Source organism: Prionailurus bengalensis, chromosome X (genome assembly GCF_016509475.1).
Source record: "Prionailurus bengalensis isolate Pbe53 chromosome X, Fcat_Pben_1.1_paternal_pri, whole genome shotgun sequence".
NCBI lineage: Eukaryota > Metazoa > Chordata > Mammalia > Carnivora > Felidae > Prionailurus > Prionailurus bengalensis.
This window is the reverse complement of record NC_057361.1, coordinates 58,812,256-58,956,434: the sequence shown is the minus strand read 5'-3', so window position 1 is coordinate 58,956,434 and position 144,179 is coordinate 58,812,256. Positions and strand designations below refer to the sequence as shown.

General features: G+C 44.9%; 3 protein-coding genes, 2 long non-coding RNA genes and 1 pseudogene across 8 annotated transcripts; 4 read left to right on the top strand and 2 right to left on the bottom strand.

Annotated features, from left to right (window-relative positions):
* The first annotated feature begins 12,657 nt into the window (after nt 1-12,657).
* LOC122476934 lies at nt 12,658-15,448 on the top strand. The gene is made up of 2 exons (XR_006295628.1): nt 12,658-14,526; nt 15,116-15,448. It is a non-coding gene; the product is annotated as an uncharacterized LOC122476934 (long non-coding RNA).
* Nucleotides 15,449-30,642: 15,194 nt separating this feature from the next.
* On the top strand, nt 30,643-30,941 carry LOC122477013. The gene is made up of 2 exons (XR_006295647.1): nt 30,643-30,686; nt 30,760-30,941. It is a non-coding gene; the product is annotated as an uncharacterized LOC122477013 (long non-coding RNA).
* A 32,900-nt stretch (nt 30,942-63,841) lies between these two features.
* On the top strand, nt 63,842-66,457 carry CXCR3 (C-X-C motif chemokine receptor 3). Its single transcript, XM_043570442.1, has 2 exons — nt 63,842-63,911; nt 64,881-66,457. The coding sequence occupies exons 1-2, from the start codon at nt 63,900-63,902 to the stop codon at nt 65,973-65,975; spliced, it is 1,107 nt and encodes a 368-aa protein (XP_043426377.1). The 5' UTR covers nt 63,842-63,899; the 3' UTR covers nt 65,976-66,457.
* Nucleotides 66,458-68,571: 2,114 nt separating this feature from the next.
* GCNA (germ cell nuclear acidic peptidase) lies at nt 68,572-93,289 on the bottom strand. The gene is made up of 12 exons (XM_043570681.1): nt 93,064-93,289; nt 87,884-87,938; nt 83,301-83,444; nt 82,425-82,471; nt 81,985-82,021; nt 80,604-80,686; nt 77,180-77,524; nt 75,889-75,979; nt 72,639-72,783; nt 71,281-71,419; nt 70,101-70,305; nt 68,572-69,788 (listed from the first exon to the last, which is right to left on the bottom strand). Exons 2-12 carry the CDS (start codon nt 87,934-87,936, stop codon nt 69,542-69,544), a joined length of 1,536 nt encoding a protein of 511 aa, XP_043426616.1. The 5' UTR covers nt 87,937-87,938; nt 93,064-93,289; the 3' UTR covers nt 68,572-69,541.
* A 1,809-nt stretch (nt 93,290-95,098) lies between these two features.
* OGT (O-linked N-acetylglucosamine (GlcNAc) transferase) lies at nt 95,099-132,173 on the bottom strand. 4 transcript variants are annotated; one of them, XM_043570677.1, is made up of 22 exons: nt 131,542-132,173; nt 128,543-128,723; nt 127,454-127,697; nt 120,751-120,819; nt 117,352-117,468; nt 116,085-116,164; nt 115,103-115,298; nt 114,710-114,850; nt 114,030-114,130; nt 113,711-113,864; nt 113,523-113,624; nt 113,153-113,332; nt 112,113-112,271; nt 111,076-111,165; nt 108,821-108,946; nt 107,940-108,110; nt 107,702-107,818; nt 107,441-107,611; nt 103,329-103,481; nt 101,455-101,707; nt 100,653-100,776; nt 95,099-97,357 (listed from the first exon to the last, which is right to left on the bottom strand). In XM_043570677.1, exons 1-22 carry the CDS (start codon nt 131,576-131,578, stop codon nt 97,183-97,185), a joined length of 3,141 nt encoding a protein of 1,046 aa, XP_043426612.1. In that variant the 5' UTR covers nt 131,579-132,173; the 3' UTR covers nt 95,099-97,182. The 4 variants fall into 4 exon arrangements, with proteins under 4 accessions (XP_043426612.1, XP_043426613.1, XP_043426615.1 ...); XM_043570678.1 differs by having other exon boundaries at nt 128,543-128,693; nt 131,542-131,811; XM_043570680.1 differs by lacking the exon at nt 128,543-128,723 and having other exon boundaries at nt 131,542-131,810.
* Nucleotides 131,772-136,047, top strand: LOC122477077 (annotated as a pseudogene).
* Nucleotides 136,048-144,179: the final 8,132 nt, after the last annotated feature.

Genomic DNA, 144,179 nt, shown 5'->3' with positions numbered 1-144,179 from the left:
AAAAACAAAAAAAGGAAATCATTTGAAAATTTGAAAAAGTGAACACACTGTAGTAGACAAAAATAAAATGATGGAAGTGAAATAGAATTGGAAAAAACTTACATAAAAGCAAAAAAATAGTAAAAAAATTAAAGAAAAATATTTTTAATAGAAGTTGAAGGTAAAAATGAGGTTTTTCTCTTTCTGCATTCAAGAAAAAGAAAAAAGAAAAAGAGAAAAAAAAGAAAAAGAAAAAGAAAAAAAATTGTTTGAAAATTTGAAAAGGTGAATACACTGAAGTAGACTAAAATAAAATGATGGAAGTAAAATATAATTTGAAAAAACTTACACAAAAGTAAAACATATAGTAATAAAAATTAAAGAAAAATATTTTTAATAAAAATTGAAAATAAAAATGATTTTTTTCTCTTTCAAAGAAGTGTAAAAGAGAAAAGAAAAAGAAAGAAAGAAAATTGAATAGACCTGCTAACAGACTGAAGTAAGACTGAAATTACTTCATTTTCCCCTAGAAGTCAGTCTATGTAGAGCTTTATAGTCTATAAAGTAAGCCAGCGGTGAGACTTGTGTTCTTGAAGAGCGAGGTTGGCTCAGTTGGGCAGGGCTCAGTGTAATGGCTCCGCTCTCCACTAGATGTCGCTGCTAGCCTACTGAGGTGGAGTGTTGTGGTGCTTGTAGGTGCATATGCACATGCACAGGAGTGGTAAAAATAGTGCCACCCAGCTACCCCATCTGTTCTCTCAGATCAGCAATTGCGCACCCGTCCTCTGTCTTCAGCTCTCGTCCACTTCCTGCTTTTTCGCTCTCCGTGACCAGGCCCCTGGCAGTATCTCTCTCCTGAGTTTTGTCTCAGATGCAGCTGTTTTCCCTGACCCCTTACTTCTGAAGGACTGTGGCTTTGACCTGTTCCACCCTTCTACGGGAGGGTCTCACAGAGCAATGGCCGAATGAGCAATGGCCAAATGCCGGCTGCACCCAGGAACGCTTGCTGGACCTTGCTGCTGCTAGTGCCCCGAGACTACGGCCAGGTGCCAGCCTGCCCCAGAAAAAGTTCGCGAGACAGTGTAGCAGCAGCGTTTCAGGGATTATGGAAGATCACAACACACATCTGGCACCAGGCTTCACCCTTAACAACCTTGTTCCAGCACCAGCGAATGTGGCCATTTTCTGAGGTCTGCTGGGACTAGGTGGCTTCAACAGTCTCTACCAAATGTCCTTCCAGCAGTGGCCAGAGATCCTCCCCAACCCCACTCTTTTCCTGGGGATTTGCCCTTCCCACCAGAGCACCGCCAGGTATTGAGCTGCAGAGTTGCAGACTGCACTCCCCTTGTTTACAGTCTTAATGGAATTTAAACCCTCTCCTTTCTCCTTTCTCTCTTTTTAGTTTAGTCCCTGCAGCTGTTTCCAATTGTCCACTTTCTCTCCAGCGGCTTTTGGGGAGGGGTGCTTTTCCTGTATTCTCCTCCCCGCCCCCCCGTCTCCATCCTCCCTCCACTTGCAAAAGCACCTCCCTTCCTGCGCCTTCTCACTCCCCAAGTTCACTTCTCCATGCCGCATACCTGCTGAATTCTGTGGTTCAGGTTGTGCAGATTGTTGTGTTAATCCTCCAGTCAGTTTTCTAGGTGTGTAGGATGGTTTAGTGTTGGTCTGGCTGTATTTCATGGACGTGAGACACACAAAAATCTTCCATGCTCTTCTGCCATCTTGGTTCCTCCTCAGAAGACTTTAACTGTGAAACAGGAAATGGGCCCTTACTAGTTACCAAAAATGCTGGTACCTTGATCTTGGACATTCCAGCCTCCAGAACTGTGAGAAATACATTTCTGCCATTAATAAGCCACCCAGTCTATGGTATTCTGTTATAGCAGCTCAGATTGACTAAGTAGAAAAGTTCTGGAATTGAAGGACACACATCTTCAGGCTGAAAAGGTATACTGAATATACAACAAAATGCACCTCATAAAAAAAATCACCAAATAAAATATTTCCAAACTTCAGGAATACAGAAAATATATTGATATTGGTCAAATAGGAAAAAAATGATACTATGGCTGGATAAGCCAATGCACATAAATTAAACAACTTAGAGGAATGAGACCAATATCTCAAAAACCTCAAATTACCAAAATTATCCACTATCAAATAGTAATTTGGATACTCCTATAAATAAATTGCATTCATAGTGAAATGCCTTCCAACAAAGAAAACCACAGGCCCAGATGGTTTCACTGGTGAATTCTGCCATACATTTAAAGAATTAACATCAATTTTACAAAACCTCTTTCCAAAAATAGAGCAGGAGAGAACAGTTTCCAACACCTTTCTGGGGGCCAGCATTAATTACCCTAAAATCAAAAACAAAGACAAAGAAAAAAGAGAAGAAAGCATGCAAGAAACTTCAGGTGAACAGTTTCATGAACATAGACACAATAATCCTCAACAAAATATTAGCAAATTGATTCCACCAATATATACAAAGAAAAATATATCTCAAACAAGTGGTGTTTATTCCAGGAATACAAGGCTGGCTCAATGTTTGTAAAAACGACTGATTAAAGCCATTATATTAATTGTTTATAAAGGAAAAGCCACATTATCATGAAAATTAATTAAGAAAAAGCTTTTGACATCTATTAAAGATGAAAACTCAGCAAAGTATGAATAGAAAGGGAGTTCCTCAACCTAATAAAGGGCATCTACATAAAACCTACAGCTAACATACTTGATACTAAAAAAAGTGAATGGCTTCCCCTTAAGATCTGAAACAAGGCAAGGATGTCCATACTTACCATTCCTATTCCACATCATACTGAAAATCCTAGCTAGTACAATAATTCCAGAAAAATAAATAAAAGACATTCCAGTGGGAAAGGAAGAAATAAAACTGCCCATATTCATGGACAACATGATTATCCACTATAGAAAATCCCATGAAATCTAGAAAAAGATTCCTATAACTAACAAATGAGGTTAGTAGGATCACAGGATACAACATGAATACACAAAAATCCATTGTATTTCTGTCTACAATAAATGTACAAATGGAAACCAAAAGTTTAAAAACCAATAAAATTTGCAATATTTCCAAAGCATGAAATATTTAGTAATGAACCTAACAAAGTATACACAAGATCTACATGCTGAAAGCCACAAAGTTCCAGTGAAAGAAACCCAAGAAATAATTAAATGAAGAGACAAACCATACTAATGGATGGGAATACCCAACATAGTAAAGATACCAGTTTTATTAAAACTAATCTATTTAAGTTTCATGTAATATAATAAAAATACCAGCAAGAGGTTTTCTGTATATATGGACAAAGTGATTCCAAAATTTATATATAAAAGCAAAGTATCTATAATCACTAAAAACAATTTTTAAAAGAATAGAGTTGGAGGAATGACTCTACTTGCCTTTAAAATTTAATATGATGTGGGGTGCCTGGGTGGCTCAGTCGGCTGAGCATCCAACTTCAACTCAGGTCATGATCTCGCCATTCCCAAGATCAAGCCCCACGTCGGGCTCTGTGCTAACAGCTGGGAGCTTCGAGACTGTTTCTGATTCTGGGTCTCTTCTCTCTCTGCCCCTCCCCTGCTTGTGCTGTGTCTCTCTCTCCCAAAAATAAATAAACATTTAAAAATTTTTTAAAATTAATACAATCCTACACGGCAGAAAAAGAAATCAAGGAATCAACCCCACTTACAATTGCACTAAAAACAATAAGATACCTAGAAATAAACCTAAGTAAAGAGGCAAATGATCTGTGCTCTGAAAACGATAGAAGATTTATGAAAGAAATTAAAGAAGACACAAAGAAATGGAAAAGCATTCCGTGCTCATGGATTGGAATGACATTGATAAAATGTGTATACTACCCAAAGCAATCCACACATTTAATGCAATCCTTATCAAAATCAAACAATCCTAAAATTTGTATGGAACGAGAAAAGACCCCAAATAGCCAAAGCAATCCTGAAAAGGAAAAGCAAAACTGGAGGCACCACGATTCTGGATTTCAAGCTATATTACACAGCTGTAGTCATCAAGACAGTACGGTACTGGCACAAAAACAGACACATAGATCAACAGAACAGAATAGGAAACTCAGAAATGCACCCTCAACTACATGGTCAACTCATCTTCGACAAAGCAGGAAAGAATATCCAATGGAAAAAAAGAGGGTCTCTTCAACAAATGGTGTTGGGAAAACTAGACGTCGACATGCAGAAGAATGAACCTGGACCACTTTATTACTTGATACACAAAAATAAATTCAAAATGAATGAAAGACCTAAATGTAAGACAGGAAACCATCATAATCTTAGGGGAGAACACAGGCAGCAACCCCTTTGACCTCAGCCGGAGCAACTTCTTATTAGACACATCACTGAGGGCAAGGGAAATGAAAGCAAACATGAACTATCAGGACTTCTTCAAGATAAAAAGTTTCTGCACAGCAAAGGAAACAATCAACAAAACTAAAAGGCAGCCTGAAGAATGGGAGAAGATATTTGCCAAAGACATATCTAATCAGGGGTTAGTAACCAAAATCTATAAAGAACTTACCAAACTCAACACAATAGACACTCTTCCAAAGAAGACATCCAGATGGCTAACAGACACATGAAGAGATGCTCAGCATCACTCATCATCAGGGAAATACATATCAAAACCACGATGAGATACCACCACATGCCTGTAAGAACTGCTAAAATTAACAAGTGTTGGAGGGGATGCAGAGAAAGGGAAACCCTCTTACACTGCTGGTGGGAATGCAAACTGGTGTAGCCACTCTGGACAACAGTGTGGAGGTTCCTCAAAAAACTAAAAATAGAACTATACACTATGATCCAGCGATTGCACTATTGGGTATTCATCCAAGGTTACAAAAACACAGAACTGAAGGAGTACATGCACCCCAATGTTTATAGCAGCATTATCAATAGCCAAACAATGGAGGGCACCCAAATGTCCATCAACTGATGATTGCATAAAGAAGATGTGGTATATATATGAAATGGAATATTACTCAGCCATCAAAAGAATGAAATCTTGCCATTTGCAATGACGTAGATGGAGCTAGAATGTATTATGCTCAGCAAAATAAGTCAATCAGAGAAACACAAATATCATACGATTTCACTCATATATGGAATTTAGAAAACAAAACAGATGAACATAGGGGAAAAGGGGGGAAGAGAAGAAAGGGAAACAAACCATAAGAGACTCTTAATGATAGAGAACAAACTGAGGGTTGATGGAGGGAGGTGGGTAGGAGATGGGCAAGGTGGGTGATGGGTATGAAGGAGGGCACTTGCTGTGATGAGCAGTGGGTGTTGTATGTAAGTAATGATTCACTGAATTCTACTTCTGAAACCAATATTGCATTGTATGTTAACTGATAAAAAATAAATAATAAATAAAATTTTTAAAAACTCAATATAATGCTACAATACTTAAAACAATGTGATATTAGTGAAGAGATAGACATATAAATCAACAGAACAGAATAGAGGCTCCAGAAATGCACCCGCACAAATACTACCAACTGATTTGGACAAATGTACAAAACAAATTCACTGGATAAGGCACAGTCTTTTCAAAAGTGGCATTGCACTTTAGGTATCCATGTGCAAAGAAAAAAGAATATGTGCCTCTAACTCACATCTTATACAAAACTTATCTCAAAATAGATCATATATGTAAATATAAAAGATAAAGCTATAATACCTATGAAAGAAAACATAAGAAAGTTTCTTCATGACCTGGGATACATGCAGAATTCTGAGACATAACACCAAAAACATGTCAGAAATATTAAGGAACGAGTGTTAAAATGACTCCATCAGAATTAAAAACTTTTATTCTGAGAAAGACCCTGTAAAGAGAGTAAAAAAAAAAAAAAGTACTTAGAAATATTTGTCAATTACATATCCAACTACGATCCAGATACACAAAGAACTCGGAAAACGCAACAATAAGAAAATGAACAGCTTAATTAAGAAATGGGCAAAACACTTGACAGACACTTCAAAAGAGGATATAAGAATAGCAGATGAGCACATGAAAACATGTTATTAGCCATTAGGAAAATGCTAATTAAAACCACAATGAGATGCCACTGCATACCTATCAGAATAGCTGGATTAAAACATACTGACAAAACCAAGTGCTGGTGAGGAGTTGAAGTTAATGAAAAGCTCAGCTATTGATGCAGGGAATGCAAAATGGTACAGCCACTCAGTGAAGCAGCTTGCCAGTTTGTTATAAAGGTAAACATGGAGTGACCGTAACACCCAGCAATCCCACTCATGGATGTTTTCCCTAGAAAGTGAAATTTTACATTTACCAAAAAAAAATTGGCAACAATGAACATAGCAATCTTATACATAATCACCCCAAACTTAAATAAATCAAGATGTTCTTCAAGAGATGAATGGAAAAACAACCTCTGCTTCATCCATGCACTGGAACACTACGTAGCCAATATAAAGGAAAGTAAAATCAATATATGCACAATTTGGGTGAATCACAGATACATGATGCTGAAGGAAAGAAGCCAGACTCAAACAATTACATATTGTATCATTATGTTTGTATACAATTCTGGAAAGGTAAAAATATATGAATGGGAAACACATCCCTGGTTATCAAAGGTCTGGGATGGGGGAGACAGTGTGAATACAAAGAGCATAATGAGGGAGACTTTATGTATAATGAAGCTATTTTATATCCTGTTGTGGTGAAGAATACACAAATTTATTCCTGAAAAGGCTTGGGACAAATAAAGCATTCAAAATAACGGCAGGCTTCTCCAAATTGACATTGGAAGTTAAAAAAAAACAGTGGATCAATGCCTGAAAAATCCTTGGTGGGAAATTTCAGCCTCAGATTTACACATCGAGGTATCAGTTAAGTCTGACATAAAAGCAAACTTTGCTCACGCAAAGTCTCAAAAGAAATCATGTGCTTATCTGATGTGTCCTATCAGAATTATTGTAGTACACTAAAAAAAAAAAAAAAAGTGGGTCCCAATAGGCACCAGATCCCAACTGGGGGCCTAGCAAGGGAATGTTCTAGATCAATATAGCACCCTAGCACCCTGAGTAACCAATAAAGACTGGAACATGGTTAGGGAACGTGCACTTGAAGAACAAAGGAATGAAGACATTTGAAGATTTAGAAAATACTTGTGATAGGTCTATGACAGAAATGTATGTTCCTTTAGTCGCATTCACTGTAGTGTATGTAGTGTTCCAGGTCTTGGAACAGTGCCTCACACGTGATAAGCATTCAATAACACTTTGTGAAATGTGAAAAAGAGAGGAAGTGTGAATGGGAGGACAGGAATTTGATACAGTGAGTACACACAACTTTTTAGAAGGAGTTTTTCTATAAGGCTGAGCAGAGAGATGTGGGGTAACTCGAATGGAAGGTGGGATTAGAAGAGGGTTTTTTAAGGAGGGAGAAAGGACAGGACTGTACGTTGATACGAGTGATGCCAACTGGAGAAAAACACTTATGAGAAAGGAGGGAAGTTTTTTTCTGGTTGCCCTATATTCTCAGGGAAATGGGAAGCAAAGTCATCAGGTAAGAGTGAAAACAGGTGAGTGATGAGAAAGAATCCAAATATCCTCAACATCTCCAGATGTTCCCCCCTAATTGTCTTGCTCACCTGAGAGCTGGCTGTTTCCTAAGAGCATTACTTTCCTTGAAGGGTTTTTCAGGTGGTATCATGGTCTCTCACACACCTATACCACCAGAGGGCTAAATCCTTGCACAATCTAGACCCCTTCCAAGTTGTCGAGATGAGTTTCATGGCCCTCGGTATGTTCTATCTTTGAAAATGATTATGTGGACTTGAAAAGAATGTGTATTCAAATGTTGTTGAACAGAGTGTTTCATAGATGTCAGTTCAGGGTAACAGAGGCTGCTGTTCAGGGTAACAGAGGCTGCTCTTCAGGTCTTCTGTATCCTTGCGAATTTTCTGTCCAGTCCTTCTATCAGTGGATGAGACAGAGTATTAAAACCCCCAGATATTAACGTTACATGGTCTAATTCTTCCATCAACTTTGTCAAGTTCTGTCGTAGGTATTTTGAGGCTCCGTACCTATGTGAGTAGAAGTTTGAAATCGTTATGTCTCCCACATCAGTGGATCCTTCTGTCGTTACGAAATGTCCACTTTTGTCTCTAGGAACACTCTCTGTCTTAAAAGTCAACTTTGTGTCTTGTTATTATGGCCACAATGGCACACTATCATCCACTGTGCTCTCACTCTCAGCAGGTTTATGCCATTATTGGAAGGATATCCCCTGTCAAAAGCAGGTAGTTGAATCCATCCGTTTCTTCTACTGGATTGACACTCTCTACCTTGTGATTAAAGGGATTCATGCGTTCATAATATGGGTTGGTTTGCAGATGTTATTTTGCTACGAGGGTTATACATTTCTCATGTCTTTTTGTGCCTCCATTTCTCTGTGGCTACCGTCTTCTGTGTTGGATAGATGTGTTCTTTCTTTTTTTATTAATTTTTTTAACGTTTATTTATTTTTGAGACAGAGAGAGACAGAGCATGAACAGGGGAGGGTCAGAGAGAGAGGGAGACACAGAATCCGAAACAGGCTCCAGGCTCTGAGCTGTCAGCACAGAGCCCGACATGGGGCTCGAACCCAGGAACCTTGAGATCATGACCCGAGCCGAAGTCGGACACTCAACCGACTGAGCCACCCAGGCGCCCCTAGATAGATGTGTTCTAATATACCATTTGATTCCTTTGTTCCAGGGCCCCACCCCCTGAGGTCTCAGGGCTTTCAGGGTGGCCCTTCCTTCCCTAGCAAGACCCAGCATGTGCCCTGTGCTGATAGATGCTGCAGAGTCTGCTCCCTGCCAAAGCCACAGGTGCCCGTCCCAGTGGAAGCCCTGATCTTTTCTCCATAAAGAAACTATACACCAAGGGAGTTGCAAGAAATAGACAGTCTGTACTGGCAGGAGCAGGGGGATATCCCTAGGATTGGATTTTGAGGGTGCTGGATCAAGAGGACAGGAATAGAAGACTGGATAATCAGGTTTTGCTGAGTAGGGGCACTTTCTCATACCACGGGGTTTAACCCACTGGCAGGGACTCCAGGAGATGGAGTAGATAGATTCACCACCAGAGTGGCCCTCAAAAGCTCCAAGAAGGTGGTGGCCCGCACTGAAAAGTGGAAGTGCCTGCCTTGGACTAGCAGAGGGTAGAGGAAGGAACAACAAGGCTGAATGATGCAGGCGAGCTGGAACGGATAGAAAAGGTGAGGCCAGTCACATGGCCTAACCATTAAGTTCCATGAGAGGGCCCAGTGGACCCACCATTCACCAAAGTTCAGCGGTTGCTGCCCTCTGCAGGCCGATGCAGGTGATGGCAGCAAGTGGTCCTGGCCTGAGCTCATTACCATCCATGAGAGTGATGGAATTCTGATGTAATAGAGAGCAGAGAGTAACTCTCAATCAAGAGACCTCAGGAGACTACCTTTCCTGTAACAACCGGCAAGGTCAGGGGGGCAGTCAAGAGTGCTTTGACTGGCAGGGAGCTGAGAGGATGGTTCAGACAGCCTGGCTCCCTCGGGGCAGCTACAGCCAGACAAAGGCAAGGGTGCAAGAGAAAGGGGGTGGTCGTCCCAGTAAAAAGTTACAATTTCTTGCTCAGTTCCTGGTCCTGAGCCAATTTTGAGACCAGCCCCACTGACTCAAGAGGTGGAGGAGTCCTGAGGAGGAAGGGTCAAGAAACAAGGTGATGAGTATATACATACTATGATGATGCCACCGGCCTTCCCTACAGAGAATGACTTCCATTTCTCAAGTGACAGTGCACTGGGGAAAGAGAAATACCCAGACATTTCTAGGACTATTGGACCCAGGGTCCGAGGTGACATTGATACTGGAGCCCCAAAGTGTCACCATGAGGCCTGGCTAGAGTGGGACTTAGGAGACCCTGGTAATAAAAGGAGTTGGGATAGAGATCCAGTCATGGAAAGCCGACTGGATCCCTGGGCCAACGCAGTGATCACTTCTCTAGTCCACAAGTTGACGATTGATACATTCGGCAGTTGGAGCAAAAACCCCCACGTTGGGGCATTGGTCTGTCTGTGGGGCAAGAAACTATCATGGTCAGGAAGGCCAGGTGGATCCTCTGACACTGGTCCCCAGCCCAGGTCAGAACAGTAAGTCAAAACCAATATGGGATCCTAGTGAGGTTGAAGGAAGGGAGTTAGCAACAATTATGGACACCACTGGAGACCTTTAGGATGCAACAGAAGAGGAGGTAGGAGAATCCCAGTGATGAAGAGAGTGGTGAAGGTGTGGAAAGGCGCTAGGATTCTGTCTATGGGGGAGAGGGAGAAGGATGAAGGGAATGGAAATGGCAAGAGGGCCAACGGAGTCTTCGACTGAATCCATTGGTAACATTTCCGAAGAGGGTGGTGGGTAGAGGAGATTCTGCTGTCTCTTTCGTGATCCATTTTGCACAGCATCCAGATTGCACAGCATGACTTTAAGAGCCACTAGGAGAAGTGGGAGAGGGCGTTTTCCACACACACACGTAGGGATATTGGGGGCATGCTTGAGGAGGCTGACTGCAGATTTAGAGTACGCCCAATCCCCCCTGCTCTGTAACCTTTCCCAGCACGGTAGGCTTCTCAGGTGCAGACCCAGCAAAACCTGGCCTTTGCGATTACTCAGGCAAGAGGTGTTGAGGTACCTCAGGGCCCTCCTGAGGATCAGCCAGAGTAGGATGTAGGCAGGAGAGGCGAGGGCCAGACAGAGCATTAAGAGTGGGAAAGAGAGGAAGGAAAGTATGGAAGGAATCCAGGGCTCCTGGAGTAGGGGTTGGGTGGCAAGCAAGGGAAATTCTAACACTGGAGCACCTCACAGAAATCAAGGGAGGGACCACTCCCCAGATATTGGGACTGCTCAGCTCAGAGAAGCTGGGAACCGGTAGCTGTAGAGCAATTGGAGACACAACTGGCACCCCACCCCAACCACCACCACCACTGTTAGGTGTTAGTTGTGCATGCTCCAGAACTTTCACCATACTTGCACTGACACCTAAGTGCACTCTCAACATAGGACTGGTTCCGTTTTAAATTTTCATTTGACTACTTACAAATGTGTGTCCAGCTCCAGTGATCTCCAAATTACTGTGTTCAGTCACGAGGATGCTTTGAAATGTGTGAACACGGCCTCACCTGTTCCTTTTGACTAGCGTGGTTCAGTCTACCAGATGCGCTGAACATCAGTTGCTTGCATCCACTTCCCCCTTACTGATGGGAATTCAGAGTGTTCACAGTTTTCCCCATCACCAACATTCCTGTGCACGTATCCTTCCTTGTCCATTACACGAACGAGAGCGTCCCCAGAAGATGTAGGTGGCAGTGGACTTGCTGGGTCACAGGGGGAATGGGCGTCTCTTCTCTTTTAAGATTCTCCACTCAGAGCTCAGAGCAAGGACTTCGGGGCCAAACTACAAGTTTCGATCCTGCCACGGATCCCGACAAAACAAATGACCTTGCGCCGGTGGCTGAGCCTTTCAGTGCCCATTTGCTCACCCATAATAGGGCGGTACTAGTGGGTACCTCAACCCTAGGATTGTCTCGACAATGTGTCACTAGTTAACTACAGTGCTTACAACAGAGCCAGGCATGTGGTACCTGTTGTATAAGTTGGTTGGCACTGATTCTGCCAATTTACCCTCCCAAAGGGCTCTTCTGCGCCGCTGCCCCCTCCTCCACCCGACCCTCCACCCAGCAGTGGGCAAAAGCAAGGTCTCTACTCAGAACCTCTCCCACCCTCGGAATGGTTCAGCTCTTTGACTTTTTCAAGTCTGGTCTGTGAACACTGATTCGCGGTTTTAGTTCGCATCTCCAGGATTTGTGATGGTGAGCGTCTTTTGGCGTGTACACTGGCCATTGAGATTTCTTCTTTGAATTGCCTCGGAGTGGAGAAGGGTCGGGGTCAGGGGGCCAAGTCCAGCCTTTGCGCCAAACCCGCCTGCCAAGAAAGTTCCCTGAGCACACATCCAGGGACCAATGTCATCACCCACCGAGGTCAAGTGGATGCAACAGAGACGCTGCGGCCCGTAAATAGGACCACATTTGCTCTCCGACCCTTCGCGGGGGAATATGCCACAGGTCCCATGATCACTGACTGCGGGCTTCCCGTGCCCATTGTCCTATCAGGTTCTGAGCGCGGCCGTGGGACAGAGGCCAGCAAATCCTTTCTAGGCAGGTGCTTTACCTCCGTCCCGACAGGTCCCCACCCCCGGAGACAGGTGCCATCACAACCCACTCTGTGCACGGGCGGACAGAGTCTAGAAGCCGTGACTCCCAACTGGAAAGTAGGAGGCGGGCCCAGAAGAGCCCGGACAACAGGGCCTACCAACCGGCCGCCACACCCGAGAGACCCAACACCCCGACCTGCTTGGGGGGGGGGGGGGAGGGCGGAGACCAAAGGCGCTCCACCCCATTGGCCAGGGCCTTGAGGGGCGGGCAAACGAGGGGCGCGCGCTGGTTGGCGGGGGACAGACCAATGAGGAGGCTGTGGCGAGGGCGTCGAATGCGTGTGCAAGCCGCGCGGCGTTTGAGGTCTCGTGCGGCCTGGTGCGGCGTCTGTGGTAATTGCCTGCGTTGCCCGGAGGACTCGTCGCTCGCCTGGTGCCTCTGCCATCTTGCCTGTGGCGAGGTCCCAGACCCCGAGGGCTTCGAGTCCGAGCAGGAAGTGACGGAAACGGGAGGGCCTGTGTTCTGGGACCTAGAAGGCCACCCCGGCTCCCCGACCGACCACACGGGGGACGCCCTGGACTGCGCGTCCCACCTTGCGGACGAGGCCGTGGCAGCCATCGTGCAGCAGCTGACCAACCAGGATGGCCTGGGCGTGCGCCCCCCCGCCCCCCCAGGTCACCGGGATGCTGGACCCGGTCATTTGCACAAGGGCAGACTTGAAGGTAGCGCTCCATGTGTGCTGGGCACCATTCTGGACCTGGGCACGTTTCCTGCCTCCCCCCAGCCCAGAGAGGGTCTGGGATGGAAGGGAGGGCTGGTAGTTGATTTGGATCGGGGAGCCCCTGCCCCTTGAAAGTTTGGACTGCAAAGCTTCAGTCTTGAGACTCCTGGGCTTCGTGATTCCTACTTTGTAGCTGGTCCCCAAGCCTTCCATGCAGGGAGCCTGGGCCCTGTCAGTGGCCCCCTCTTCTCCCTAGCTCAGCGCTGCCTCCTGACCTGGGGCTGACTGAGGGAGAAAGCACTAACTAGCCAGATCAGCTTCTGAATTCCCTTCCCTACGCCCTGCCTCACCCCAGCCCCTAAACACGCGTGCGCGCGCACACACACACCCGTGTACACCTACTACACCCCCACAAAACACAAAACATCCCAAGTCCAAATGAGTGAGAAATTTTTCTTTTAGCAGCTTTCAGCACACAGGCCAGAGCCGTCTTGTCCATTCATGCATCGTGAGGCAAGCAGTCGTGGTGACCTCAACCCCAGAGCCCCCCAGTTTCAGGGAAGCTCACAGCCCTTGGCTCCGAGCCAGGGAGACGTCATGCCCAGAGAGCCCACACCCTCGGGTGAGTGTTGCAGGTTGCACAGGAGTGCAGGGGAGACGGGATCAGGAAGGCCGCCTCTGCCTCTGCCTGTGGCTCTGCGGAGGGTAGAGGCTCAGCTTTGTTCCCTGCCTCCTCTCTGACCCAGGCAGCTTCTCCCATAGGAAACAGGGTGTCGACAGGACCGGCCTTAAGCCACATCATCCTCTGCGTGGGGTTTGTGTGGCAAGGGTGGTTCGTGGACACCCCCAAACCCCAACCCCGGACATAGACTTTCAGCAGAACAGAGCCTTGTTCCACAAAGTCGTATTTGGCCGTGCTGCTCTTCCCAGTGGCTGGCTGTGGCTGCAGCTCTGGGAGACTCCAGCTCAGAGCCACCGGCCTTGGGGACCACCATCAAGGATGGGCTGGCCCTGGGAGACAGGAGAGGCACGCCCAGGGAGAAGAGTGGAGCTGCTGGCAGAGCAGGGGCAACTTGTTGCCAGCAGAGGGTAGTGTTGCCTCACGTTAGACCCCACGAAGCCCTTTCCACCTCACTGGGAGCCTTGGAAGCTGGATTTTGTGTTCTTTCCCTCTCAGATGACCAGGAAGCGCTTGTCCACCCCCCAAGACCGGAAAGGCAGCAGCAACCACCTGGAGCACAGGGCTGTCCTCAGGTAATGCTTGCTCTGGCTCCTAGAAATGCAGGCCCCAACTACCTGGTGGGATCCGTGTCCAGGTTAAACTGACATATGTACCCCCCTCCCATTCTGCTCCCCACAGAGGGAAGGCGCCTCCTTTCCACTGAGGGTCCTGTGCCAGTCTAGCCACTAGGCCTTGGTGTGTGGTGCTCGCAGGAGAGGGGGAGGATGAGGAGAGAGGCCAGGGTATACTAATATGCTTTTCTCTCTCTCCCATGTTTGTGGGCCTAGTGTCTCCTGCTGCAGAGAGAAGTTGACAACCTGAAAGAGCAGCTTGGTATGAGGAACCTCTAGCTGGGGCTGGGTCAGGGCAGAGGCAGAGGGGGGCGTGGGGGGGTGTGTCTCAGTGCAGGACCCGCGATGGGCTGCAGGTGCAGGCAGCCCCACAGGAACCAAGATTCCCATTAGAAGGGGAACCTAGCAGGCTTGACCCTGGAGACTGCTTTGCGTGTACAGCTAGGTGTGTGCACCAATGGGAAAGTCGCCTACCTGGGTGCACAGTTTGCCGACCACCATGAGTCCCAGAGAATCTCTCTCTTTGGACGTTTAGAGATGCCTCATTGATTTTCCCTTTAACTGCTCTTTGGTGTGGCTTGGACAGTGTGTATTTGTCCGACAAGCTCTGAATGGTTCCAAGTTGACCCAGAACTTGAGAACTGCTGGCACGTTTTGTTCCCCTATACGACACATCCATATTTAATTCAGCTGGTGGTTGAGTAGGTCAGTCGCAGGGCTCTTTGGATAGGGGCTGGGAGGGGGGGCGTGGGTTTCAGGTTGCAGGACTAGGCAGTTCTCCAAGGGGACAGGAGCACAGGGTTCTCTGTCCCCGGGTCCGGAGCACCTGCTAATGCCTGTCTCTGTTTCAGCGGCCCTGCAGTCCCTGACTGACCAGTTCCAGACCCTTTGAAGTGAGTGTTACACACACCATACCCCTTCCCATGGTCGTGGCTGCTGAGGAGGGCCGTGGGCTGGCCCTGGCCTGATGCTCTTCTTCCCTGACTCTGCTCTGTTGGACAAGCTGAGTCAGCATCTCTGTACAAGAGGGGCGGCTGGTACCTTTGGAGCCAGGAAGCTGTGCCCAAGCTGCTTCCCTCCCGTTCGACGTTCGACCTCGGCCTGGGCTTCCTCTCCCTGTTTTTTGCCACCTCCCCACCCAAGTTCACAGCACCTTCAAATTAAAGTACCTCTCATGTTCTCAAGTCTGTTCTCTCTGGGGGGGTGAGGAGGTAGCTGGGGATGGGAAGGAGGGTCAGGGCAGGGAGCTGCTCTATTTTGCAGCCTTTTCCAGAACAGGTGTCGTGTGGTGGGCCTTGTCCTTGAGAGAAGTCTGGGCCACCTCCGCTGGGAACCCTGCAGTCACGCCGGCAGAGTGTCCCCGTCTGGGTGGGGTGTGGGCTCCACCTGGCCGCGCGAGCACCTGCCCCCCTTTCCCCTGTAGGCTCCCTTCAGGCTCTCTCCTAATCTCCTCCTCTTTTTGGGTCTCTAGGTTCCCATTCATCTCCGTCCTTCCCCCTCCCCCTCCTGCAGGGACTCATGACCCCTTCCAGAAGTCCAGTCCCTGTTCCCTTCCCTCCTTGGGACCACTGTCTGCTCTGACTTCTGAGGTTCCCAGATCACTCCCGTGGCTTTCTGTCATCAGTGGCCTCGCCTGCACCTGTGCTTCCACAGATGTTATAGGGCACAATTGAGCTGCTCCTCCCCCCTCCTGGGCCCAGCCCCCTCTAGGCGTCCTTACCTCCCTCTGGTGCTGCCTCCTCACAGGCACAAGGGCAGCTGGCCCAGGAACTGGCGCCTCCTCCTCCTCTCCCATTTAGTGCTCGGCCTTGGCCCTCAGTTTCCAATCCTGTCAGTGCTCCCTCCCTGGGTTCAGAAGCGGGGTAGAGGCAGAAGTCACAGCCCAGTGGGGTGCAGAGCCAGAGAGCAGGTACAGGGCCCAGGGGAGAAAAGCACAGCTTGGTGTCTGGGCTGGAGGGGGGGTGATGGGGCCTGCAGTGGCTCTGGGCCAACCTGGGGCAAACTGCCTGCCAGCACCTGGAAATGCACGGCACAACCATGGGAGCTCTCGTGTCCTTCACGTCCAAGCCTCCTCACTGCCCCTCCTCCAGCCTGGTGGTCGCACTGCCCTTGGCTGGAACGTGGCCAGCTTCCATGGCAAGTGTGCGTGATGGGTCTCCATGTGTCTGCACGGGCCCCTTTCCAGTGCCATTTGACCTGCACCGTGAAATGCTAGTTCTGTGTCCCAGGTCAGGCTCCCTGGCTGCCTCTTGAGGTCATGCGAGATTTAGTCTGAACTCCATGTTCATTTGCCGCTCACTGGGGGTTGGGCATTGCTTCCTTCCCTCAGCCAGGAGCCAGGTCTCAGTGAGGTACGGGCAGCTTCTGCCACACCAGACCCTCTTCCCAAGAGACTGGGTGTTTTATGCACAGAAATTCGGGGCGGAGGGGTAGGTCGGTGCCAACAGAACAGTCAAGACTGGGGTTGTGTGTGTGTGTGTGTGTCCATCTGTGTGCATGTGTGAATAACATTAATCGGGGATAATCAGCTTTGAGGCAGAGATCTGGGGTTCAAGGAGTAAAAGGAGTGGAGACCATGGTCAAGAACGTGTAAGGGACGGGGCATCTCAGTGGCTCAGTCGGTTAAGCATCCGACTGGATTTCAGCTCAGGTCATGATCTCAAGGTTGGTGAGCTAGAGCCACATGTCCGGCTCAGTGCTGACAATGCAGAGCCTGCCTGGGATTCTTTCTCTCCCCCTCTCTCTTCCCCTCCCTGGCTCAAGCTAGCACTCTCTCTCTCAAGATGAATAAATAAATATTAAAACAACAACAACAACAACGACCTGCAAGGGATTGCATGAGCACAAGCAAGGGTTGCATCTACTTTTCAGGGGGTGCTGTTAAATTCCTAAAACAGGAGGGGAATGACAAAGTCCCCAGACCCCAGGACCGGGTTTGGAGACGCTCAAAATGTTGGGAGTTGCCAGAGGAGGCTGCAGATCCTACTGTGCGATGCTGTGAGGTCTGACCCCTCCAGGCTATTCTGAAGGAACGAGAATAGGAGAGAAGGCTCTCGGAGTTGCTGGGATGTATCTCATCTTAGCAGTAGAGACGAGGATCGCCAAGGAAGCTGCTGTGCCCGGTGCTAAGAGAGACACGGGCAGGATGTGTCAGTGAGGATGGCAAGTAGAGAGTGGCTTCTCTGTTCCCCCCGCCCATTCTCACACTGCCTTCCGGAAGGGCCTGTGGCGTGAGCTCAGGTGGACATGCAATCACACGTGGGGTGGGACAAGCACAGACCTCAGCCTGGAAAAGAACATTCGTGGGACTAAATTCTTCCCTTTCAAGCCCCTCACTTGAGAAGGTGGACTTGGTTGCTCAGGCTCTGGCCTTGACCCTGACCCAACGGTTACTTCTTGGCGGGGTAACACAGCACACCGGCTGAGCAAAAGCTTTTGGCAGAGACCTTCCAGCTGGGATGTCCGCCCACGGAGACACGGACAGGTTGTGAGTGGGGAGGAGTCCAGCACCAGCTCTGCCCCACTGGAGGAAGGAGGGCCAGTGAGCCCAGAGCCCTGGGCTGAAGAAGGCCAGCGTGAAGAAGGGGAGAAGGGGACGTGGGAGGACAGGGTCACAATCCTCCCTGACTAGGTTTGCCAGCCTCCTTTCCCTTCTCTGAGCACACGGCCTGTGTCCCATACTCAGACCAAGTGCCACACAGCAATGTTGCTGTAACCCATGTACATCACAGGCTGTGGCCTGGCCCCTTCAGGTTCCGGGTGGAAGGAAGTGGCAGATGGTGAGGCATAGGTTAAGGGAATACATGTCAGCCCCAGGAGAAAGGAGAAGGTGGGACCCCTGCCCTAATTTAGTGTGCCCCTTTTGCCTTCCCCCTCAAGCCTCCTCTCCAGCCAGGGAGGCAGTGGTGGTTGGCCTGGAGAGCCTTGGACCCCATGCTGCCTCCTCCTGCTACCTGCCCAACACCTGGGCGGATGGCTCCCTCTCCACCTCCTCCAGCACCAGCACCAGTGCCACCACAACCAGCAGGCAACCTTTCTCTGAACAATGGGTAGGAGGAGATGAATGCTGGAGACGGAGCCTGGTGTGGTGGCCAGAGTAATGGTCCTCAAGTTAGATAGGAATTAGAGGTCCATGTCCTAACTCCTGGAATTGGCTAATATGTTACCTTGACAAGGCAATGGGAATTATGGTTTTAGGTGTAATTATGGTTGCTACTCAACTGATCTTGAGATGAGGAGACCTTCGCCTGTGTTTGCTAGTTTGCTAGGTTTGGCCAGCCAGCACCTTGGGGTTGCCAGGGTGGCCACATGAGCTGTTCTTGCATGATCCCAGCACACACCATTCGTGTAACTACAGAGTTTTCAGTGCCCCCGTGCTCCCTCAAGGTTGTAGTCCTGGTAACTACCACTCAGGTTTGGAGAACACTGATAGGAATTTGGCCCCATGCCAGCCACTTCTCCTCCTTAGTTCTCTCAAGGTGACCTCTGTCTGACTTTTCCAATCTTTCTTTGAAAGGATAGCAATTGCTATTTAATAAGTAACCAATACAAAGGTAGAATGGATAAATTACATGAGAGCAAGTATTAACCATATATGTATAAACCCCGTATACACACAATTGTAGATAGTCTACAATTTGACAAGCCATGTGACTACTACCCAGGTGAGAAAACGATACATTGACCCCGAGAAATGCCACATGTGTACATCCCTTTCTGTGAAGGATGCAAAATGCAACGGTCTACATACCGCATGATTCCATTTCTATGACATTCTTGTGAAGTCCAAACCATAGGGACAGAGAAGAGATCGGTGGCTGCCAGTGTGTGGATGTGAGAGAAGGGATTTATCTATCAGTGCATGACAGAATTTGGGGATGAACATTTTTTGTAGTTTGCTTGTGGTGGTGGTTCCATAACAGTATGTGTTTATAAGGACTCCTAGACCTTGATGTAAATGGTACCTCGATAATCTTGAATTAAAAAAAAATGTGGGGGCACCTGGGTGTCTCAGTTGGTTAAGCATCCGACTTCGTCTCAGGTCATGATCTCACAGTTTGTGAGTTCGAGCCCCGCATCGGGCTCTGTGCTGACAGCTCGGAGCCTGGAGCCTGCTTCGGATTCTTCGTCTCCCTCTCTTTCTGCCCCTCCCCTGTTTGCGCTCTGTCTCTCCCTCAAAAATAAACATTAAAAAAAATTTTAATGTGAAAATTATATTACAAATAGATATTGTTTCTTACTATTTATTTTTCTGAATACGAGGACCATAATCATCTCCTGTCATGGGTGAATCTGGAATATTATAGTACCTTATTTTCTGAAATTAAATCAAGTTTGTATTTTTCCAATGGATGCAATTTAGTCATAGTACATTACGTATTTTCTGTCTTCTACCCTGTAAGATTCGGTTTGATAATATTCTGTTTCTGATCCTTGCCTCTTTGTCATGAGTGTGTGATTTACCCATGATTTTGCTTTTTCAACTTCCCCTTGTCAGGATTTAGTATCAAGGTTATTGTATCCTCACAAAATGTGTTGGGGAGTGTTCCTCTGTTTCTAGTTTTTCTGTGAATTTGTCACATTGAAAATATTTTTGCTTAAGATGTTTGTCAGAAGTCAGGGGAGGAGCCTGGATTTTTTTTTTTTTGTTTTTGACTATTGATATATATCTTTCTGGTTATGGAACCATTCTGGTTGGCTATTCCTTCATGAGTCAGTTTTGGCAATTTATTTTTTTCTAGAAATTGGTTACCTTTTTCTAAGTTTTCAAGTTGATTGGCACAAAATGGTATCTCTTTTCCTTCAACTTTTATATTTGAAAATATCTGTCCTACAGAGAGTTGCACAAAAATTGCAAGGAACACTCATACATCCTTCACCTGGATTCACCCATTATTATTTGTCACATTTGTCATCTTCTGTCCCTCCTTGTGTGTGTGTGTGTGTGTGTGTGTGTGTTTAATGTTTTATTGAGTAATTTGAGATACCTGGAGAAATTATAGCATACCATCCCTAAGGACATCAGCATATATGTCTTAAGAAAAATAATTGTCGGGCACCTGGGTGGCTCAGTCAATTGAGCATCCGACTTCAGCCCAGGTCATGATCTCACAGTTCGTGAGTTTGAGCCCCATGTTGGGCTCTGTGCTGACAGCTCAGAGCCTGGAGCCTGCTTCGGATTCTGTGTCTCCCTCGCTCTCTGCCCCTCCCCCACTCACACTGTCTCTCCTCCAAAAATAAACATTAAAAAATTGTTTTTAATTTTTTTAAGTGTTTATTTATTTTGGGGAGAGAGACGGAGTGCGAGCAGGAGGGGGGCAGAGAGAGAGGGAGACACAGAATCCGAAGCAGGCTCCAGGCTCTGAGCTGTCAGCACAGAGCCTGACGTGGGGCTTGAACCCACAGTGAGATCGTGACCTGAGCCAAAGTCGGACGCTTAACCGACTGAGCCACCCAGGTGCCCCTAACAAAATTGTTTTAAAAAAGAAAAGAAAAATAATTGTCCACTACAGAATCTTAATGCAATTATCACCCTGAAAAGCCAACTTTGAGATAATACAATACCTGGTACATGAACCTCACTCTGAATTTCTAATTGTCCTAATATTGTTCTTTGTGCCTGATTCTAAATCAAAAACAAAAACATCGTCTTTCCAGTTAAAGATCATGCACTGCATTTCAGTTGTCAAATCTCTTTAGTGTCATTTAAACTATTTACCCTGACTTTTTTTTTTTGGTCTTGCATGACATTGACATTTGAAGATCCAGTCCAGGTGTTCAGAAAGCATCTCAAGATGGATTTCTCTGATTGCTTTTGGGCTGGAATACTATATAGGTGATGTTCTGTCCTTCTCAGTGCATGACATCAGGACATTCTTGATGTCACTTTGTCCAAACTTGATCTTAATTTTGATCATTTGGTTTTGTGGTTATTTCTACCCTCTCTTTTCCAATATTGGTGTTTTGCTCCCTTGTTTCCTTGACCAATCTCATTAGAGTTTCACCAATTTTATTCTTTTTCCAAAGAACCAACTTCAGATTTTGTGATCCTGTCTATTATATATACTTATTTCCTCATTCACTAATTTCTTTTACCTTTATTACTTCCTTTATCTTTTCCTGACCTTGTGTTGCTTATTTTCTAACTATTCTCATTAACTTTCAACTATCCTCTTTTAAATATATGCATTAAAGGCACTCTTTTAATTACACCACAGATAGGTTTATGAGTAGTATTTTTGTTATCATTCTGTTAGAAATAGGGGGACAATGCAAATTTCCACTTTTGTGAGCAGGATCAATGAAATATTGGCATATTTCTATGAGGGAATATTATTTTATCAGCAAAAGTATATAAAGTCTCACTACACAGAATAATGAGAATGAATCTTACAAATGTAACAATGAATAAAAGTAAAAAATAATACTGACATATTTAATAAATCCATTCATATAATTGTAAATAATAGGCAACACTAATGTATCATTTAAAGACATATATAGGGTGGGCAGCTCTTCCTGTCCTCAGGTCCTATCCCTGTGCTTTAATAAAATCACCTTTTTGCACCAAAGATGGCTTCAAATATTCTTTCTTGGCTGTTAGCTCCAAACTCCATGAACCCCCCATCACCCCAAAACTTCATCATATGGCACCCAACGTGGGGCTGTGAGTCTTTTCATCTGGACTCTGAGCTTCGGTGCAAATTCGGGGAGTACTTCTCTTTTCTTCCTTTACTCTCATTTCAGGGGCTTCTCGAGGAGTATGGTCTTATTGGAACACTTTCCTGTCGACTGGTCAGGCTGAATTCTCTAGCCGGTGGCTACTCGATGAGGAGAAGAAAGCCTGCCTATTGGCTGGAAGTTAGTACCCTGGCTGGAATGGTAATAAGACCCAGACACTTGATGCCCTCTCTTTACTCCTGTCCTTATACAAAGTTGTCTGTCTTGGACACAGTACAGCCACCCGAGGCATCCCTCAAACAAAATCACTATGACCACCGAGCAGCCAATGAAGGGCTCCTTAAGGAGGATGCTAGCATCCCCCCACCCCACTTCCCCATTGCATTCTAGACTACAGATGGGTGCCTGGCACGTGGACCTGAGTCTGCCTTGCTGAGAAGGCTGAGAAGAAACCACTGTTTTTGACCCATGGAAAACACTAGAAAAGTTTTACAAGGGAAAATTACCTAATTCTGTAATTTTAGTAGTTCGTAGAGGACATTGATGGAAAACAGTAAGGTCAGAAATCCATCATCATCTAAGTGACATTCCAACATATATAGTCCTTACAGCCAACTTCCCTAGGAAACGGTCCCTGGTTGGGTTTTAATTCAATTGAGTACTGGTGTCAGCCAGCTCCCAGTGGAGGTCCTGTGGCCCAAAGTGGCTAGACCAGAGATGTGGAAGGGATCACATTAGACCAATGAGGAGGAAACCTCATGTGGGAGTCTTAAGATTGGCAGTCATCCTGGTGACTTAGGTGACTGTCCCATGCCCAAGACAGACAACTTTGTATAAGAACAGGAGTAAAGAGAGGGCATCAAGTGTCTGGGTCTTATTACCATTCCAGCCAGGGTACTAACTTCCAGCCAATAGGCAGGCTTGCTCCTCCCCATCGAGTAGCCATGGGCTAGAGGATTCAGCCTGATCAATCGACAGGAAAGTGTTCCAATAAGACCATACTCCTCAAGAAGCCCCTGAAATGAGAGTAAAGGAAGAAAAGAGAAGTACTCCCCGAATTTGCACCGAAGCTCAGAGTCCAGATGAAAAGACTCACAGCCCCACGTTGGGTGCCATATGATGAAGTTTTGGGGTGATGGGGGGTTCATGGAGTTTGGAGCTAACAGCCAAGAAAGAATATTTGAAGCCATCTTTGGTGCAAAAAGGTGATTTAATTATGTTGGAGAAATGAATAAAGTACTCTGCCAAAGATGGCTGACGGGACTAAAACAAGCTCTGGTCTCTAGCTCAGAGACCCCTCTTCCGTGTTCTTCTTGCCCTGTTTGCCTTGCAAGCAAAAACCTGCCACAGATATGGAAGCTGACAACTATAAATTACCCTTCCCACTTGCATTCGGCACTCAGACCTTTGGAGAAACGGTCTCCTCTGAGCCCACGAGTGTTAAATAAATCTCCAATTCACCAAGATCTCCGAGTGCCGCTTGGTTTTTCTGCCAGCGTTCCAGCCTGGTTCCATAACATATTTGGTTCCCTGACCAGGAAACCCAACCATGCTGTCCCATTGTTGCCACCAGTTTCGAAGAATGGCAAGGCGGTGACAGAGCAAGAGATAGCAAGGGAGAAGGTGCACCCTGCCTGAATTTTGGCAGTCTCCCGCTCAGTTGCCTTGGGATGGCCCCGCTCTGCCATTCCTGCCAGACTCAAAGAGACCTTGTAGGTGAGGACATGGACCCGACGTCAGAACCGGTAAGGCTGAGGCCCCAAAGTAGTCAGGCCCACCCAAAAGGGTGGAAGGGGGACCTGATCAATCCCCAGAGACCTTAGTGGTCTCACAGGTAGAAAATTTTGCGGGAGGGAATGTAATAGCCTCTGGCGTGTGTGTGTGTGTGTGTGTGTGTGTGTGTGAATGTGCAGCTCAGCCAGGCTTGCCAGTCAAGTTTGAGTTTGTGGCTCCATGGACAGGCACCCTTAAGGTCCCCAAAATTCTACAGAGTCTGAGTGGGCTCTCCTGCGTCGCGGTGAAAGCATACAGTCCAGGGCAGCATTAGATTAGACTCCAATCGCAAGTCACAAAGCTGCTTCCGCTACAGCCAAGCCTCACCTAAAGTTTCCCTCAGGAAGGCGACCAGTAGAGTATCCAATTAGTGCTCTTATCAGAGGGGATACCCTCCCTTTGTCTGTCTCTGCAACACCGAACATGAGAAAGGAGTTAATAATGGGATCAAAACAGACTAAGCCTACAATTTTAGAGTTCATGCTCAAAAATTTTTAAAAGGGATTTTCAGGCGATTACGGGGTGAAAATGACACCCGGGAAGTTAAGGACCTTTTGTGAACTAGAATGGCCCATATTCAATGTAGGATGGCTCCTGGAAGGGACATTAGATGCTCAAATAGTGCAGCGGGTTTGGCTGATAGTCACTGGAAACCCAGGTCACCCTGATCAATTTCCATACATCGATTGCTGGCTTGAAATTGCCCAAAATCCTCCACTTTGGGTGCGATTCATCCATAGCAAGCAGAACCAGGCAAAGGTTTTAGCTATTTCATCTGGAGACTCACCCAGCCAAAGAAGCAACCCACCACTCCCCTAGTGTTTGCAGGAGACCCGGAGGAAGATCCCATATTTCCACCACCTTATGACTCACCAGCCTCCCTCCCCACCACCCCTGAGCTTGAAACTCCTCCCCGGTCTGTCTCTCCTCCTCCTCCTCCTCCTCCTCCTCCTCCTCCAACACCACCACAGCCACCACCGCCCATCTATCCTCCCCTCCCAGATCCGGAGCACCCTCCCCCACAAGGGCCAGCAGCCAGACTGCGCCCCAGACCCAGACCTAACGCTCTCCAAATGCCTGTAAGGGAGAGGAGAGAGCCTGAAAGAATGAAGACGGAACAGTCCAGCCCAGCCGTTCCATGTTGTATTATCAACCTTACTCTACAACTGACCTCCTCAATTGGAAACACAACACTCCATCATACTCTGAAAAGCCATAAGCAATGGTTGACTTGATTGAGTCCCTCTTCCAGACCCACCGACCGTCTTTGGAAGATTGTCAACAGTTACTCCGCACTCTGTTTAATACGGAGGAAAGAAGAATGAAAGAAACACGATAGTACCTAGAAGATCACTCACCTCCAGGGATCAATGACCCTGCTGTCTGGGCTCAATCTGCCACACCTCAGTCTGTCACCTCAAGAAGTTGGAGAGCTTTGCCAAGATGAATATCACTCAGCTGATAGAGGTCGCCAATAAAGTTTTCATGAGCAGAGAAGTTGCAACCAAAAGAGAAACAGAGAGAAGACTAAAAAAGAAGGCCACCCTTCTTGCAGCAGCACTAAAAGAAACAGACACTGCAAAGACAGGAAGACCCCAACCACCAAAAGGGGGGAACCCCAGAGTCCCCTTAGCAAAGGACAAATGTGCATACTGCAAAGAGAAAGGACACTGGAAGAATGAATGTCTGAATCGGAAGGGGCCCTCAAAACCCAGCTGATATTCGGAGGAACCTTGAGGTGAGAACCTCGTTGGTCTGGCTGAGATAGAAGTGGACTAAAGGGGACTGGGCTCTTTCTCTCTTGGCCCCCATGAGCCCATGGTCGAAATGAAAGTAGGGGGCCGAACAATAACTTTCATGGTTGACATTGGGGCTAAACACTTGGTTGTTACTTCCCCGGTAGCCCCTTTCAGCCAAAAGACAGCAACCATACTTGGGGCTGTCAAGTGTAAACTTGGGGGTCACAAGGTCTGGCATGAGTTCCTCTACTTACCTGACTGCCCAATTCTTCTCCTGGGCCAAGATCTGCTCTCCAAACTTGGGACCCAGATAACTTTTGAACCCACTGGACACACAAGCTTCCAATTAAACCCAAGACCAAGGAAACCCTGGTCTTGGCAATTACCCTGCCAAGGGAAGAAGAATGGAGACTATTCTGCACCCAGGCCCAACCCTGTAGCCCCTCAGAATTCAGGCTTACATTCCCCTCTGTCTGGGCTGAAGATAACCCACCTGGACTAGCTTGGAGTCAGGTCCCCATCATTGTTGACCTGATCCCTGGAGCCCAACCTCAGAGACAAAGGCAGTACCTCCTTCCACTCGAGGCTAGAATGGGTATACAAGAGCACCCAGTGGTTCTGAACCTGTATACTCTCCTCAGCCAAATTCCGGGGTCAGCCAGATGGTTACATGCCTCGACCTAAAGGATGCTTTCTTCTGCCTCCACCTGGCTCCTCAAAGTCAACCATTGTTTGCCTTTGAATGGACTGAGCCCATTACAGGGTGCCAGATGCAGCTGATCTAGACACGACTTCCCCAAGACTTCAAGAACTCACCCACTCTTTTGGAGGAAGCACTAGCTGCAGATCTCGCCAACTTCCCAAAGGAAACCACAGTGTGTCCTCCTCCAATATGCAGACGACCTCCTCCTTGCAAGTGACACCCAAGAAGACTGTATGAAAGGTACCAAGGCCCTCATGTAGCTCCTATCCTACTCAGGGTACTGGGCCTCCTGGAAAAAGGCACAGATTTATCAGCAGCAGGTCTGATACTTAGGCTTTCTCTTCACAAAAGGAAAAAGAGAACTAGGACCGGAAAGGAAGAAGGTTATCACCACACTGCCACAGTCCCAAAACAAAACGAGGCTTGTGTGAATTTTTAGGGGCCGCAGGCTTCTGTTGCATTCGGATTTCTGGATTCTCAGCCATTACGAGGCCCCTCTATGACCTGTTGGGAGTGCCAGACCGGGAGCCCCTCGCATGGACTGAGGAGGGAAGGGCTGCTTTCACAGAAATAAAGTTGGATCTAGGACGAGCCCCGGCCCTGGGTTTGCCTGACATAGAAAGGTCCTTTAGCCTCTTTGTACATGAAAAGGAGAAAATAGACCTTGGAGTGCTCAGTCAGAGCATGGGACCTAGGCAATTGCCAGTGGCCTACCTGTCAAAAAAACTTGATCCTGTGGCTGTAGGATGGCCACTGTGCCTCAGAGCTCTGGCAACCACAGTCCTGCTCATCAAGGAGGTAGACAAACTCACACTGGGACAAACACTTAATGCTAAGGTCCCACATGCGGTCACGTCCCTCATGAGCACCCAAGGATATCGTTTCCTCTCCAATTCTTGGCTGATACAATACCAAGGCCTTCTCTATGAAAACCTAAGGGTCGCTCTTGAAACAGTAAGAACACTAAACCCGGCCACCTTCCTTCCCACGGAGGAAGGAAAACCCGACCATGACTGTTCCAAAGTAGTGGATGAAGTCTACAGCAGCCGCCCGGACCTCCAAGACCAGGCTATAACAAGCCCAGAGATCACCCTGTTCAGCAATGGGAGCAGCTGTTTATAAGAGGACAGCCGAAGAGCAGGATATGTGGTAACCACAACCACTGAAGTTCTGGAAGCCAAGGCCTTGCCGAAAGGATGGTCAGCACAGCAAGCTGAACTGTACACCTTAACCCCAGCCCTCATCCTTAGCAAAGGTAAACGAGTTAACTCTACACTGATTCCCATATGCCTTTGCTACTATGCATGTACACAGGGCCATCTATAGAGACAGAGGCCTCCTTACTGCTGCAGGGAAAACCATCAAAAACAAGGAAGAAATACTAAAGCTTCTTGAGGCTGTATGGCTGCCAGACAAGGTAGCTATCCCACACTGTAAGGGACATCAGAAAGGAGACAACCCCATAACTCAAGGAAATCGCCTGGCCAACAAAACAGCCAGAACGGCTGCCTGTGGTGACCTAGGCAAAGCTCCTACCTACACTATGATTCTTGAGCCCTAGAGGGAAGCCTCCCCGTCCCTGTACACAAATGAAGAAAGAAGTTGGGCCGTGACAGAAGGGGGCACACTAAGCAAAGAGGGATAGTGGGTCATGCCAAATGGACACATCTTTGTCACGTCGTCTATGGGAAAACACCTAGTGAAGGAATATCACTAACTCACACACCTAGGGAAAACTGCACTAGAGGCCCTCCTCAAAAAGAACTACTATATCAGCCAGCTGCCAGCATTATGCCGGGCTGTCAGTGAACAATGTGTAACGTGTGCCAAAAACAATGCTTGGTGTGCCCCACAGCCCCCGCCCGGCACGCAAAGGATGGGGGCCTCCCCTTTTGAAGACTTAGAGGTGGACTTTACTGACATACAACCAAAAAAAGGGTTCAGGTGCCTTCTTGTAATGATCTGCACATATTCAGGATGGGTCGAAGCATTCCCGACCAGAACGGAAAGAAGTCGCGAGGTGGCCAAAGCTCTTCTAAGGGAGATTGTGCCTCGGTTTGGTCTACCCTTAACCATACACAGTGATAATGGACCTGCATTTGTGGCAGACATTGTACAAACCCTGACAAAGTCCCTCAACATTACCTGGAAACTGCACACTGCTTACTGACCCTGGAGCCCAGGGAAAGTAGAGGGGATGAATCACACCCTCAAGGAAACCCTGGCTAAATTCCACCAAGAGACTAATCTCCCATGGCAAGATTTACTACTGCTGGCTCTCCTGCGTGCCTGATGCATGCCTGGGGCACTAGGACTCTCCCTTTTTGAATTATTATATGGGCGACCCCCCCCCCCCATGTTTAGGAAAACCCCCAGGAGACCTACACAAGATTGGAGACAAGGGAATAAGAAAACAGCTCCAGACCTTGGGGGAAGTCCCAAACAAGTTACAGAGATACACCACAGAGAGGGCCCCAATCACCCCTTTCTGCCAGGAGACTCTGTGTGGGTCAAAGATTGGAAGAGGGAACCTCTTAGGCCGCGGTGAACTCATATTGTTATTGACAATAACTCATATTGTTATTCTAACTCCTACAGCACTTAACGTTTCAGGTATCACCCCATGGGTCCATCACTCCAGAGTTAAGAAGACCAGCTCAGAAGAACCCACAACCTGGCAAAGTGATCCAGATCCAGTCAACCCACTTAAACTGACCCTCAAAGGGGCGCTGGCCTCTGAGACCTCCAGCCCTGCTCCAGCCACATTCCGGAAGCTGGCTGGCCTGCAAATGGCAGAAGCTTGAGGAATCAACGCATGAACCAAGCCCAGGGGTTTGGATGCAACTCTGCCAGCCCTTGCCCCTTACTGGTGTCATAGCCCTGATCTTACTTCTTACTGTTGGGCTGATAGAGACTGCACCAACAAGCTGGACATGAGACAAAAGATGCATGCTGGGTCTCACATACCTCCTCTGGATGGGAGGATTATTAAGTATTGCCTGCATATTATGATAACCTCTCTCACCCTCACAACTGTCACTTACCCACTTTGCCCCCAGGATTGTTATATGACAATAAGGGGGTCAAGGGCGTTCAGTGCCTTCACTTCCCTCCACAAAGATTGCTACAAGGGAAAAACACCGACTGTCAGTCACCCGGTGCCCCAAGTGTATTGGACCATAGAGATAACCCAAAATATCAGGAACCCATGTCTCAACAAGGGCCTCCAGAAAGGGAAGCAAGCTTGCTACACTTACTTTCCTCAATGGGGGATCTCGGACGGGGGAGGGGTGCAAGACAGGGCCCTTCAAAAAGTTATGAAGGATACCCAGGATAGGGTAATACAAGCTTTAAAGGCAACCACTCCCCTGGCAGTCTACCAGGTGTGAACCTTTCAGCCCTCAATCAGATGCTTACCAATTCCCCACTCCAGCATTGGGCCAACACTACTCTACCAGTCCTTCATAAAATAGATAATCACACCCAAACCTGCTGGATGTGCTTGCCCCTCAGATGTAGGGCTTACTTAGCCACTCCCATCCCTTTGACCTGGGAGGCTCCTGAAAATCTCAAAACTAACACCTCTGTCTTAATTGGACCCCTGGCCACTGGGGTCCGTCTCACAAATGCCGACAATTTAATCTGTACAGTCCCTGAAGGTATGAACAGCACCTCTCTATGCGGAAGAAATATAACCTTAAAGAGGAATGCAACCCTGTGTTCAACCCCTGGGTTGTTCTATCTGTGTTCTAATTTGTCCTACTGACGCTTAGAGGCCAACTGGACTCAGATATGTTATTCTGTCTTCCTAACCCCTGAGATATCTGTATACACTGAAAATCAGCTCCTAACAGCTTTAGCCCCAAGTCCTGGGCTAAACAGGCAGTCCTGCTACCCGTTCTGATAGGAGCAGGAATTGCGACAGGAATAGGAACTGCAATAGGGGGCATAGGTTCATCCATAGGACTATACCATAGACTATCTCAAGAGATAAATGAAGACATGGAACAGGTGGCAGATTCTCTGGTAATCTTACAAAGCCAAATAAACTCTCTGGTGGCAGTGACCCTCCAAAATAGGCGAGCCCTTGACCTCCTCACTTCAGAAAAAGGAGGGACTTGCATCTTTCTGGGGAATGTTGCTATTTCATAAACCAGTCAGGAATAGTTACAACTAAGGTTAAGGAACTCAAGGAAAGAATTCAACGTAGACAACAGGAAAGTATCAATCAACGGAAAGGATGGGATCTCACAGATTGGGCATCCTGGCTTCCTGCCCTGGCGAGACCCCTCCCCTCCATAATTTTACTTGTATCCATTGGCCCCTGTATACTGAATGCCGTGGTACATTTTATTGAAAACACTGTGTAAGTGTTGAATTGTAGGGCTAACCTGTAGCCTTGAGAAATGACAGCTTTGCTTTGACACTGTAGGTTAAGAGATAACAGCCTTGTCCTATCAATCAAGGGAACAAAAGTTCAAGGAAAATCAACTGGATTAGTGTTTGATTGGATTGGGGCAAGGGCATGTTGAGAACTTTGAAAAAGTGGCGCAGGAGGCAGGGTCAAGGAGGTCAACTGGTTGCAGCTTAACCCCAGAAGGTCTGAATTGTTTCCACCCCCATCTTGGAACTATTTCTTTGTTCTGTTCCCAGGTGATGATAAGACGATGTGGTTGGCTATAAAAACTCTGTACCCTGGCTGTTTGAGGCTGCACTCTGATCAAGAGTGTGGTCACGATCGGTTGGCCTTGCCTCTCATTGCAATAAACTTTGCTGTGACTGTCACTGGTGCCCGTAGCATTCTGTTTCAGGAGTCGTGTGGATGCAACAACTGCTGCTTACCAAACTACTGCACGTATCTTAGCCTTCTGAGAGTACCAGCCTGTAAAACTGAAAGGTGATGCCTACTAAAAGTTTTTTATGAAAGGCATCAAAGGGGGGAATGTTGGAGAAATGAATGAAGTACTGCACCAAAGATGGCTGACGGGGCTAAAACAAGCTCTGGTCTCTAGCTTAGAGACCCCTCTTCTGGGTTCATCTTCCCCTGTTTGCTGCGTGCTCGAAAACTCGCCACAGATATGGAAGCTGACAACTATAAATTACCCTCCCCACTTGCATTTAGTGCTCAGATCTTTGGGGAAATGGTTTCCTCTGAGCCCACTGGTGTTAAATAAATCTCCAATCCAAGATCTCGGAGTGACACTTGGTTTTTCTGCCAGAGGTCCATCCTTGTTCCATAACACTTAAAGCACAGGGACAGGGCCTGTGGGCAGAAAAAGCTGCATTGCAATTGTGTGTGGGTGTGTGGGTGTGACTGTTTTATGGAGTTTTATGGAGTCGGAATAGAAAAAGTCAAAAGGGAGTTTCCAAAGAGACTTTCACATGCTAAAGACTTGCTGGAGTCCTAGCTATTTTCAAGTTAAGGTGTTTTTCCCTCTAGCAAAGCACTAACATTAAGACGGTAGGAAGTTCCTGGACTTTGGACCATTGGTGGGATTGCCTTTTTCTGGTAAACTGGTAGAGACTCTTATCAGTTTAACCATTTGTTTTTTGTCCTTTCTTATTTTGGGGTAGCCGGGAGTGTCCAAGGAATATCATACCTGTCCCACCTTGGCGGGGGGGGGGGGGGGGGGGGGGGGGGGGGCTGCTGTTAACCTGCCCTTTGCCCTCAACTTGCCCCACACTCCCTCATCAGCTGTACCTTTCTTCTTCATTCTCCTTTCCCCAATCTATACTGACCATTCTTCTTACAATGGGGCATTCAAAAGGATCTTCATGGTCATTTGAGTTACAAACCAGAAAAAAAAAAAAAACAACATCTGACTCCTGCTGCCTGTTTCCACTCCATCTGACGATGCTTCAAGCCTGGCATTGAAAAAAATCTCACTGGAAGACACTGGGTTTGTAATTTGCTCTAACCATTGACCTATATTTTTCTTGTTTCTATAAAAGTAACTCTTACTAATTACCTAACTGCTTACTAAGCAGAAGAGAGTCTATATGATGGCTAACCACCACCACCTGTTACACAGTTAAGGCCTTCAGTGACTCTCAAAATAACATTATATTATGAAATACTAAAATAACTCAAATGCATTAAACAATTCTACAAAATAGAATGGCATTACATGTTTTAACTGCTGCACAAGGTGAAACGTGCTCTCATAACAACAATGGTGTGTGTGCATTCCAGGTTACCACAGAAATATTTCTGGATTTCAAACTGACATGAATACTCGAATTGGTGCTTTTACTAGTTTTTTAAAAAAAAATTTTAACATTTATTTATTTTTGAGAGAGACAGGGTGCGAGCAGGGGAGGGGCAGGGAGAGAGAGACACACACACAGAATCTGAAGCAGGTTCCAGGCTCTGAGCTGTCAGCACAGAGCCCGACACGGGGGCTCAAACCCACAAACTGTGAGATTATGACTTAGGCCGAAGTCAGACGCTTAACCAACTGAGCCACCCAGTGTTGCATCCACACAACTCCTGAAACAGAATGCTACGGGCACCAGTGACAGTCACAACAAAGTTTATTACAATGAAAGGCAAGGCCGACCGATCTGGACCAACACTCTTGATAAGAGTGTGGCCCCAAACAGCCGGGGTACAGAGTTTTTAAAGCGATCACATCGTTTTATCATTATCTGGGAACAGAACAGAGCAACAGTTCCCAGATGAGTTAGAAACAGTTGCCAGATGAGTCAGAAAACAGTTATCAAATGAGGTGATTATTTTAGATTTCTGCCGCTAAGTTGGCAACCAGTGGATCTCCTTGACCTTGTCTCTGATGCTCTTTTTTTGAGCTTTTGTTTCCTTCATTGGTAAAGCCTGATTCACAAGAGTATGAAGTATGATTTACAAGAGTAAAAGCAAGGCTGTTATCTTTTGACCTTCAGTGTCGGAACAAAGTTGTTATCTTTCAAGCTAAGCGTTAGCCCTACACTACAATTTAACCCTTACACCAGGACCTCCTCAAATTGGTGCTTTTAAACAATCCTTCTCCTTCAATGATTGGTTAAACTGGAGAATTTTTGTCAACTACCAAAGGACTTTTATTTGGGCTTCTCTTTCCTGTTATTCTAATTATGTTTTGCTGTTTTCTCCTATCTCTCTGCTTGGTACCAAAAGTGCATCACTACAATAACTTCAAGCCAACAGATGATTCTTTCTACTCAAAGAGGCTCATACATGTTGTCTGATGAGGTTTTGGGGGTGAGGATGGGGTCTGGAGCCAATGGTCAAGAAAGAATTCTTGAGAGGTCTTTGGTGTAAAAATGGTGATTTTATTAAAGAACAGGGACAGACCCCTGGGGCAGGAAGAGCTGCCCAGGACCCTGTGGAGACTGGTTATATATTTGGGAGTTGGGGGAAGTAAAGTCCAGGGGAAGTTTCCAGTGAGATTTTCACATGCTAAAAAAGAATCACTAGATACTGAGGCCTAGTTATTGTTAAGCCAAGGTTGTTTTTCCCTCTAGCAAAGCATTAGCATTAAGACAGTAGGGAGTTCCTTGAGAAACTTTTACTCTGCCAGCCGTATTTGTCAATGGGCTGCAGGTTATAAGGAAATTTAATTTTACCTGCCATTTCCTTCTTGCCTTTATGGAGAGGAAGGTGATGTTGGGGCTCCAGGAAACTGTATAGGTTTCTGGAGATTAGGCTAATTGATAAGACTGCCTTTTTCTTGTAATTTACTAAGATATTTGTAAACTGATGGAGACTCAGGTCCCTGCACGACTGTGATCTCTATCAGTTAACTATTTGTTTTTTGTCCTTTCCTTTGTCTTTGGGCAGCCAGGAGTACCTGAGGAATATTACACACATCCTACCTGGGGGGGGGGGGTGGAAGGGAGACTTGTGGTCTGTCAGTTTGCCTTATGCTCCCTCATCATTGTGCACATTGGATTCAGCCGCCTCTGTGTTTTTGTAACTCCCCTGTATGTTCCCCAGCTGATCAATATTGACCCATATATGATGAGGGAGCATGAGGCAAGTTGATACGCTGAAACCCACCCCCTCTCCCCAGGGGGTTATGTGTGATATTCCTCAGGCACTCCAGACTGCCCACGGACAAAGGAAAGGGCAAAAAACAAATGGTTTAAACTGATAGAGTCCCCATCAGTTTACAAATATCTTACTAATATTACAAGAAAAGAGCATCTTATCAAGAGCCTAATCTCCAGAAACTCCCTACAATCCTAAGGATAATACTTGGCTAGAGGGAAAAAAAACAAGCTTTGATTGACAATAGCTAGGCCTCCAGTAATCTGTGAATCTTCTTTAGCATATGGAAATCCCTTTAAGCAACTTCCTCTTGACTTTACCTCCCCCAATTCCACAGTATATAACCAGTCACTCTTCACAACCCCAGTGCAGCTCTTTCTGCCCATGGGTCCTGTCTCTATGCTTTAATAAAATCACTTTTTTGCACCAAAAAAATAAGTAAATAAAAAATTTAAAAACGCATATATAAGGCACAAAACCATGAGGAAAAGCGAGAAAAGAGTGGTCACAGATGTAAGGTTGTGGATTTCCTCTTTAGAGGAGAAATGGGGCTGATACCAGACAGGGAAACTTCCAGAGCCTTGGAGGATATGGACAGTGTTCTCTTCTGTGATCCCAGGGTGTTTACATAAACATTCACTTGATAATCATTGATTACAATATGCATACAATTGTGACGTTTTCTCTATGTTACCTTTCACCATAAATGGAGAAAAAAATAATGCCAAGGGAAATAGCATACCAGTATAAACATATTGCAATTATGTTATAACCAGAAGTAGAACTAAAATTATTTCCTTTGTTTGGAAAATAAGTCAACTTATGCACCATAAGATGGCTGATGGGACTAACATAAGCTCTAGCTCCTAGCTTAGAGACTCTTCTTACAGGTTCTTCTTCCAGTCCTTGCTTGCCATGAGTGCCAAATTACTACTAAAGCGGAATGCAGAAGTAACAGACAATAAATTGTCTCCCATGCTTGTGCTGAGGACTCAGATCTCTGGAGAGGGATCTCCTCTAAGCCTGCCGGTGTAAAATACAACTCCGATCCACCAACATCTCTGAGTGTCACTTGGTTTTTCTGGCAGTGATCCAGCCTGGTTCTGTAACACCTTTATTTATAACAATGAGATTAGTAATCTCATTTCATTTATATTAGTAGCCTTATCTTCAAAATCTCAGATTTTACTAAAAATAATGGGAATGATGTTTATGTAATTACATCAATCTCAAATTTGTACAAATATTCCATATTTGGGAGGTATGTTTTCATTCAGAATTTAATTGTGAATTTGTGCTGGAAACTCACAGAGGTGTTGCACTATGACTACAGGTTTTCAGAGATTTCTGCCTTCCCCATCCACTTCCTGAAGGTGGAGGACCAAGAACCTAAGAAAAAGAGAAGGCCAAAAATCCAAAACTAAGGGCAAATACATTTATTTGACCAGCTGAGGGCAGTGCCGTTTAAGGCTGTTTGTTTGGAAGTAAGGGGTGGTTGGCACGCCTTTGGAGTTCCTCCTCTTCTTTTCCATTAGCTGAGTAGCCACTGGGACTGAAGGGGTTATTTGTACCAATAAAGGTGGTGGTGGTGATGGTGGTGGTGGTGGTTTTGAAGGCCTGCATGTCCCTTGCCTGTTTGACACTTCCCTCTTAACACCAACCTTCACCCCAGCTCCCCCATCAACAACCGTTTTCTTCCTCTTTCTTTTCCCTAGACAGAAACTGAGATCAGTGATGTGTTAGACTAGGCATTGGGCACTGAGAGGCAGCAAGTGGGTGTGTGCAGCCCTTCAAGTCCTTATTGTTTGTAGGGAGCAAAGCTGAAAGAGTTTTCTTGAAAAGTTAGACTTCACCCCATGAGTTTCCCCTGCTTTTGTTTCTAGTCTTGTGTTTCCCCCACAGCAGCCTAAGCTTAGGCTCCACACTGCTTTGTGGTATTGATAGGCTCAGTAGGAAGAATGTCATGGTTACTTGGTTCTTTATTTCATTGACCGATGAAATGAAACAAAATGAGCCTCTGGGGCCACCGCCTCTGCCTAAAGGTTAATAGCATTTCCCATTATAAATACTGCTCCTTTGACACCATTATTTAGATGTCCAGCTACCATAATTCACCTCTCTTAAGGATGGGTCTGAAGCAGAAAATAAAGGAAACATTTATGTCAAAACTTTACTTTAAACAACTAAGTATTTAAAAGGTCTTTTCAGACTCTTCTTAGGGATTTTTCATCTCTTTAAATGACATTTTCTTTATTGCTAATTCTATTATACCATTAGAAGACATTTGGGAAAAAAATTATTTTGCCCATAATTCTAGAACCCAAATACTTCAACTCATTTTTCCCCATTGTTCCTGCCCCAGAATCATAGAAGTGCAGAATAGGAGAGCTAGAAGACTCCTGAGGAAATCGAATCCTCTGACTCCTGGGCAGTGTACAAGTTAGGGATCAGAGTTAGAGGGACAATGCCATGTCAAGGCCACCACCAGATATTTAAAGTCTGTGCCTCTTCAGTCTCCACTTTGTCCTTCAGGAGGACAGAAGCCCCTCCATCTCCTCACCTTCAGGTCTCCTGTGAGTGGGCATTGAAGCTGGTGTGGCTTCTTTGCAACCTCCTGACTGGTTTGAAGCACTGAAATCCACACCACTTTCTGTCAGTTACAGCTAAAGCCTGGTTAACCCATGTGAGCATCCCAGGTGAAGAAGCAGTTGTACCCTTCACCCTGTCTGGAAGGCCCATGGTGTGCTGGGGTAACCCTGGATGGTTGACCTTACAGGCCCAAAAGAAGGCAAAGTTGGGCAAGCCCTTGATGAGGAATCATGAGACCTGGCTCTCTCCTCATCTGTGGAAAATCACATCCCTTTTCTGAACCACCATTTCCCCATCTGTGAAAAGAGGAAGTTGGCCCAGAACAGTGGTTTTCAACCTGGGGTCCATGAACTTCCTGAAATTGTGTGCAGAATTTTGGAAGGCAATGTACACAGTGTCCTTGGGAGGGTGTGCAAACTCTCATCTGATTCTCAAAGGGGTCCTGTTATGGACTGAATCGTGTGGCCTCAAAAATTCCTGTGCAGAAGCCCTAACCTCATTGTATTTGGAGGTAGGAACTTTAGAATGTTAAATGAGGTTATAAGGGTAGGGCCCCCGTCTGATGGGACCTGTATCCCATAAGAAGAGGAAGAGGGGTGCCTGGGTGGCTCAGTCGGTTAAGCGTCCGACTTCGGCCCAGGTCATGATCTCACAGCTTGTGAGTTGGAGCCCCACGTCAGGCTCTGTGCTGACAGCTTAGAGCCTGGAGCCTGCTTCGGATTCTGTGTCTCCCTCTCTCTCTGCCCCTAACCCACTTGCATTCTGTCTCTCTCTCTCAAAAATAAACATTAAAAAAAATTTTTTTTAAAGAAGAGGAAGAGATACCAGAGATCTCTCTCTCTTTGTGCACATACAGAGAAATGCCATGTGAGGACACAGCAAGAAGGTGGCCATCTACAAGCCAAGAAGAGAACCCTCACCAGGAACTGAACTTGCTGATACCTTGATCTTGGACTTCTAGTATCCAGAACTATGAGAAAATCAATTATTGAAGCCACCCAGCCCATGGTATTTTGTTTTGGTGGCCTGAATAGATCAATACAGCAACCCAAAAAAGATGTAGAGCCAATAGCCCCACTGGTCCTCAGAAACCCATTCTGCACATTCATGTTTTACGGCAACATGTTTCTAGATATTTAGCAGGCTTTTTGAGTTTTTAACCTTTCTTTTTTGAGAGACAGAGCTTGTGCAAGCTGGGGTCAGAGGGAGAGAGGGAGTCTTAAGCAGGCTCCATGTTCAGCACGGAGCCTGACACGAGGTTCAATCCCACAACCCTGGGATCATGACCTGAACTGAAATCAAGAGTCAGACACTCAACTGATGGAGGTCCCTCACCTTTCGTATACATATTTTATGTAGTTGTGATTACAGTGTATATACAAATTTGTTTTCCTTTTTACTGCTCTGAACTGTGCAGCATATTTATTATTACAACATACTTCTTTTTTCTAATAGTTACATAGCACAGGTCTGGATCTATATAAACCCAGAAGCCAGAGTTTAAATCCTGATTCCACCATCTACTAGCTGTTTGACCTTGGACAATTTATCACACGTCGTGCCTCATCTATAAAATGGGGAAAAGATTGGAATCTACTTCATATGGCTGTTACAAGACCCAGATGAAATAATGTATGTAGAGGGCCTGGCATGTAGTAGTTTCAACTGGTATTAGTAGCTCTTATTGTTATCACTGTTGACCATTTAAGTTGTTATCAGTTGTTTGTTTTTTTTTTTTTCCTTCATAAATCACACTGCTGTGAGCAAACTTCCTTGTGCATAGAGAATTTTTTTCTCTTAAATGGTTTTCTCAGGCTAAATTCCCAAGAATTGTGTCACTGGATCAACGGTTAGGCTATTTTTTTTTCTTATCATTTAGAATTTTTATTTTGTTTAGGTGTCGATCTCTTTGAATACATTAAAAAGCAAAATAAATCCATTAACGTGTTTCTAGAAGTTCTTTATATTTAGTGTAGAACTCTTAGGAATCCCTTTTCAACTCAGAGTTGTCTGTGTTGTCAATTTTGTGGCCTAGGGGACTCTTTGGTGGGACAGCATTTAAAAAGAGCACTTCAGGGTCACCTGGGTGGCTCATTTGGTTGAACTTCCAACTTCAGCTCAGGTCATGATCTCACAGCTCCATGAGTTCCAGCCCCGCATCAGGCTCTGTGCTGACAGCTCAGAGCCTGGAGCCTGCTTTGGATTCTGTCTCCGTCTCTCTCTCTGCCCCTCCCCCGCTAATAAAAACGTTTAGAAAACATTTAAGAAGAGCACTTCACTTTTGGGTCCAGGATTTCTTTCCAAGCTACCAAGACGCCATTTGTACACTTTCGATGGCGATACTTCCTCGATCTCATAAGGGGGTTTCATGCACCTACAAGCAATGACAATCCCATCACAAAACTGCCAGACGGCCAACAGCCATCACAGACAAAAGTATGCTAATTTCAGAAACATAAAAATGGGGGGGGGGGAGGAGAATGCGTATCTTAGCGTCAGTGAAAAATATGCTTACCACTGCTGTGAGTGCCACCTCTTCAGATAGAATGCTCTTAAACTACATTCCCCAACATTCCCTGCAGGCCTGTGATGTAGTTTTGACCAATAAGATGCACTCCTGGAGGGCTTTGATTCAGAACTGAGGTGGGGAAACAGCTGGGCAGACTTTCTGCTGGCATGGATGACAGCAGAGGTTGTGTCTCTGAGGTTAATCAGACTAAACAATGTTTCTGAGAGCTTTTGCCTAGAACTGCTTCTCTAGCTCTTCTAACATTTCTACAGAGGATGAATTTCTTCCTGCCCCCAACTAGTTAGAGTCCACCTGAGACCTTTTCTTTCCTCCTTCCTTGTTAGCAAACCCTGATTTTGTCTGGGGCAGCAATATGTGCCAGCTAGGAAGCTACATTTCCCAAGATCCCTCAGAGAGGGATAACCACATGACTACATCCTGACCAGTGAGATGTAAGTAGAAGTTGGTGCATAAAACTTTTGGGAAAATTCCTCAGGAAGGAAGGTGACCCCAGTGTTTCCCACAAGGTCATGTCCTGCAGCTGGGGTTGTGTGTGTCAGTTCCTCAAAGTGGAGTTCTATTTTATTCTTGTTGTTAAGTGTAACCACAGGGCCCATATTCAAGGCACATACTCATTTTGGCAAAATGAAAATCACACCCTGAATTGCATTAGAATTACGATGAGGCAACAAAGATTTGAAACCTTATATCCCCTGCTGTATACTGATCATTCCCTCCCACCCCAGGAAATGGAAAACGTCCTTTTGGCTCTGTACACAGGTTTGTACATGGTGTCATTTTGCCTGAATCCCATTCAGCAAGCATAAGGAGTCACTAGGCATAAATTGGCCAGATGCTTCTGTAGATAATGTTAGTGCAAGAAACACTTGGCAAGCTAGAACCCAAATCTATAACCTTGCTCTTATTGTAGACAGAATTTTGATTACATGACCACTTATTTGGATTTTATTTTGTATTTGCAAGGTTTGCCGTTGAATACTAATTAATATTCATCTTATGGAAAGCTCATATTGATAACTCAACAAATGCTCATTTTCTTCTTGTTTGCCTGACATCCTTTTTATGAAAAACTCAGAAGTTGATTTTGTTTCTCATGATGGTCCTATTAGTGTTTAAAAAAATTTCTTTAACGTTCATTTATTTTTGAGAGAGAAAGAGAGAGAGACAGAGACACAGACTCCAAAGTAGGCTCCAGTCTCTGTGCTGACAGCCCAGGCTTGAACTCACAAGCTGTGAGATTATGACCTGAGCCAAAGTTGGATGCTCAACTGATTGAGCCACCCAGGCACCCCTCTTAGTGTTTTATTGGGATAATCCTAATTTATGAAGCTTTAAGTTATTTTTTTAAGTAGGCTCCACCCCCAATGCAGAGCCCAATGTGGGGACTGAACTCACGACCCTGGGATCAAGACCTGAGCTGAGATCAAGAGTTGGCCGTTCAACCAACTGAGCCACCCAGGCGCCCCTGGAGCTTTAAATTATTATTATAAATTTCTTTGACGATTAAGTGCTCTTTGTTTAATGTTCGTTTCAATGTGTCACAGTGGATATCAAATCTGAGTATCACCTTTCCTTACCCAAAAGTGACTACATGCTTATACAAATGTATTTTGTAGCAAAGAAACATAAGTTGTAGGGCTTGATCAGTTGACCCATCTCCTTTTGCCAGTAATTTCTCTTCTCTGCTACTTTGAAGGCAGATGTGAAGGCTGGAGGTCAGGCAGCCATCCTGTGAAGGCTAAATGGCCATTCTAACACTGAGCAGAAATACAAAGGGAGTCTGAATTCCTGAAATCATCATGAAGATGCCATTTCAGCTCGTGATCACTCATCTTTGGACTTTTCCTTAGATGGGAAAAATTTTTTTTTGTCTAATTTGCTTAAGCACGGTTTTTGGAGTCCAAGTTTCTGCAGCTAAATTCAGATTCACATTGATTTAGAACTTAGTACCTCAGGGGTGCCTGGGTAGCTTAGTCGGTTGAGCGTCCGACTTCAGCTCAGGTCATGCATGATCTTGCAGTTCATGAGTTCAAGCCCTGCCTCGGGCTCTCTGCTGTCAGCATGGAGCCTGCTTCAGATCCTCTGTCTCCCTCTCTTTCTCTGCCCCTCCCCTGCTCATGCGCACGTGCTCTCTCCCAAAAATAAACATTAAAAAAATTTAGTACTTCAAAGTAGTAGCTGCCAGTTACAAAATCTACAGTTTTCGAATTGACTCGATAAAGAGGGTTGGGCTTGGGGCCATAATAGTAAAACGATGGCAGACTAGAAAGTTGTCAGCCTTAGTTATTTGGTGGTGAAACATTTGGTCAAACTGTTGCCCCTGGTACTTTACAAAGTGGGCTCTGTATGAACCAAAACTGTAGGATAGGGCCGTTAGGTTATTTTTAAAGTTATAGGTGCTTTTAACCTCTCTACGTAGAAGGATCTATCATCCAAGCAGATACAGGGGGAGACAGAGAGAGCGATGGAAGGAAGCTACCCCCGCCCCTGCAGTGGCCATTAACTGCCCTTGCACAGCCGTCTCGGGCTGGAAGAAGACTTTCCCAGATAAGCAAAAGCTGAGGGAGTTTATCACCACTGGAACTGACCTGCAAGATGTGCTAAAACGGAGCCCTTCAAGGTGAAACAAAGCGATGGTAAACAGCTACATGAAGCCATGTCAAAATATAAGATTCTCTGGTAAAGGTAAATACATGGGCAAATATAATAACCTGTACTACAGGAATTTGGGTGCAGGCAAGGTGATACCTGCAGTGGAAGACTGAGAAGGTAATTCTAGAATGGGGGAGACCTGTATTTGCTAGATGCTGAAGGAGAGGACATGTAGAAAGAACAACTGAAGAGGCAAATGATAGAGGGGCTCGCCATTGGATCGAGGCCTGGAGGAGGTGCTATGGGGTGGGAACCAGGGCACCTGTCAGAGGAGACCGTGGGCGAGGAAGTGGACCGTTCCTCCCCGGCCATGGCAAGAGGAGGTCAGAGAAAGGCAAGCTGACTTTCTGCTGATGAGGGTGCTCCTGTAGCATAGGAGGAAAGAACTTTTTCTCCTGCAAACTTGAATATTTGGAAGCTAAAACAGTAAGCGGCAAGTTACCCAGGCTTGGAGGTCATCCAGAGAAAGGTGTGAGGTGGCAGTGAGGGCAGGGTGACATGGCTAGCCATAAGGTCCTGGCTTGGCAGAGACATGACTGAGGTGACACCAAGTTTGGCTGGGAAAATGGGGTTGGCTTGAGGGGTTCCTGGAAGCCAAGCTGAAGACCGAATGACTTTGGCAGAAGGAGGAGAACTGAAAAAAACAGAGGCTGTACTCGGAAAAGAGGATTTCCAAGTTAAATACTTGAGAATGAAAACTGAAACTTTGGTTGAGTGAAGAAAGCATTCTGGGTGTGATCAAACATGTGGGAGGCTGAATAAGAGTAGAGGTGGAAATTACTGAAATTGAAAGGAACAGTCTCATTTATTCCCCCATCACATGCGTAGGAAACAAAACATGGCAAAAGTAAGGTACTAAGAGGTTAAGTAACAAGGCCAAAGTCATGCAGCAAGGAAATGGCAGAGTTGGGGCATATAAGTGGCTCAGTCAAGTATCTCTGACTCTTGATCTCAGCTCAGGTCTTGATCTCACAGTCGTGAGTTCAAGCCCCGCATTGGGCTCCACACTGGGTGTGGAGTGAACTTAAAAAAAAAAAAAAAAAAAAAAAAAAAAGATGGCATGGGAGAAAAGACAGTGTCTCACAGGTGAGGGCAGGTTAAGGCAGAATTAAGCACAAAGTTAGTTTGAACAATGGAAAAGGAGTAAGGAAGGTTTCACCTGCATGAACCAGGTTCCTACATTTGGGATTTAATTTTTCTGTATCTCTTTTTCTGGGCCACTTTTAACAAAAGTGATTCTGTGGGGGTTATCAGTGTGTAGCACATGACAGCTTGCAGAGCACTTTCACTTTGTCTCTCAGCGCCTTCACAACAGTCTCTGAGGGTAGCTACCATGATCATGCTCACTTTACTGAGAAGAAACAGAAGCTCAAAAACTGTGATTTGGCAATGATCACACAGGAAGTGACAGATAAAGGCAAGCAGTCCAGATGTTGTGTTGAAAGTAGGATTTCCTGCCCCCATCATCCCTCCAGTGTCAAAGAAATCTCTAGCTCCAGCACCTTTCCGCCTGAATTGTCTGGGGCCAGAAGAAGTTCTGGGAAAATGAGGGGCCCTGCATGCCTGAAACCATATCTTTGGAGAGAACTATGGAGAATCTTACAAAATGGCAGAAATAACATAAGAGGCAGGGGCGCCTGGGTGGCGCAGTCGGTTAAGCGTCCGACTTCAGCCAGGTCACGATCTCGTGGTCCGGGAGTTTGAGCCCCACGTCAGGCTCTGGGCTGATGGCTCAGAGCCTGGAGCCTGTTTCCGATTCTGTGTCTCCCTCTCTCTCTGCCCCTCCCCCATTCATGCTCTGTCTCTCTCTGTCCCAAAAATAAATAAACATTGGAAAAAAAAATTTTTTTTTTAAAAAAAACATAAGAGGCATAGCCTGGACTTTCAAAGAACTTATCAATGGAGGAGAAAGAATTGTTTTTAAAATTACAATCCAAGGGCGACTGGGTGGCTCAGTTGGTTAAGCTTCCGACTTCAACCCAGGTCATGATTTTGTGGTCTGTGAGTTCCAGCCCCGTGTCAGGCTCTGTACTGACAGCTCAGAACCTGGAGCCTGCTTCCGATTCTGTGTCTCCCTCTCTTTCTCTGCTCCTCCCCCACTCACACTCTGTCTCTGTCTCTCAAAAATGAATAAATGTTAAAAAATATGTCTTTCTGTCCATCAACTGATGAATGGATAAAGAAATTGTGGTTTATATACACAATGGAATATTACGTGGCAATGAGAAAAAATGAAATATGGCCTTTTGTAGCAACGTGGATGGAACTGGAGAGTGTGATGCTAAGTGAAATAAGCCATACAGAGAAAGACAGATACCATATGGTTTCACTCTTATGTGGATCCTGAGAAACTGAACAGGAACCCATGGGGGAGGGGAAGGAAAAAAAAAAAAAGAGGTTAGAATGGGAGAGAGCCAAAGCATAAGAGACTGTTAAAAACTGAGAACAAACTGAGGGTTGATGGGGGGTGGGAGGGAGGAGAGGGTGGGTGATGGGTATTGAGGAGAGCACCTTTTGGGATGAGCACTGGGTGTTGTATGGAAACCAATTTGTCAATAAATTTCATAAAAAAAATATGTCTTTCAATTACAATACAATATGCTAAATTCTATCCCATCCTGGCATGCACTGTACTGTGGGACCCCAAGGGAGAAGCAATTTCTGAAAAAGCCTCCTGATAGATCAGAAGGCAACTAAGTTAAGGCATAGCAGATGGGAACAGTGTGCCCAGAGGCACAGAAAGGAGCCTGTAGCCCCATTTTGTGGGAAAATTGGGTGACTGTTAAAAAGCCGGGGGCGCCTGGGTGGCTCAGTAGGTTAAGCGGCAGACTTCGGCTCAGGTCATGATCTCGCGGTCCGTGAGTTCGAGCCCCAAGTCAGGCTCTGTGCTGGCGGCTCAGAGCCTGGAGCCTGTTTCGGATTCTGTGTCTCCCTCTCTCTGATCCTCCCCTGTTCATGCTCTGTCTCTCTCTGTCTCAAAAATAAATAAACGTTAAAAAAAAAAAAAGCCAAGTCACAGGGCCTTGTGTAGCAAGCTCAGAGCATCGGCCTAGTTACAGAGGGTGGTGGAGAATGGTATTGCAGAGTTTTGAAAAGGGAAGTGATATGACTGGGTTTGTGTTCTAAGCAATCTTTCCAAAGAGAGGCAAGACTGGACACAGAGGGGTGCCTGGGTGGCTCAGTCAAGCATCTGACTCTTAATCTCAGCTCAGGTCATTTCCTATTGTTGCTATAACAAATGATGAGACACTCAATGGCTTAAAACAACACAAATATTTTACACTTAAAAAAATTTTAATGGTTATTTCTGAGAGAGAGAGAGAGACAGAGAGAGAGACAGAGAGAGAGCACAAGCAGGTGAGGGGCAGAGATACAGGGAAACACAGAATCCAAAGCAGGCTCCAGGCTTTGAGCTGTCAGCACAGAGCCTGACATGGGGCGCGAACCCACAAACCTGTGAGATCATGACCTGAGCCGAAGTCGGACGCTTGACTGACTGAGCAGCCCAGGCGCCCCAAGAAATAAACTTTAAAAAAAAAAAAGACTGGATACAGAAAAATCAAATAGAAGGCTGTTCACAGTGGTCCAGGTGAGAGGTGCTGGCTTGAGCCATGCAAAGAAAGCTAGAGAGGAAGAAGCCTATTTAAGAACATCCTTGTACATATATTTTTGAGCATGTATGCTGTTAGGTTACTGAATCATAGAAGATGCACCTGTTCAGTAGATGCCGCCCAGCTGCTCTCCAAAAAGGCTGGCCAATTTATGCAGGCGAATTCTTTAGAGCACCCCAACATTTTCCATTCTCCCTCAGTCTTCCTATAATGTCATTTCACATACGTTGCTCCATGAAGTAGATCTGTAGATAAATGAAAAATCTTCATTTTAAGCGTAATTTCCCATGTAACTGTGTGCCCTCTCTCCCGCTGTGCCCAAGCTCTTTGGCAGATTGAAAGGTATGTTTCTTGCTTGTTATTAGTCCCAGACCATAAATCTAGGGATGCAACTAATATTATCTCTCTCTACTGTTTTTCTGAATCAACTCAATTTCGATTCCTCACCTCATCTCGGCAGAGTTGGGAAATTCTACCTGAGTCATTCTTGCAGTTCCTGCCTCCTTGAGACCAAGCGTAGGTCTTGGAAGCTTCCACAGTGTCAGACATCTAAGGGAGCCCCATGTGGTCATCAATTATCTGCAGTCTGTAAGTTGCCACTAAGCCTTTCTTCTGTGGGAAGCTGAGGAAACCTGCCAGACAGTTGGGACGCTTTGGGGAATTACCAGCTACTCAGAGCACTGCTAGGAAGGAAGGCCAGGGACCCATGGTGCTCTTCCTCCTCCCCTGCCAGGCTAAATACCTCCCCTGAAGTATTGAAGTAGCAAGGGCGTGAAGTACAGAGCTGGCCTCACTTTGGTGGGGTGTAGGGAGAAAGGGGAAAATACAAGAAGGAAAAATACAGCCTTGAGCCTATGGTGCCTAGAGAGATGAGCTGATGAGCTGCTGGGTGGGTTTATTAAAACTGATAGAATATCAGAGTAAAGTGATATTGGAGCTTATGATTTAAAAAATAATTTGAGGGGCACCTGGATGGTTCAGTCAGTTGAGCGTCTGACTCTTGGTTTCAGCTCAGTCATCATCTCCCATGGTTTCATGAGTTCGAGCTGCGTGTCAAGCTCTGCGCTGGAAGCTCAGAGCCTGCTTGGGATTCTGTCTCCCTCTCTTTCTGCACCTCCCCTGCTTCTCTCTCTCTCTCTCTCTCTCTCAAAAACAAACAAACAAACAAAAAATAGATGTCCCATATTGGTGGGGCACCTGGGTGACTAGGTTGGTTAAGCATCCAATTCTTGATCTTAGCTCAGGTGTTGATCTCAGGGTCGTCCTTTCAAGTCCTGCGTGGGGCTCCACATGGGGCATGGCGTCTACTTAAAAAACATAGTAAATAATTATTAAAAAGAATAAATGTGCCCTGTTGGAGACCAAGGTCTCCTTAAGGAAGCCTTAGGACACAGACTAGGAAAAGAGACCCCAATATCTTCCTTTTGGTTGGAAAGAGGCACAAATGTCACCCACAGAGAAACCCAGCCATCTGGCCCCTGGGGCTTATGCAAGATGAACAGAAGGATTTGTCCATGAGAGTTTTACTGAGTGGGCCCTTTCCAACCTCCCGGGGGTATAAAGGGCCATCTTGAAGGATTGCTAGGGCTGTGGGTGTGGAAGGGTAGAGAGCAGGGCAACTGTTTCTCTGGAGTCCACCTAGCCCAGCCAATGAATAGGCTTTGTAGCAGGCCAGCATTTGAATCCTGGCCCCATTTATCTGACATGTGATCATTCTGAACCTCACTTTACTCTCCTGAAAAATAGTCCCTGTTCATAGCAGCACTATTCACAATAGCCAAAAGGTGAAAACAACTCAAATGTCCATCGATGGACCAATGGATAAATAAAATGTGATCTATCCACACAAGGGATTATTATTCAGCCTTAAAAAGGAAGGAAATCCTGGGTTCCTGGGTGGCTCAGTCAGTTAAGTGCCTGACTCTTGATTTCAGCTCAGGTCATGATTTCACAGTCATGAGATTGAGCCTCGTGACGGGCTCTGGGCTGACAGCATAGAGCCTGCTTGGGATTCTCTCTTTCCCTTTCTCTCTCTCTGCTCCTCCCCCACATGGATGTACACACGCACTCTCTCTCTCCCTCTCTCTCTCTCTTTCTCTCTCTCTCCCTGTGTCTCAAAATAAATAAATGTTAAAAAAAGGAAGGAAATCCTTTCACATGCTACAACATGAATGAGCCTTGAAGACACTATGCTAAGTGAAATAAACCAGTCACAAAAGGACAAATGATTCTATTTATTTATATAAGGTATTTAGAGGAGTCAAATTCATAGAGGCAGAAAAATAGAATGGTGGTTGCCAGGGGCTGGGGGGAGAGGGTAATGTGACTTTGTGTTTAATGGGTGCAGAGTCTCAGTTGAGGAAGATGAAAAGAATTCTAAAGATGATGGGGGTGATGGTTGCACAAAATTGTGACTATACTTAATGCCCCTGAACTGTGCTCTTTAAAATGGTAAAGATGGTCAACTTTAAGTTATGTGTATTTTGCCACAATTTTAAAAAAATTGTATGCCAGCTACTGAAGTGAAAGTACTCACATTAAAATAATAAGCGTCTAAGAGCACCCAGGTTGCTCAGTTGGTTAGGCAGAATCTTGACTTCAGCTCAAGTCATGATCTCACAGTGGTGAGATCTCACAGTGCTGGACAGCACAGAGCCTGCTTGGGATTCTCTCTCTCCCTTTCTCTCTGCCCCTCTCGTGCTCACTCTTGCACTCTCTCTTGCTCTCTCAAAATAAATAAATAAACATTTAAAAAAATAATAAGCATCTAACTTCAATGACTCAAAACAGAGTCTGATTCCACACTGACATACAGTTCTTACTCCATCCCATAATTGTGGGGTGAGAAGGCTGAGAGACATCACATGTAATAATTTGTATATCCTTCTTGGTATTTAAAAGTATGCAAAATATTCTGGAACTTTAAAGTTTACAGAAAATTAACTTCAAGCCTATCATCTCATTTTTATCCTTTCAGCATACTGAAATCATTTGAGATGTTGAGGTAAATGTAATATTCTATATAAGAAGAATACATTGCCTGTCATAAATGGTATCTGTGATTCTTTGTCCCCAGAAATGGTTAAAATGGTAAGTTTTATGTAATTTTTTAATGAGACAAAAATAACAATAGCCTGCCTGGTTTATCTCTCCAGGAAGCTGGGGATGTTAGGGAGAGAATAGATAGGAAAGCCCTGGAGAAGACCCTGTAGAGAAAAAAAGAGTATTCCATTCTGGTAGCCCCAACTTCAAAAAGGGTTAGTGTATCCTTTGTGGGGCCTCATATCTGTTGCCTTGACCCTCACATTTTAAAAAAATTTTTATTTACTTATTTATTTATTGTTTGAGAGAGAGGGCACACACACTCAAGCGGGGGAGGGGCAGAGAGAAGGGGACAGAGGATCCGAAGCAGGCTCTGGGCTGACAGCAGAGAGCCCAATGTGGGGCTCAAACTCCCGAACCCATGAGATCATAACCGGAGCTGAAGTCCGACGTTCAACCGACTGAGCCACCCAGGGGCTTCTCCCCTTTTTTTTAAATTAAATAAACAACACCTCCTCTTTCTTCCTGGCAAATTCTGGAAGGTCTCTGCTGCTTCCCTGTGTCCCACCATCCCCCAGCTTTGGCCCTGTAGTCTCCATCTAGTGGCTGAGGCTTTTGCACATAGGTGGCCTCAGCGACGGTTTCTGCTTTCTCTCTGCACCTCACACTTGCTGAGCATCCCCCCACCCCCATCCCACCTGACATCTCCTACTTCCCCAGGCAGCTAGTGTTCCCTGGCACTCTCACATTCCTTATTGTTATTCTCTCACTGAGAAGGTCAAGAGGGTTAATTGATGTCAACATTGTGAACTTTGTTCCTACTCTTAAAGATAATATTCATTAGCAGCTGTGTTTTGAAATTCGCATTGCCTCAACACCATTGTCTAGTGGTTTTCCACTCTTTCTGTGCATTACAATTACCTTGAGAGCTCTCAAAACCCACCCATACCCGGACACCCTCCCCAGAGTAATTAAATGAGGAGCACAGCGCAGTCATTATTCTCCAGCAGTCATAATTACATCTCCATGTCTCTGTACGCAGTGGGTCCCAGTCCTTGACACGCAAAAAGAATCAGCAGGAGAGCTTCGTCAATAACCAGCCCCATCCCTCCCACGCTGAGGAGGGCTTAACAATCATAGTATCTTTTTAAATTTTCAAGAAGTCATTTCTTCCTGTACTCTACTCCGATCTCCACCCCCATTCTTTCTAAAAGCCCATTTTTCCCGAGTCACCATTTCTCAAAATATATTCCACAGTGATACCGGGGGAGTTGCAGAGAATAGGGGAGTTAGTGACTGTGGTTGGCTGATAATGGCTCCCAAAGCTCCGTCCAGTCCCAAACCCTGGAACCTGTGACTGTTATCTTATTTGCTTATTTGGAAAAGGGGTCTCTACGATGTAATTAAGTGAAAAATCTGGAGATGAGGAGACTATCCTAGGTTATCAGACTGGGCACCAAATGCCATCACAAGTGTTGTAAGAGACAGGGTAAGATTGGACACACAGAAGAGGGGGCCATATGAAGATGGAGACAGAGATTGGAGTGATATGGTCACAAGCCAAGGCATGCTGGCCAACAGCCACCAGAAGCTGGAAGAGGCAAAGAATGGATTCTCCCCTAGGGCCTCTGGAGGGAGTGTAGCCCTGCCAACACCTTGACTTTGGACTTCTGGCCTTCAAAATGTGGGAGCATAAATTACTGTTGCTTTAAGACCCCCAGTGTTGTGGTCATTCCTTATGGTGGCCCTAGGAAGCTGAGACAGTGACCAGATAAGTTTGTTCACTCATGGTTTATAGCTGAACTTCACAAAACATTTCCCATGCTAACAGGCATTGTTTCCCAAACACAGGCCCTGGACGAGTACTCCCCACAGAACACACCTCGTGCTAGGTCACACACTAGACAGCAGCTATGACCGAAAGTCACAGCATTGCAGTCTGTGTGTGTGCAAGACATTTATGCAAGAGAGAGTTATAGCCATACACATATACATCATGTATCTACCTTTTCAGAACCTACTGTGCATTCATTTAATAAACTCATTCAATAAATGCTTTTGAGCACTTACTGACACATATGTCAGAAATTCTTCAAGCCGTTAAGGATATAGTGATTTAAAAAGCAAAACTCAGGGGCGCCTGGGTGGCGCAGTCGGTTAAGCGTCCGACTTCAGCCAGGTCACGATCTCGCGGTCCGTGAGTTCGAGCCCCGCGTCGGGCTCCGGGCTGATGGCTCGGAGCCTGGAGCCTGTTTCCGATTCTGTGTCTCCCTCTCTCTCTGCCCCTCCCCCGTTCATGCTCTGTCTCTCTCTGTCGCAAAAATAAATAAACATTGAAAAAAAAAATTAAAAAAAAAATAAATAAAAATAAAAATAATAAAATAAAATAAAAAGCAAAACTCAGGGGCACTTGGGTGGCTCAGTCAGTTAAGCATCCAACTTCAGCTCAGGTCATGATCTCGCGGTTCGTGAGTTAGAGCCCCGCATTGGGCTCTGTGCTGACAGCTCAGACATCTGGAGCCTGCTTCACATTCTATATCTCCCTCTCTCTCTGCCCCTCTCCTGTTCGTGCTCTGTCTCTGTCTCTCAAAGAGAAATAAACCTTTAAAAAAAGAGTGAAAATCAAACAAATAAATGAAAAGTGAAAATCATGTCTCTTGTGAAAAACATATTCTAATGGAACAGTCAATAAACAAACAGCAGGTAGCAATTAATGCTATGAAGAACACAAAAATGAGCTGAAAAGGTATAGAGGGTACGGCGGGTATCAGAGAAGGCCAAAGCGTTTCGTTAGGTGATTACCTAAATTAATCACATTGTAATCCTCTCAACAACCATTTCATCTTTCTAATGTGTGGAAGGTATTGCCTCCATTTTGCACAGGAGGCAACTGAGGCTCAGAGAAGTGAAGTGATTTGCCCAGATCATCCAGCTATGAAGGGGGTTATATGGGGGGTCCTGGGTGGCTCAGTCGGTTAAACATCTGACTCATGATCTCAGCTCATGTCATGATCTCACAGTTTGTGAGTTCAAGCCCTGCACTGGGCTACATGCTGACAGTGTGGAGCCTCCTTAGGATTACCTCTCTCTCTCTCTCTCTCAAAATAAAAAAATAAATAAATAAAAAGGGGTGTTTGTATGGGATTGAAACCCAGGCCCACAGACACCACTAACTACATTTAAAGTCCATTTACTATTACCATGCTACATAGTTTCTGTGCTCAGTTGGACTCCCACTGAGATCTTCCAGAGCCAGCCTTGGCTTTTCTATACCAGCGGAATGAATGGCTCCTGGGGTGAGAAGGCTGGAGATCAGATAGGCAAAGGGTACTTCTAGTCAGAGACTTGCCCTGCAGAAATTACGTCAGTTTATTTCTGTGTTTAGAAGGTAGACATAGGGTACTGAAATTTCTTGCTTCCTACCCTGAGTCTTCTCACCTCTCCTTTCTGTCTCACCTGGGGCCCTCAGGGAAGAGCCGTGGGATCCAGAAAAAAAGGAGTTTCTGCAGCTTTTATTTAAGTGTATTTATTTTGGGAGAGAAAGAGCAGGGAGGGACACAGAGAGAGGGAGAGAGAGAATCCCAAGCAGGCTGTGCATTCACAACGAGTAGCCTGACACGGGGCTCAAACTCACAAACCCTGAGATTGTGACCTGAGTCAAGCTCAAGAGTCGAATGCTTAATAGACTGAGCAGCCCAAGTTCCCTGGATAAAAGGAGTTTTTATGGCTTCGTGGCTCTGGGCTGCACTTCTGGGTCCTGGAGAGTGGGTAGGACTCAGGCAGAGACGAGCTAAATGTTGGAAAGTTGGGTTATGCTTGCAACAGCATGTGGTCCCATTTGGCTAGGATATAGGATGCCCAAAGCAGAGTGAAGAATCAGGTTGGGCAGGACGCTGAGGTCAGATCATGGAACAGCCCTCTTTCTCTGGGCTGGTGTTTGCCAAAGCATGTCAGGCAGACGACTTGTATTTTGAGATAGTAATAGCAATGACGGAAAGTAAAAGCAATGTGAGAAAGTAAAGACTCCTTGTCAGTAAGTTGGAGCTCAAAGAGACTAAACAGATCCATTTTTTTAATGTTTATTTATTTATTTATTTTTGAGAGAGAGAGAGAGAGAGAGTGCATGGGAGGGGCAGAGAGAGAGAGAGGGAGAGAGAATTCCAAGCAGGCTTCATGCTGCCAGCATAGAGCCTGACATGGGGCTCAATCTCATGAACCGTGAGACCATGATCTGAGCCAAAACCAAGAGTCAGACGCTTAACCAACGGAGCCACCAAGACGCCCCTAAACAGATCTCTTTTATGCCAGACTTCCCAGATCCGACATGAGCACAGAGGGCAAGCTGAGGCACCACCGTGGATACCATCCTCATGGTGAAGGCAGACCAGAGACCTACCAGGGGCAGACTGGACTGGGGGTGGTCAATCAGTGCTGTGGATTCTGGCTCTGGATCACCTTCTCACCCCTCTGTGCCCCCTCGCCACCCCCACTTCAGCTAATACGCTCCCTCCACTTCATTTCCCTGCAACCACCTACCCCCCGAACTTTCTCCCTTCTTCCGCCTCACCCCTCCCTCCTCTTCACCCCATCCTGGGCCTCCTCATATGCAAGTGCTTCTCCAGCTATACTATAAGCTACAGTAATTTATAGATAGTCTTGGTGGTTATGTAAAAGACCTCTATTCACTAGCAAATATGCGAAAATCCATCTGAATTCCACAAAAGGTTTGTCTTAAGCCACCTTCCAAAAATATCTAGAATTTTTAAAATATCATTTGCCTTCTTTTTTTTTTTATTCTTTTTTTTTTTTTTAGACCTAGACAGGCTCAGCTTTGAGCTTTACCACACTGTTAGTTTCCATAGTAACAACCCCCTGTTGCAGACTCTGGTCCTTCATCTTCTGTCCTGGCCCCCAACTGTGGAATGCTGGAGGTGCACCCTTGTTCCAGGAAGGGGCCCTGCCTTGGTTTCTCCCCCAGTCTGCACACTGACTCAGCCACTCTGGAACCTTGGCTGGGGATTTGGGTAATAAGCAGCACACCCCAACGCCAGGCCCCTGCCAGGGGTGAGCTTCAGGTTCCCGTTCTTCTCTTAAATTCACATAATGACCTCTTCAAACCTGAAACAGTATAGAAGGGTGCTTAAAAGTGTGTACTTTGAAGCCAGACTGCTTGGTTTGAAATCCAGGCTCTGTCACCTATTAGTTGTTTAGCCATGGGCAACTTATTTGAGTCTATTTGCTCATTAAAAAATTTTTTTTTAATTTTTTTAACACTTATTTTTGAGAGACAGAGAGAGAGACAGAATGTGAGCAGGGGAGGGGCAGAGAGAGAGGAAGGCACAGAATCCGAAGCAGGCTCCAGGCTGTGAGCTGTCAGCACAGAGCCTGACATGGGGTTTGAACTCACTGGCCGAGAGATCATGACCTGAGGTGAAGTGGGATGCTTAACTGACTGAGCCACCTGGGCGCCCCCCCAAATTTTTTTAACATTTATATATTTTTGAGACAGAAAGAAAGAGAGAAAGCGCTCATGCCCGAGTGGAGGAGGGGCAGAGAGAGAGGCGGACAGAGAGGATCCACGCTATGAGCAGAGCACAGAGCCCATTGAGGGGCTCAAACCCAGGAACTGTGAGATAATGACCTGAGCCCAAATCAATGGTCTGCTGCCCAACTGACTGAGCCACCCAGGCTCCCCATTCTCATTTTTAAAATAGGAATATATGGGGTTCCTGAATGGCTCTGTTGGTTAAGCATCCAACTTCAGCTTAGGTGATGATCTCACGGTGTGTGAGTTCAAGCCCCGCGTTGGGCTCTGTGCTGACAGCTTGGAGCCTGGAGCCTGCTTCAGATTCTGTCTCCCTCTCTCTCTGCCTCTCCCCTACTTGTGCTCTGTCTCTCTCTGTCTCTCAAAAAATGAATAAACATAAAAAAATAAAATAAAATAGCAATATAAATAAGGGTGCCTGGGTGGCTCAGTCGGTTAAGCATCCCAGTCTCAATCTCAGAATCGCAAGTTCAAGCCCCACATTGGGCTCTGCACTGGGCATGAAGCCTACTTAAAAAAAAAAAAGGAATATAAATAAAACCTATGTCAAAAACTTGTTATGAGGATATGTATGCATAAAGGTGCTTCAAATAGCACCTGGCACATAGTGTTACCTAAGCTTTACTGGTTAATACTGTTGTTGTTGCTGGCCGTCTGTCTCATCATCGACAGGTATTTTGGCTAACTCGGGACTTAATGTGGTATTCTGTGATGAGAAACTTATGGGTAACACAGCCAGTTTGGTGTCCCCTCAAACTCCTTTAATGTCCCTCCCCCTAGAAGCAAGGACGAACTTCTAGGCCAGTGCATTCTGCACCCACAGCTCAGAGTACACAGCCCCCACTCTCAGCCAGGCTCTTCATCTGGAAGGGACCTCCCGCCCCACTGCCCATGAAGACTTGGGCACTGCATTCAAACGGGCACCCACGCCCCACAGTCAAAGGCATCAGCACTCTGACCAATTCTGCAAGTAAGGCAGGGGCAAGGCTTCAGCCTTCCAGGCTGAGGTGTGAGGGACCTCAATGCAAATGAAGCTTCCCCCATGGGTGTGCCCAGTCCTGGGAGCATGTCAGCAGCCACAGGGAGGAGGGTAGCTAACAACTCATACATGGCACTAACCATGTGCCAGGCATTGTTCTCAGGACCTTTACACATACAGCAGGTCGCTTTTTCTCATCCAGAGAGGAAGCCAGAGCACAGAGAAGTGAAATAAACAACCTGTGCAAGCTCATACAGCTAGGAATGGCAGAGCCAGGAATCTGAGCCAGTGTGGTCCACAGCCCACACGCTCACCAGCACTGCCACACAGCCCCACGTGGGGTCAGCTCAGCTTTGGCCATCGAGCACCAATGCCTGTGCCTTTGTGCATGACTTAGTGCCCGGTTGGAGAGATATGGGGTCAACACTAACAGGAGGCAGGTTCTGGACCTGCATAGGACCTGTGGACAAAGCCCCCAAGACCAACGCCACACCTTGTTGGGATTTCAGGAAATTTATTTGGCTAGTTGAGGAATTTCCCAGAAGGCTCAAGAGTCCAGGCAGGTAAAGTTTAGACGGGATCAGGCCCATCATCAAGGGGCTTTGTGCAGGGTCCCAGGAGGGCAGCATAAAGCACACCTGGGGACACTCCAAGGTAAAGACCCAGGGAGGGACACTAGTCAGCAGGGACACTAGTTGCTCAGTGGACTACCTTTGGGGAGGGCACCATGGTTTCCAGGGTGTACCTTTTCCTACTCCTGAGAGCCTAGCAGCAGCCAAAATCTCTAGCCCAGACTGTCTGTTCTTCAGGGAGGGAAGCCTTCCTGGCAGTGGCCTCACCCGCTTTTTTTTTTAAAGTTTATTTATTTATTTATTTTTGAGACAGGGAGAGAGAGTGTGAGTGGGGAAGGGGCCAGTGAGAGAGGGAGACACAGAATCCGAAGCAGGCTCCAGGCTCTGAGCTGTCAGCACAGAGCCCCGACGCAGGGCTCGAACTCACAAACCACGAGATCATGACCTGAGCCAAAGTCGGAAGCTTAACCTACTGAGCCACCCAGGCGCTGCCCCCCCCACTCTCCCCCATCCCCGCAACCCCGTTTTGCGGGCCTACTTCTATTTAGGAAAAAGAACTCTAGGCTCTCCTCTGGTGACACCCAGATGCATGGCCCTATCCCTTCTCTTCAACCAGCCTGAGCCCAGCATGGGGTCGCCCTGAGAGTCTCAGGCACAGCCTACATTCTTTGAGGGGCGCTGAGTGGCTTGGAGAGCAGGCAGCTCTTCCTGGCTCAAAAGGCCACAGGGGAAGTTGGGAGGAACTCAAGGCTGAGAGGTTTGAGGTAGCCAGAGGGAAAAGGGAAGAAACCCAGTAATCAGGAATTAAGGTGAGCCTGGCTGGGAGATTAAGTGGGTACTGAACTGCGAGAGGAGGTGGTGCTTCTGGGGACAAAGCCAGAGGCCACAGCCAGGGAGCCTTTGTTCCCAGGCAGCCTTGGCCCCCGCTTTCTTGGCACAAGGCTTCTAAGCTGGTCCGGGGAATAATAGCATGTGATGCCAAATCCATCCTGCGTGAGAGAGGTTCTTCAAGTAACTTTTATTTTGATACAATATCAAACTTACAGAAAAGTTGCAAGAATAGTACAAAGGACTCCCTTACACCCATATCACCAATTATTTGCATGTTGCCGTGTTTGCTTTATTCTTTGTGCATCTTCTCTCGCTTGATGTATTTGTTTTACAAGTCATATGTAAGTAAGTTGCAGATGTGATCTCCTTTCACCCTTAAATATCTTTATGTGTATTTCCTACAAACAAAGACTGTTTTTACATTGTCAAAATTAGCAAAATAGTATGAATATAAGGGATTTTTTAAAAATCTCATCTCTGGGCCATATTGAAATTCCACCAACTGTCCCAGATTTTTAGCTGACTTTTATTTTCCTTTTGGATGGCTTTAAAAATTTTTTTAAGATTTTTTTTGTTTTTTTTTTACATTTATTCATTTTTGAGAGACAGAGTGAGACAGTGCACAAGTGGGGGAGGGGCAGAGAGAGAGGGAGACACAGAATCCGAAGCAGGCTCCAGGCTTTGAGATGTCAGCACAGAGCCCAACACGGGGCTCGAACTCACGAGCCATGAGATCATGACCTGAGCCGAAGTCAGACACTCAACTGACTGAGCCACCCAGGCATCCCTAAAAAAATTTTTTTAAGTTTATTTACTTTGAGAGAGAGAGCGAGTGAACGAGGGAGGGGCAGGGAGAGAGGGAGAGAGAGAATCCCAAGCAGGATCTGCACTGTCAGTGCAGAGCCCAATGCAGGGCTTGAACTCAGGAACCACAAGATCATGAGCTCAGCTGAAATCAAGAGTCAGACACTTAACCAACTGAGCCACCCAAGCACCCCCTCCTTTTTTTTTAAAAGAATTTTAAACATTTATTTATTTTTGAGAGACAAAGAGAGACAGAGCATGAGCAGGAGAGGGGCAGAGAGAGAGGGAGACACAGAATACAAAGCAGACTTCAGGCTCGGAGCTGTCAGCACAGAGCCCAACGTGGGGCTTGAACCCATGAGCCATGAGATCACGACCTGAGCCGAAGTCAGACGCTTAACTGACAGAGCCACCCAGGCGCCCTGCCCCTCCTCTTTTTTTAAAGTTCATTTATTTATTTTGAGAGAGAGAGAGCACAAACAGGAGAGGAACAGAGAGAGAGAGGGAAAGAGAGAGAATCTTTTGGATGGCTTTTTAATCACTCAGCTAATACATCAGTATGGTCTCTGTGTAAAACATTACAGAATAAAGCCAACATAGTCCTCTTTGAACATCACCCTTGATCCCTGTCCTTCTAACCTTAAAAGGTATAATAGATTATAGTGTAATGGATAAGAGCATGTCTCTGCCATTTGCTGGCTGTGTGGCTTTGAGCAAGTTTCTTAAACTTTGTGTTTCTGTCGTCTGTAAAGTGGGGATGATAGGAGTAATAATGCCATAATTACTGCATCACTATGACCATCAAAGAAATTCATCCCAATAAAGCTCTTAGAACAGAGTCTGGCACATAGTTAAGTAATCAATAAATGTCAGCTGTTTTTTTAATGTTTATTTATTTTTGAAGGACAGAGAGAGAGACAGAGCATGAGTGGGCAAGGGGAAGAGACAAGCAGGTTCCAGGCTCTGAGCTGTCAGCACAGAGCCCGATGCAGAGCTCAAACTCACAGACTCAAGAACATGATCTGAGACAAAGTCGGACGCTTAACTGACTGAGCCACCCAAGTGCCCCTGCATGCTACTCTTATTATCCTGTTTGACCTTCCTCTGTGGGCCAACCCAAGGGAATGCTATGGCCAGATGTTGGGCCTGCCTATGACTTTGTTCCAAGGGGTAGCCCAGCTCACCAGTGCAGAGGGACATCCCCCAAGTGTTCACTATGGGAGCAACTGGCACTCAAGAATCTATCAAGAACAGGCTTCCATAATTGGATGTGTGTGCATTAGCAATGTTGCCACCTGTCCGTCTGGAGAACGTGGACAGTCCTGAGCTGTGATGGAGGCCCAGGTACAGGGCGGGATGGAAACAGATGCACGCTGACCCCATGTGTGACCCCAGGGCTGGTCTGCAAATGGGATGGGACTTCTGGGAGCAACACAGACTCTTCTGGGGGCCATCACAAAAGGTGTCCTGCACTTAGCAGATTTTTGTTTGGTCATCTAGGTCTCTCATCTTGGAGGTTCTGACATTTCTTCTCCCTGGTCAGTGAGGAGGAACAGGGCGAGAATTGGGAGGTAGTGAGCTTTATCCAAATCTCACTCTAGGTCACAAGCACCACTGGGTGAGCACCTGCCCTCACACAAGACACCTGGTTGGGACCGTGTGGTGACTAAAGTGTGGCTCTTAGAAGAACTGGCCCTAGGGGCACGTGGGTAGCTCAGTTGGTTAAGTGTCTGATTTCGACTCAGGTCATGATCTCATGGTTCATGGGTTCTAGACCCGCGTCGGGCTCTGTGCTGACAGCTCCGAGCCTGGAGCCTGCTTTGGATTCTGTGTCTCCCTCTCTCTCTGCCCTTCCCCTACTCATACTCTGTTTCTGTCTCTCTCAAAAATAAGTAAACAAAAAAATTTTTTGAAGCGATCATGTGTATGAAAGTAAAGGCTTGCTGAATGGAAGCTATTTTCAAGGGACAGGATGATAGGAAGATCAGTGAACTACCACTCTCCAGCCCTCTCTACCCTCCTCTCTCACACATAACTACTTTTTCAGCCAAACTGCCCCTGGACTGACAGTCCTTTCCTTATGTCCTTGCCTTGGCACCTTCTGTTCCCACCACCTGAGTTGCCTTGACAGATGGCAGCAATGTCCTCTTGCCCTGGTCCCAAAAAGAATGAGTGCCCACAGCTTGGGAAATCACCCGCACGGGCCTGGACTGCCTGAGCTGCAGTCTATGGCCCCAACACTTAGAATGGCCTTGCCTTCCAGTAGGGCTTAGAGCTGCAGGAAGCAGCTGGGGAAGAGGGGCAGAGAGGGGGGCAGTCCCCAGTGCCTGGGCCTTACTATGACCTAAGCTCTTCTTCTCTGGGGAGAAGGGCCAGCAGAAGTAATCCCAAAGTCCCAGCACTGTCTGGGGCAGACCCAGACCCCTTCCTGGGGCTAGGACTCTTGTTGATTTCGTGTAACAAAGCCCCTGTCACAGCCTAGGCCACTGCCTGAGCCTCACAGGAAGCTTGGGCCTCCCTGAGCCTGTTCCCCTGACAGCCAGGGGCTTTTGGAACAGGGACCCCAGGGGACATTCTGAGGATCTACGAAAGAGGCTGTGAGGCAGCAGATGCTGAGAGAAAAGGGGAGGAAATGGCCCCCTTCCCTGGTCAGCCCAACAGAGAGCTGTATAGAGGCCTCCTTCCTGTGAGGGACTGGGCCCAGAGCACGCACTTCTGAGCCTCCCATCTCCCCAAACCACAGCCCAGAGGTGTGAAAAAAAAGAAAAAAAACAGGGGGATGGGTGGCAGAGAAGAGACAGGTGCACATTTCACACCTTGACCACAGGTGGGGCCCGGAGCAGCTTCACTCTGACTAACTTCCTCCTCAAGCTTCCCCAACTGGCTGCTCGGGAGGGCAGAAGCAGGGGGCACATGTACCAGAACTCTGAGGGCAGACCGCTGGCTAGGTGGCTCTCCCCAAGGGCCGGGCCTGCCTCTGACGTGGTCTGGGGCTGCTTGGAACCCAGATTAGAGCGTCAGACAAGGGTTTGGCTAGGCACCTTGACAAAAGCAGTTCCAAGGCATCTGAGCTGAGAAAGACAGCGGGAGCCTGCCCTGAACCTGCCATTCTGAGACCCCGGAAGGGCCGACCTAGAAAGTAACCAAAATGAGGAGGAAACCACTGCTCCCCAGGCACCTACCCTGGGCCATGCACCCACACGTATTGTATGCAGTCCACACAGCAACCCCAGCCCACGTGTACTATGTTTCTCCCTACTTTTCAGATGAGGAAACTGAGGCAGAGGAGTGAAGTGATTTGCCTGAGATTACACAGCATGGAAGCTAGAGGACTAGGCAAGGGGCAGGCTTTCTGGAGGCCAAGACCACACCTGCATGCCCCAAAAGGCGGGCACGCTCTATCCCGGGGCTCACCTGACAGGAAAGTCTCCCAGTCACTATGTTTGTAGTGAATATCCCTCTCACTCTGCATTCTCCTACTGTGTGCTGGGTCCTGGAAGGGACCTTCCCACCATATCTGGGCCACACGGGAGCAGTGACAGCAGCCGGCCCCACAGCCCAGAATGGCTTATGAGGATACGGCCCAGCTCAGAAAATCTCCCTGCACCCTTTCAAAACTCCTGCCCAACCCTCTCTCATTTCTCCTCACCAGCAACCTGGGAAGGTGGGGAGCATTGTCCCCATGTGACCAATGGGGACTAGGGCACAGGAGGGGGACCAGGGATCCCTAGACTTTGACATTTCGCATGGCCCAGTGGCACTCCAACATCTATTTGGAGGCCCCACATTTGGATTGTCCACTTCGGCCAACACAAGATCCTTCTAAATCTATCAGCTTATATTCACCATCATTTCATAAAGAAAAGATCCTTTTATACCAAAAAGGGGATGAAGGACATAATTGCAGAATACAAGACCCTCCTTGAAATTGAATAGACAGAAGGGCGCCTGGGTGTCTCAGTCGGTTAAGCGTCCAACTCTTGATTTCGGCTCAGGTCATGATCTCATGGTTCGTGAGTTCAAGCCCCGTGTGGGGCTTTGCGCTGACAGCACAGGGCCTGCTTGGGATTCTCTCTCCCCTTCTCTCTGTTCCTCCCCCACTTAAGCGCGCATGCTCTGTCTCTGTCTCAAAATAAATAAACATTTTTAAAAAAACCCAAATTGAACAGAGGATTTTATTATCCTCACTTCTTTCACGTGCAGAAACCCAGGGAATGGAAACTCTTCTTGACCAGCGGCCAGAAACCGTGGTGCCAGCTCGTACCCTTCTTCCCCACCCTGCCAACTCCTACCCATCCTAACTGCCGAGGCTCCTGGAGTCGCCAGTCCTGTCCACTTGCACTGCTCCTGATGTCCTGCAGGCCCTCACCTCCCTCTGGCCCACACCTTGCAGTTTGACAAGCTGTTTAGAGCAAGGATAGTTGCAGCTCCTGCGCACAGAAGGTGGAGAAGGGGCTCGCTGCCTTGCCGGTGTGTGTCTTGTCAAGAAGTTTGAAGCGAATTCCAAGCCTGAGCCTGGAGGCTCTGGTGAAGCACTCTGACTGAAAACCAGACCCCAGAGGACTGGTTCTGCCTCTCTCCGTCTGTCTCTGTGCCTCTCCTTCTCGTCTGGGTGGGAGAGAGGGAGAGAAGAGACTACCTAGCAGAGGCAAGGCGAGTTAGGGGCTGCCTTTCCCGGCTGATAAGGAGAACAGGGTAATAGGGAAAGGAGGAGAGGGCAGAGGGCAGAGGGCAGAGGGCCGGGAGGGGGGAGAAACTGTTGTAGCACACCACCATAAAGGGCCTGATTTCCTCTACAAATGCTGTTTACAGCTTTTCCTTGAAATTGAGAAGGTCCACATACTCTTCCCCAACCCTCTTCTTCCTGTCGCCCCAGGAGCAACTGCTCTCATGAATTTGTAGTGTCTCCAATCCCTAATTTTTTGTTTTGTTTTGTTTTTTAATTTTTACTTTTTGTTAAGATTTTATTTTGGGGCGGGGGCGCCTGGGAGGCTCAGTTGTTTGAGCGTCCGACTCTTGTTTTTGGCTCAGGTCACGATCTCATAACTTGTGGGTTTGAGCCCCATGTCGGGGTCTATGCTAGCAGCATGGGGCCTGCTTGGGATTCTCTGTCTCCCTCTCTGTCTGCCCCTCTCCCACTCATGCTCTCTCTCTCTCTCTCTCTCTCTCAAAAGTAAATAAGTGAACATTTAAAACAAAGATTTTTTTTTTAAGTAATCTCTACACCCAACGTGGGGCTTAAACTCACAACCCTGAGATCAAGAGTTGCATGCTCCACCGACTGAGGCAGCCAGGTGCCCCTCCAGTCCCTGTTTTAAACTTTTAGAACAAATAGCTGTATCCAAAACAATATGGTCTTGCTTTGTGTGTGTGGTTTTCAGAATTTACATAAATGGCGTGAAACTCCACATGATAATTCTGTAACTTGCCTCTTCCGCCATGTGGTCATTGGATTTTCTAGCTCCAGCCATGTCAAAATATATAGCTTAAGTTCATTTGTTTTTATCTGCATGAATAGATTATAGTTTATCATAGTTTATCAGAGATCATCCACTTAAAAAAGCAGAAGGCAGTGGGATGAGCAGTAAAAAGAGAGTCAGACAGCCGTGGGTTCAATCCCAGCTCCCACCCTCACTTGCAGTGTCTGGTGAAGCCCTTTCCCCTTTCTGGATTAGCCATGGGGAATCACTCCCCACCGCCACCTCACAAGGGATTTGTGTGGTTTGAATGAGGCAGTGTCAAAGAAAGTACCTAAAGCACTGTCTAGCACATACCAAGTTCATTACTAGTAGTTCCCTTTCCTCATCCCCTGTTGAGTATCCGGAGGGGCAATAGTGGAGGACTTGATGTAGTGTGAAGGCTTTCTTCAAAATATTTTAGTTTGGGGAGCCTGGGTGGCTCAGTCGGTTAAGTGTCCGACTTCGGCTCAGGTCATGATCTCACGGTCATGATCTCACGGCTCATGAGTTCGAGCCCCACATCGGGGTCTTTGCTGTCAGCACAGAGTCCACTTCAGATCCTCTGTCCCCTCCTCTCTCTCTGCCCCTCCCCCACTAGGGCTCACTCTCTCTCTCAAAAATAAACATTTTAAATAAATATTTTAGTTTTTAAAGAAGGTTAATCTCTTTGACAGACCTAAGACATTTAGCAATGCAATCTACAATTATGCAAAGATCCACTCCAGCCCAGGACAGGTGAGCACGGGTGCCAGGGTATTGAGCACTGACTCCACCAGTGCAGAAGTTCTTGCCCCTGGCAGCAGGGCTGCCCTCCACCTCGTAGACACTCTGCTTCTCCAGATGCCCCACCTCAAAGGACCTGTTTTTCCCTAAGCCCCAGCCTTTCTGGTCCCCAGTTTGTGACCGGGTCCCCCCGCAGCAGCGTTCCCAGGGGAACGGGCCAGGAGTTCCTGTGGCCTCGGTTCTAGGGAGGTCTGGCATAGACAAGCCCATGGAAGAGGCTGCCACCAACAATCATGTGAAACCCTCACTTCCTCCGTGTAGTGCAGGTTCCCGACCACAATCACCAAAGCAGAGGGGCAGGCAGCACACAGCCCTGCAGGCAGAGCATCAGCCCAGCAATGGTCCTTGAGGTAAGTGCTGCTGCCCAGCCGGTGGGCACAGGAGCTCGGACTGGAGGGCCCGGGAGACCAGGGGAAACGTCAGGGCTGGCTCATGAGCCAGGGCCACCAGAGGGCTGGGTGAGTAGTAGGTAGATGATGCAGGGATTGCAGTAGAAGGAGCCCTGGGATGGGGAATTGGGAATCCACCTCGGCCAGGGAACTTGTGTATGACCACATGTGCGACCCCTCCCCTGTCTGGCTTCCGGGCCTCATCTGCAAAATGATCCCTGCCGCCGTTGGCTTCCAAGGCACCCTTTGGCTCTAACTTGGAACTTACCCTTCCATGTGGGACTGAACTGGCACTGAGAAGGCTGGCAGCTCTGGGGTCATGTGTAGGGTAATGGGGTATGGAATATTTCTACCCGAGCTTGGTGGGAGAGCCCCCAGGGGGTGGCAGGTGGCATCCCTGAAGAGGAAGGGAAGAACAGGAACAGAAAGCAAGTGACAGGGTCAGGGGGAGGACTTCAGTGATTTGTGGAGGGGCCCCACGGGAGGCAGGAAGTTGGGATCCCTAGACAAGGGCTAAGGAGGGAAGTGGGGGGCCAGTGACTGACCCGGAGAGGGGACTGCGGGGAGGTGCGGGGGGAGGCAGGTAGTAGCACCGGGCATGGCAGGGAAACAGAAGGGCAAGCCAAGCTGTGAAGGCAGAGCGAGGAAAGGGGGCAGGGAGGGCTCCTGGCACAAGGGTGGGAGGGAAGCCTTCCTCTGGCCCACAATCCCTGGTCTAATGGGATGGCCCACACAGGTGAGAGAGAAGCGGTGGTTGATGTAGGAAGTTACCACCCTAGCCCCCGGGCTGGGCACAGAGTTCAATAGGCGGGGACTTGGACAAAAGACAGAACTGGGGCCTGCCGGACAGAGGAGCTACTCCAGGAAACGCTCAAAGGAGTCCCTTGCCTCCCTTGCCACAGTCTCTTGCCTCCTTCCCTCCCTCTGCAGATGAGTGAACACCAGGTGTTCGACGCCTCTGAGCTTGCCTTCCTCCTGGAAAACTGTAGCTCTTCCTATGATTACGCAGAAAACGAGAGTGACTCCTGCTGTGCCTCCCCGCCCTGCCCGCAGGACTTCAGCCTGAACTTCGACCGGGCCTTCCTGCCGGCCCTGTACAGCCTCCTCTTCGTGTTGGGGCTGCTGGGCAATGGCGCGGTGGCGGCTGTGCTGTTGAGTCAGCGGGCGGCCCTGAGCAGCACCGACACCTTCCTGCTCCACCTGGCTGTGGCCGACGCACTGCTGGTGCTGACCCTGCCCCTCTGGGCAGTGGACGCAGCTGTCCAGTGGGTCTTCGGATCTGGCCTCTGTAAAGTGGCGGGCGCCCTCTTCAACATCAACTTCTACGCGGGGGCCCTCCTGCTGGCCTGCATCAGCTTTGACCGCTACCTGAGCATAGTGCATGCCACCCAGCTGTACCGCCGGGGGCCCACCGCCCGCGTGGCCCTCACCTGTGTGGTTGTCTGGGGACTCTGTCTGTTCTTTGCCATCCCAGACTTCGTCTTCCTGTCGGCCCGCCGTGACGAGCGCCTCAATGCCACCCACTGTCAGTACAACTTCCCGCAGGTGGGCCGCACAGCTCTGCGGGTGCTGCAGCTGGTTGCTGGTTTCCTGCTGCCCTTGCTGGTCATGGCCTATTGCTATGCCCGCATCCTGGCTGTGCTGCTGGTCTCCAGGGGCCAGCGGCGGCTGCGGGCCATGCGGCTGGTCGTGGTGGTGGTGGTGGCCTTCGCCCTCTGCTGGACCCCCTACCACCTGGTGGTGATGGTGGACACCCTCATGGACCTGGAGGCCTTGTCCCGCAACTGTGGCCGAGAAAGCCGTGTGGACGTGGCCAAGTCAGTCACCTCGGGCCTGGGCTATATGCACTGCTGCCTCAACCCACTCCTCTATGCCTTCGTGGGGGTCAAGTTCCGAGAGCGCATGTGGATGTTACTTACACGCCTGGGCCGCCCTGACCTAAGAGGGCACCAGCGGCAGCCGGCATCTTTCCGCCGGGATTCATCCTGGTCTGAGACCACTGAGGCCTCCTACTCGGGCTTGTGAGGCTGGATGGGGGGGTGCTCCTTTTGCCACACAGCCTGACTGCCCCCACGTTCCAGGCTCCTCCGAGTTCCTCCCTCCCTCTCCCTGTAGCTTCATTCCCCACGCACGCACACTCCCGAGATTCCCTGGTGGCCCCGGCATCACCGGGTCTCCCAGGGAGGCACCCCCCTGGCTCTGGGGGCTACGCCACTGCTGCTCCTTAGCTGCCAAGCCCTGTTGCCACTTCAGAGGTGGCTGCCTTGGGGCCCTTATTGCCTTGGCTGCTAGGAGCCTCACTGCCCTCCTTATTCAGTAACTAGACCTTGGCCTTCCCCATGTACACAGAGCAAGAAGCCAGCAGCATAGAAGCTGTCCCTATAGGGTCTTGACCCGGGCCTCCAACTCAGCAGCGACTGTAGCTATGGTCCCCAAGGCCTCTGTATTTGCTCATGTTTATGTCTAAAATTCTGCTTAAAACTTTTCAATAAATGAGATCGTTAGGACCAGGGTGTGTTAGTAGTGCATCATTTATATCCAGCCTTGCCCAGGCTCTGGGGATGCATTTCCTATTCTCTTTGCCTGGCCCCGGATCTACGCCAACCGATGTTGCTTGTGTTAACGTCTATGTCGAGCCCCCTCTCTGCCCTCTTGGGTACTCCTGTCACTCACAGGGAAGCACTGGGGTAGATGGGTGCGGGCTAACAGTTCACTGGACTGGCTGGACACCACTTAGGCATAATTTGGGGAAGGGCCTTCGGACATGAATAAGACATGGTCCCTGTGCTCCAGAAGTTTAGGCCAGCAGAGAAGACATGGGGAAGAGTAACAATATGAAACAGTCTATGCCACAAGGTAAACGAGTTGTCCCTAGACCGTGAACCCGGGTCTCAGAGCCCTGGGGCTGGAGCCATTTGGGAAGGCTTCTGGAAGACAGAAATGAGAAGACCCCAAAAGGCAAGTGGGGTCTCCAAGGACAGAGAGAAGCAAAGACAGCATTTCTGGGTAGAAGGGAAGGCAATAGCAAAACTGCAATGCTTCCTAGTACCGCAAGTGGCCCCAGAGTTAAGGGTTCGGGTGAGGGAAGGGTTGAAAATACTCAAGGTTGGTTTGGGATCAAGTGATGGTATCAGAGAGCCCAGCCAAAGGCTGTATGTAGCTTTATACAGGGAAGAGGAGATGCGGGCTTTTTCTTGGATAGTGACATGGGGCTGGACGAAAAGCACCAAGGTTGGAGGACTTGAGGACAGTCATTTGCACATAAGCCACCCGGAGGCACGGGTGGGCAATCGCTGAGGTCGATGTGAGTAGAAGAAATGACCAGGGCTCCCCAGAAGGGTAGGTGGCAAGCCTACAGAGTTAGGACCCTCCCTTTGCAGGGGTGGAACCGCTGCACTGTCAATTCCCCCTAATTAAGCCACCAATGTGCCACGATCCAGTTTCACTCATCAGCTGGGCCTTTGCTGAGACTGAAGACCTGGATGGAAGCGGGATCAGCAGGGAGGGACCTGGGGATTTAGCCAGGGAAGCTCATGTCACCCTGCACACGCACCCAGTCCCTTAGATGTGTGGTTATCCTTGAGTGCGTGGCCACTGAAAGACTCAAAGCATCCGCAAAATGAAGGAAGGATGGAAGGAAGGAAAAGGACAGAACACATCGTGCCCATAAAAAATATCAGTGATGCTAGACTAATAAAGATGTTTGTGGGGGTCTGAGGGATGGGTCCCAGAGGTATCCACCCTCAAATCCCCAGAACTTGTATGTTACCTTACATGGCAAAAAGGTTGCTAATAAGCTGACCTTATAAGTAGTAGATTCTCTTGGACCATCTATGTGGGCCCCATGTCATCACAAGGGTCCTTCAAAGTGAAAAAAAGGGAGGAAGAAGGGGAGGGAGGGAGAGGGAGACAGAGAGAGAGAAATGTTGTTGGCTTGGAGGACAGAAGGGGAGGCACAAACCAAACAACACAGGTGCCCTCTAGAAGTTGGAAGAGACAAGGAAATGGATCCCCAAACCCCAGTTCCTCCAGAGAGAAACCAAGCCCTGCCCACACCTGGATTTCAGTCCAGTGAGGTTGGCACCAGATTTTTTTAATGTTTATTTTTGAGAGAGACAGAGCATGAGCAAGGTGGGGTGGGGGCAGAGAGAGAGGGAGACATAGAATCCGAAGCAGGCTCCAGGCTCTGAGCTGTCAGCACAGAGCCCAACACGGGACTCGAACTCACAGACCACGAGATCATGACCTGAGCCAAAGTTGGACGCTTATCTGACTGAGCCTGGGGTACCTGAGTACCCCAAGCACCAGATTTATGACCTCCAGAGCTGTAAGAGAATACATTTGTGTTGTCTGAAGTCACTAAGCTTGTGGTCATTTGCCATGGCAGCAATAGGAAATGAATGCAATCTTGGCCCCAGTCTGTACCCTGGATGCCTCCCAGGAGTGGGGGGGGCTGCTGAAGTGCTTACGGGCAGTCACAAAAGTCATAGAGAAAAACCAGAATGGAGAGTGCTCTTCCAGACACACTGTGGAGAGCTTCATATGTCCAGGGTCTTGGACAAAAGACCTGACAGTTTGTTCTGTGCTGTCAGGCTGTCAATGAATAGACTCGGTTAACAAGTGAATTGCAGAAAACAGTTTATTTATTTTTCTAATCTTATGAACAGCTACACTGGCTTACATGGCTTTATTCAACATCAAGAACAACTCAATTCATGAGACATGTCTGTCTCTTATTTCTAAGTAGGTATAACAGGTTCCACCTGCCAGCAGCCCGGGTTTTGGAGGGCCACCTTTGAATCTGGTTCACTTCCCAGCGCCATTCTCCTTTTCTCAACCTGCCACTCTTGAACAAGCATTTCTCTTATTGCATTTTGTTCTACATCTTAAAACTATGTTTCTCTTACTGTATGTGTTCTACGTCTTAATCTTAAAACTATGGTCTTAACACTATGGGTTTCTCTTAGTGTATCTTATTCTACATCTCAATCTTTCTTAAAATATTTTTTAATGTATTTATTTTTGAGAAAGAGACAGAGCACGCAAGCAGGTGAGGGATAGAGAGAGAGGGAGACACAGAATCTGAAGCAGGCTCCAGGCTTTGAGCTGTCAGCACAGAGCCTGACACGGGGCTCAAACTCACAAACCATGAGATCATGACCTGAGCCGAAGTCGGATGCTCAACCGACTGAGTCACCCAGGCACCCCTCTACATCTTAATCTTAAAACTATGGTCTTAACACTATGGGTTTTTCTTACTATATCTTGTTCTACGTCTTAACACTATGGGTTTCTCTTATTGTATCTTGTTCTATGTCTTAATCTTAAAACTATGTGCTTCTCTTACTGTATTTTGTTCTATGTCTTAAAACTATGGAGTCTAAGTAACACCCAAGGTGGACCCAAAGGGCTTCTGAGTACTGTCAAAGGCACAGAATGGTTACCAACAGAATCCTTAGTTAAGAACAATCACTACAGTATGACGCTATAAAAACGCACTTAAATCCTAGTATTCATTGCAGAAACAAATGTTTTCTAAAACTTCTTAGCAGTGGAGGACTCAGCTCGCATGAGTATAGTCTCAGATAACCTTAAAGATTTCGCTTGTGCTTAAGGGCATAATCCTTGCTGAGCTGTCTCATCACATCGCCATGGCTTAGCCCTTCCGCTGACTGCTTAACCAATCTATAATTCTCCTGCACATACTTGGCAAATGGTCTCACATGGGGCGCAATGGGGGTCCCATCCTTACGAGTTAGCGGCAGCATGACCAGAGTCCCCTTGCACTTGGCACAGATAAAGCGGTCGGTGTTCAATGATTTGGTGTAGCGGCCGACTCTAAGGAGGAAAAGAGACATCATGCAGTGAGGGAATCAGTCACTGTACCTCAGCATCTTCTCCGACCTGCTGGCGCTGGCCCAAAGCAAGACTTTTTGCCTGGCTTCTCAGAGAGTGGGGCACCAAGCAGCAGCAGCAGTCTGAGGTCAGCTCAAAGTAGAAGAGAATGAAGGAGGAAGACACAGAAAGGAGTAGAGATGTTTCACTCGTCCAGCCAGCTGGCCACATACTTACCAACAAAATCACAGAGAGCCAGCTGGAAGTCATAGCAGAAATAGAACAGAGGAAAGTCTCAGAGGCAAAGGGTCTCACCTGGCTTTGCACTGAGTGCATTCATAATGAATCTTGTAGTTAATCTTGTAGTTATGGCAACGGGTGACCAGGGGCAGCTCTGGGTGCACCAGGTTCGATTTTTTGGCATAAAACTTCCATGAGTCGCCATGAGAATCACGAACACCATCAATCAGCCAGGAGGCCGCGTGGCAGATTTCATGGATCAAAGTATCCCGAAGGCGGTCTTGGAAGAGAGGGAGGCAAAGGAAACATGAGCACTTAAACCCATTCCCTCCGGCCTGCTACCCACTAGACTTCTCAACCCCACCACATGCAAAGCCATCTGCTACAAGTTTACATGGGCAGTCATGAGTGTTAGCTTCCCAGGATTCTGAAAGGGACATCTGTCCCCTATGTAACCGGTTTTGTTGATGTCAGAGACAACAATCCTTTCAGGACAGCTCCAGCATGCTCTTCTTTTTGGGGGATGCTGCTGCTACAAATACACCCAGTCAAGACCTGGGTTACGTTAAGTGGACGGGGTGGGGAGCAGTGGCTATGGCCTTGGGATTTGGTCAGGAGAAGCTCCACGGAAAAAGGGGGATTCTGAGCTGGGCCCCTAACAACTGACTGGCTTTGCAAATTTGAAAGGCCATTCTAGGTGTGGTGAGAAATGTAAACAAAGGACAAGGCCAGGAAGCTGTGTGGTGCATTCTGAGAGGCAGTGTGAAGAAAGTTTCGCTGAAGCACAGGACACGCTAGAGGCGGCATGCTTAGAGATAAGCCTGGCTGAGCAGAGTGGGGGGCAGGCTGCGACAGCCTGAAAAGCCAGGTGTTTTGTGGAAAAGCGACATGGTGGTATGTAGGAGACTGAGTGGAGCAGGGAGAAGGGTGAGGTGACAAGGCCTTACACCTGGGTGGGGGCAAAGGAATGATGACAGGAGGGTCATTATGAAAATCTGGTTGATTGGTTAGCTATGGGGGACCCTGAACCTCAGTTAGCAGGGAGCCAGCTGCAGTGAGAAAGTTACCCTAATGGAAAGATGGCCAAGTTGGATTCTCAGGAATGAGGAGACATCGTTAGGAATGTCTTCTGAGCAAGACATTCGTAGTAGGCCTATCTACCCAGGAATGGCAGGAGAAGCTGTGACAAAGGCTGCCAGAAAACACCAGGACTTAAGAGTAACTTCATGGGCCTGTGTCAGAAGGCTGCCATCACCTGCGGAGTCGCAGACTTTCAGAGAAATCTGGATCTTCGCATAACGCTCCTTCTTCGGGTACCGTGTCTCGCCAGTGGTGCACAAGCCAGCAGTTCTCAGCATCTTCTTATTCCAGCCGATATCGATTTTCTCTGGCAGCTGAGAACAAAAAGCAAAGCAGGCAAGTCAGAGAGCAGCTTCGAGCAGACCAAAGGATCTTGCCTCAGGAGTTTTGCAAGCCTAAACGTTCTGGGGAGAATCAAAGCCAGGCTGAAGCCCAGTTGAGAACAACTGACAGGCAATCAGGACCTAAGGGAGACTGCTGAGTGTGTGCAAAAGCAAGATGTGCGCTGCCCGGCATGGGGACAAGCGTCAGGGAGAGAAGTGCAAACCCACCGAGTAGGAATGGAACCCTGTGGGTACTAAAAGTGGTGAGGTGAGATTGTACATGCACCTTGGTCTACTCCTCGGTCCTGTGAGGTAACACCCCAGTCATCAGGAGTGATTTACCCAAAGGCTGGGGAGCCTTAGAAAGATCTGAAAACCCTACTGGCAGGAAATTTCATCAGCAGCAATAATAAGAGTCTGAAAAACCTAATGACCACTGAGTCTCTCTGCCTCCAGGTTCTCTCCAATCCAGTATAGGCCCCACACTACAGACAGGTTAGTTTCCCTCAGTAGACGCTTTGTGTCCTATCCTGTCCCTGTGAGGTGGTGCCTGCTGATTTCAATTTCAGCGCCCCCCTCCAATCTGATTCCAAAGGCCCTCCGTTATCTAGTGCTACGCTACCAAAAACAAGTGATGGCCGATGTGTATCACTTACTAGGTCATAGGCCCTGTTCTAGGTACTCCAGGTGTATTACCTTCCCTAGGCCCAACCATAATTCTATGAAATAGCAGGTACTATTATCACTCCCATTTTGCAGATGAGAAAACCAAGAAAACCGAGGCAAGGGAGGGGGGAGGTAACTTGCCCAAGGTCACACAGCTCTTCCCCATTATTCCTCAGCATAAACCCTCTCTTCCAGATAGTCAAGCCTCAATACATGCCTCACACATGCCCTCTTCCCCCATCACTGCCACTCTCTCCACATCCTTCAGTCTCCCCCCACTCCACAGCCAATCTTATTTCCTCACTACTGAGGCACTCAGTGATTTTTCTGCCTCTGCTGAGGTCCTGTGCTGGTAACAAGTCTGTACCATATATTATTACCCACAAACATTGTTTCTTTCACGTGTGCATGTATCATCTCCCCATCTAAACTGACACCTCTCAAGGGCAGGAAATATACAGCTAGCATATCAGCACACCTCACAGCACCCAAGAGCACTGGGCATATGACAGGTGCTCATTAAGTATCTATTCACCGACTGTACCTTTTTGTCAAAGACAGATCTGTTAAACAGACTGTACATTTCCTGAACCAGGCTGTCCTTATTTTTCTTGAACTTCCTTCCAGAATACTGCTTTGCCTTTTCCACGTCATGCAAGAAACATCCAGGTATTTCACAAATGGAATGCCTGCAAAGGTAAATTCAACTAAGTTTTGTATAGCTAAAGAAGTAAATAGCAGAAATGCATACGTACAGGTCATATCCGGAGAGACTCAGAAAACCTGCCGGTCCCTCTTCCTTCTAACTACCTTATAGGAGAGCATTTCCAAAAGTTCCATTTGTAGACTTTTCCTACTCACTGCTTGCATCCTCAGAGATGTGAAGTCCGTGGTTACAACCTCCACTGGAGTGATCTCACACCTGTATCTGCAGTCTTGATCTCTCTCCTGGGATCCAGTTCTGAATTTACAATCGCCTGATGCAAATTTCCACCTGATTAACAGGAGTATGTCCCCCCGCTCAATGTGTTTAACTATCTGACTTCTGTTATAGCAGGCTGAAGACCTCAGAGACATTTTAAAATTCATTTCCTCCCCTGCCCCATATATTCAACAGGCACAAAGACTGCTATCTCCTTCACATCATCTCTTCTATCCAGCCTTTCTTTCCACCCCACGGTCACGAGCCTAGTTCAAGTTCCCCTCTTCCCCTTAATGCCTTGCCACTACAGCATTCCTCTGTGCTCCTAACCTCCAGGCTCTTTTCCTTCTAGTCCAACCACACACACACACTTCAGTTTCATTTTTTCTAGGCCGTGTTCCAATTATGTCCCTCCCTGGCTTTTCACTGACTGTTGGGCCTAGCATTCAAGGCCCAGGTCAATCCGGTCCCAACATCTGTGTTCCAGCTACCATTTCTACTCTGGCCAAAGTAGGCAAGTTAAACATTCTCTGCACAGGAACTGTGATTTCCCACAGTTCGTTCATGCCTTGGCACAGCATATGTGCCCATGACCGCTAGAACGAGTACATCTCTACCTCTCCTGAGAACAACCATGAGTGTAGTGCTTTACCATTTGTGGAGAACTTCTTTTTTGCATGACCTTATTTGATCCTCACCACCACCCCCCAAAGAAGCTATTGCTCTTCTTCCTATCTCCACTTGACGGATGAGGAAACTGAAGGTCAGAGGTTAGGTGACCTGCCCAAAGTTCCCCATCTTCTGGCCCAAATCTCATGGTTTTCCCATTAGACCACTATTGCTGCCCCATCTTTCGAGGCCTAATTCAAATGCACAAAGAATAGTGCTAATCACATAAAGGACTCACAGTTGTAACAGCTATTTAAACTAAAGTGTTTTTCTCTTGGCCAACAATAATCCACAAGACCAAAGAGATGAGCCCACAGAGCTGGACACATAAAACCAGAGCAGACACAGGTAAAGTGAGCTTCTAACTCAACAGAACTCCTGAGACTGAGATTTTGTAGCACACTCATTAACCCCTATGTCACAGTGGGGTGGCTGGGGCACAGAGAGGAAAGAAATACCAAATGAGGCAAAGACAGCTAAAAGTAAGCGTCTTCACCCCAAAGCCTGCCCCTGGTGACTAACACTTCTGCCTCCAATGACTTAGCTCTGAAAGCAAATCTGCACCCGGAAAGGTAGCAGATGAAAACCTAAACCACCTGCAGGCCTCGGCAGAGAACGTGACCCCCATGTGCATCAGCGCTCACATCAAGCAGGCCCTGTGGCTTAGCATACCTTTCCCCACAATGCCTATGCCACTTTGCTGCAGGTGGAACAATCTCCACATCAGAGCAACCAACGAGACCCCAAATGGGTACATCAGACACTATGACCAGCTACACAGGAACAAACGCTAAGCACAACAGGAAGCCTCCTGACTGAAACAGGAAGCACCAAGGCAACAGTGAGGACTCCAAACAGACCAGCCTCCTTTGGATGATGCAGAGGACATGACACAAAGGGGCAGCTTACATGCCTTCTTCTGTCACGTCACACCACAGCAAAGTAACTTGGGAGCCACCCAACACACGTGGCCCTACAGGCAAAGCAGCTGAAATATATATCAAAAGAAACTCTGCTGAAAGGGGATCCACCTAAGAGAGAACACGCCAAACTCCATTTGCTACCTCACCGGGCAGGAAATGCAGAAACAAGGAAGGCCTCTGTTCAGGGCCAAGGTGCTCTGTTGCCCCAGTGCCCAACACACCGTTCCTCTTCCCATAAGATGCATTTATTGGCAGGGTAACTGGGTGGCTCAGTCGGGTAAGCGTCCAACTTCAGCTCAGGTCATGATCTCACGGTTCGTGAGTTCGAGCCCTGCATCGTGCTCTGTGCTGACAGCTCAGAGCCTGGAGCCTGCTTCAGATTCTGTGTCTCCCTCTCTCTCTACCCCTCCCCCACTTGTGCTTGCTCTCTTGAGATAAATAAGTAAATTTTAGAAAAAGAATTTTTTAAAGATGCATTTATTGGCCCAAAATACAGTTAAAACAAAATAAACACACAGGCTTCAGACATATCCTTGGTCTTGTTAAGAGAAGTCAGATATAAGTATATATTACTCCTGAATGCAAGTAAGAATGAAGAAAATTAGGCTTACGACATCCTGTTTTTAAGGGAAAAGGTAAGAAGTTGGGGGAATCTGAATGAAAAAAACCTGTTAGCTTTTTGCTTCAAGTATTAATATGTTCTTGGTCCAAATGACCTGTTGTTTTCAGGCTCAATTACCTATAACTTCATAAAAAGAAAAGAACTACAAGCAGTTTCACCCTAATGTTGACGCCTTAAAAATTTGCAAGAATAAAAACAGTAGTGGGAGCAACTGGGCACATCCCAAGCCCTAGAAAAACCTGGAAGACAACTGCCCTCCAACACCAATGGATTGGAACATGTCAGTTCTGCCTTCTCACCATCTCCACTGCGTTTGCTTTGGTTTAGTGTAAACTGGTGGCCACGAAGCAGTATTTAGCCTGAAAAAAGGCTCTGGTTTGGCCACACATCATTTTTTGATCGGAGTTTAAGGACCAAGGAAACCTCAAGAGGCCAGAGGTGATGTGGGGGCAAAAGGGAGGTGTGGAACAGTGGGCTGCTACTCCCTTTCCTCCTCCCCCCTCTTATGCTCTTCCAATTCAGGGATGGACACACTGTCCCCCCCCCCCCACCAGACTCTTTCATCCCCTTGAAGACCCTCTCTCATGCCCAGTGGACTGCTTAACACATGACAATTATACAATCAATTCCCGTTCAGTCCGATATGGACAGTACGTACCCAGTGTGGCTTTTGTCACATTTTGCTGCATGGGACTTCCTCTTAGAAGCAAACCTCTTTGAAGGCCCACGTGTTTTTGGTGCTGTAACAGCTGAAAAGAGAATAGCTCATTTGCACCCTGAAAATTGATCCCAGCAAGCAGCTGGCAGAAAGGTAAACCCAGGAGGAGGCCCCACAGCCACACCCAGAGCACCATCTAGAAATGAAAACGGTCTAAAGCCTGTATACTGTCCATTGGCCAGCGTGACAGATTTTTATCTATGGGAATCACAGAGCTTCCAGCAGAGAGTAGGCTGGGTAGGGTTCTGTCATAGGTACCAGGGACTATAATGAGACCACATGAGCACGCCGCTATAGGTCAGATTGTGTGGGCACCTGAGGCACGCGCAGTGTAAGGAATGCTGTCCACACTTGCTCCAAGGGCAAGACTGGATCATAGGCAGCGCCAACACTCGATACGCAAGCCAGATGGAAAGATTTCTAGCACCCATATACTGCTAACTGCTCTAGCCAGAGACTTCCCCATCAGGAGTATCATTTATTTGGTTATTAAAAAAAAAAGTATTAAACATCTATTATATGCAAAATACCAGGCTAGACCCTGGGAGAGACTTCAAAATGAGTTAGGGTCTTCCCTAGAGGTCTTCACAAGAGGCGCACTATCTACTGGGGGAACAGTTTCAGAAACATAAGATAGCTGGGGAGGGTGGGGCGCCTGGGTGGCTCAGGTCATGATCTCACAATTCGTGAGTTCAAGCCCTGTATCGGGTGAACTCATGCCCCGTTTCTGGTGAGCCTTGCTTCTCTCTCTGTCCACCCCAGCTCGCCTGCACCCCCCTTTCTCAAAAAACAACAACAAAAGACAGCTGGGTAAGTGCTCTAGTAGAGATGGGGGTCTGAGAACTTTGGGAATCCAGGAGGGTGGAACATCTCCGACCTACAGTTCCCTACAGGAACTGAACATTGGGCTGGGTCCCAAGAAAAAAGGGATTATATCCTCAGGCCAGAAAGCACAAAGAGAAAGCATGGAGGAAATGGTAAAATACTAAGACGTGGGCATTCCTCCCCCATTTCCAGAAAGATCCTTTTCACCGGGATGGCTGTCTCCCCTGGCCGCTAGGGACCTGCTGAGATGGCTTAAGGTTGGCGATCAGGACAAGCAGACCTCACAAGACAGACATATCCAGGGGAAAGGGCATGGCAGGCATGGCTGGCACACTGCAGGCAGGTGGTGGGGGGGCGGTGCTGGGCTTGTTCAGTGGGACAGGCCTACTTGATTCAACTGGCTTACCGGGCACCACACATATATTTTTGGTTTTGCTCTTCCTTTTCCTTGGTTGCTCCACCACAGGTGCTGGCTCTTCATTTGGAATCTCCACCTCAGTCTCAGCAACACCTGGCGGTGGGCAGAGATTTTCACCACCGCCCAGCTCAGCAACACCAGCAGATGAATTGTGCTGGCAGACATCAAAGGCCTCCATCTCTTTTTCATTTGAGGAGCTTTGGCCCTGACCACACAAATTGTCATCTATGATCACCACGGGGCCCTCGAAATCACTATCATCATCAGAAATAACTATTGGAGGCTCATCGATGGCAGGCTTCTCAATGTTAGAAGACACATATAGAACCTCATCTGAAATTCAAAAGACACAATCATGTAGAAATATACTCCCTCTGTCCCCCTTTCACACTCCACTTTAGATTATTGAGCACAAATTTAACAAACTGGAAGCTGTGACATTATGACTCACAGTTAAGCATGGATTATTTTAGAGGCACCTGGGTGGCTCAGTCGGATAAGGATCCGACTCTTCATTTCGGCTCAGGTCCTGATCTCAGGGTTCATGGATTCAAGTCCCATGTTGGGCTCTGTGCTTAAGGGCCTGCTTGGAACTCCCTCTCCTTCTCTCTACCTCTCCCCGGTTCTCTCTCTCCCCCCAAAATAAATAAACTTAAAGTAAAAAAAATTAAAGAATCCATTATTTTAGATTGTTTTCCCTCTATCCCTTCTTTACTTGACTGAGAGCAGAGACAGATAAAAGAGCAACCCAAGTCTAGTGGCAATTTTCCAAATCACACTATGTAGCACATTGCAGGTGCTCGGTGGTTCCCAAACACAGCTCTGCAGACTTGTGTGCTGTCATTGCTCCACAGAAAAACAAGAGAAATCAGAATAAAGTGGGCTTTTTCCCTACCAAGTTCGAGCTCTAGAATTTAAAGGATTGTCCTTGAGATTACATCCTCCCTGAACTTTTGCTTTCTATACTTTATGCAATTACACTGATACTAGATGGTACTGGAATTTGCTCCCATTTTTAGACAAAATTTAATGTTCTAACTAGTCCATAAATGCAAAGCTCTCAGAGCCACTGATGTAAGTGTGAAGGGTTCAGTCCTAACACCAGCACTGAGAGACCTTGGGAACATTTGGAATGTCCCCGCCCTCCCCGAGGGTCCCTTCATCTGGAAATGAGGCATGGCATGTCTAATACCACATGCTCTCTGGAGTCTGTTCAGAGCCCAACTTCCAGGTTTCTAGGATTCCAGATGTTACACACACACACACACACACACACACACACACACACTATAGCATAGACAAGATGCAAAAATATATTTGTGGTGCAAAAGCTCTTTATCCTACAATTGCAGATTTGGGATCATGTAATTTGAGAGTCTCCTCTATCATTTAATTACCAAAGAATTTCAGATATGCAAGAAAGAGGAAGGAGTGAGTGTTGCTATGGTAAAAAGTCATCCTTCTTAGAAATTTTAAAGAATTCCCAATTGCAGTTGAAAGTAAAAAACAAAGCAACAATAGCAACAACAAAAAAGAGAGTAGGGACACACTGCTCACAATCTATGAAAAAAATGACTGTACACTGACAAAGGTTAGAAGTGATCTTAGAAATATGTGGTCAAGCTCCTTTTTCTGTAAAAGTACCTAAATTCATTATAGTAACGGAAGAAAGGGCACGTGAAGAACAGTAAAGAGACACACAAAGACAGTCCTATCGGGGCCCTCCTCATCATCTCTCCATTACTGGGATGAATGCCCACAGTGAAGGGTCCACCCAACAGAAAGGTCAGAAAAACCTTAGTTCAAAGGTCATCCTTGGGGCGCCTGGGTGGCTCAGTCGGTTGAGTGTCCGACTTCGGCTCAGGTCATGATCTCGCAGTCCGTGGGTTCGAGCCCCGCGTCGGGCTCTGTGCTGACAGCTCGGAGCCTGGAGCCCGTTTCGGATTCTGTGTCTCCCTCTTTCTCTGACCCTCCCCTGTTCATGCTCTCTCTCTCTCTGTCTCAAAGATGAATAAACGTTAAAAAAAAAAAAACAAAGGTCATCCTCAAAAACATAGGGATCTTCTGACTAAACGGGTCAGCAAGTGGCAGCCTGTGGTGACGAATTGGTTTCTGGCTCTGTCACTCATGCCCTACCTCTAAAGCTACTTCCCCTGGGGCTCCTATTGACCCTTGATAGCGGCTTGTCATGTCATAGCCTCTACTCTGCTGCACCTGGACCCCCATCTCACTCAGGCACATCCACTCAGAGCTAGAGAGGAAGGGGAAAAATAAATCAGAGGGGACAGGTAGTAAAATAGGAGTGTAGAGTTCCAAGCCCCCTCTTGTCTCCCTGCTCTGACATCCCAGGTTAGCCAGGGAACTTTGGCCAATGGTAGCTCTTGGGTGATTACCAAAGAAATAGCCAGTAACTTAAGGAGAGGCCTATGTATCATGCCCTATACCTCGAAGTAAGCAAAGACGGATCAAGTACCATACCGTTCCTGATGCTTAAGAAGCTCCTGGCCTTCCTACATTTCACACCCGCTGAACAGGTTCTGAACTGTGAGTGTAGCTCCATGCCTCCCGCAAGGTTAAAAGGGCCTCTGGAGGCGCCTGGGTGGCTCAGTCAGTTAAGTTTCTGACTCTTGGTTTTGGCTCAGGGCATGATCTCACAGTTCGTGAGTTCGAGCCCCGCATCAGGTGCTGTGCTGGCAGCACAAAGCCTGCTTGCGATTCTCTCTCTCTGTCCCTCCCCTGCTCGCAGTCTCTCTCAAAAATAAATAAACACACATTTAAACAATAGTAAATAAATACATAAATAAATAGGCCTCTGAATCCAAAGGGGCAAAGATCTCCTGTGGGAAACAGGCTCCGAGAAAAACAGAAATCTCTAGAAAACAAAGAGAACGGTGAAAGGCAAAGATGAACAGCTACCTGGAGAAAGCAAAGGTTCCTCCCTGAGAAGTCCCTGTAGGCGGACTCAGAACCATCACCCACCTAAGTCTCCATCAGGCCGGAAAGAATGAGCCCACGCCCCTCACTCATCGCTTGCCCTCTCTGCCATTCCCACACACGGAAGAGTTCAGAAAAGAGCAGAAGGTGGAGGAGCGGAGTGGCCTTCACACCTCCCTAGTGTCAGTTCCTGACTTCCTGGCCCCTGATTCCCTGATGCTTGGCAGGCCAAGAACTCTACGGAGGAGGGTGCCCAAGGTCTGAAGCAGAGAGAACAGTTGCTGCTGTGTTTGGAAATCCACCAGGGTGGGGAGCGAGGGGAATTCTGGCCATGGCCACATCCAGCACACACAGGGAAGAAATGGAGGCACTCGCTACTAAGTGATTCAGAATAGAACGGCTGCTGACGCGCATCCTGAAATCACTACACCATGAGGGCTGCGGAGCTCAGCTCCTACTCAGTTACTAGTACACTTGCCTTCACTGCTTATTTCATATGCCTGAGCTCTGACGTTCTCACGGAAGTACTCATCCTCAGAGTCTGAGTCAATCACCACACAGCTGAGTGAGGAGACAGGGAAACACAAAAGAGAAACGTTAAGTGCCCTGGTCTTCTTCCCATGGCCTCTTCCAACTCCTGTATGATGCACAGGATCACTTGGAAACATTTTCTTGCTTTGGTCCCTGTAGTAACTCAGTTGTTCCCCTTCTTTGGAACCTCTTTTCAAAAGGAGGCATCTGTCAAATACTGAGTGAAATGGGCTGGCGGGAGTCAAACATGGCAGAACCCCTGTGCTACCCAGGGTGTGGGTGGTGAGCACCCCTGTGAGGCCCTCGTTCTCGGCTGCCTTTGGTGTTTCATTCAGAAGTCCCAAAAGGTTGAAATTCACCATCTTTCTGTACTTTCTAAACAGTGTATGAGAAGTCTTACACACCTTTAGGGTGAGAAAATTACTCAAAACACCTGTCAGAGGATTTGCCTGCACGTGTCGCAGACATAAATCTGCTAATCCACTTTCACCATGGTCACCAATTTTAAGCTGCCAGGTTGATGGGCCATTGCCATCTCGTTTATTCCCTCCTTGAAAGTCTTTTCTGGATTTCTTGGGGCACCTGGGTGGCTCAGTGAGTTAAGCATCCGACTCCTGATTTCAGCTCAGGTCATGATCCCAGGGTCGTGAGATCAAGCCCTGTGTGGGGCTCCACGCTGGGCATGGAGCCTGCTTAAGATTCTCTCTCTCCCTCTGAGCCTCTCCCCCACTCGAGCTCCCTCGCTGTTAAGGAAATAAATAAAAATATTGGAAAATTATGAAAATTTACAAATTAAAGAATAAAATTTTAAAAATGTAAATAACAGTGACAAAAATATCCTGAACCTCTGATTGTGGTAATGTTTACACTACCATACACGTTATCAAATTTCATCACACTATACACCTAAACGTGTGATTTTTGCTGTATGAAAATCATACTTCAGTAAATCCACTACAGTTCATTCAAGTGGTCAATGTGGAAACCTCTGTTGTCTAAGCATCCTATTTTGGATTTATTCCAGTAATATTCTTCTATCACCTCCTATAGTCTGGCACCTGGGCAACACCCCTTCACTGGGTAAGGGCCTGTGTAGTGGCAACTGAAAGTGAGGGGGCAGATCACATAGACATGCTGAGGGAGAAACTAACCAATTAGATAATGGGCCTGGAATGAAGAATCTAAGATTCAACCGGGTGGTGAGATCAAAGACGCACTGTGACCCTGAACACAGTATTGAGAGGACATGTGAAGTTTATTCTTAAATCTTCTTACCCACAGCATCATTCCTCAAAAAAATGTTAAATTTCACTCCTTTTCCTACTCACCTAATGTTCTGTTTCTGCTGCTTCTTTTTGGTAACAACTAAATCAGAGAAAGAAAGAGGGTGTCAGGAAGCATCTGAAGCATGATAAAAATGGGGTCACCCCATATCTTTAACTCCCTAAAACCAACTCCAGGAGTTAGGGCTTGTTAAAATGGATGGGAGACTCATATCCCCTCATGGGAGATAGAGAGGAAATAAAAGTAAGGACGCCTAAAGAAAAAAGGTCAAGGAAGCAAACTGGAAAAGCAGCACAGAGAACTGTCCCTGCTCCTAACAGCAGGGAAATAATCTTCATTTGACCCATCTGGAGCGAGCCCTGGTGGGGACAAGTCCAGGACCAGCTCACCCCAAACGTCCCAAATCAGTTCAGTCATCTCTACAAAGGCATGTCTAAGTTACACCTGGAAACAGAAATTACTGCTTCAAGTGGACTCTACTTACAGGGCTCCAATTCTTCGTCGCTGTCTGAGTCCACAATAATGATGCAGCTGCAAAAAAGAAAATACACGCGGTTATAAAGGCAGGCTACTCCTCATCATACATAACCGCATGGCCAAAACCTCAAATGGAGAGAACCACAAATCAGAGCTTCTAGTTCCTGAGAGGCAAAAAGGTTTTAAGGGCTTATGAAATCAGGATCACACCGGGGGGAGGGGGGGGGGTGAAGAAAAATGAGAAGCAACAGGCTGCTTAGCCTTTAACCGCAGAATCAAAGATAGGGGAAGAATGTTAGCTGAGCACCATTAGCTGCCTGCGAGAAGCCCATTTTCTGCCAAGTGATTTCTATTTAAAGATGTGAAAAAAATAAATAAAAAAATAAGGATACAAAAGTGAATTCTGAGAAAGGGGGCCATGGATGAAAGGACTCGAGGATGAAGAGATTACAAATAAACATCAGAAGGAAAAAAGAGCAAGGAGGACATCTTTTGGGGCTTTAGTGCTTGAAGAGGGCCTACTTATTGGGATTGCTATCTAGATAAGTGGACAAGGCTGATGGCCACCTTTTTTTTTAATATATGAAATTTATTGTCAAATTGGTTTCCATACAACACCCAGTGCTCAACCCAAAAGATGCCCTCTTCAATACCCATCACCCACCCTCCCCTCCCTCCCACCCCCCATCAACCCTCAGTTTGTTCTCAGTTTTTTTAAGAGTCTCTTATGCTTTGGCTCTCGGGGAGCAAACAAAGGGTGATTTCAAGGATGCAACTGCTCTCTGCAGGGAACCATGATGTTGGGGCCTCTCGCTTCTCTACCCCCCAATAATGTGCCAGAGGCCCCAACACTCATCCCACCTACCCACACCTCTCCTCTCACCCCTCCCGTGGCAGGCTGCCTGGCACATTACAGCTGCACAGTAATGCCTGAGTCGACGCCAAAGCATGTTCTGGCTTGAGATCCTTCAGTTCTCCCGACAGCAGCTGACCGGACATCCCTCCATGACATTCATCCGCAATCCACCTGCAATAAAACATCACTTTGGTGCTGGAGCCGGGCTACATTCTAGGACCTGATCACAGGTAATCTTATTAGTTGTTGTGACACAGAGAAAACCAAAAGGGTCATAATAGTCATAAGGGTTTCCACAGAAAAAGTTAAGCTTAACCACTTCTTTTTTTTTTTTAATTCTTTTAAATATATTGTCACATTGGCTAACACACAATGTGTAATGTGTGCCCTTGGTTTGGGGGGTAGATTCCTGTGGTTCATCGCTTCCATACAACACCCAGTGCTCGTCCCCACAAGTGCCCTCCTCAGTGCCTATCACCCGTTTTCCCTTCTCCCCCATCCCCCCATCAACCCTCAGTTTGTTCTTTGCATTTAAGAGTCTCTTATGGTTTGTCTCCCTCACTCTCTGTAACTATTTTTTTTCCCAAGCTTAACCACCACTTCTTGAGGGCTTTTGTTTTAGCCTTGAGGTTGACTGTTGGGACTGATTACATAAGTTTTTCAGTCTTCCAAGACACATGCTGGCTCAATACCCTTGGTTCAATTTCCTATTCATTTATCAATCACTAGGCCTCAAAAAAATTTTTTTTATATTAGTAAAGAAAACTCTTGCTGAGTAAAAGGTTTCCCAGGTATGGGCCAAAACGTGACCTTGTTTCTCTTGAAACCTATTATCGACAAACAGCACTACATATAAACTCAAACGTGATTCGTGCTTCAACTCTGTTCTTACATACTTTTGTGTTACACACAACACACAATCAGGGGTCAGACAAAAGAAAGAAGGGATCGAAAACATGCCACAAGTTACATGACAGAGAACCCCACTCTAATCCCTGAAGACAAATCATCGAATTCCACGGGGGATGGTAACTGACAGGAAAAGCAGTCTGAAGAAAGTGCTAAGAAGAAAACAGGTGGTCAAAAAGGAGACAAATTTTGTTAGATACCTTTTCCAAGTATAATCTGCCACCAGGAGTACAAGTTCCTAGACAGTGTTTCAAAGCAGAATAGATGCACCTTGGAAAAGCCAGTTGGCTTAACCAGAACCCTGTCATGAAAGGGCTAAGAAATCACATTAGAAGCTTTGAAGATGCATTAAACAAAAACCTTCAAAAACTTCAAAGGATCCAGGGCACCTGGGTGGCTCAGTTGGTTAAGCATCTGACCTCAGCTCAGATCTCAGTTTGTGAGTTTGAGCACCGCTTTGGGCTCCACACTGACAGTGCAGAGCCTGCTTAGGATTCTCTCTCTCTCTGCTCCTCCCTGCTCCCTCTCTCTCTCAAAATAAACTTCAAAAAAAAATTTAATAAAATATGGTATTTCTCCCCGTCTATCTTGTTGTAGTATTTTAAAAAAATTTTTTTTAATGTCTACTTATTTTTTGAGAGAGAGACAGACAGACAGAATCCGAAGCAGACTGCAGGCTCTAAGTTGTCAGAGCCCAACGCGGGGCTTGAACTCATGAACTGTGAGATCATGACCTGAGCCAAAGTCAGCCGCGTAACCAATGGAGCCACCCAGGCGCCCCTGTTGTTGTAGTATTAACAAAGAATCCTGGGCTAAAAAGCAACAGTCAGTGGCCATCAGAGATTACGAATTGGGCTCTGAGTGATCAATGAAAACCAGTCCCTCACCCCTTGTATTATGGATTTCTGTAGCACTTCTGCCTTCAAACTGCCAGAACCTCCTCCACTCTATTAATGACCTTCTCTCATAAGTCACTGGGAAAATAGAAGCAATCAGACAGGAATTGCCTTGTCCTCCCACCAATGAGTCTATCGTCTTATCTGTAATTACACCCGATTCTCTATTGTTAACGATGAACTCAATGTTCCTACCACTATTACTATCTCTGGCCAAACCCTCCCTTGTACTTTGGATGCATCCCAATTTCAAAACTGTAGAAAAAACTCTCAGAATTGATAAACTACCACATACCCTATGTTCATTCCAATCTCTCCAACTCTACTATTACCACCCCACTCTGAGCCACCATCACTTCTTACCCAGACTTCTGTAAATAAAGCTCTTGGGCCTCAGCTGTCAAACAACCCCTTGCCTCATAGGGCTACTGCGAAAATTCAACAAGATAATGTCTGCCCTCCTGCAGGATCATGAACTTGTCCCCCATCACAGCATTTATCACGCTATACTGGAATTGCCTGTTTACATGTTTCTATCTCCCATTCCAGAGAGTAAACCATGCAAGGATTTGGACACATACCTGTTACACACTGTTCAGTATAGTCAGGACTCAACTATTTTGCTGAATAAAAGAATGAATGAATCTCAAAAAGTGGTTGCAAGGATCCCTTTCACTGTTGTACATCCCCCCACCCACACCCCTATGGAACCTCGTTTTTAAAAGACTTTGCCTAGGAGATCTCACGAAGAAATAATCTTCTCTATTTAAAAAACTATGTATACACACCCATTTATGTGAACCTTATGTTGAAGGTTATGCAAGGTACAGAGTCAGCCCAAAGTAGGAGCAAACACACAAAAAACTAACAATGTTGTCTGCATTAAAGAAAATACAGTGCCCAGATAGTGAAATGTAATAGTCTTGACACACAGCGAGGGTGGGTGGAGAGACTGGTCAGTCATTGTCCAGCCTCAAAAGCAATCTCCAACCAGAAGTCCAGGATCCAGCCTTCACATCTGTAGGTTCAAGAACTCAGGTCTGTCAATTCTTCATCAAAAGCTAGAGCAATGACCCTGTTAACTGAATTTGCAAGGGGCTGACTAATAAACCAGACTGCCTGTTTATTTCTCAGGAGAACTAATGCCAACCATCTGCCCTTGGGCACTATTTGGGTCAAGTGACTGAGGGTCCTAGAAAGAGCTAGAATTTTACCTGGTGTATTCTTGATAACACACATCTTTAATTGAATGCTTCTACAAGGATCTTTGTGTATTTAATTCCTTTTATAAATTGCATCTTCCTAAAGTTGATTCCCCAAAGTCAAATTAATCAAAAGTACAACCAATTTTATAGTTTTATAATCCTTTCCAAAGGTTTAGATCAGCACATAGTTCAGCAACATTACGGTAACAGGATTAAATATTTCTCATTTGCTACTTAATAGGAAAGTAACATTGAATTCACAGTTCTTTTCATTACTTCTTAAGATGTGTATTTTCCAATGTGTATTTGCTGCATTGTTTTCTAATCCCCCCTTCCATTTTAATGACAATCACGTTATAATGCTTACCAGATACTTTTGTGAGTGATAAAGAACACTGAAACAGGAGTGAGGAAGAGGAACACTTTGTCCCAGATTCCTCCAAGAGTCCCACTCCCCAGGAACAAACAATGTGTCTTATTTATTCTTCTGGAAAGTTCTTAAACATAAACACCAGCACAAGGCAAGTGCACACATCTTTTAAAATAAATATTATTCTATATGGATTGTTCTATGGCTTACAGTTTTTCACATTATGTATCTTAGAAATCTCTCCATTAGGAGTACATGTAGTTCTTTTGCACATTTTTTGGAGGAACCATAATTTATTCAACTACACCCTTAGGTCATTTAAACTCTTTCCAATTTGTGTTAATACAGATAGTGCTGCGATGAACATCCTTGTACTTCTCTGTATGCTAAGATTAAGTCATACATCCTTCTTCCACAGAACTCAACAAAGACCAAACCAGCCTGTGTATGTCTGTGTACAATTAAATAAACATGAGTTACAGGGAGAAGGGACATGGGAGAAGGGGAAAAGGAGTCAAGAAACAGTAAGAGTGAACTACACAAAAAGAATGTAGGATATAACCACGTTTATGCACTTAAGTATATGGGTGTGTGTATGTGTACAATTTTATTTAATATGTTAAATTAGTTAATATATAATTTAATATATTAAATAAGATAAAATTGTACTAACGTGGAAAGAAAATGTCCTAATAGTGGAATTACTAGGTCAAAGAACATGGGCAGTTAAAAGTTGCACCAATTTATATTCTCACAATGGCTATATGAAATTGCCCGTTCACCGACAAATTTGCCAACTCCAGTTATTATCACTTTTTTTAAATCTCTGCCAATCTGGTATATGAAAAATGGTATCTCATTAAAATTTTCATTTCTTTAAATATAAGCAATATAATGAAAAGTGGAATAAATTTTAACAGCTATGTTCAAATGTTTATTTGAAAATCATTAGAATGAAGAACTTTCTAGGAATTATGCATATTCAACAATGCACTGTGTTGTTTCATGGAGGAGTATGCTCCTAGCCACTAATAGAGGTGTTATATAGAGGATTCATACATCGAGTAAGAGGCTGGACTCATATGATTCGAAGGCCCCTTTTCACAATTCTCCTTTTATGACTAACCAAAGTATACACCCTGCAGAATCTAAATGAAAGAAACATATACTTTTTGAGAAAATCATTTTGCCAACACAGCAGGACTAAAAAGAAAATTTTTCCAGTCTCACCAATCATCTTCTTCAATCTTAGATTGGCCAGGTACTTCTTCCGACATGTCCATGTCTACAGTCAAGACAAAAACATACTTTTTAAAGAAAACGAAAACCCAGAACAAACATTTCTACATTCTGCATTTATCTTTGAGCAGCTTATTCACCCTACTTTAAAGCCAAAACTTTGCTCTGTGAAATGAGATGTATTTAAATTTGTTGCAGACTTTTCCTGGATGGAGAAAACTAGAGACAAGGTATACCACCCCACCCCCCATCAGAGAAGAACCCTGTCCCACCAAAGTTCTTTTGCACATCACTCAGAAAGCCCAAGGCACATGCCAGCCTCTGATGTTAAGTTACCTCAACCCCCACATTATAAAGGACAATCATTCATTCATTAGCCCCAGGATACATTTTCTCCCTCATGCACTAACTCCTATTCAGTCCCTGGCCCAGTGAGATCTTCCCTCAAAGGGATTCCCACTCCCCACATCCCAACTGGCCGGCCACTCTCCCCATACCTGCACTCTCCCTATTCCTGCCTCATGCCCCAAGAAGAACCTATCAGGCTTCAACCCCTCCACCCTCTTCCATCCCTCCCCCTCTCTACTCCTATTCCCAGCCAGTGGTACACAGACCAGGCCATCACACCCCACACAAACCTCTATCCAACCTCTACCCTCCCTACCCCCTTACTGTACCCCACCTTCTACTGGTCTTAAACGGATCAGGTCACCCTCACCCTCAAATGCTCTACACCTTCCCCCAATGCCCTTATCCCCCTATTCTCGCTTTCTGCCTCAGCCTGTCTTGCACCAATATGGCCCCCAAAACCTCCCAAAACCTCCACTCACCACTACCTCCACCTCCTACTCCCCCCTTCTCATCCCCAGGTAGTCTAGGCTCCTCCCCCCTCCCACCCCCAGCCAGCCTCACACCCATCAGAGTTCGGTATCTCCACTCCCGTCTTCCATCCCCACTCCCCCTCTCAACCCCAAGAGGTCTTACACCAACAGGCCCAGACCCCTCCCGCAACACTTCCGCCCCCCCCCCCACCAGTCTTACACCAATCAGATCCGGACACCTCCACTAGCCCCCACCCCCACATTCCGCCCAACCTCAAGTCTTACACCAACAAGCCCAGACTCCTCCAACACTTCCACCTCCCCGCCAGTCTTACACCAATCAGATCAACATCTCCACGAGCCCCCCACCCGCCTCCACCCCCCCACCCCCAGCTCTTACACCAAGCCCAGACCCCTCCCCCAACACTTCTGCCCCCAGCCGGTCTTGCACCAATCAGACCTTGACACCTCCACCCGTTCCCCCCACTCCGCCACGCCTTACCCGCTCTGAATCCCAGGAGGTCTTGCAGCATCAAGCCCATACCCCTCCCCACTCCGCGCCAATCTTGCACCAATGAGGCATGGACGCCTCCACTCACCCGCCCAGCCCCCTCAACCCCAAGAGGTCTTGCAACCCGCCAAGACCACTCCCCACTCCCGCCAATCTTGCACCAATCAGGCATCAAGGCCTCCACTCACCCACTCACCCCCCCCCCCCCGCCCTCAATCCCAGGAGGTCTTGCAACAGGCCCAGACTCCTCCCCCCTCCCGCCAATCTTGCACCAATCAGGCATCAAGGCCTCCACTCACCCACTCACCCCCCCCCTCAATCCCAGGAGGTCTTGCAACAGGCCCAGACTCCTCCCCCCTCCCGCCAATCTTGCACCAATCAGGCATCAAGGCCTCCACTCACCCACTCACCCCCCCCCCTCAATCCCAGGAGGTCTTGCAACAGGCCCAGACTCCTCCCCTCTCCCGCCAATCTTGCACCAATCAGGCATCAAGACCTCCACTCACCCACTCACCCCCCCCACACACTCAATCCCAGGAGGTCTTGCAACAGGCCCAGACTCCTTCCCCCTCCCGCCAATCTTGCAGCAATGAGGCATCAAGTCCGCCACTCACCCACTCAACCCCAAGAGGTTTTACAACCCGCCAAGACCCCTCCCCGCTCCCGCCAATCTTGTACCAATCAGGCATCAAGGCCTCCACTCACCCACTCACCCCCCCCCCACTCAATCCCAGGAGGTCTTGCAACAGGCCCAGACTCCTCCCCCCTCCCGCCAATCTTGCAGCAATGAGGCATCAAGGCCTCCACTCACCCACTCACCCCCCCCAATCCCAGGAGGTCTTGCAACAGGCCCAGACTCCTCCCCCCTCCCACCAATCTTGCACCAAACAGGCATCAAGGCCTCCACTCACCCACTCACTCCCCCCCTCAATCCCAGGAGGTCTTGCAGCAACAGGCCGAGACGCCTCCCCCCTCCTACCAATCTTGCAGCAATGAGGCATCAATGCCTCCATTCACCCACTCACCGCCCCTCAACCCCAAGAGGTCTTGCAACCCGCCAAGACCTCTCCCCGCTCCCGCCAATCTTGCACCAATCAGGCATCAAGGCCTCCACTCACCCACTCACCCCCCCCAACCCCAAGAGGTCTTGCAACCCGTCAAGACCCCTCCCCGCTCCCGCCAATCTTGCACCAATCAGGCATCAAGGCCTCCACTCACCCACTCACCGCCCCCCCCAATCCCAGGAGGTCTTGCAACAGGCCCAGACTCCTCCCCCCTCCCGCCAATCTTGCAGCAATGAGGCCTCAATGCCTCCACTCACTTGCCCAGCCTGCCCCCTCAGCAACAGGAGGTCTTGCAGCAACAGGCCCAGACTCCTCCCCCTCCCGCCAATCTTGCAGCAATGAGGCCTCAATGCCTCCACTCACCCCCCCAATCCCAGGAGGTCTTGCAGCATCAAGCCCATACCCCTCCCCACTCCGCGCCAATCTTGCACCAATGAGGCATGGACGCCTCCACTCACCCGCCCAGCCCCCTCAACCCCAAGAGGTCTTGCAACCCACCAAGACCACTCCCCGCTCCTGCCAATCTTGCACCAATCAGGCATCAAGGCCTCCACTCACCCACTCACCGCCCTCCCCAATCCCAGGAGGTCTTGCAACAGGCCCAGACTCCTCCCCCCTCCCGCCAATCTTGCAGCAATGAGGCCTCAATGCCTCCACTCACCCCCCCCAATCCCAGGAGGTCTTGCAGCATCAAGCCCATACCCCTCCCCACTCCTCGCCAATCTTGCACCAATGAGGCATGGACGCCTCCACTCACCCGCCCAGCCCCCTCAACCCCAAGAGGTCTTGCAACCCGCCAAGACCACTCCCCGCTCCCGCCAATCTTGCACCAATCAGGCATCAAGGCCTCCACTCACCCACTCACCCCCCCCCACTCGTCCCAGGAGGTCTTGCAGCATCAAGCCCATACCCCTCCCCCCTCCTCGCCAATCTTGCACCAATGAGGCATGGACGCCTCCACTCACCCGCCCAGCCCCCTCAACCCCAAGGTCTTGCAGCAACCTGCCAAAACCCCTCCCCCCTCCCGCCAATCTTGCAGCAATGAGGCATCAATGCCTCCATTCACCCGCCCAGCCTCCCCCCTCAGCCCCAGGAGGTTTTGCAGCAACAGGCCCAGACTCTGCCACCACACCCCCGCCCCGCCAATCTTGCACCAAACAGGCATCAAGGCCTCCACTCACCCACTCACCCCCCCCAATCCCAGGAGGTCTTACAACAGGCCCAGACTCCTCCCCCCTCCCGCCAATCTTGCAGCAATGAGGCCTCAATGCCTCCACTCACCCCCCCAATCCCAGGAGGTCTTACAGCATCAAGCCCATACCCCTCCCCACTCCTCACCAATCTTGCACCAATGAGGCATGGACGCCTCCACTCACCCGCCTAGCCCCCTCAACCCCAAGAGGTTTTCCAACCCGCCAAGACCCCTCCCCGCTCCCGCCAATCTTGCACCAATCAGGCATCAAGGCCTCCACTCACCCACTCACCCCCCCCCCTCAATCCCAGGAGGTCTTGCAACAGGCCCAGACTCCTCCCCCCTCCCGCCAATTTTGCACCAATCAGGCATCAAGGCCTCCACTCACCCACTCACCCCCCCCTCAACCCCAAGAGGTCTTGCAACCCGCCAAGACCTCTCCCTGCTCCGCCAATCTTGCACCAATCAGGCATCAGGGCCTCCACTCACCCACTCACCCCCCCAATCCCAGGAGGTCTTGCAGCATCAAGCCCATACCCCTCCCCCCTCCTCGCCAATCTTGCACCAATGAGGCATGGACGCCTCCACTCACCCGCCCAGCCCCCTCAACCCCAAGGTCTTGCAGCAACCTGCCAAGACCCCTCCCCCTTCCCGCCAATCTTGCAGCAATGAGGCATCAATGCCTCCATTCACCCGCCCAGCCTCCCCCCTCAGCCTCAGGAGGTTTTGCAGCAACAGGCCCAGACTCTGCCACCCCCCCCCCCGCCAATCTTGCACCAATTAGGCATCAAGGCCTCCACTCATCCGCCCTCCCCCCAGCCCCAGGTCTTGCAGCAAAAAGCCCGGACCCCTCCCCGCTACTGCCAGTCTTGCACCAACCAGTCCTCGACACCTTACTCCCAGGTCTTACAGGCTCAGACCCCTTCCCCTTCCACACCCAGCCAGGCTTGCACCATTCAAGCCTCAAAACCTCCACTCACCCGCGCCTCCAGCCCCTCCTGTCCCCAGGTCTTACACCAACTGGGCCTCAAAATCTCCCTTACACCCCACTCGCCGCGGCTAGCAGATCAGGCATTGACCCTCCCCACACACACACTCCTACCCACCCTCCATTTGCCCCCATTTCTACCCCCTGCTCTGACCTCAGTCTGCCTTCCCTGATCAGGCATCGAATCCCCCGATGCCCTAGCCAGCACGCCACCTTCCCCACCACCACACCCCAGTCTCACCCAGCCAACCATTCTCAGGCCTAGGCGCTCCTCCGCAACAATTGTTCCCCTGTACCATCGCAGGCCATCTCCCCCAAGCCACTTCTCCCTCGGGCCCCCACTGGGATCCCTCAGGCCCCCCGTTCCTCATCTTCGCTTTAGCACAGTATAACAAGGCTTAAAATCACTTCTTCCAAAAGCCTTTTTTAAAAGTGGAAACAGACAACATATTTTGCCCTAATCTCAGTCCCAAGGTTCATGGACAGTGTCCAGGGCATATGGCGGTCCTGGTTTTAATTAAGCTCTCCTCAGCTGGGATGAGCTTCTAGATCGTTCCCGCTTCAGTACCCACCTCAGCCCCACCAAGCCACCTACCTGATACAGCCGCCTCTGGTGAAGCTGACTGTTGCTCACCTCCAACTAGTAGTGGATGGCGTGGGAACTCCGGAGCAACTGAGAAGCCAGGCGCAAGACTTTTTATAGGCTCAGGCACGCTCCGCAGGAAGTGGGAAACTGACGTGTTGAGCTCCTCCCTGTACCCACCTATCACAGAGCGGTCACGCGGCAAATTTGAACTTCGTGGCTATGAACTCAAATTTGGCGCCCAGAGGCAGTGCTTCCGGAGTCAGGTCTATCACTTCCACGGGTGCCACTTGTTTTGTCGTGAAAGTGCCATTTCGTGCAGAGTTCAGGTCCCGGAGCCCGTTTCTGTAGTTTGCCGATCCCTAAAATGAGCTTTTTGGGTGACCCGGGAGAACTGGGCTGAATATTCCCACAGAAGTTTCATCTGTGAGAACTTGGATAAGCAAGCGCCAGCTCCTTGCTTGCATCGCCCAAACCTCTAAGCCTGTTTGCCCACCCTCCAAACTACTCTGAGCTAGGAGGAAACGGGGGAAGGCCACCTAGACCCCTAGATAAGAGTAAGGCATTAATCCAACAGTGCCTGGCAACACCGGACGGTGACGTTTGTTTCCAGAACCCTCCAAACCCTGAAGATAGAGGGGTTGGTTACTTCAGGCTTTTTGGCACTTGCTCCAAACACACCGAGAAAAACAAACTGGGCAGGTAAACGCTTTCTGGATGGTGCCCATTTCTCTGGCGGACACCCATACATTTCAGAATTTAAGCATTTAACCAACAGAATACAAATAAAACCTCCTTGCGTTTAAAGATATGAATAATATTAATATTGATTTCATGCTGGGCACTGTTCCAAGTGTTCTATATGGGTTTAATGCTTAAGACACCTTAAAAATAGGCAGTGTCAGCACTCCTTTTACAGGGATCCCCTGGCTAGAGAGTGGCAGACCTGGGATTCAAACTCCAGCAGCCCTGGTTCCAAAATCCAAACTCTTAAGCACTAAACTGCCTACATGTATAAAGGTATCCTGAATGGATGGGGAACAAGTGACAAGGGGTTTATCATTAGAACCCTATCTCTACAACAAACTTGCAAGTTTACCTCTACAAGCCTCGTCTATAAAAAAAAATGGGGGTTACATAAATGTGTCCCTTAGAAGTTTGGGCAAAGAACCAGAATGTTAGCTGTAGTTACTATGAAGAGGCATGTGCTTCAAGTAAAAAGTGGGTTAGGACTGGAATCGAATCATGTTACACAAGCTCATTCAGGACACACAACTCCTTTAGACTGAAGGCAGGAGAAACTAAAGTAGACTGAAAATAACCCAGGCAGATTCAAAACATACAGAAGGTAGGGGTAAGAATGTTTATGAGTAGGCTACTGGACACCTTTCTGCCCCCACCACCTCTTAGGAAGCAGCATCAAGACACACACCAGACCATTTAGGGCTTTGGGAATCACAACCCACAGAAAAAGGGGGGTGGCATAAATCAGCTGAAATTTATTCATTTTTAATGTAAACACTATGCCCAACCTGAGGCTTGAATGCACAACCCCAAGATCAAGAGTCACATGCTCTACCAACTGAGCCAGCCAGGTGCCCCTGAAATTTTATTGAAAAAAATTTCCCCATTTATTATCTCTGAGAAAATGGGCAGCTAAACAGCCTGCTTTGGTCCCTGATGCACCGATATCCTCACTCATACCTGTGGCTGAGTTCAAATACCGAGCATGAATGAATGGCCCACACAAAGAGTAAGACTACAGCGACAGATGAAGCCAGAGCAGTCGTAAGCAAAACAACAACAAAAAAAAACATGAATGGGTGTGCTGGGAGTTACAGGCTCTGTCCTCATTGTAACGGGTCATAAACCAACCCCACCCCCCTCTACGACACCTGAGAAAACTAACTCTTAATATTGCAGCTACACTAGGGAAATCTGGTCCTTTTGTTGTTTGCAGCTGTTCACATGTAAGCTTCATCACTGGATGACCCAATTATTCTGTCCAACGCTCAATTTAACAGAACACAAAATACATCAGCCACAGTAAGGGCAAATCATTCATTTATTGTTTAAGGATCGCAAGACAACATCTGGATTTCTGTAGCACAATTTAAATGTTTACTTTTTTGATAAAGCGGAGTATAATAGAAAAAACAATTAGTTTCCAATAATATCTATATCTCTATTCAGAATTAGGTCTTCCACAGACATGTTACCTGGAAACAAAAGCCTATTACAATAAGCAAAGCTTCAACCAGAGCGGCTACTTTTCGTGCCAGGAAAAAGTTCATCCCTATAGGAGGAATGATGTGCTATGTAAAATGGCTGTAAGGCCACAGCCTTGAGGGCACTGGAAGTATATTATCCTATTCCACATGAAGTAGTTTGGTGAATTTCAAACATCAGTTTATCTGCAACCATGCTGGCAACCTTTGACAGTTCAATCGGGTAAAAAATAAATTAAATCCCTAAACTGATGTTTCTTGATTTACATTGTTAGAAGGTACACACAGTTCATTACCATGTAATTCTGGCAAGAATTACATCGGAGACTCCTTGCTCAGATTTTGGTTAACAGTAAGAATCTTTCAGAAATTCAAGTTCTTATTAATCAATAATTTGTCAACTAGGATACATTCAGGCATCAGCTGCAACTACAGAATAGGTGCACTGCCTCAGCGCTTTGGAAAGACATTATAATCTAGAACACTACTAGCAGACAAAAATTATCTGTTACTGGATAGCATAAGTACAGTACAGCAACACAAAACATATATTCATATGTTGGCTTGTTTAAGCCTCAAGCCCTCGATCCTTTGCTGAAACTCAGTAATTTTATTCCTATGGTTTTTAATACCAAGAACTCAAGCTCCAGGAGGGCTAAAGTCTAATTTGTACTCCAAACCAAGTAGCAGTGCAGTTTGCTACCACTGAGGCTGATCCGTACAGACTTCAAGTCCAGAAGATAGTTATTATATAATACCCTAGAAGGTCTGAAAAATAATTACTCATTTACACAGCTGGTCCTTCAGCTTTTTACCTATGTTTTCTGATGAACATTATTCAATGTACTGAAGATAACTGTGACTTACTGATCAAATATGCGAATACTTATACTTACCTGGGATTTCATTTCTGCTGAAAGAAATAGGAAGAACAGGACTCACTTAAAAAAACAAACTTGAGAAAGGAAGGTAAAAATCTTATCACACACTATCACTTTTGGAAGCAGCATAGAGGGGCAGTCAAAGGTAAAACACTGGTGAAATAGGTCAAAACTAGGCCCAAAAAATCTATATCATCATCAATGGCAGTACCACAACTACGCCCTGCATAATTATCACTCCTAAGAATTTTCATTTGGCACCAGATGACGTGTTTAAGAGAAACACTCTGGGATGTTTAAAATCAGACTTCGTTTCGTCAGCTGAGTTACAGGAGAAATTTTAAAGTGGGGGAAGGGAAGAGAAGGAAATGGGAAACGGACCAGAAAAACAAAATGTTTAAGTCATCATCTAAACCAACAAAGCACTGATAGTTCCAAACATTAGGTCAGACACTAAAATGACTGATATAGGCTCAAGTGGTTTATAAAACCTATAAAAAGACTACACCAGCAAAGTCCCCGTTAATCTGTAGAGTTCAGAAACTAAAACAAGGGGCAACATTTTAGCTTAAAACCTTATCTCAAGAGAATCATATACACTTCACGTGAATAAAAATACCTGAAACCAAACATTTTTAAAAGCTCCAATACCCAAAATATAAAGAAAAAATTAATTCAGAAGACTTGATCAATCCATGGAATCACAAAACGGCTGGACAATCTCCATCTCCCCTCCACACTAACCATCCCATGGAAGACCAAAGGAGAGCAGACCTTCCAGACCTACGCACCACCTGATTGCTGCAAAATTCTGTGGAGATTCCTTGTGGGACAGCAGTTTCCCATCTCGTGTCTCTCCCTATCATGCAGGAAGCAAGTCTGGCTGTGCTATTCTATGATCATTTGTCACCCATCTGCAACATGATACTGTACAGTAAGTAAAAAGTACGTTCTCTAGTTCCCTTTCCCTGGAAAGTTGAGGCTCAGGTACAGGGGTAATCTCCTGTTCACACAGTCTTTATTTAGGCCGACTCAGTGACTTCGACAGGCTTAATCATGTGATCAGGTTTGTTGCCAGCTGCATAATGCTCCCACATCTGTAGATAGAGCCGCTCTAGTTCCATTGTGTATTGTTTGGTGTTGAACAGAGGGCTAGATATTCTCTGCTTCCAGACTTTGCCACGGATTTTCTTCAGGCTAGGTAAGAAAACAAAAAGAACCAAGTTTTAAAATCAGAGCAGAAACTCAGAACTAGCCCTCATAAATACCTAGTTACCTCTATGGTAAAATACATGACTGAACTTCACACAATTTTCTCTCCTGATTGGCCACCCTGACCTCAAGGTTGAAAAATTAAAGGGTCACAACTAACATAATGCTAACACTTACAATCAAGTTTACCCATGTCCTCTGAAAATACTCAGCTCATTCCTAAAGAAGTATATGCAAGAGACACCATGCTTTCCCCCGTCATCTCATTTCTATCTTTAAAATAGGGGTGTTGGGGTAGCTCAGTCGGTTAAGCGGCCAACTTCGGCTCAGGTCATGATCTCGCAGTCCATGAGTTCAAGCCCCGCGTCGGGCTCTGTGCTGACAGCTCAGAGCCTGGAGCCTGTTTCAGATTCTGTGTCTCCCTCTCTCTGACCCTCCCCCGTTCATGCTCTGTCTCTGTCTCAAAATAAACGTCAAAAAATAAAATAAAGAATTGGCAAGGACACGTGCCTACTCCATGTATTACTGGTTAGAATGTACACTGCTTACCCTTTTGGTAAGCAATTTACCAATGTGTGTGTTAAGAAACTTAAATGGCCATAACCCTCTGACATATCATGAACACTTTTAAATCTATTCACAAGAAATAATCAGAGATACAGGCAAACCTGGCCATGCAAAGATGTTCACTGAAGCATCATTTACAATAGCCAATGCACAAACATATGAAGTATTCAATTTATGAATATCTTAATAAGAAAAATACCCTAAGGGATAAGAAATGTACTACATTTACTGCCATCATTTCCCCCTTGTATATGAACTGTTTATTTCGATATTAAAAAAAAAAAAGTGTTCCAGGGCTTCTGAGTGGCTCAGTCGGTTAAGCATCCAACTCTTGACTTCAGCTCAGGTCATGATCTCACGGTTCATGAGTTTGAGCCGCGCACTAGGCTCTGCACCGATAGTGTGGAATCTGCTTAGGATTCTCTCTCCCTCTCTCTCTCTGTCCCTTCCCCACTTGCACATTCTGTCTCTAAATAAATAAATAAATAAATTAAATAAATAAATAAATAAATAAATAAAATGCATAAATAAATAAAAACATTTAAAAAAAGTGTTACAAATATCACCAAGACCATGGTTCTGCTCAGACAGGAAAAAAAAAAAATTAATTCTTCTGGGAAAAAGGGAAAAGAATTCTCTACTCCTCTTCTAAAAATGTAATTTGTCACAAGATTCTTCTTCTGTGGACACAATTACTACTAGAGCAAGACGCTGGACCACTCCTATACGTTTTTAAAAGCAATAAAAAAATTTCAATGTCTGTTGTGACAGAACTAGTACAATGCCTACACATTATCTGTTGGCCTCAACCCAACCATTAATCATATTAATGCTACCTTCCAGATAAAAGTACGTCAGTGCTCTATCTTATGTTTCTAAGTTCTGTATGTCACCAGGAGAATGATATGGTACATCCATACAATGCAATACTATTCGGCAATAAAAAAGAATGAAGTACTAATATAAGCCAGCATCATGGATAAACCTCACAATGTTATCCGTAAGTGAAAACATTCAGAGTACAAACTGTACGGTTTCATTTATATAAGGCAAAACAAAGTTTTGATGGGGGAAAAAATCAGAACAGGAATAGTCTCTGAGGGTTGGTGTGGAGGATGAACTAACAAGGAACACGAGGGAACTTTCTGCAGTGAGGATAATGTTCTATATACTGTCATGGGTTTGGGTTATAAAGGAATGTCTCAAAACTCAAATTTAAAATTTGTATATTCCACTGTATATAAATTCTGCCTCAAAAAAAAATTAAACTCTAGTTAACGATGTCCATTCTGAAGTACGGATGTCTGCAATTCACTTCAAAATCAATCAAATAATATGGACTGCTAGATGGATAGAGGAATAAATAGATGGGAAGATACATGATTAAGTATACAAAGATGTTAGTGGTAAAATCTAGGCAGTAGGTAGAGAAGTGTTTACTATAAAATTGAAAAATTTTATAACAGAATGTTGGGAAAAAGTATTGTATGAAATCAACTAAGCTCTAAATTTTTTTTTTAAATACACTAAAAGATTTACTATAGTTATATTGGACTGAAGAACACCTATCTTACTTTTTTTAATGGCTGGATTCAAAATTTTCAACCATTTTTCTTAGATGTATATGATGTTCAATAGAGAAAATTTTTGAAAATAAATGCTTCATATCTTTTGAATGCTTACCAAGAACTTTTGTAAGTGCGTTACATGGAACGCCTTTTTTTAATCCTCAAGTCTCTGCAAGGTAGGTACTATCCTTCATCCCCATTTTGCAGATGGAAAAACCAAGGCAGAGACTAAATTGCCCAAAGTCACAAAGCTCGTAAGTGGGAGAGCATGGATTCAAACCCAGGCAGTCTAATTCAAAGACGGTGCTTTTTTAAACTTCTCTAGAATATGCTACTTCTCGGAAAAACACAAAGAAAAAAATTACCCATAACACCGAAAGAAAAGCCTCATTTAAGAGAGAAACACTACTTCATTGTATGGCTAAAGCATCACTTATCTAAGCACCACCCCTCTAATTCCCACCCACTTGGGGCACTGAAGTTATGCTCCCCCCCCCCTTTATGCTACAGTGAAGATTTGGCCCTATTAGCGTCAAAGGTCTGGTTTTTGTTTTGTTTTTTTAAAACGCTCTTAAAATCTTCGAGGAAGGGTTATACCAACTTACTCACTGTATGAAATGTATGAAAAAGCCAGCACCTCAGTGCTCCCTCAATGGTATCATATTAAAAATATTTTATTTTGTAGGCAAATACTGGGTATAACACAGTGTTATATCTATACTTCTACAGAGGCTGAAACGTTTTCGCTGTTAACCATTTGTATTTCCACTTCAGTGACTTGTCTGCTCATTTCCTTATTTACTTTCCTATTAAAGAATTTAAGATATAAATGTTCTTCAGTCTTTCTATAGCCAGGCTACTATTACTTGACATCAGAAACGAAAGATTTTTTCCCCCTGTTGCCTGCCTTTTAATTTTCTTGACTCACTTTTATTCAGCCATTTACCCTTTACATAGTAAAACCTATTGGCCACTGTGTTTACGAAAGTTTAGAAAGTTCTCTCATCTAGAGATCGTACAACTAATCCACCTATTTCATATTAGCCTTCTTTACTGATTTCATTTCCTAACACCTATATTCCCTCTAAATTTTCTGCATCTATCTCCTTTACCATGCAATTTGTTCAGTAAGCAAGTTTACTTACTATTCTAGATCCGTTCCTAGTTTCACAGCTATGTCTTCATATTCTTGTCTATTTTTAGCAATAAGCTCAAGACAACCTAAACAAGTGAGCTGGGAAGCTGCAACTCGAGAAGCAAGTGTCTCTCCTGTAATAAAAAAGGGGACAAACTGCATGTCTGAGAATGTAAACGGCAGTTATTGTTATTTATGTTAAGTACCCACACAATACAGAGGAGGAGAATGAAGCAAAGTGCTTAGACATGAACAAAGCTCATTTATCATCTTGCCCTAAACGCTGTTTCTAGTACACAAATTTTCACCTAAAAATGTCTCCCCAGGGAGATTTTAAAAACAACAAGGAAAAGGGGCACCTGGGTGGCTCAGTCAGTTAAGTGTCTGGCTCTTAGTTTCGGCTCAGGTCATGATCTCACAGTTTTGTGAGATTGAGCCCTGCATCAGGCTCTACACTGACAGCACAAACCTGCTTGGGATTCTCCGTCTCCCTCTCTCTCTGCCCACTGGCCCCCACTCGCGCTCTCTCTCAAAAGAAATAAACTTCTAAAGATATGTTAAAAGGAAATAAAAAATAAATAAAAAGAACAAGGAAGGGGCGCGCCTGGGTGGCTCAGTTGGTTAAGTGTCTGACTCTTGATTTCAGCTCAGGTCATGATCCCACGGTCCATGAGTTCGAGCCTTGCATCAGGCTCATGCTGACAGCATGGAGCCTGCTTGGGATTCTCTCTCCCTCATCCTCTCTCTCTCAAAATAAACTTTAAAAAAATAAAAAGGACAAAGAAGATTCCTTTGATTTATCAGCAACTCACCTGGCATAGTTACCATGGGTGTTCCTGCCCAGAGGACATCCATCCCCGTGGTGTGCCCATTACAGAGCGGAGTGTCCAGGCAGACATCAGCCAGCTGGCCTCTCCTGACATGCTCCTCTTTAGGAGCAACAGGTGAAAAAATGATACGGTTCTGGGGAAGGCCCATGTTTTGCGCATATTGTTGGATATTAGGTTCTCCTACTGCTGGAAAACGCAACAGCCACAGCACACTATTGGGAACCCGCTTCAGAATCTGAAAGGGGGAAATAAGAATAATTTTTAGTAGCAGCTCCACCCTTCTCAAGAAAGGCTCCCATAGAGCTCTAATAATTCTAGCAGTCTACTCTTGTCACCCACAGAGCAGCCTGCTGTGAACTTTGTCTTTCCTTCATAGATGAATGAGATCAACTGAATCATACACTCCTGTTCTGCTTAGCTGTCCCCAGAGTTCAAAGAAAGAGAAGACTGATGTAAGACACAAAACAAGTTACTAATTGGCAAAATCTGAGGCAGCTGCGTCCTGTGGGAATTGTTACTGGCAGTGATTTTTGTCGATGAGATAGAAATTTTCCATCTCAAATTTTAAATCCCCCACCATGACACAACAAATAAAGTCAGCTCACACTTGCCCAACTTTATGTGCTTAATCAAGATTAGGTGTCAGCAGACTTTCTGTAAAGGACTGGAGAGCAAATACTTTCGGCTTTGCGGCCACATGGACTCTGTTATAACTGCTTGATTCTGCCCTTGTCACTGGAAAACAGCCATAGACAATATGCAAACAAGCTTGTGTGTCAATAAAATTTTATTTACAAAAACAGGCAGTGTGCTGGATTTGGTCCACAGGCCATAGTCTTGCCAACCCCTGATTTAGATCTACACCTATTCAATGTTACCACACAAGTTTACCATCCCTTCCCTGAAAGATAAGAGAACAGATGGATTTCAGATTTCAAAAAAGCAGTATAGTACATATATATAATACCCTCAGCAGCAACTCCCTATAAACAAACACACTAGTACCTGTGCACTGAGATGTAGGAATACTCATATTAATTGGAATATATAAAAGACCAAAAAGCAGCCTAACATCAGTTTAGGGCAGGTGTGCTGTCAAATAAATTTGCCATAAACTTTTGAAAAAGCTCTTAGTTTTTGGATTTTTTTGAACACTTGCAACTAAAGATTAAGGGATAGCCTGTACTCATCGGCTTTCTCTTCCACCCACACCTTTCCTTTTAAACACACACACACACACACACACACACACACACACATTATCTGATATTTTAGCTCTATATAAGAGCCAGTTATATTAAAGTTTAAAACTTTCAGGGGTCCTGTTTGTGCAAACTGGTCTGATGAATGGACTGACAGGTAATGGCATAAATCAATTCCTTCCTGGTTATAACTCTACAGTATTGCAAGAATGTTAAGTATGGGCAGATGTACACCTTTGCTATCAGTTTAGACAATGGGCTGGCAAACTAGAACCTGGAAGCCAAATCTGGCATGTTGCCAGTTTTGGTAAATAAAATTTTATTGGAACACACCTACACTCACTCATACATTTACACAATGTTTAATGGTGTTTTCCTGCTCCAATGGCAGAGTTCAGCAAATGTTAACAGGGTATGGACTGCAAAACCAAAAATATATACAAGATGGCTCTTTAAGAAAAAGTGTGATCCCTGGTGTTGAATACATAAATTAAAAAGGCTCATGCTGTAATATTTAGACGCTGGAAAGAGAAAACATTTTAGAAATGAGCACAACAGCTCCTGAATAGGGATAGAGGGCAGCCTCAGCGAAACGGCCTACATAATCATCTTTAGTAGTCTCTAGACATGAATAATGAATCTACGCATACTCACGTTTGCCCACATCTGCAGAGTAGAAGGGTCAATTTTGTATAACTGATTAAAATTACAGTACACGATGGCATCTTCTGGTAACCCATACTGGGAACGGGTGGTTACAATAATGGTACGAGGAACCTCCTCTCCAGTGGCAGCTTTATTGTTGATCTAGAACAAGAAAAACAACATGATTACATTTACAGTCAACACAGTCTCAAATGCCATAATACTCTACGTGGAAAACCTGAAAGACTCCACCAAAAAACTGTTAGAACTGATACATGTGTTCAGCAAAGTCGCAGGATAAAAAAATCAACGTACAGAAATCTGTGGCATTTCTATACACCAATAATGAAGCACAAGAGAAATCAAGGAATCAATCCCATTTACAATAATAGTAAAAACCATAAAATACCTAAGAATAAACCTAAGCAAAGAGGTAAAAGATCTGTATGCTGGGGGCGCCTGGGTGGCTCTGTTGGTTGAGCATCTGACTTCGGCTCAGGTCATGATTTCATGGTTCTTGGTTTCTAGCCCGGTATCGGGCTCTGTGCTGACAGCTCAAAGACTGGAGTCTGCTTCAGATTCTGTGTGTCTCCCTCTCTGCTCCTCTCCCACTCATGCACTATTAAAAATGAATAAACGTTAAAAAAAAATCTATCTGTTGAAAACTATAAAAAGCTTATGAAAGAGACTTATGAAGACGACACAAAAAATAGAAAAACATGCCATGTTTACGGATTGGAAGAATATTCTTAAAATGTCAATACTACCCAAAGCAATCTACACATTCAATGCAATCCTTGCCAAAATAATACCAGCATTCTTCACAGAGGTAGAACAAACAATTCTAAAATGTGTATGGAACCAGAAAAGACCCTGAATAGCCAAAGCAATGTTGAAAAAGAAAACCAAAGTTGGAGGCATCACAATTCTGGACTTCAAGCTGTATTACAAAGCTGTAATCATCAAGACAGTATGGTACTGGCACAAAAACAGACACATAGATCAATGGAACAGAATAAGGAACCCAGAAATGGACCCACAAAAGTATGGTCAGCTAATCTTCAACAAAGCAGGAAAGAGTACCCAATGGAATAAAGACAGTCTCTTCAGCAAATGGTGCTGGGAAAACTGGATGGCGACATGCAGAAGAATGAACCTAAACCACTTTCATACACCATACACAAAAAATAAACTCAAAATGGATGAAAGACCTAAATGTGAGACAGGAAACCATCAAAATCCTATGGAGAAAACAGGCAAAAAACCTCTTTGGCCTTGGCTGCAGCAACTTCTTATTTGACATGTCTCTGGAGGCAAGGGAAACGAAAGCAAACATGAACTACTGGGACCTCAAGATAAAAAGCCTTCTGCACAGTGAAGGAAACAATCAGCAAAACTAAAAGGCAACTGACTGAATGGGAGAAGATATTTGCAAATAACATATCTGATAAAGGGTTAGTGTCCAAAAAGCTATAAAGAACTTGCCAACCTCAACACCCAAAAAACAAATAATCCTGTGAAGAAATGGGCACAAGACATGAACACTTTTCCAAAGACATCCAGGTGGCTAACAGACACATGAAAAGATGCTCAACCGCACTCATCATCAGGGAAATACAAATCAAATCCACAAGAAAATACCACCTCACACCTGTCAGAGTGACTAACATTAACGACTCAAGAAACAAAAGATGTTGGCAAGGATCTGGAGAAAGCACTTTTGCACTTCTGGTGGGAATACAAACTGGTAGAGCCACTTGGAAAACAGTATGGAGGTTCCTCAAAAAAACTAAAAATAGAGCCACCCTATGACTCAATCATAGTACTACTAGGTATTTATCCAAAGGATACAAAAATGCTGAATTGAAGGGCCACATGCACCCCAATGTTTATAGCAGCGCTAACAATATCCAAATTATGAAAAGAGCCCAAATGTCCACCAACTGATGAATGGATAAAGACGATATGGCAGATGTATACATACCATGGAATATTCAGCGATCAAAAGGAATGAAATCTTGCCATTTGCCACAACATGGATAGAACTAGGATGCATTTATTATGCTAAATGAAGTCAGAAGGTAAATATCATTATGATTTCACTCATACGTGGAATTTAAGAAACCAAACAGATGAACATAGAGGAAAGGAAGGAAAGTAAGATAAAAACAGAGAGGGAGACAAACCATAAGAGACTCTTTTTTTGTTTTAAGTTTATTTATTTTGAGAGAGAGGTGAAGAAAAAATCCCAAGCAGGCTCTGTGCCATCAGCAGAGCTCGATATGGGGCTCAATCCCATGAACCATGAGATCATGACCTGAGCTGAGATCAAGAGTCAGATGCGTAAATGACTGAGCCACCCAGGTACCCCAAGAAAGTCTTAGAGAAAACAGGATTGCTGGAGGGGTGCTGTGTGTGTGTGGAGGGAATGAGCACTGGGTGTTATATGTAAGTGATGAAACACTAAATTCTACTCCTGAAACCATTATTACATTATATGTTAACTTGGGTTTAAATTAAAAAATAAAAATTTTTAGAAAGTCAGCATAGTCTGGCATTTTTTAATTAATAAAGATTCCTTAAGATGCCAAAAAGTATAATCCTTGAAAGTCATGTCATTTCAAGTATGAGAAAATATCCATGACATATTAAAAAAAAAAAAAAAAAGAAAAAAAGAAAAACGTTACAGCATTATCTTAATTGGGAGCAGTGAGGACTACACCTTGAAACTTACCACTCAAGCCAAAAAGTTCTTTTCAAAACCCTATTAATTCAAAAGCAAGTTTTTGCTCACTTTAATAAATGAAATGTCCTTTTCTAAATCACAACCACCCTTGAAGGCTAAATTTAAATCATTCCTCCAAATGATCTCTACTGTGTCTCCTCACATTGACTGCCACTATTTCTAAGTATGTACACATTTATAATCTTACAATTCCCACACATCTGGGTACTATCTTCCATTATGTAACTATTCCAGGTGTGTATGGACATTTCATACATTTGGGCATTGTGCTCTACACTCAAAATTCTTTGTCCCTGTGAATGTCAAGAACTATATATATATATATATATATATATATATATATATACACACACACACACACACATATATATACACATACATATATATGTATGTATATACATATATACATACATACGTATATACATACGTATATATACACATATGTATACATACATATATACATACGTATACATACATATGTATATACATACATATATACATACGTATGTATGTATATATATGTATATATGTATATACACACATACATACATACACACACACGTTTTTCTTGAGTCAAACAGGTCTGTCCTATTGCTCCAAAGGACAGGTAACCAGAGAGTAAGAAAAAAACACACCCCTGTCGGTTTAGCCCAATATTAATTCCTTTATCTTAACAGGAGCTAGCCTGAGAGTAAAGAGCTCATTTTGAGCACCCTTGGTATGAAATGTTATACCAGTAAAACTGTTAACTCCTTGCCTTCTAATATCTTGACAGCGCTACCTATTCACTTATTCAAACATGCAATATATATTTATTGAACAAATACTACATTACTGTGGCTAAGACATGGGCCCTAAAGTAATTGAACTCAGTGGAGAATAAATACAAACACAGGGAATTATAACATGTTGTGCTGCATGTAAAAATATAACCCAAACATTAAAGAAACAGAACAGATAGGTACCAATGGAACGGGAAAGGTGAGATTAATGATAAGGACAGGAATGGATTCCTGGAGAAGCTGCCTGAACTGAAAGTCTTAAAAAGTAGAGAGATTTAACTAGGGAAAGATTGAGTTACAGAAGAAATTGTATGAAGTCTACAGATAGTTCACCATTTTTAAGAGGAAAGCCACAGATAGGAAACAGTAAGATACTGTTAATACAGTAGACCCTCATTAAGTGACCAGCTGGCTGAATCCAACAGACATTTAAAATAAGACAAAGCTATAGAAGATACCAATTTCCACTGAACTTTTATTTCCTCTCCTATAAAACAGGGATAATGATGCTTATACCTCCTGGAGTTATGAGATTTAAAGGAGACAAATGAATAGTTGGTGGTATACATTACATTCTATTTGTCTCTTCTCACCTGGGTAGTTGCTAGTCCATTGCTAATACTGAATCCATTAATTGTTATCTGGATTTGCCCTCTGTTAATCATTTCAATAACTGCTTCTGCAATAGTATTCATAGGAATAACAGGCATATTAAGAGCTGTATTACTGCTGTCCCCATTGTCTCCTCCATCAGGACATTTCATCTTTAAGAAAAACAACAAAACGTATCATTAGGGAAAAGATCCCAAATGCAGATAACTTTGTTTCAATGACAATATTGACCAGGTTCTGACCTTGACAATTTTCACATCTGGCAGACTATCAAGAAATGCTTTGAGGTCGATGCCATTCAGAACAATCCGATTGTCATAAATGTGCCCATTGGACTTAAAATCGATGACTGCTTTTTTCTAATCAAAAAAAAAAAAAAAGTTTGACACACATATCTTTTAGGATGCATAGAGACAATAGCAAGGAAATAAATGACTACAGTTCTTTGCAATTCCCACATAGCACTGTTTTTCTACCTACCTTCAAGTGAGGGAACATATTGGCATGATCACCAATAAAGAATGTATGTGGCATATAAGCCAGTTTCTCGGAATACTGCTCAGCAACTTCAGCTGGAGAAGTTTCCTGATCAGTGATGATATAATCCATGAAAAGCGCACCACTAGTCCCAGGGTATCCCAGCCACATTGCCTAAAAGAAAGAAAAAATTAGGCCAAAAACTAAAAACCCTCCATAGGAGTCCTAAATTAAATAAGAAACAAACAAGGAGGGATGACTTCTTTAGCCAAGAGGAATCAAGTAATATTTTAGTCTAACCTTCTAAGTGCTAAAATGTTTTTTCCGATTTACAAGACAGAACCGTTTGTACCCAAGTATGAATTGCAGGTTTCCATACACATGTACCTGTGGGCATTGTATTCTACACTCAGAATTCTTTGTCCCTGTGCATTTCAAGAACTATTCTTTGTTCATTTTATTTTAGAGAAAGTGCAAGCAGGGTAAAGGGGCACAGGAAGAGGGGAAATAGGGGGAGAAGAGGAGGAGAGGGGAGAAGGGAGGGGGAGGGAGGAGGGGGAGGGAGGAGGAGAGGGGAAAAGGGAGGGGGAGGGAGAAGGAGGGGGAGGGGGGAGAGGGAGAGAGGGAGAGAATGAGAATATATGAAAATCTCAAGCAGGCTCCATGCTCAGCATGGAGCCTGACACATGGCTTGATCCCATGACCCTAGGATCACAACCTGAGCCAAAATTAAGAGTCGGACACTCAAGCCCCTATACTTTTATTCTTATGTCAAGCATGTTTCAAATGTTTCAAATGCCAGAAAAACGGGGGCGGAGGACGACCCACATCACTGTCTTTTTAATTCAATAAACATTGTGAGCAATTATCATGAACTTCTTTACCTGAATAGGAGCAGGCCTGAGAGCAAAGAGTTCATTTCGAGCACCCTTGGTATAACCATTCATATTTACGAGGATGTGTATACCATCCTGATGGATGCGATCAGCAGCTTTTCCATTGCAGGGAATCTATGGAATAAAAAAAGAACTCACTATGTATAATCTCAAACTAATTCAATTAGTTTTCTTTTTCTTTGAGAGCAAGCACAGGAGCATGAGCGGGAAAGCAGGAGTGGGGGGGAGGGAGGGAGAGAGAGAGAGAGAGAGAAAATGAACCTTAAGCAGGCTCCACACCCAGCAGAGCTTGATGCAGGGCTTGATCTCAAGACAGATCTCACAACTGTGAGATTGTGACCTGAGTCGAAATCAAGAGTCAAATGCTTGGGACGCCTGTGTGGCTCAGTCGGTTAAGCGTCTGACTTCAGCTCAGGTCATGATCTACCGGCTCGTGGGTTTGAGCCCTGCGTCGGGCTCTGTGCTGACAGCTCAGAGCCTGAAGCCTGCTTCAGAGTCTGTGTCTCCCTCTCTCTCTGCCCCTCCCCCACTCATGCTCTCTCTCTCAAAAATAAACGTTAAAAAAATAAAAAATAAAGAGTCAAATGCTTAACTGAACCACCCAGGAGCCCCTCAAACTAACTCAATTCGTCTTAAAGGCATCAAATAAAATTCAGAGTCATAGATGCAAAACAGAACAACACAAGTTACATTAATGCAGGGTAAAAAATGTGGTTAAGTGCCCTTAAAATGGGCCCAAAACATTACAGAAACAGAATACAGAGGAAGGAGAGTTTACTTCTAGACTGAACGTATGAATAACAAGGCTTCATAGAGGAGCTGGCATTTGAAATGGGTCTTCAAAGATGGGAAGGAGTTTGAGGCAGTTGGACAGAATAGAATCTCGACACGAGAAAAGTATGAATTAATCAGAGTCAAGTGCATGGTAGATTAAGAAAAATGGTGTGTAGATCACTGCTATTTGGTGCTATTGCTATTTGCTATTTGGTACAGGGTATACATGAGGGGAAATGGTGGGTGAAAAGTATTGGCCAACAAGGTTGTGCTCAGACTCAGAAAGACTGTGAAGGCCATGCTGAAGAGTTTAGACTTCAGTCAATAAGCAGTGAGCCCCTGAACATCTCAGAAGTGGAAGGCAGTATGCTTCTTGGTCCCATAGCAACAGCTACACTGCCAAAGATGTTAGTACATATTATTTAAATGACAAGAATCTCAAAACTCTTCTGCTGGGTATCAATGACTCATACGTGAATTACTAGATATATTCTACAATGCATATCTCTATTAGTCACCAAAGTGGCCAACAGAGTCTGAATAAAAAAAACTCAAGACTCAGCAAATTAATTCCTCCACAGGTTTCAATCTTTTTTTAAATATTTATTTGAGACCCTGTGTGCACAAGCAGGGGAGAGGCAGGGAGAGAGAGGAAGAGAGAATCTCAAGCGGGCTCCTGGTTGTCAGCACAGAGCCGGACATGGGGCTCAATGTCACAAACTCAAATGACCAGAGCCAACATCGAGAGTCAAACATTTAACCAACTCAGCCACCCAGGCATTCCTCATTCTTTTTTTTTTTTTTAATTTTTTTTTCCAACGTTTATTTATTTTTGGGTCAGAGAAGAGACAGAGCATGAACAGGGGAGGGGCAGAGAGAGAGGGAGGCACAGAATCGGAAACAGGCTCCAGGCTCTGAGCCATCAGCCCAGAGCCTGACGCGGGGCTCGAACTCCCAGACCGCGAGATCGTGACCTGGCTGAAGTCGGATGCTTAACCGACTGCGCCACCCAGGCGCCCCTCCTCATTCTTAATTTAACATAAAATTTATGCTCCTAGAAATAGCAATAAAGTATGGAAATAAAGATAACCAAAGGCAAAGGCCCACAAAGATAGATGAACCATAGTTCATCTATTTTCCTTAAATAACCTATGTATTCCTCTTCCAAGCCACCATTTTGGTCAATTTATTCAGTTAATATTAAGTATCTACTGTCATAAGACCTGGCTTAATCCCTAGAAGAGTTTTATGTCCAAGCACAGATAGACCACATTTCTATTTCATTTGCAACATCAGCAAAATCCATGCTGATTATAAATGTAAATGACTAAGCAAATAAGAGCAAAGCAATTGCCCATATGTAGTAGCTGATGTTAAAAATATCTGTCACAAAAAATACAAGCTATATGCCAATAGTTTTATTCACTATTTGTTCAAAATTAAGTTTGAAGTGTAGGAGTTTCACCTACCTGAGAAAGATCGATGAAATGATTCGCTTCTGCCATAACTTTCACTCTGAAGTTTGTGCCATCATCTGGGCTTAGGGCGTAACAGAATACCTGAAAGGCAGCATACAGTATATTTAAAAACCTTGGCTCAATGAGATATGGAAGTGTCCATCAACAGATGAATAAAGAATATGTGGAGAAAAAAAAAAAGAATATGTGGAGAGTGTATGTGTAAACACATGCATACGTACAATGGGACATTACCATAAAAAAATGAAATCTTGCTATTCATAACATAAATGGACCTAGAGGATATTATGCTGAGTGAAGTAAGTCAGACAGGAAAACACAAATACCATATGATTTCACTTATATATGGAATCTAAAAAACAAGTGAGCAAACAAAAACCAGAGATTCATAAATACAGAGAACTAGTGGTTGCCAGAAGGGAGGGTGATGAAGAGGATGGGTAAAATAGGTGAGGGGGATTAAAAGGTGCAACTTCCAGCTATAAAATGAGTCACAGAGATGATAAGTACAGAGGGAACATAGTCAATAATATTTAATAACTCTGCATGGTAACAGACAGCAACTATGCTTATTGTGGTGAGCATTTCAGAACATATAATTGTGAAACTGCTATGTCATACACCTGAAACTTATGCACTATGTTGTATGCCATCTGTATTTCAATTAAAACATTAAAAGTGAGTAAAAACTTCGGCTCAAATCTTTCAAAAAGACACTAGGCTTGGGCGCCTGGGTGGCTCAGTTGTTAAGCCTGGGACTTCGGCTCAGGTCATGATCTCACGGTGAGTTCCAGCCCCGCGTCAGGCTCTGTGCTGACAGCTCAGAGCCTGGAACCTGCTTAGGATTCTGTATCTCCCTCTCTCTCTAGCCCTCCCCTGCTCATGCACTGTCTCTGTCTCAAAAAGAAATAAAACATTAAAAAAAAAAAAAAAGACACTAGGCTTAACACTTAATGGTGATGGTAAAGCCACAAATGAGGTTTTGTTTAATGAAACAAATAGTGTCTCTAGACAAACACTAGTCTTACCTCAAATTTGTCCGGATTGTGCATGCCTGGAATAGACTGCATAAGATGAGAAGTAGGATGATTCCCAAAGTCAGAACTCACATAGCCTACACGCAGTCGACCATCACTGAGCTTCAAGTCTTTTGGATGTTCATATGGTGGTTTATGAAGGACATTAATCTACCAATGGAAACCAATGCTTGTTAGTCAAGTTGAATCTATACATAAACCTAGGAAAATTGATTAAAAGCAAAACAAACCTATACCTCACACCTACTGGGAATGATTTGCCCAGAATACTTCATTTAATTCATACAGCCAGTTCAATACAATCTTAGCAGTTTGTATATGCTTCATACTCTATCATGTTCCTGAGGCCTATGAAAGAGCATGAGCAAAATCTAAAACTTGGAGAAAGGAAGCAGTGTGCACAGAGCATGACAAACCCTGCGTTTTAGAAAATTCTGTAGGGAAGCACTTTTTTAAAAAATTATTTTTAATGTTTTATTTATTCTTGAGAGAGAGCGAGCAAGCACAAGAGGGCAGAGAGGGAGATACAGAATCTGAAGTAGGCTCCAGGCTCTGAGCTGCTCACACAGAGCCTGACGCAGGGCTAGAACCCACAAATCATGGAATCATGACCTGAGCCAAAGTCGCACGCCTGACTGAGCCACCCAGACACCCCGGGAAGTACCTTTAAAATACAGAGTTACATCTAGCACTCCAATCTATTCTGTTGAGTAAACTCCCACCTTTGACAAACTAGTGCTCTAATTCTCAGAATGGAATATCAAATACTAAACACTGTATTAAACATTATGATTTTCAAACTGTAAGAAGACGTTATCCATCTATTGTTAGGATTCTGCTTTATGGGATGGAAGGGGTTATGATCAAGACAGACACAATGGAAAGGGCTTCTGCGGTGGCTGCCAAAGTCTCACTTCTCAACTTGGGTGGTGTTCACCTTATGGTAACTCATTAAACCATATACATTTGATCCACATCATTTTCTCTATCTGTATTTTACTTTGCAACAAAAAAACTTAAAACATTTGCACCTTATCCAAGCAGAGGTTTCCATGCCTCTCAGCAATAGCCTTCCTGAAGCCATGAGAAAGAGGATATAGCATACTATGATGAGGATGCACAGAAGGCAACCTATTCTTCTCTAGCTGGTCAGCCACAATACTGACCAACTTCTTCATTCGCTCATCATAGTCTGTCCAATCACAGACAATCTAGAGGAGGTAAAAAGACATTATTATCCAGAAAACCCTATTCAAGATTTAACAGTTTGTGGGTCTTTGGACTAATTTCAGATAACCCTTTAAAGAACAGGGTCTCCAGCCAGGCTTGGACTAATATGGCACATAACAATTATTAAGTGACTGCAACACAAAAGCCAATTACTGGCCTGTTATTCTTTACCTGCAGGCAATGAGCCAAGTTACAATAAGCATCAGGAAAATCAGGCTTAAGTTTCAGAGCAGTTCGGTAAGAAGCTATTGCTTCTGGAATATTTCCTGAATCCTGGAAATAAATACAGAGGGATGGTTAAAAATTGTCCTAAAATTAAACATTAGGTGCTTAGATGCACACATAACAAACAGTAGTACCTTATGAATGGAAGCCAAATTGCTGTGCGCATCTGCAAATGCAGGGTTAATCTGAATGGCACGAGTGTAACACTGCAGGGCGCCCTGAACATCCTGCATCTCCTTCAGAGTGTTTCCCATGTTAGAGTAGGCATCAGCAAAGGTGGGACTAATTCTAAAGGAGAAAACAAACATTTTATTGATCTAGCACAAAAACTTTTAACCCCCCTGAATGTAGTCTGTTATTAAGTCATCTTAACACAAGCCAAATGTGCCAAATACCAAACATTTTAAAACGTGAGAGAAAATGATAATAATAACATGACGGTGAGCGTCTTACCGAATAGCCTCCTTATAGTGCATCAGAGCTTCCTGAAGCTTTCCCTGCTGCTGCAGTACACTTGCTAAATTCGAATGGGCAGCAGCAAACTCTGGGAAGACCTACAGTCAAGATGATACCTGAGGTTTAAAAACTTCTACAACAGCAGTAGTAACTTACCACAATAAGAACTTTGCCCAAATACCTTTATATCCCTAAAGTTCTGTCTACCTTTCTCTAAATCTGTTCATTCTTCAAAGCCAAGTAGCTCAAATTCTACCTCTTCATTTTAGATCTCTCCTTGTTTCAAACCACGATGAGATAGACCTCTCCTCATCCTAGTTTATGCTGATTACTCCAGCATCTCTCTCTTCTGAAATCTCTTTTAAACTCCTACCACACCCACCAACCACCACTACAGCTATCAGGCACTAAAATTATACTTATTGGCAACCTCTCTTGAACTGTAACTTACTGTTTAACTTTTTTGTGATCTTATCTATTCATAAAATCATGAACTCAATGTAGAGTCTTTCTTGAATGTCACACAAGACTTCACTCAAACCGTAGCTACTCAATTACTAGCTTCATGAATGGTTCAACCACAATTTTTACAAAAGAGGTGGATGAAATGGCTAACTTTAACTGCTTTTCCTCTATTATCACAGACAAAATATCCATCCACACCACCCTGAACATACTTCCAATGCTTTACGATATAAGCGAACTGCCTCTTCAATGTTTCCCTGTTCTCGTTTGATATTGGCTAGATTATTCAGAGAGTCTGCATGGGTAGGACATAACCGGAGAGCTGTATTATAACAATCTTCTGCTTCAGCAACCTAGAAAACAAAACAAATTATTCAAAACGTCCACAAAGGAATCACAGAGCCACCACTGATGTTATTCTAACAACTGCTTGGTTAAGCTGAGGGGCTGATAATATTCTAGAAAATAGGTCATTTTTGCTATTCTCTCAACCAAAACTCCAAAGTGAAACGACTGACCACCTCAATACTTAATAACAATACGCACAAAAACAACTTTTTAATCCTATCAAGTAACAAAGAAATAGACTGAATAAATGTCCTTACACTGCCCTTCTCTTTGAGAGCATTGGCTAAGTTGCAGTAAGCGTCAGGGAAATGTGGTTGCAGTTCAATAGCTCGCCTGTAGGTGTCTATCGCCAGATCTATCAGGCCTTGCTCATAGTATACACAAGCCAGGTTGCCGTGCACCACTGCGTGATTTGGACTCAAGCTGAGGGCTCGAAGGTAAGCTGCCACAGCTCTGAAAATAAAAAATGAAAAATAAAAAAAAACCACACACACATAATGCAACTAACTTTCAATGGCTGCTTTGCTACAATTAACTCATGTTATAATACTGTACCAAAGCATATCAATTATAATTCACACTATACTATACTTAACCTCAACTCAAAATTCACCCTAATAAAATATATTTTTACACTGAAAAATTTTCTATCTCCACATAAGAAATAAGCTCTCTCCTGACAACAAAAACAAGTCAAAAGTCAGGATTTACTTAGCTTTGTGAATCAAAGAAGTAATTTAGTCTAAAAGATAACCATTTTGGGGCGCCTGGGTGGCTCAGTCAGTTAAGCATCCAACTCTTGATTTCCGCTCAGGTCATGATCACGTGAACTAAGAGATCGAGCTCTGCACAGACAGCGCAGGAGCCTGCTTGGGATTTTCTCTCTCCCCCTTTCTGTGCCCCTCCTCTGCTCATGCACATACACTCTCTCTCTCTCTCTCTTCCCCCCAAAATAAAAAATAATAAATAAATAATGACTATTTCAACAGTTTACAATAAGAGAAAGGTCAACTCAATTCTTAGTGAGAAGGATAATGGCTTTGAGAAAAGCCAACAATGAAAAGTCAGGCAACAATGCCTATAAATAAGAGGTAATACATCAGACATGATGAGGGAAGAGCAATATACTAGAAAAGGAAAATGTGTTTGAATGGACCGCGGCCATAATTTTAGTCCCAAGTCTCAGGTGTCAATGCAACAAAGACTCAAGAAAATTTATCAGATAGAACATTCTCTCACCGGTCAAAAATCCGTGCCTCTTTCAAGACATTTCCTAAGTTGATATAAGCATCCAGAAAATTGGGGTCAAGAGTGACAGCCTAAAAATTACAAGGCAGCTATTAGATCAAGTTAGGATTTCAGATAAACTTTCCAATTACAAGTTTTTATTCTGAGATAATTTTAGGCCTCCAATTACATTTTGTAATATAATTAAATCTTATTTCTTTCACTGAAAATAAAACCCAGTCATTTCAGTACCCTCTCATTATTCACAAATCTCAAGGTTATCAAAGTAACTGCTCATGTAATGTGAGAGCAAAATGTGTCCTGAAGGGAAACATTTTTAATTGGGTCCATTCCAATTTTAATGAGCTAAATACTTCTAACGGTTGGCCCTATTTTATTCAAAACTAATAAGGCTAACTCTTCTAGGGGCGCCTGGCTGGCTCAGTCTGCAGAACACGTGACTTTTGATCTTGGGGTCATGGGTTCGAGCCCCACATTATGTGTGGAGATCACTTAGAAATAAAATCTTCAAAAAAAAAAAAAGTACATACTGTCTGGTTGTGTCTTTTCTGCCACTAATAAATGCCTAAATTTATTAATGGTGATACTCTGATTCTATCATTCCTTTTTCATTTACTAGCTGGAACACTTCTATAAATAAGAAACTTCCCCCTATCCAACTACTGGGTTACCCTGAGGTCCAGTTCATACAGGAGGAAGATAAATGCTTTATTCTTCCCTCTTTAACCAGTTTTCAAAATGAATTGCTCCTGATCTTCCAAAGGTGACCACTGAATTTCTTCTTAGTATATTTATAAACTCATGGATTGAAACACATGAGAAGTTTCAATATATTTCTGTTATTAATATTCCTAATGTTCAAGTCCCATCTTTATCCAGTGTGAGCCTCTTCCAGTTGCCTCCTGAGTCCTTTAGACATAATCAAAGTAATACCAAAGCTTCCATGCTTTCTGGTACAAGAGGGCATTCCAGATGAATTTTGTACATTTCCTACCCCCAGCTAGAATCAGCCTTTTGACCAAGAAACCCTGCTTTTTTAAAGTTGCTCATTTAAAAAATGGATTTTTAATTACTACATTTTCAACGCAAAACTGGAAACTGCCATATCATATACCATCTAGCAAATGCCTTAAATATGGTCAGAGAAACAAGGATATTATGTGACTGATCATGTAAAGGCCTATTATTTAGCTCTAAATAAAAACAGCCCGCACACATAAGCACTTCCTAAGTACCAATTATTAATTTAATAACTAACCTTTTCAAAGTGATGAATTGCAAGCCAAATCTCCCCTTGTGCATTGAAAACACAGCCAAGATTACTCCAAGCTACTGCAAAGTTCGGTTGCGTCTCAATTGCTTTCAAATAACATGCCTTGGGGGGGGGGGGTTAATGAAAGAAGATGGGAGGGGAAGGAGGTAAAGGGAAAAGGGAAAATTTGTAAAGGGGAAAAAAAAAAAAGATTGGGGTGGGGGGAAGAAGGTGATATCATTATTCCTTCTCTGACCAGCCAAAAGTGACCCTGCAGCATAGGCTCGCTTGCGCCAAAACTAATGCGCTGCCACAGCTGGCTGCTCCTGCGCCTGCGCCACCAGAACCCAAGTGCAAACCACCATGTTCAGTTCTGCCAACCAACAACCGACCCTCATACTGGGACTCATCTGGGAAGTCAGTTGCCTTAAGACTCTATGTTGGACTCCTCTTATCTGAACACCTAAGGGCTTTTGCTAGGTTTTCAAGTCCGATCTAGAGAGTGCCACTTAAAGCCAAGTTTTCCCACCCCACCCCACCTCCTTCACCAGTTTCCCAAAGTGTGTTCTACAAAATGTTAACGGGTATCACTGAAAAAAAGGATTCCATGATCAAGTAAATTAGGAGAAAAGAAACCCAGTTTCTTTGCTAGAGAACTTCCCTAAGTCCGTTTGTTTATACAGGATTCCCTCAACTTAGTTGACCATGGAACTCTTTCATTAGACATTTTTAGAATACCACAAAATACATTTTGGGAAATGCTGCTCTAAACAACGCTCCTCGCTAACGTCAAAACTATATTACTGAGGAGAAAAGGGTTTTTCTGCCATGTCAGGTATGAGAAGGTCAGGCTCTAAGTTACATTCTCGCAATGCCCCTGTCTCCCAAGGGGGACTGAAGCTGAAACCTCATATGACAGGATTGCACCTAGGTTGAGGTCCCTGTAATGCGAGCGCAAACATCGCTTGCGCGACCTAACAGCATCGCATTGCGCAATCGCTGCGAACTGCTGCGCTACAGAGAACACCCCTAGACGCAGCAAACGGCCAACCAGATCCATTAATCTACTAGACAGGCCCATAGAGAATATTTGTTTAATGAGATTAGTTGGACTGGAGGTATGTTAAGACCCAATTTTATCCAAAAAGGCTACACAATAGGACTGAGGGAGCCAGTCAATCAGATTACTCATCTAGTCAACCGTTCACAGGGGCTCATTTGCACGCATTGCGCGTTAACGCTGCGCAGCCTTTGCGCTACTGCAGGGTCACAGCGCATCATCAGAAGAGCAGAATGCTGCAATCCAAACAAAGAAGAAAAAAGGAAAAAAATGAACAACAAGAAGAGTTAGAAGCTTTTACTAGTAAATTATCTCTAATAATTTTTAATATCAATTAACTTTTACTTATCTTTGACAGAATTGTGGCTATAGTATAAAACATTCTCTTACATAACTTGCTTGTAAATAAAATTATTTTAAGCTGTTTCTGAAGCCACAAGACAGAAGATTCAGGCATGGAGGCAAATTGTTTTGCTGTGGCAGTTACAAACCCGTTACCATATTTCTCATCATGTGACTTTTCGGTGCGTTCCTTGCTGGAAGAGGAGGAGGTGTGTGTCTGCCCTAGATCCAGGCCTCGAGCTCCCTTCAGCGAGGCACCTTACGCATGGAATAGGAGGTTTCACCCACCTGAAACCTTCTAAATACAATATCAATGGTGAAAAACCAAAAACAAGAGAGAAAATAAAAACAAGATCATTAGTAAAAGTTCAACAAAGCAATTGAAATTCTTTGGATGTCTATAACATATGGGAATGAGGACAGTCTCAAGTCTGTAATATGGGAAACATGCAGAAGGGAGAGGGTTAATCAGGGCTATTGCATACAGCAGGGATTTTTGCTGGAAGAAAGGCTCTTCGTTTTCTACAAAGACAACTTAATTTTGCTTCCATCTAGTAGGAATATGCTGGCTTGAATTTTCAAATGCACTGATTACAAAAGAAATACATTGCATTTCACTCAAGAGTATGTTCTTGTTCACTAAGTTCTCACAAAAACAGAATAAACATTTTTCAAACTAGGTGTCTCCAGAGCTCTGAAATAAAGAAGTCAGCAACCTAAGGCAGGCGCAATGTCTCAGCCTAAACCGATCTCTAAAGCTGCAGTGAAGTGCAATTCATGTTAGCTGTCCGCTTGGTGGGGTGACAATTAATAGGAGCTTATTCAATATTTGTTCTATAAATTACCAATTAGATTTATCAACTAAGATTGAAATCCATTACAATTCATTAGCTGGAAACCTACATAAAGGTTAATCCAAAGTGTCAGCAGAATTTATGAGCTATGCACTTAAAACTAGTGCCTTTTAACATTAGATGGTGCTGAAAAGCCTTCTCCCTCCCTGATGAAGCAGTCAAACAGACAGCTACGCTGCGCATACACTCCACGCATTAGCATGCGCGTGGGGCTCAGAGCAACAGGTGGGAGTTTCAGAAGCATTCTGGTTTCTCCCCACTCCTCACCCCTGCAGCGCGGTTGCGTAAGGTGGCTTGTAACAAGACAATTTCATTTGGAAATTTAATTTACAATTATACCAAAAGCTTTAATAACCCAACCTGATGTTCAAATTCATTATTTGGAAACACAGAATGCTAAAAGCCACCTTTCCACTTTGGCAAGTTTTCTTTCGATCAGTCCATTTCCCAAACAAACCAGCTTTGTCCTTCTGCTTTTTTTTAAGGAGGTAGGGTGGGGAGGAATAAAAGAAGGAAGTAAGGAAGAAAAGAAGGTAGACAACTAGGGTTGGAAAAGAGGAAAAAGGAACTTAGGGAGGGAGTGGGGACAAGAGGGGGCAGGACGTTCCAATTATTAATTTGCAATCATTTTAACAGCCTTTCTTCCACTGTAAAAAGGGTAAGGAAGATGAAGGGAGGAAGGTTAAATAAGAATTTTAAATGCCAGTATTACAGGGTAACATTTGGATGAAATTCTTCTCCACTTACAAGCCACAAAGGACTTAGAAGAGCAGCATTTTCAATGGCACCTGCATCATATAGGAGTCTTGAGCCAAATCACAGGCGCTCTGCTTGTCACCAGCAGGCAAGCCTCAGATTTGAAGGAATGTTACTTATTCCCACATAAGATCATGATGGAGCCCATTGTTATAAAGATGATCTAGCTCAGCAGAAAGGCTCCAAAATGTTCAGGTTCTTGCTTTACCCCCAGATTTAGAACAGAAACGCCAAAGCCTGGCCCTGCTCTAGTCTGAGGTGATTCATGCCGACAGTTTTCCTCAGTTTCATAGGACTGTTTTTTGGAGATAGCTCAATGAAGAGTTGAAGACTTGGCAAAAAGTACAAGTTTTCATAACACTGATGTTTAAATGTGTTCTATCAAACACCTACCTTGGCTTCTTCCAAGCGACCCAGGGCTTTGAGCAGGTTCCCCAGGTCACTGCGAACACAGTACAAATCCTAGAAACCAAGAGATATTCATTAATTATACTGTCGATCAAAAATACCTTGAAATTACTTTTATGCATCTAACTCCCTGCCATTTTCTTCTGTAAACTGAAGACTCTGCTTGACAAATCAAAGTAGAGAACCACAATCCCTCATTCTCAATTCCAAATTCCAAAAAGTTCCCAAAAAACTTATTTGATGATTAAACCTAACCAGAACTGGCGCGAAGCTATGTATAAAATTTACCGATCCCACTTAGTGTGACTATTCACACCTTTTGCTGCAGAAATATAAATGTGTCTTACTAGAAGGTGCTGCTCCAGACCTACCTGGGAGTTTTATACAGATAGCACCATCTTTCTAAAATCCTAAAAATCCTGAATTTGGAAATACATTTGATCCCACCAGTTTAAGATAAAAGACCATGGGCCTTACTATAGCTTCTCCTCTCCCTAAATATCAGTCACCTTAAAAAGAAAGGAAAAAAAAGCATTAAATATTTGTTCAACTATTTTGTTCAAAGGTTACAATGAATCACTCCAGTATCAAGGGCCAAAAATTTTCCATGGTGAAAAAAAGTATTTAGCTGTGACTGGCTATCAGCAAACCTACCCTTAGGCTGTCAGGCATATTTAGAAGCCTTGACTTCATTTCAGTATTAGACAGAAGGATTACCATCCAACCAAAGCTTCAATCCTGGCACCTGCCACTAGATTACTCATTAGTATTAAGTGCCATTAGAGTTGAGTGGGTGAATAATGAAAAGCAGTTGACTCTGCTTTTTATTAGCAGCGCAACTGTGTTGCTAGTCATCTGACTCACCAGTCCCTTCATCAGTAAAAAGACTCATCAGAACAGTGAGCTTAAATTTTTGTCCTTGTTTGCCTTTGTTATTCAAATCTATCAGTCAACAAGCACAGACAATGGCAATAAGGAGTAAGCTTATCATTCCAAACTGTTGCATGGGTAAAAGAGCCTTAAATTAAGTCCCAGTAAGTGAATTTTTGCCGATTGTGCCAAAGTATCATCATATATATTACTCTATGAACAACTGTATATGGTTTCCAGAATCCGGTGACCAATTTTACTGATAAACAGCCTTTGTGAATGTATGTTATCATCCATCAAGTGAACCAAGTCAGCCAGCAAAGAACAGGCTGCCAGGGAACACCTTTATGGTTGACCATACTGGGTCAGTTCCATGATCTACCTGATGTGTCCAGTCCATCAAGCAATGACTGGCGTTTTGGGAGAGAGTGACAGTCTCCCACGACCTCAAGTACAAAAGGCTAATACTAATCTTCAAAAAAGAAAAATCCTAGGTATCATCAATCTTATTACAAATTTATCCTCCTCTAATGAGTCTAAGCATTTTTAACCCTATTTATACTCTCAGAAGTAATGAATTCTATAACGTTGTTATCTACTCGTATAATTTTTTTCCTAAACTTTAAGGCTACCCTTCTGTTTTGGCCAACCATAACTGAACAATCCAATCTGTTCATACTAGCTACTGCTACACCTGATTATTGTAGTTCTAGATCTTTGGACATCTACCAATTCCTATAACTTTTCTGCCATAAGAATCAAAAATCTTGCAATAAATCTCCAACAGTGACCGGAATGAGCAATTCATTTTAGCCAACAATATTGGGCAACTTTTACCCTCTAGGGTTTTTTTTAATGTTTATTTTTGAGAAAGGGAGCAAGCAGGGGAAGGGCAGAGAGAGAGAGAGGGAAACAGAGGATTCGAAGCAGGCTCTGTGTTGTCAGTGCTCAGCCTAATGCGGGGCTCGAACTCTCGAACAATGAGATCAGGACCTGAGCCTAAGATAGACACTTAACCAACTGAGCCACCCAGGCACCCCTACCCTCTAGTTTCTATAAACTCTTGGATGGTGCCATCCAAGTCCTGACAGTATCTACTTATATTTAGTGATATCATCTTGATCCACTACAGCATACTAAATCAAGTTAACACAATGCCCACAGTTAAAAATAGACTATCTTCAAGATAATAAGATAATCAACAAGGCAATTTTAGAAAAAGGTTAAAATATTTCATATTAAATACAGTATAATACTGAAATCCAATTCTCCCATTTGGAAATCCAAACCTTTACACACAACAGATTTCTAGGAAATTCAAGGGTACCATTATTCCCCCAAAAGTTCAAAACCTAAAACTACTTTAAAATGAATAAGAATTTCCTGTATAACCGGCCCTCCTAAAATAGTATTTCCTGCCTTTCCTCCTACAGCCCCCACCCCTACCCACAACATCTATATATACACATACACACGAAGTAAAATCAGGTTGATAAAAACCTACAGTACAGTAGTTCTCAATCGCCTCTCAAATTAAATTTAAACTCCTCAGCCTCTCTATTCTTTCTAAATCTTCAAATTGACTCTCCTCTACTACACTCACTTCTTGTTACTACTTGACTCACCACTTCAGCCAAGGAAGTCTTCTTGCTATTTACCTTCCTACAGAATGCTTAGGTTATAAGCACCCACTCAAGAAAATCTTCTGATTAATACTCTCTAACAGTAATCATCCAAGGAACTTACGCCCTTTTTCCCTTTATGGGTCAGGTTCTATCTCATGTTATAATCCTCAACTTTTTCTCCCCAGCACATATCACCCCCAATTCCTAATAAAGCACTGCACACACAATAAGCACTCAAATATTTAAATGTGACATTTGCACAGCAAACACAATAAAAAGCAGAGAGAGATAGAAAGATATGGTTTTATACAGTTCATCTGCGTTAAGTGAAGCTCATAACAGTAACAACGTGACAGTAACATGTGATGGTCAGGATGCCAGGAGCTCTCAGTGTTCTGCATCTACAATCAAAGCCAAAGCAACATTTCAACAACTAACAAACCCAGAAACAACACTCCTTAGAGCAACTCAAGGTTATAGCCATTTTACAAAGGACAATTTTATACGTAATTCATAAAAGGGACTGCTGGAACTCTGGTGAGCCATCATGTAGAAGATTACCAGCTGCAGAGGACCTTCAAATACAATGGACTAAAATTTCAGTTAACTTATTAAACCGACATCACAGAAGACAATTCAAAATGTCAAAATATGAAACAGCTCTAGATCTTAAAATTTCTATAATCAAGTCACAGAATAACTTCTATCACTAACTGAAAAAGATAAACACTGCCAAAAACAGGTTCCCAAGAATACCATCGTAACATTTTACCTTTTCACTGCTGCAAAACCAAAATAACCTGATTTTAACTATTTTTCATAGAATGCCAACTACATCTATGATTCAGGACAACAATGCACTGCCAACAAGGACACAACTTAGGAACAGACTCAAGATTCTGTCAGTACTGAATTGACAAAGGCATTTAAGAGTAAGCTGAAATCTAGCTAAGATTAGATATCCTGAAATAAGGTAAAGCATGACTGCTATAGTCTATTTAGGTGAAAAGAAGCAGTTTGCACAATCCTCTTTCCATTCTTACTGGTAAAGGAATAAAAATAAAGCAGCACCTTCCACAAGTAGAAACACAGAACCAGATGGGAATGAATAGCTGTTCAAAGCCTTCACGCAGTAGTCCCATGATGTATTCTATATTCTAGGACTTTTTTCTTTCTTTGGTAGGGCACAACAACCAGCTTTATGTGGACAGGTTAGATACTAAAAAACATGGTTCTGTCTCTCACTGTAGTTTTCCCTTCTCATCATACTCCTACAATTTGGTATATAGTCAGCAGCAATAGACTGCTCTGCTACATATGTAAACAATTTGAAACCTGAGCCAAGGGGAATCAGAGTTCAAGATGTTTGGGGCCACAGCTATGTAAGTAAAAGGGTACAAGTGAGTTTATACTCAATCAACAAAAGAAGGGTAGAACCAACCCTGATTAATAAAGGGAAAGAGGGGCGCCTGGGTGGCTCAGTCGGTTGAGCGTCCGGCTTCGGCTCAGGTCACGATCTCGCGGTCCGTAGGTTCGAGCCCCGCGTCGGGCTCTGGGCTGATGGCTCAGAGCCTGGAGCCTGTTTCCGATTCTGTGTCTCCCTCTCTCTCTGCCCCTCCCCCGTTCATGCTCTGTCTCTCTCTGTCTCAAAAATAAATTAAAAAACGTTAAAATTTTTTTAAAAAAATAAAGGGAAAGAACTTACTGTGACATCTAGGTGCACAAGTGAACTCTGAGCCCTGGCAAGAACAGGGGCCAATTATGGGGGTTTCCCCATAACTTTTTGTAACTAGCTAAAGAGTACTGCAATTTATAAAAAGTACTTTGTACTTTTTAAAGAAAAAATCATAAACAGCCACTCAGATTTACCTATGTGTGCATTGAGTATCTCTGAAAAGATACTTAAGAAATTAATTTCATTGGCTACCTCCAAGAAGGGTAGCTGGAAGACTTCCCTGTATCCATACAAAAAGCAATTAACATACATACATAACTAATGTTAAACTCAAAATTAACTGGAAAAATAATCATTAAAAGATGTCTTGATAAAAAGCGATTTCAGATCTTTGCACAAGCTATGAAATTAAGCTGCAGTTTCCTAACCTGTAAAATAGGGATAAAGAGACAGCAGGACATGATCAATGGTTTTCAAATGGTATTTAAGGGCTGTGTGCCCGTTGGGCACATCATTCCCTTTTTAATCTTTTATTTCTTCTCTCTTCTGTGTTTCCTTTCAAGATATTCAAGCTCAATTAAAAGAAACAAAAAAGAGACAAAAAAACAGACTCTGAAATATAGAGAACAAAGTGATGGTTGCCAGAGAGGAGGAGGAATAGGTGAAAGGGATTAAGCGTATACTTATTGTGGGGCACCTGGGTGGCTCAGTCAGTTGGGTGACCAACTCTTGATTTCAGCTCAGGTCTCGCATGATCTCATGGTTCTTGGGACTACTGTTAGTGGGAGGACTGCTTGGGACTCTCTCTCTCTCTCCGCCCCTTCCCCAGCTTCCACATGCATGCCCTCTCTCTCAAACATTAAAAAAAAAAAAAAAAAAAAAAAAAAAACTTAGGGGCGCTGCCTGGGTGGCTCAATCGGTTAAGCATCCGACTTCAACTTAGGTCATGATCTCACAGTTCCAGAGTTCAAGCCCTGCATCGGACTCTGTGCTGACAGCTCAGAGCCTGGAGCCTACTTTGGATTCTGTATCTCCTTCTCTCTCTCTCTCTGCCTCTCCCCTGCTCGCTCTCTGTCTCTGTCTCTGTCTCTCTCCCTCTCCAAAATTAAGTAAGCATTACAAAAAAGTACTTATTGTGATGAGCACTGAGTATAGAATTGTTGAATCATTACACTTTACAGGTGAAACTAATAACTGTATGTTAATTATACTTGAATTTTTAAAAAATGTTACCAGGAGAAAAAGAATGACATTTAGGCTCAGGTTTTTTTTTTTTTTTAAATTTTTTTTTTTCAACGTTTATTTATTTTTGGGACAGAGAGAGACAGAGCATGAACGGGGGAGGGTCAGAGAGAGAGGGAGACACAGAATCGGAAACAGGCTCCAGGCTCTGAGCCATCAGCCCAGAGCCTGACGCGGGGCTCGAACTCACAGACCGCGAGATCGTGACCTGGCTGAAGTCGGACGCTTAACCGACTGCGCCACCCAGGTGCCCCTAGGCTCAGGTTTTAATACCTTACTTCACCATTACTAGCTGTGTGATCAAGAAAGTTACATTACCCCTATTTTTTTTTAATTCGTAAAATTTGCAATAATACCATCTACCTCAAAGGACCATTGTAAACATTAAGATCAACATCTGAAACAACTGGCACAGTGTCTGAGGACATAGCAGCCCTTCAACAAATGGTACGTAACATAATTACTTATTAAGTACTTCCAGAGTTGCTGCAATACTAAACGTTGACTACTTAGCTTGGTTACACATTCTTGATTTTTTCTGGATTCCTACACTCCCTCTATCATTACCTCTTAAGTTTGCATCTATCTTCTTTCCCCAACTACATTATAAGTTCTGAGGGTAAGTCTTACTTTTTTTTTTATGACTCTTTCAGAGACCCTAATACAGTGTGAACGTAACATCTGCCAGTTGGGCCTCACCTGTTCGCCAGAAAACATCTGCAGTTTAGACACAACAATTTAAGAACTAATCAAAGACCTGCTTTGGATTCTACCACCTCCATTCTACCACTTTTAATTATGTTGAAAGAAGAAAAAGAATTAAGACACTAAGAAATTTTGCAACCTAGTTTCCATGTCACTGATCCACACAGTGGCATTTTAACTATTTTATATTAAAGATTAAGGCCCTTTATCCACTACTCCTTGAAAATCAATTAACTGTTACAAATACCTATCAGAATGTATCCAAATTTATTCAAAACAACCCAAAGAAACAATGTCAAATGTTCTGTACTTTCACAGGCATAAAAATAGATGTAGAGTTCCTTTCAAGAAGGATAATTTTTACATTTCAATGTAACTTGCTAGATAAAATGAATTTTTTAAAACATAATGCAGACCGGTCAAAGCAATTTCACCATTTTAAGTAAACTAACATTTCTAAACTCTTTATTCCATGCAAAAGAAAAGGCCTACTTAATGTCTGAAGTAGCAGGCTATGTTTCTTTCTGGGCTTCTGTAAAGGGAAAATAATAACCATTAAAATTTTACTCACAGGATTGTACTGAAGAGCAGAGACATAAGCTTGCACTGCCCCTTCCATGTCACCTGCTGCTACCAATGCAGCTGCCAGGTTAATATAACCATCGATGAAATCTGGTTTGAGACGCAATGCATGCCGGTAATGCTCAATCGCTTCCTGCAACTGCCCTCTTTCCTTGTACACGTTCCCCAAATTCGAATAGGCTTCTGCCAGAAGGGGGTTCTGTTTAATCGCCAGAGTGCTAAAGTGAGCAGATCTGGAAAAAGTGAAAAGTGTTGGCACATGGGTATGCATGTTACACAAGAGGGTACGGCCCATAAGCAACTCAGTTTCTGAAGATCCTGTGCTATTATTGCTAGTTATGTAACAATACATTGTCTTTTAACTAGTGTATAGTAAGAAAACTTTTGGAAATCAAAGTTCTAAATTTCAAATCAGAATCCTTTTTTCTTAGGAGATAAAATTCTTACTAAAGTCTTATTACCGAACTGCCACATAGGAAGCCATGAACACTAAGAATGAAAATGCTATGTGCAGGACTTTCATCTCATCTTCCATTTCTTAACATATAATGACACACATCTTTAAATGTCTAAATAAGCCAGAATGGCAATCTATTAAAAGGATAAGAACACAGATTCCTCCCTTTTGATTAATTCAGCTGATTAGCTAAAAGTAGCATATCATAATGACTTGTGCATTTGCAACTTCAACCACATATGCATCTCCTAACACAGCAATATATACCCTCATTTCTGAGCATTTCCATTCCTCAAGCTGACACATCTTACAAAGGTGAGACTGGATGCTCAGATGCACACTAAGAATAATTTATTTTCTGAACAAAGAAAGCAGATGTAGGTGGGGGGGAAAAGCCAGAAAAGGTCCCTAGCCATACTGACAATATAACCAGCACCACAAAAGGGAGAAAAACTGGCAGCTGGGCATGTCACAAGTGGGCAAAAGAGCAGATGTGCGTTGGTGGCTCAGTTGAAACCCAGTACTGGAAAAATTTCCAGTTCAAATATTTAAGTATCATTTTTTAGGCTCAACACCCAGAGGCAGCAATCACCAGCAGGTACCCCCCCCCCCATCTCCTACCTGTCCAGCCTTCGACACTGGAAGTGTATAGATGAAAGTAATAAAAGCACACCAGTATTGTCTGGCTCTTGTCTCCAGAGCTGCATGCAGTGTCTCTCAGCTGCCTCAAAATCTCCTGCCTGATATTCTCGATGTGCCAACTCAGCTAACCCTTGGAAGGAAAGCATACGTTTCGTTGGTTCTGGAGAATCATCAAAACATTTGAGGGAAGGAGGGGGGAAAACAAAAAGTTAGAAATGCAAACAAAAAAATGTAAAAATATGGTATATTAAACTCAAAGATGAAAACGCTTGAAACTATGTAAAGCACTAGAGTGTTCTGCACTTTATTTATACCCCCAAATTAACATCAGGTGCAGAAGTGGTATTTTTAGAATTCAGCATTAACTTTTCTTTCCCAGACTAGACAGAAACATTTACTTCCAAATAAGATTACATTTTATGAACAAATATACTTTGTACTTTTAAATTATAAATCAGAGGTAGCATCTAAAGATTCACTACACATTATTCCTTACACCTTAGTTAACATACAGAAACAAAACACAAAACGTGATTTGCAAAGTCACAAAGATTTAATGATGTCAGAATAACCTACTGGAAACAGAATACTCTGTCCCATGCTTTAGGTTGGATTTGCGGGAGGTGGGGGGTGGAGTACTGGTAACTCTCTTAACCTGAGTAGCAACACCAGATGTGTTTTTAACTCTTAAAATTACATTGATGTTTTTGCAGATTTCACAACTTAACTGCTTGATTCAATTAAGGGATACACTAGAAACCAGAAGAGGGGGAAAAACCCTGAAAGTAAAGGTGCTATTTTCAAAACAGCTGATAAACAAGATGAATTAGTCTCTCAAGAGCCCAAATATTTAAAAGGGTCATCAGACATTTTAAATAAAGACCCACGATTATATCGCTCCTCTATTACCCCAAATTCACAATGGAAACCAAATTAGCTAAATCCCACCCACACTGGTTTAAGACTAGCATTTTCCGAAGAGCTCTGACACCGACTAAAGGATCAAGACATTGCAAACAACCCTACATAAACCAAGCAGTCGCCTACAACTGCAACAGTTTTTTAAAAGAATGGGGAAATGCTAAAGTATATAACCACTGGATAAAATGTGACAGAATGAATAACAAATGAAAAGCATTTTGCTGCATCTGACTTAAATCAGATACATAAAGACTAAGGGTGCAGCTAAAGCCCAGAGAGGGGAGAAAAACAAGAAACTGACTAAGTCTCGATTGTAAACACTTAAACAATGACACATTACTAGGAAGTTGACCATAGCACTTTCATTAGGAGGTTGGAATGGGAAATGATGTACAAATTACTTAAATTCTACCAAGGTCATAGGGACAAGCTCAAACTTTAGCCTAGCTCCCCAACCATCAGAGCTGGCAAGTTATCTGTATACTCAGGAAAGCAAAGTAAATTTCCTGACAGAATGTAAAGCTGACCACTACACCACAGCAGCGACTTGCATCCAAACCTGGGTGAGGTTCTACCCCAAACAGAAGCTAGAGAATCAATTACACTTTAGACCAGTCTCTAGAACTTCCTAGCTCCTTAACACATCACTTTATCAACTTTTCAAAGCCCCTTATCTCCTAATATTAACACTTGAAATGACAACTTCCTCAAATAAAATAACACACACAGAAAAGGCCAAGCTACTACAGAATCTTAAATCTTTCAGAATCCCTGGAAGGGGAATACCCACTAATTATTAACCCCACTACCTACAATCTCGTGAATAAGATACAACTGAAGATTCGCCTACTACTTGCTGAAGAATGTCCAAAAATAATAAAACCCTTGACATATCTCAACTGAGAAAAAAACAAAATAACTTCGTGGGAAACCTTAGAACCACAGCCCAGTTCCCCCCCTTCCGCCCCAAATAGCCTCAATAAGGAAAGGCAGCTGAAGGACACTCCTATAATTTGGTTCTCTTATTTTTAGTACCGAATGCTCTCGACTGAATGGTCTAAAAGGGCAACCGCCTTGCACTTGTGCAGCTACACTCCAGTTGCTTTACAAACTCTTCAAGCAGGGATGAAAACTTAAAAAAAAACAACATACCCTATGAATAAAGAGATACCAAGCTAAAGAATGGGGATGGAAGACCCAGAGGAGGCGGCGGAAGAATACAGGGAGAAAGTAACACAAAGCAGGAATCCGACGGGCAGGGTAGTCAACGCCAAAGCACCAGTGCCGGGCCGGTTTATCCCCAAGGATAGGAAGTGGCCCGCAGGGCTGGCAACCTCGCAAAGGAAAGGGTGTGGTTCCCCGCGGGAGGGGAGGGAAGACGGGGTGGGAGATCCAGGCTGGGGGCAGCGGGTGGAATCGGGCGGTGGCCAAAGGAACCCCTGGAAATTTCCAATCGAGGCCGGGGCCGCTCGACCGAAGGAACACCAAAAAGGCGCTGCCCAGCGGGGCGCCGGTCAGTATCCCCTCTTCCGAGGTTACTTACAGCACACCCAAGGAGCTTTTGCTCGTCCTCGGGTGATGCAAAGTGAGGCTATGACTACATCGGAATGGCACCCCCGCCCTAGACTGACAGAAAAGAACCAAATCCGGCTAGGGGGAAAGGGCTGGGGTGGGGGGCGGTCCTGGAGGGGGGGCGGTAGGCCGAACTGGGGGGAAAACGGGCTGCGAAGGAGAGGGAAAGGGCAGGGATTCCAACGCTGTCCATTCCGAGACATTCTAAGCGCGCACGTGTGGTAGAAGCGTCCCGAGAGAGTAGGAAGCTAGAAAATTGATGGGATTAAAAAAGCAAAAAATGGAAGCAAAAAGCGAACAAGAAAGAGGAAATGTTTGAGGAGCGAACAGCGGAAAACCCGAACAGATGCCGGTAGACGACGAAAAGCTCAGCAATGCCGCCGATGTGATGGGGATGGCTAGGGGAAAGGAAGGGAGTGACGAGAGGTAGACGACGGCGCGAGACCCCAAAGGGGCTTCTGCCAAGGTAGAACGGACACCGGTACCTGTGCTGTCGGCCACGTTGCCCACGGAAGACGCCATCTGGAGCTTCTTGAAGGAGAACGAGAAGGGGGTAGTTGACCTACTGCCGCCACTACTGGCAAGAATGTTTCTGGAGGTAGTAAGTAAGAGGGCAGCAGACACACCAGTATTTTGGCAGGCGTAAGCGGCGGCAGCAGTTACAGGCTTCGAACCTTAGAACTCTGGTTGGCCATCTACCTCTCACGGTCTTGAAATGGCGGCGACGGCTCCTCGGCTGAAACAACACGGGCCGGAACTACTTTCTGTTACAATCAAGTACCAGCGCGGAGGTAGCGCGGTAACCAGCGCAACCGACAAAATGACTATAATCAATGTCGCTAGCTCTTGTGTAACCTTCCGCCCGGGCCCATTGCGACAAACACGATTGTGGCGAGAGCGCATGCGAGCAACCCTGTCAACCTTACTCGTGGTTAGGGCACCGTCTGGGGCAGGAGCGGCCAAGTTTTTCAATAGCGAAGCGGAGGCTTAAAAAGAAACCCGTCTATAAAACGAAAATATTTTTGCCGGAGTTATACAGTCTATTACCTACCCAAGAGAGATTTTAAGGTAAATGCCAGAGGCGTCTAAAAAAATCTCGTCAACTGTATTCGTGTAAAAATCGATAGTTACAAGGTTGATGGATCAACCTGAGCAAGTGAATTTAAATGTTTATATTTCACAGACTGAACTGTTTGAAACGATGGCGGAGAAGGTTATGATTTGAACAAGTCTTAATTCTGACTCCAGCCACTGATTTAAGCACTTCGATGAAAAACACTGATAACTTTCACAGGGCCAAATGACCCAAACATCTCAGATGTTAGCCATATAGCCGGAAATTTCAAAATCGTTTTGGTGTTCAGCGTAGTTCTGCCCACGGTATTGAGGCAAATGCTTCAAATGCCTTGGCATTCCAAAGGCAACCATAAAAATGTTAAAGATGATTCATATTCGTCAAAATCCTTCGCTCCCTTCGGACTTGTGACTTCATTTCCATCATACAGCTTTGCAAATCCTAACAATCGATGATTCCATTTAGCTCAAGGCAGCTCGACAATGACAGATGAATTCACTTGCCATCTACCTAAAACCACACATCTACATTGAGTCTGAACTGCCTCCACTTCCTTGGACAAATCACCTCTTATGATCCCCCAGTAGTTTCAAGTCCATTGTTCAGATATTTTGTAACATAGGTATTAATCTGTATCTCCTTGCACAAAGGATTTAAGGTACCTTGCCATATCAGCAAGAAATTATTATAAGCTCGTGGAGGCAACAAGGTGGATCTCTCAGAGCCTTTTATTTCAAAGTTACCCTTGATCTAAGAAAACAGGTCAGTAAATTTCTTTTAAACCTTTCTACTACCTAGTCATTTGACTACATTAAAATAAAAAAAAAAAAACTAAGCCCTCCAGTTCTGCTTCAGTTTCTTCAAGACAGCTCACAAACTGTTAATTATGCATATGAGCACAGAGAAAATTCATATGAGAATTTCTTCCATCACATCCAATAATTAAGAGTCACATGCAATGAAAAAGACAAAGTTCACTCCACAAACTCTTGCTGAAAATTGGGTACCACTTTCTTCTCTCAAATTGATTTAACCTGGAAAGCCTTTTCTTCCCCTCTCATTACGAGTGCCCCACCTGTGGTAAATAAACTCAGCTTTTCAACTTTTAGAACAGACTTCTCAGATGCCACTGGCAGATGTTTAGGCCTTACTGATCAGTGGGTGCTAGCTGATTAAGTAAAATTCTTTTTGTCGTTCAATGCCAGGTCCTGTTCCCTGTCAGGTAGGTTATTTGGCCTATCCATACTTGTGATCTGAGTTTCCTTACCCTGAGAGAAGAGTCAGAGAATGTTATGATACATTTCCTTGCTGTGGAAAGCTGGATGGTGGGGCTCACAGTGGTTCCATAGGGAAAAAACCCAGCTGAACTCTCAAGAACCCCCTCCAGGTACCTTCCAGGCATAGCACCTGGAAGGTTTAGTTTGAAGGATTTACTCAATAGATAAACATGCCGTCTTTGGCCAGTCCAGTAAATTTACTAGAGTCTCTGTGCCAGGCACTGCGGGGAACACAAAAAATCAACAAGACCAGATCTTGCCCCCAAGGAACTTGAAGCCCAGTTAGGTAGACACTAAAAAGCCACTAGAGCATAAAACAGTAGAGTATTATTTAGGTGATAAATTACATTCAGGTCTATAAATATCTGGGGGAGGGAATAGACACTTCAGGCTGGAGGAGGGTGACCAAGAAGGCCGGACGTGGGCAGTGAAGAGGGTGCTTTTGTGTATTCTCTTTCACACAGATTTCTGTGGATTTTTTTTTCTCCCTTTTATGTGCCGCAATTCTAAATTCAGAATCATCTGAAATAAACCAGCAGCTTCTTCCACCCCAATGCAAAACTTTGTTTTCCCACTAACATCGCGAGTGGCGCTTAGGTTTTTGTTACCGTGTAGCAAACGACCACAAATGTAGCGGCTCCAAAGAGCACCCGTTTCTCCGCGCTCGCGCCAGCTCCGGGCGAGGGAGCGGGAGTCACGCTCTGTCCGCGGCCGCCGCCTCCCGCCGCGCCGCTGCCGCCGGAAAAATGGCTCCAGAGGTTCAACGAAGCTGCAGAAACACACAGATGTCGACCCGCGGGCTCTCCAGATGTTCGGGGATAACATTCCAGAGAGAGAGATTGATCCCTCGGGGTCCGCAAACTAGCCACCACGAAGAAAATCCGTCTTAAACCCTTCCAGAAATATTTGAACCTGAATAAAAGTCCACGAGAAAACGGACTTCACGGTAGTACAAGAACCATCAGTAGCCAGGGAGTTTGGAAAACACGATGCCTTATTTGGTAGCCGCTAAGATGGAGATGTGAACAGCTGTGATTATCAACGGTCGAGATGAAAAAGTTGGGGAAAAAAAATAGATCAAAGAGTGAAACCTTAATGGGTACATTTAAAAGGCTGCTTTCTGCAGAACAAAAGCAGGAAGGCTAGGGGAGCACACACTCTAGGAGCTCTGCCAATTGAGGATACCTTTTCCTCTCCTCAGCACTGATACTCTTTAAAGGTGTGCGCGCGCTCAGGGGCGCCAGGGTGGCTCAGGTCATGATCTCACCGCTCTTGGGTTCAAGCCCTACACCCGGCTCTCTGCTGTCAGCACAGAGCCCGCTTTGGATCCGCTGTCTCTATCCTTCTCCTCTATCCTTCTCCCTTTCTCACTCAGACACACTCTCTCTCAAAATAAACATTAAAAAAAAAAAAAGATTCAAAGACCAATAAAGTCTGCTTCTCTTGATGGCAACCATCACTACAGTCTCACCGGTGGCCTCTTGACCCACAAACTCTGAAGAGAGGTGTTTCAAAATGCAGGAGGCAGAGTCAAAGCTTTGGTTCATCCAGCATGGAATGATCTTTGAAAAGATTTTCACAACCTAAGGAACTGCGTGCCAAGAACAAAAGAATTCACCAAAGAGTTCAGAATCTCAGAAGAGAGATTTGCATCGTCACCTCAATGAACACGTGTCTGTACTTACTGGACCTACACGTCAGTACTGCATTCAGTGTTCTGTGCCTGTAGGTGAAGGGATGTGTTCTTTGGAAGGATCATCCAGCTATTGTCTGATCAGTTCTTCTCTCATGGAAGTTTCTGCAGTTCCTTCTCAAGTGGGAGGGAACTCTTTCTCTGAAAATGGAAGTCAGGTCGACCAGGGCCTACAGTCATTGCCCCAGAGATCTTTGTGGATCAGTCTGTGAATGGCTTGCTGACACTATAGGCATCACATTGCAGAGCCCAAGAGTAAGTCATGACGATGTCCCTCCACGCTCACCATTACTACCTCCAATGTGGAATAATCAAATCCAAAGCAACTTTAGTGGACTCACTGGCACAGATGTCCTTGTGTCTAACAGTATGTGCTATCATTTCAATGTTGGTCCTGACTCTGCTCCTGGGGTTGCAAGAGTTTATGAGTCAATGGAAAGTAGTGGTCTTATGGTTGTGACAAGAATGACAGAGGTGCTGAAAAAATTTGTGAACTAAAGATGGTCCTGGGAACTGGTCACATGCTGGGAGGCAGAAAGGAATCTAGTAAATGTGCCAGATGGTGCTTTTCTTGTTCTGGATAGTTCTGATGACTGTTATCTTTTAAGCTCAAGCTTTCACTCCCATGGTGAAACATATCACACTAGAATTGAGCAAACAGTCGGTTTCGCTTTTGTGAACAACCAGATGTGGATGGACAATTCCTGATCTAAATAAATATTCAACCAGGGACTCTGAAAATAGAGCTTTTCGTTATTCAGGGCCTCCGTTGCCTGAATCTGCCATTTACCCTTTTCAAACTGACCAGTTGGGTGTTGTGATTCATGCAGGTGCGTTCTTTGCAATACCTGCCTCATTTTGTTATGTTTCTGTATACCAAAATAGACTTAATTCAAAAACCGCCTTTGCCAACAAAATGAAAGATTATGGACAGGAACAGCATTAATGAACATTAGCAGAACCCTACATCTTGCACTTTTGAGTTCAAGAAAAAGATTGAAATATAGTTTGCAAACTTTCATTGCTATTAAAAACTTTTGCTGCTACAACTGTTACAGTTTTCAGTGCAAAGAGTAATCAATTTGCTTAGGGGCGGGGAAGTGTCAGCAAGTTATCATGCGTTTGTTTTGGGTTCTTTAAAAAGAAAAGTCTTGGGGACGCCTGGGTGGCTCAGTCGGTTGGGCCACTTCGGCTCAGGTCATGATCTCACAGCTTGTGAGTTTGCATCCGGCTCTGTGTTGACAGCTCAAAGCCTGGAGCCTGCTTCTGATTCTGTGTCTCCCCCTCTCTCTGCCCCTCCCCAACTCGTGCTATGTCTCTCTCTGTCTCAGAAATAAATAAACATTAAAAAAATTAAAAAAAAGAAAAAGAAAAGTCTTGAAGTTTTAAAAGTGTGAAGTATGAGGGCGCCTGAGTGGCTCACTCCGTTGAGCATCTGACTCTTGATTTAGGCTCAGGTCATGATCCGAAGATCTTGGGTGGAGTCCTGCATCAGGCTCCGTGCTGGGTGTGGAGACTGCTTAAGACTCTCTCCCTCTGTCCCCCACTCTCTGTCCCTCTCCCCCCACTCCTCCCCTCCGCCACTCACATGCACTTGCTATCTCTCTCTAAAATGAAAAAAGAGTGAATTCTCTTCCACCATGAGGAAAAAAAAATCACAATGTGAATTATCAGATTCTCCTTAATCCACCACCCCCCACCATCCTTTGCTGCTATCTGCTGTGATTTCTATGCATTGACAGCACACTGCATGTGTATTCAACCCAAAGTAGAGTTGAATAAAACTTCTAGAATAAAAATCGTTGTCTCCTTTAACGGCTTATTTTCAAAAGATACTGTTAAAGAAACGTATCCATGTGATAAAATGTAGAATTTACATATACACTGAAAATGATATTTTTAATTTTTTAATGTTTATTTATTTCTGAGAGAGAGAGAGAGAGCACATGAGCAAGGGAGGGAGAGCAGAGAGAGAGAGAGAGACACAGAATCTGAAACTGGCTCCAGGCTCTGAGCCATCAGCCCGGAGCCCAATGGGGGCTCGAACTCACAAACCGTGAGATCATGACCCGACCCAACCGACTGAGCCACCCAGGCACCCCTGAAAGTGATTTTTAGTCTCATACTTTAGAAAGATTTAGAATTATGAATTGACAACACTCTCTCCTCAATTATTTTTTTAAATTAAATTTTTTTTAACATTTATTTATTTTTGAGAGAGACAGAGCTCAAATAGGGGAGGAACAGAGAGAGGGGGAGACAGAATCCCAAACAGGCTCCATGTGTCAGCACAGAGCCTGACGTGTGGCTCTAACTCAGGAACCATGAGATCATGACCTGAGCCAAAGCCAGACACTCAACCGACTGAGCCACCCAGGTGCCCCTACTCTCAATTAGTTTTAAGATTGTGCTAATTTGGGGGGCGCCTGGGTGGCTCAGTCGGTTGAGCGTCCGACTTCAGCTCAGGTCATGATCTCACGGTTCCTGAGTTCAAGCCCCACATTGGGCACTGTGCTGACAGCTTGGAGCCTGGAGCCTGCTTCAGATTCTGTGTCTCCCTCTCTTTCTCTCCAACCCTCCCCCACTCATGCTCTGTCTCTCTCTCTGTCTCAAAAATAAATAAACATTAAAAAAAATTTTTAAAAGATTGTGCTAATTTTTTAGTTATGAAAAGTTGAATTTTTCTGTTGCCTTTATTTTCATCTAGTGGTTTATATTTTTAAATAACCTTACATTAAAAACTCTTAAAGAAATGCGGGGCGCCTGGGAGGCTCAGTCAGTTAAGTGTCCGACTTTGGCTCAGGTCATGATCTCACATTTTATGAGTTTGAGCCCCGCGTCCAGCTCTATGCTGACAATTCAGAGCCTGGAGCCTGCTTCAGATTCTGTGTCTCCGCCTCTCTCTGCCCCTCCCCCACTCATTATGTCTCTTCTCTCTCTCTCTCAAAAATAAATAAACATTTATTTTTTAACTTGTTTTATTTTTTTATTTTTTTAAATTTACATCCCAATTAGTTAGCATATAGTGAAACAATGATTTCAGGAGTAGATTCCTTAATGCCCCTTACCCATTTAGCCCATCCCCCCTCCCACAACCCCTCCAGTAACCCTCAGTTTGTTCTCCATATTTATGAGTCTCTTCTGTTTTGTCCCCCTCCCTGTTTCTATATTATTTTTGTTTCCCTTCCCTTATGTTCATCTGTTTTGTCTCTTAAAGTCCTCGTATGAGTGAAGTCATATGATTTTTGTCTTTCTCTGACTAATTTCACTTAGCGTAATACCCTCCAGTTCCATCCACGTAGTTGCAAATGGCAAGATTTCATTCTTTTTGATTGCCAAGTAATACTCCATTGTATATATATACCACATCTTCCTTATCCATTCACCCATCAATGGACATTTGGGCTCTTTCCATACTTTGGCTATTGTTGATAGTACTGCTATAAAGATGGGGGTGCATATGTCCCTTCGAAACAGCACACCTGTATCCCTTGGATAAATGCCTAGTAGTGCAATTGCTGGGTCGTAGGGTAGTTCTATTTTTAGTTTTTTGAGGAACGTCCATACTGTTTTCCAGAGTGGCTGCACCAGCTTGCATTCCCAAAAAATAAACATTTTTTTAAAAGTTTCTAAAAATCTTTAAGAAATGTATGCCACCAATTTAGAAATTGTTGCCTTTTCAGTCATTAAACTCTGATCCAAATGGGCATAACATATACAGATCCACGGAACTAGAACTGTTGTGTTTTTTAAAATGTTTTATGTTTATTTATTTTTGAGAGAGAGTTTGTAAGCGGGGGAGGGACAGAGAGAGAGGGAGACACAGAATCCGAAGCAGGCTCCAGGCTCTGACCTGTCAGCATGGAGCCCAACGCGGGGCTTGAACCCAAGAACCGGGATCATGGCCTGAGCCAAAGTCACATGCTTAACCAACTGAGCCACACAGGCACCCCTAGAACTGTTATTAAAGAAATATTACATGATGTTTGATTCCTATCATAGCAATTTTTGTGTTACTTTCCTTTGGCAAACATTTTCTCCTAATTTCTTCAGCTTAGTCAACATTTTTCTTGGGTAGAACTTGATTGCACAACTAAATTTCATAAATAGATTGGATTCTCTTACAACATTAAACTTTTTATCAAGTTTTTAATGGATTTAGATACAAAGAAAACATTGTTTTGCAATTGGATTCATAGGTTTCATTAATGTAGTCACTAGGAATATGTGCTAGATTTGACCCCTGCCCCCACCAAATACTCTAGTTCAAAAAGTGTGAAAAATGTGAACCATTATGTAAAAAAAAATGTTAAGACCATATCAGATATGTGGAAGTCTTATTGCCTACCATATACATGCCATTTTTCAAAAGTTTTTTCTGGGGTGCCTGGGTGGCTCAACAGGTTAAGCGTCCGACTTTGGCTCAAGTCATGATCTCACAGTTCGTGGGTTCTCACAGCCCTGTGTCGGGTTGCATTCTGACAGTGTAGAGTCTGGAGCCTGCTTTGGATTCTGTGTCTCCCTCTCTCTCTGCACCTCCTCTGCTTGCCCTCTGTCTCTGTCTCTCTCTCTCAAAAATAAATTTAAACATTTAAAAAAGTAAAAGTTTTTTGTTAGTTTCTTTTTAATTTAGCTAAGTCTTGATTAATTTGGAATTATTAATCATTCTACCTCTGATTCAGTAGTCATGGGGTGGTTATTCCTAATATTTATTAGTTATTTTGAAATGCAGACTGTTTATTCGTTGTGCAATGATATAATATAGTGTTTTGAGATTACCTTGTGCAGAAAATGTTTCCAGTTACACAGCCTTAAAGGGAAATGTTTCTAAGACGAAAGATACAATTCAAGATGTTTCTTTCTTTGTCACTTCATTTTCTCTAGCCTCATTTGAACACAAGGGTAAAAGTCTTAAGTCAAACTCATGACTTTGTCATTCAAACATATCTGTATCCCCACTTTTTTCTCCATTTGTGTTCTAAGGCCGGAATCGAGATATTACCAAGGAAAGGCACAAAGCCATGGTACCATGTATTTTGACTTAAAGGGGAAAAGGCAATTAATTAACTTTGGTAAAGCATTGATTGTACCTTGTTATGGAGGCTTCTCTTTCACTTTCTGATATATTTTCATGTAGTAAGATGGAATATGGAATATTGTAATAATATAATTTAAGGTTTCACTACAAACTGCTTGGAATAAGAATTATTATGGGGCACCTGGATGGCTCAGTCAGTTAAGCATCTGACTTCGGCTCAGGTCATGATCTCACGGTTTGTGAGTTCGAGCCCCTCATGGGGCTCTATGCTGACAGCTCAGAGCCTGGAGCCTGCTTCAAATTCTGTGTCACCCTTTCTCTCTGCCCCTTCCCCACTCATGCTGTCTGTTTCTCTCTCTCTCAAAAAAAATATTTAAAAAATTAAAAAAAGAATTATTACGAATTTGTGAGGTTGCTATAAAATTAATGTAAGACATTTAAACTACTCTTTTGCAAAACTATTTATTTTTAAACAATTTTTTGAAGTGTACTTGACAATGTTACATTAATTTCAGATGTACAACACAGGGATTCAACACTATACATGATGCTATGCTCACCACAGGTGTAGCTACCACTTGTCACCATACAATGCTATTACAATACCACTGACTATATACCCTGTGCTGTACTTTTCATCCTTATGATATATTCATTCCCTAGCTGGAAACCTGTATCTCCCACTCCCCTTCACCCTTTTTACTCCTCCTCCCATCCCCTCTCCCTTCTGGCAACCACCAGTTTGTTCTCTGTATTTATGGGTCTGTTTCTGCTTTTTTTTTTTTTAATTTTTTTAACGTTTATTTATTTTTGAGACAGAGAGAGACAGAGCATGAACGGGGGGGGGGGGGTGGGGGGGGAGGTCAGAGAGAGACGGAGACACAGAATCTGAAACAGGCTCCAGGCTCCAAGCTGTCAGCACAGAGCCCGATGTGGGGCTTGAACTCACAGACCGCGAGGTCACGACCTGAGCTGAAGTCGGACGCTTAACCAACTGAGCCACCCAGGCGCCCCTGTTTCTGCTTTTTTTGTTTGCTTATTTATTTTGGTTTTGTTATTTATTTATTTATTTACTTATTATTTTGGAGAGAGAGAGAGAGTGCACGCACAAGTAGGGGAGGGGCAGAAGGAGAGGGAGAGAGAATCTTAAGCAGGTTCCATGCCCAGAGTAGAGCCCAACATAGGGCTTAATCTCACAACTGTGAGATCATGACCTGAGCCAAAATCAAGAGTCAGATGTTTAACTGACTGATCCACCCAGGAATCCCATGGTTTGTTCGTTTCTTCTTTTTAAATTCCACATATAAGTGAAATCATGTAGTATTTTTCTCTGACTTACTTCATTTAGCATAATACCCTCTAGATCCATCCATGTTGTAGCAAATGGCAAGACCTCCTTTTTTATGGCTGAGTAACAGTTATATATATATATATATATATATATATATATATATCATATCGTCTTCATGCATTCATCTATCAATGGACACTTGGTATAGAGAACAAACTGATGGTTACCAGAGGGGAAATGGGGGAAATGGGTGAAATAGGTGATGGGGATTAAGAAGGGCAGTTTTGATGAGCACTAGCTAATGTGTGAAATTGATGAATCATTATACTGTACACCTGAAATTAACATAACACTGTATGTTAACAGTATATTAACCATACTGGAATTAATTTTTTTAATTTTAAAAAAATGGACCTAAAAAAATGGACCTGTGGGTTGCTTCCATATCTTGACTATTGTAAATAATGTTGCAATAAGTTACATAGGGGTGCAGACATCTTTTCAAATTAGTGTTTTTGTTTTCTTTGAGTAAATACCGAGTAGTGGAATTACTGGGTCATATGGTGTTTCAATTTTAACTTTTGAGGAACCTCCACGCTGTTTTCCAGAATGGCTGCACCAATTTACATTCCCACCAACAATGGAAAAGAGATCCTCTTTCTCCGCATCCTCACCAACATCTGTTGTTGCCGGAGTTGTTAATGTTAGCTATTCTGACAGGTATAAGCTGATATCTCATTGTGGTTTTGATTTGTATTTCCCTGATGATGAGTGATGTTGAGCATCTTTTCATTTGTCTGTTAGCCATCTGTATGCCTTCTTTGGAAAAGAACTTATTCAGGTCCTTAAACAACTTAAAATACATCTAGGATGAGGTAAAAGTCCGTGTGCATCTATAATAGATGGCAGGTATGGTCAGAGAGCCACTGTATATTAATAATGACTATTGAAATAACTTCTCCATGTTTCTAGAGGCAAATACATGCATTATTTGTGAAATCATAATACATAAACTTTTGGGACTTGTCCTGAACCCCATTTTATCATGTGTACATAGCCTGTTCCTCAGGTTTTCCTCATGTGATAACCATGTACACAAAATCTAGCTATTTAGTATCAGATCACAATTATTTTTCTGATTTTCACCTGAATGTTTTATTTTTTATCTAAATGTTTCAAAATTTTTTATTTTGTGTTGTTTTGGAGGGCAAATGTTAATACTGTTCTATTCAGGAAGCCATTTTTTTTAATTTTAGTAAGTTAACATACAGTACAATATTGGTTTCAGGAGTAGAATTCAGTGATTCATCACTTACATACATCACCCAGTGCACATCACAAGTGCCCTCCTTAATAGCCATGACCCATCTAGCCCATTTCCCACCCCCTCCCTCCATTAATCCTCACTTTGTTCTCTATCATTAAGAGTCTCTTGTGGTGTGTTTCCCTATCTTCTCTTTCTACCCCTTCCCATATGTTCATGTTTTTTCTTAAATTCCACATATGAGTGAAATCATATGGTATTTGTCTTTCCTCGATTGACATATTTTGCTTAGCATAGTACACTCTAGCTCCATCCACATCACTGCAAATGACAAGATTTCATTCTTTTTGATGGATAAGTAATATTCTATTGTGTATATATACCACATCTTTTTTTTTTTAATTTTAGAGAGAGAGAGTGTGTGCACATGAGTGGGGGAGAGGGGCAGAGGGGGGGAGAGAGAGAGAATGTCAAGCTGGCTCCATGCTCAGAGCACAGCTTGATGTGGGGCTCAATCCCATAACCCTAGGATCATGATCTGAGCCAAAATCAAGAGTCAGACACTCAACCAACTGAGCCACCCAGGCACCCCTATATACCATATCTTCTTTATGCATTCATCAGTCGATGGACATTTGGGCTCTCTCCATAGTTTGGCTATTGTTGATAATACTGCTATAAACATTGGGGTGGATGTACCCTTTCAAATCTGTATTTTTGTATTTTGGGTAAATAACTAATAGTGCATTTGCTGGATCATCGGGTAGTTCTATTTTTAGTTTTTTGAGGAACCTCCATACTGTTGTCCAGAGTGGCTGCACCAGTTTGCATTTCCACTAACAGTGTAAGAGGGTTCCCCTTTCTCTGCATCCTCGCTAACACCTGTTATTTCTTGTGTTGTTAATTTTAGCCATTCAGACAGGTATGCAGTGATATCTCCTTGTAGATTTGATTTGTATTTCCCTGATGATGCGCGATGTTGAGCATCTCTTCATGTGTCTGTTAGCTATCTGGGTGTCTTCTTTGGAAAACTGTTCATGTCTTCTGCTTGTTTCTTTTTTTTTTTAATGTTTATTCATTTTTGAAAGACAGACAGAGACAGAGCACAAGCAGGGGTGGGGCAGAGAGAGAGGAAGACACAGAATCTGAAGCAGATTCCAGGCTCTGAGTTGTCAGCACAGAGCCCGATGCAGGGCTCGAACTCACGAACCACAAGATCATGACCTAAACCGAAGTCAGACGCTCAACTGACTGAGCCACCCAGGGGCCCTCTTCCGCCCATTTCTTAACTGGATTGTGTCTTTTGAGGGTGTTGAGTTTGATAAGTTCTTTATAGATTTTGGTTACTAAAGCCCTTTATCTGATATGTCATTTGCAAATATCTTCTCTCATTTGGTCCGTTGCCTTTTAGTTTTGCTGATTGTTTTCTTTGTTGTGCAGAAGCTTTTTATCTTGATGAGGTCCCAATAGTTCAAGTTTGCTTTT

What these genes read in the sequence shown, in the direction of transcription:
- OGT (XM_043570677.1), bottom strand. Translation starts at nt 131,578, where the DNA reads ATGGCGTCTTCCGTGGGCAACGTGGCCGACAGCACAG. An exon ending in CAGATGTGAAAATTGTCAAG is followed by an intron (nt 107,612 to 107,701) that starts GTCAGAACCTGG and finishes TTTTTCTTAAAG; the next exon opens with ATGAAATGTCCTGATGGAGG. An exon ending in ACCCATGGTAACTATGCCAG is followed by an intron (nt 100,777 to 101,454) that starts GTGAGTTGCTGA and finishes TTTTTATTACAG; the next exon opens with GAGAGACACTTGCTTCTCGA.
- GCNA (XM_043570681.1), bottom strand. Translation starts at nt 87,936, where the DNA reads ATGGACATGTCGGAAGAAGTACCTGGCCAATCTAAGATTGAAGAAGAT. An exon ending in CAGCAGAAACAGAACATTAG is followed by an intron (nt 80,687 to 81,984) that starts GTGAGTAGGAAA and finishes CTCCTCACTCAG; the next exon opens with CTGTGTGGTGATTGACTCAG. An exon ending in TGTGACAAAAGCCACACTGG is followed by an intron (nt 72,784 to 75,888) that starts GTACGTACTGTC and finishes TTACCTTTGCAG; the next exon opens with GCATTCCATTTGTGAAATAC.